Genomic DNA, 132,094 nt, shown 5'->3' with positions numbered 1-132,094 from the left:
GATAAATAATAGATAATTAAAAGTCTAATACAAGCAATACAATTAAACAGGTTTGCATTTAATACAAAATATTAACAATAGCAAATGTTGGGACTGGCTCCTGATGTTTAGAGACGTCAATTAGTACTCTCGTCCTTTTGTCGGTGAATGTTTCAATTTTACACGGGTCATTCATTCCATCAAGCCAATGGACCTTCTTGACCTACTCCATATTGCAGCTCCACGTCATGTTCCACAGGGTGTCTAGAGAACATGAAGTCACCAAAAGCCCTGACGTAATCTGAGGAGCTAATACTCATAATACTCATCTAATACTCACGAACTCCAACAAGAGCATAATCTCCATTCCAAAACAAAAACTAGAAAAGAACATTTTCCCAAGCGTAACTTCTTACAAACGTAAAGGAAGCTGATATTAGTGTCAGGGTTCTCCAAAATTGATGATATAAAACTTCCTAGAGAGAGCATTACCTGAAATTGAACTGTGAAACCTCTCAGAGCATTCCCTATGCTCTCTGTATTTTCTCACGGCTCCAAGATGTGCTCCACATTGTCTTCAACAATTACGTTATTCGGAACACCGACATGAACAACGAGATGTTTTCTACCATCTGTGACTTAAATTTTATGGTAAATGGGGGGGGGGGGAATTAAATCTCAGTCACTAATTCAGTCTCAGTGTTCCACGTCATGTTTAAAAGGCTTCATAAGGTCACCTGAAATATTGACGCAAACAAGGAAATATCCCAGCATGTTCGAGGTAAGTTATTGTTATTATTTAAAAAACTTATTTCTGTTTTGTACTCAGTTTTGTTGTTTTATGACGTTACATTGCTTTTAATAAGAACATTATCCTGGGCCAAACACAAAAATGGAATATTCCTTAGAATCACTGAGTAATTTGCTAATGATGCAGGGCTGCGAACACAGAGGTTATCACAAGATAACCAAATCACGCAACGTCGAACATGGCTGCTGCTTGGACGGGTGACCGCCGAGCGGTCCTTGCCCGGCCGATGGTGGTGGTTCGGAAGTCACTGTTGGTCACCAGGTTAAGTGTTGAGAGAGCTTTTTAGCCCTAACTTTGGCAGGTAAAATAAGACATTATTTATCTTTTGTTGATGTTGGGGGTATTGGAAGGAACGCGCATCTTTGCATTCTCATCGGTATGGCAATCCACAACACTTTAAAATGGGACTTCCAAAATGAGCTGCTGTTCATATACTCGTGAATGCTTCAAAACTAAAGAAGAATTATCGGAGAATGGCTCTCTTCTATTAAACAAATATGGAGCAGTTGTTTCGGAATAATCGCTAGACAAACCGTAAATACGAAGTAACACTGAAAACACAAGACCATGTGTTTTATCCAATGAAGGCCACTTCATTAATCACATAATTTAATTGTGTACTTATCATATTATTATAATTGCTTTGAGATGTTATTCCCTCTCAAATAGTTACTAAACATAACGTTCAACGTTATCAATGCCGTGTATAATTGGTAGATTTACGATTCGTAGCTCTAGAAGTTGGACTAGTTCAGGTTGAGGAAACCCCTCATTAGACTTTGTCCTAAAAGAACCTTTGCGCTGGCTTCAGGAGTAATAGAATTTTCAGCATGAGTCTCCTATAGAGGTAGCAGAAGGAGGGATAGGTTTCAGTCATGTCACCTTGGAGAAAGGGAGCTACCTCTGTTCCAGCCTCCTCCAGTCAAAGCGGGTAGGGGAAGGATCTCTCTCATGTTTAAATATGGTGCATCCAATATGTTGCACAGATGAAATTGACACATTGAGCTTTGCTTTACCCAATGCACTTTCAACTGGAAGGTATAGTTCGATATTTCGAATTTATCCAATTATGTAAACTCTTAAATTAATCAACATTAAAGACAACGGAACTCCAATCAAAAGGTTTATAATTTAAATAATTTGGAAGCTATCCATATAGCTTACGATGTTTTATGGCACAGCAAAAAATTATCGAATTTATACTGTTTTTATTCATATTTTCTTCCGACACAAAAGGAATAGGGAAGAAGTGGCCGAGCCGTCTTCTCAGCGCTCTTTGTGTCCTCAAGTGATTGTCCGCGTTGTAATTACTCACTATGAAAAAATTCTCTCTTAGACCTCATGGCTATGTTCCACTGGTCTTTAAAATAGCCATGGCAAAAGCAATACTAGAGAAATTACATTTGAACTTCATAAAGTTATACCTAATATTAAAGACCTATTTCATTGTCCTATAAATTGTTTTCTAAGACATCCTTATAGAGATCATATTTTTTTTTCTAATGACCATAATCAAACCAAGGATACTTAGTGATCCGTACATGGTAGAGCTGATATGTGAATTTCCCTGTTGGAGGCTACTAGGTTCCAGGTCTGGAATAATGTGTGTATATTACATATTAAATGACCATCACGGACTCGAGTATGCTTAAGGATCTCCTCACACAGGTAAGGATGGATGTGAATCCACATTAGAGGCTACCTGCATCTGGGTTTGTAACAAAGAAATGGTATAAGATGTAGAAGATTATGTTACAAGGCCATCATATATTCAAGAATGATTAAGGATCCCATCACATATGTAAAGACGTTCGTGCGTTATGACGTTCGCCTTTAAAAGACTGTCAATTATTATATTTATACTTTGTAAATAATTAGACAACACCCGTGTTGTGAAAAGAAAGGCGAAGACAGCAAACCATTACTGACAGCATGTCTTCAAAAGATGGGAGTTAGTAAATCATCCATGAAACAGTCATAGCTATAATCACACGTCTTTCAAAGAATAAATCAAATTCAATTGCAAGTTATAAGATATTTGAACAAAGCTTGTACGTATGCTTGGTGGAATGGGGTACTAAACTAATCAGTCAGTAAATTTCCTGCGCCTTTGACAGTAATCGTTGAGTCCCAATTATTCCAATTTCTAAAGGTCCTTTTCACACCAGAAGACCATATCCACTATTTTGTTACATTCCCTTCGACCCTGTCCTCGCTCCTGCTGTCTACTATCCCTAGCGACCTTCACTACCCTGTTAACCCATTTAGACGCTTTTACACCTCTCCCATGGGTGAAGGTAATGCCGTGCCTCACCGCTCGCGCCCTGCAGGTTGTCTCGTCACCGCATGCGTCGTAAAATATTATGAGGCTATGTAATGGCTTCTCAAGTCATTAAATAGTTCATCTTAGAAGAAAATTGAGAACATGTCCTTGATTGAGATTTACAAGATTTCCTCTGATTGTATGTGGATGCAATAAGGAAAGTTCTTGGTTTGAAAACAGTGATAATATATGAAAGAATTTTGCATAGTAAAAGCTTTTCAATCGGGGCTCAGCAATATCAGTAAGGAGGTGATAATTTGACAATTTATTGAAACTGTTGCTTATTAAACTTTGCCATTGAATATCAAGTACACCCCACAGATAAAACATTTTTATAAACTCTCGTTAACATTTAACTCAAGTATTTAATTCCGTCCCTTCCTTTCCCGTCACTGGTCAATATTAGGGTATTTAAATCTACAAGTATTAGGCCACATCATCCACATAAGACTTCCAAATAAGTAGCCACACTAACTGCATGCCAACGGCTGTAAGAAAAATAAATGCAGTTGCTATAATGGACATTCATTATAATAAAGATAATCTAAAGCACCTGCGATGTTTATGTAAATGTTATCACGGTACTAAAGACCAATTTTGCACTTTAAATAGCTGTTTGGAGACTGAGTGGTGTCAAGGATTACTCCAGGGATCCGGGTTTGAATCACGTTTTGATAATGACATTTTCGCGCACTAACCATTTAATAACCACGTAAGCTCTGAAGACATTGTATAAACCTTTTAAGTACACGAAGAAAAACGGATTTATACCATCGTTAAATGATTCAATGTACCAACAAGGTTGAGAAGGAAACAGGAGTTTTCGGAAATTTTCCATTGTTTAGTGGTACAAGAAATCAGCATTACAGCGTTTCGAGTTCTGCAATCATATCTTTTCCTCTTTGGATGTTTGGATTCGTTATAGTCTGTTATAATTGGTATATTTTAATCTAGACTGTAATTATATGTTGAGATTTTTGTTCTCTTAGGACAAGAAGCTCTTAGAAATTGCGCCTAGCCCTAAAAAGACCTTTGCGGTGCTTCCGGAAAGACAGGATATTCTGGATGGGTAAGGTTGGGTATAGAGGCCACCTCCTGTAGAGATCCATGAGGAAGGACATTAATTTCAGTTATATCCCCTCGGAAGAAGGGGGAGCCAGCTCTGAACCAACCTCTCCAGTCAAAGCAGTCAGGGGGTGGCACGCCCGTATGACTAGGCTAGGAAGAACCTGCAGTAGACTATACTTATCGAACTACCCTAGAATCTCGACATTTGAGGTTAGTGATAAGCCGCTCCTGGACATTCATAAGGTTGCCCAGATTTAAGTGACACGTCGGTTTTGCTGTGCCCAGTGTGGGTTAACAGGAAGGAATAAACCAGCCGCAAGTGAAACCTCATGGGGTATATAATGTTAGGTTAGTTATCCGTCTGCGGAAGATATCAGAATGCAGATCTAGAAACGCAGTGTTATTGATTTCTTGTACCACGTAACGATGGAACATTTTCGAAACGTTTTGTTTCCTTCACAACCTTTTCATAGTAAAAAAACAAACTTTAAATAAAGAGTTAAAGTATATAACGTGCTAAGGGCTAAAAATTATGATTTAGTTTCTTCTTAAATGTTTCCATGAATGTAAACCTGATTCATTAAAAAAAAAAACAAAACTGAAAACAAAATATAAATTATTGGGGCAAAAGAGGTTGTAGTGAGTAGAAAGGCCAGATTCTTGGGTGTGAGTATAGACGAACCCCTCCATTGGAAAGTAATTTCCAAAATCTTCAAGCAAAACAGCTGAACAGGCTATGCATTTCGAGTGGCCTGCCATGTCACCTCATAAGAGCTGCTCATGTATTAAGGCTGTAGTTATCCGCATCTGAGATATGGGGTGGTGTTGTGGGGTAATTTTTCTCACTCTTTAAATATGTTCAACATTCTGAATCCTAATCATTACTAAATTAGAATTTAGAGACTCGCGTAAAAGGCGGTTTAAAGAACTCAATACAGTATACTCAATTTGCCTTGTACTTACGTATTGGAAACAATGTTACTGTGAGGAGTAGCCAGAGGGGCGTGGATAGGGCGGTGCATGGGTATTCGTTTAGAAATTCTTGCTTGCAGTGGTACCTGTGTACCCTCTTGGACCATTTGAGCTAGAACCGTTCTATTATGGATTGAGACTGTAAAACCATTGCTAAAACAAATTAAACAAAAAAAATTAAAATAGGTTTAAAACTTATAGAGTAATCACCTTATTTTTCAGGATCAGTACTCTGTTAGCAAGTACCTAAAGTAAAATTCAGTAATACAGTAGTTATAAGTTTTTTGATATGTATATGCTATAATATTATATTTATATTACTTTGTTGGCCTGTAATGAAAAAAAAAGTTACAATGACAAATTAAATGTTAATTTTTGCGCTGTTATATATATATATAAATATAAATAAATATAAATATATATATATATATATATATATATATATATATATATATATATATATATATATAAACACCAGCCTAACATCCATAAAGGGTTGTGCCACCTTCTGCTTGTTAGTTTTATAAAATATTTATTTCAGTGAATTTATGTTGTGTCAATATTCTATTGTAAAAAATCGTGAAATTTATTGTTATTTTGAAATGTCAATTTGAAAAATATAAAATTCAAAAGAAACGAATAGGAACACAGGAGAAGGAACTTTACAACAGGAAATGACAATTAACAGAAATACAGAATTTGCATATTTATAAGAAGAAAGGTATTGTGAGTGCTAAATATCTGAGTAGATATTTTAAATAAAAAGTATAGTTATTAGAGATCTGGTGGTTATAAAGTACAAGGGAGATAGCCATATACATAGTTATATGATGTGGCACTTAGCACATGTTACACTTTTATATGTTGCCTAATTCCTCTTCGACCGTTCCAGATACATCTCTTACTTCCTTAAACAGTTCAACTTGTAGTTCTGTTTTAGAAATAAAACTATTATTTATAATTGCGATAAACTTACGTATATCAACACATAGTAAATGTTACCGTATTTCCTGATTTCTTTGTTTTTGGGACTTACACCTTTATATATTTAAAGTAATAATTTATAAAAGTTTCCGGAATAGACATAAGAAAGAATATGTTCAATAAAAATAAAATAGAAAAATTTATAAATCCACTTGCATATTGAAAACTTCCTTATTTACCAGACTTACCAGATCAAAACAAACAATGGTTAAAAATAATACGTCTTTTAACCAGAAGATCTAACGCATCCATCAACATTGATAATATGTAAAAACGATAATACCAGTTAGTCTTTGATATATTACTAGCTGTTGCCTGCGGCTTCACTTGGACAATCCCACGGTATGTAGGACCACATATATTACACATTCGATATTAATTAGACCACACAACCACGAAAGTTGATTGTGGGTAATTATGGTTATAAATAGAGCATCATTTTGAAATCTAATCCAGTAGCGGTTTGTTACTATGTCAGAGGTTGATGGTGGAATGTAGGACGAAACCACACCCTCAATCTTGTGTAAAAGAGATCAGCAGCTTTTAATATAGATGGCCTCGAAAACTCGTACACCTGAACTCAATATTGAAGCTGGTTTAACTTCTTGTGTGTCATCTCACCCAGTCCACTCGGTATGATTACAGTAGTAGTATTATAGTAGTAGTATTATAGTAGTAGTATTATCTAAAATAACCTCAAACACTGACTTCATTGGTAACCCTTACCTTGACAGTGAGGCCTCTTAATATTGGCAACTGGTGTATAACTCAGTGGAATAAGGAGATATCCCAAAATATCTCAGATACTATGACGGATATTAAAAATATCGTAACGCCGCAAATTGACCTGAATGCGTCCAAACATTAATAAGACTACCCTTTACAGGGAGTATCTCACACCCTTAAGAAACTCCGACTTCAATTAAAGGTGTTGTTCAACATAGTTATCTCATTTTGGTTTGCCAATTCCGCAGTCTAGCGGGTACAGCGAGTCCAGAAATGTTGACCGTGGCTGCTCCTTGGATAGATGACCTCGATCCTTTCCTTGCAAGCATTCCTCCTGCCCCGCCATTAGTGATGGGCCGGAAGTCGCCTTTATGCAGTTGGTGTCCTAGTTAAGTATTAGAGAGGGATTTTTAGTATCCTACCAACAAGAATACACAGGACAAAAGAAAGGCGGCATTTGATAATCAGTTTGCGATGAGTCGGACACAGCACGTACTGCTGTCGAATAGATGATTGTGTTCACTTGAAGCTTGTACACGAGAGGGAGAGTTCGGTTTTATCCGATGATGGCTGAATACTTCCACATTAGTAGTTCTTAAACAGATCAAGGACATCCTAAGCCCGACATTGTATGTAAAAGATTCTGTGGTAACGCTTAGTCGATAAGTAGAGAATTTATGGTGAGTGATCTTCATATTGCAAAGTTAGTTAAGGTAACAACTATTAAGAGCTTAAATGCCTTGCCTCAAAAGGCCTCTGACATCTACAAAAGTCACCGATGTGTCCATTTAAATAATAGACCATACTGACAAGTGTCAGGGTTGAGACTTATTCAGTTTCATAACTTTTTGTTCGGAAGTACGCCTACTTCTGCAATGCTTAGTCACTTACCTCACCCACTCAAACCTTAACATAAACTGTACCCATTGCCGGCCTATGTCAGGATCCAATGTTTGTGACAATGTCACTCCGCAAGGTTCTACCTAGTCAGTTGAGAAGGTCTTTCACCCGCCAAGGACGTGTTAGTTTCGGTCACGTCGTATCACTGGACAATGGATGGTCACCAGACAGTACGTCAGTTATCAACAAAAATAAACACAAAGGTTCCACATCAAAGGGTCGGTAGAAATGAGTATTACGCAGCATACAGAATACTGAGTACTGTACGAAACCTACAAGTTCACCTTAAATTTACAAAATAAGTAAATTCTCTTTTTAATGTTTTTATATAGCTAGCTTGTTCCCTGTCTCTGCAGGAAGATCAGAGACAATCGGTAGAAGGAAAACATAGGAGACTACATTCCTCAACCCTGATGATCGAATTCCGCAGGATCTCCCTCACCACGAATTAGTAGCTGCTCTTATATCAATAACCGGACATCATTACTTGAACGCTCTTTTGCATAAGTTCCAGCTCAACTATGATTCTTACTGTACCATTTGAAGCACAATAACGGACATGTCTTCAAAACATCTTTTCGACTGTGCTGTACTCAACTAATCTTTACTTACTAGTCTCGTCAACAGTATGGATGAAGAATTTGTCTTATGGTTGAAGAACTTGATATTTTGGCGTAGGGGAAAAACTTTATTTCGGTTGCCCTGCTACTACCAATATAAAGGATTCACAAAATGTTATGTGATGTACATATCGTGCTCTCGAAATAATATCATATGCTCCTGCTGAGTGTAACGTGGCGAGGCTGAACAAACTCAGAAGATGACACGACAAATTGTTCTTGTCTGAGAAACCGCAGCCTTGGCCGCGGTTACACGACAGCGGATCGTGGACAGCGGTCGTACACGGTCGCTGGCTCTAACAACGGCCTCACGTCGCCCGCTGTACACCGATACAGAACATGTAAATGTACAGTGACGTCAACGCTAGGTGGACTGAAGGCCATCGCTTTATAGACTCAGTGTGTCAAATTGGTAAGGCACACAAAACACACGTGTGCTCTTGAATCTCCAACCCATAAAAATGAGATCTTTTGAGAAATAATAAATAACAACTTTGAAAGTTCCACCAACCGTAGTAAGGATACTAACTGACTAACCGTTGACTGCAGTGTAATGTAAGAATGCTTGTTGGAGTCTAGCTATGTACACAAATATAATTCTATAAATATAACGTACATTTTGTATATTTTTAATCAAAAAAGGACAATTTTTCTTTATGACTTGTTGTTCTGTCCGTCCGCATGGATCAATAGCCTTTTCGAAGTCCTTATCAACCCTAAAAAGGGAGAGAGCTGATACAGCACAAGTTCAATGGTACTTAAAGAATGATATGGTCACAGACAGGATTGAACCTATGGTATCTCCATCCTAGATCCGAATTCCGACGTCTAAACCACTCTGCCATTGGCTCTCCCAGTTTAACTTAGTCTCAAATTTATTCTGACTTGATGATGAACACTAAATATTGAACCTGTTCAATCAACGTATAATCTACTGTGTGTTATCATTCCAAATTATTATTATTACTTTTAAAGGATACCTATTCAATGCACTGAATAACTTACAGGGAATGCCTATTCATTACTCTAAATATCTCTTTCTCACTCCCAGCGATGCTCGCTCAGTGCGATATATAACCCTTCTCCTCTTCCAGGATTTATTTATTCAGTGCACTGAATACATTTGCCTCACGTCAAGGAGATGGTCGTTCAGTGCGCGGAATAACTCCTCCTCACTTCGGGGATAGTCGTTCGGTGCGCTGAATAACTGCTCCTTACTTCCAGGGGATATTCGTTCGGTGCGCTGAATAACTGCTCCTTACTTCCAGGGGATATTCGTTCGGTGCGCTGAATAACTGCTCCTTACTTCCAGGGGATATTTGTTCGGTGCGCTGTATAACTTCTCCTTACTTACAGGGGATGATCGATCAGTGTGATGAATAACTTATCCTTACTTCCAGGAGATGGTCGTTCGGTGCGCTGAATAACTTATCCTTACTTCCAGGGGATGGTTATTTGGTGCAGCTGAATAACTTCTCCTTACTTCCAGGAGATGGTCGTTCAGTGTGCATAAAGAGTTGTCTTTTGAATATAGAGCAATGCATATTTTAATTTGTTGGTTCCCTAAGAAATTTATGGAAACCACATTGTCGTCATAAATATTATGATTTGAATTGATTATACAATTTTCTTACCTAGCTATATGTGGATTTATTGTGGTTGCTACTTGTGGATATTAATACTAAAGTAAACCTGGGTAACCTCACTGGGAGAATATACACTATTGGTGGAAGTAATGTAATCTAACGATAAATCACATTTTAAACATTTAATCAATAAAAAGGTTGTTTAAGGAAATAACTACTTTTTACGTGATAGTTAAATTTTGTATGGTATTGTTAAATTACATATATTTAATATAACATAGCAGTTTTTATCGTGATTACCCATAGGTTTTTTTGCTTTAACTATATACAATTTATGAATAAAAACAAGCATATATCCACTTATTTCAGTTTTTAACAATAAACGCACTTTATCTCTTATTTATATTTAGCCAGTCAATTTAAAACAATAATAAAAGAAACCATTTAGTAAAATATTTGGAAAAGTCTAGTTTTAATTATGTACTTTCTTGAAAATCTCAAATTTAAAAAACCTTTTTTTAATAAGTATTGTTATTCAGTCTACTTACAGGCTACTTACGAAAAACGAGTATCAGAAATATTTTTTAACCGTGCACCCATTCTCATCCCATATTTATATTTTACTATCTAGTTTACACCAGTACTAAGTATTCATGAAATTGTTTTTAAATTGTGTAATTTTTGAGAAAATTAAATAAACATCTGTATATGAATGTTGTCAGAATATTTTTATTATTGCCGATGCTGTGTTATATATCACCGGAAAGAGCATAACAATGCTGCAAAATGAACTTCTCTCAGCTCACAGAGGTCAATTAGGAGAGCTCCTAGCGCAATGTCAGGAACGTCTTTTGGCAAGTACTTGAAGACTGTACATATCTGTATTTCGGTTTGAGATTAAAATTTAAAATTTGGTCTCACCACTTACTATCTAGTATACAACGCTTCAGCAAAATGTAAAATAGTGAGGTAACATTTGTATCTAAGAATGACCCTATTATAAAATACGAGTATATTACTTTGAAAATATTATTTCAAATGTTAAATTCCGCCTTTAAATAGTTTTAACTTTAGGCTAACTAAAGATTTCGAACACTATAAACCTTTATGGTTTTGAACATAAGAGAAATTAAATCAATCTGCTTTAATCAATCTAATATTTTAAAACTCAATCAGTGTTTGAAGAAACAATCTAGTGAAGTGTTGTACACGGTTATACACGACTGACGGCTGAAGTATAACCCGCAGTTTCAGACGTGTGATTGATCGTTGTTACACACTAAACTAGGGTATTTGTCCGGAGAGAAATCGATAAGCTATTATGGAGCGGAACGTTTGATGAATAAATCAGAGGACAGGTGATGTCAATGACTTAATGACATTCACCCTCAAGTATTCAATCATTCTACCGCAAATTATGTGAAAAGCTTTTCCTTATTAATGGGGTCAATGCGCCCTGTTTTCCATATGTGCCATTTTGTAATCTTTTTTATAAATTACTTTTTTTTATTATTTGACATAATCTTTGGAATCGATTACAATAAAAATTATATTCCTTACATATTGTTTAAACTTATGGTAAATTAATAAACAAACCACTAAAATATTTTGTAAATATTATAATATAATAATAATAAATAATATTATTTTGTTAGTATTAATATTTTTAGACTTTAAATACTTATAGATAATGCCGTGGAAAATCATTAGAACAAATTATATTGTTTTCTTCTTGAGAAAAATGTCATGAAAGCTGGACAGTTAGAACAAAGTACCATGTGCTGCAAAGCTTGAACTATCCAATAGAAATTATAGTTCACCATTCCTTTTACCATAGCTTCACTATACATATTTTTTAAACCGGTTATTTCGACTATTGTTTAAAACCAAAGTCCTCAATATATGTTTCCAGTTTTATGGGAATAAAATGGTTATACTTATATTGGATTTTTGCATTTTTTAATTGAAAAAAAAAAAAAAAAAACTGGACATGAAATGTTGCCATTTTTGTATTAGCTTATTTGTAGTCCATTAGCTCTGAAGTCTTCCTTTGTTGGCTAAGCGTTAGCGAAGCATGTCACTGAGGGCTGGCTAAATATCCCTTATCTATCTGCCAGGAAGATAACTTGAGAACGTATTGCTCTGTACATATATCACTTTTTAGGAACGTTAATTTCCACTTTTGCAAGATCTAAGTCGACGATAGTGAATATCCGTCAAAATTGGACTGAGCTTAAGTGAAGCCTTCTCTCATGGGGATATCACGAAAAAAATTGTGATATAAATTTGAATTCTTGCATACAACTTTCATGCAAATTTTGACCAAATAGCGCATGTCTCTCATCTGACCAGAATGCCGTTAAGGATGCGTTCATAACGTCAAACAGGGAGGTTTGGAGGTGGGGGGAGGAGGGCAACCGTTTCATGACTAAAAGTAACTTTCAGTATATTTTGGTGGTAGTTACGACAGATCAGTTTGTCAAACAGTGGGGTGGACTGTCCAGTAAGATGCCGTCTAGAAAACGTACATGTCCGGAGTACAACTATCTTGTTTAAGGTAAGTATGGAAGAAACTTTTACATTCCAGTGGGAACAGAATATAGCAAACACCGCTACTATGCTGGACTCCATGAATGTGTTTCAATGACTTTAGTTCGCTCTGTTACTAAGCACCCATGAAAACAGCGGAAATGAAGAAACAGCTGTCCGCAAAATATCACTGTCAACTGTGACCTTGAATTGTTCTCTTATTTTATACCTAGAGTTGACAACACCGACTGTACAATCATGGCCAAATTGCTGTAAATCTTCGCTAATAGGCTAGAACTTGGAATGGTGTAACCACAACTAAAATGCGGAGTCATGATGCGGAAGACCAATTGTGAGTTCTCAGGACATTACATTCATGAATATTCGCAAAGTAAATAATAAGCATAAATAGGAGAGCCAAAAATGATTACAGTTATTACAAAAGTAACAAAGAAAATAACAAAACCCATAGAACTGCGCCATTATTAACTGAAATTATAATTTTATCTAACAAATTAGTGAGAGCGGAATAAATGCGAATATAGAAAATAACAGTTGATTGTGTGTTATTGGGTGCACGAGATTTGGTTTTCTTGCGTTACATGGTGTCTGTATTAACCTATTTGATGGTATAAATGCGAAATAACAGTTGATTGTGTGTTATTGGGTGCACCAGATTTGGTTTCTTGCGTTACATGGTGTCTGTATTAACCTATTTGATGGTATAAATGCGAAATAACAGTTGATTGTGTGTTATTGGGTGCACCAGATTTGGTTTCTTGCGTTACATGGTGTCTGTATTAACCTATTTGATGGTATAAATGCGAAATAACAGTTGATTGTGTGTTATTGGGTGCACCAGATTTGGTTTCTTGCGTTACATGGTGTCTGTATTAACCTATTTGATGGTATAAATCGCTGTAAAGGTTCCATGATCATGCACAGGAATTGAAAGGCTGCAATTTGGAATTGGAAACAACTACAGTATAGCTGTAAACACATTCTCTACGAGGATGGAAGTATTTTGAGCAAATTTGTAGGCGTTATTATTCCATGAATTATTAATATTTTTAACATTTCAGTTATGCTATACATCACAAATCCATTATTAATATTATCAATTAAAACGAATATTAATATTTTCTATACTGATTAAAAAAATTAACAGATTGTTAGCAGAGTGAACAAAACAAAACTTTATAAAATAACTTGTCCAAAAGTTCTAAATAATCTTATTTTAAATTTCTGTAAAACGCAATTAAATGAAACCGTAATAAGAATACGGATTACCTTATTTCTATGAAATTTTGCATGTTATTCAAATTTATGACTATATCCAAAGAATATTTGTGTGGTTAAAAAGTCCAATTTGTATAATTATTTAAAATCCCATAAGGCATGAGAGAAGTATTCTATGAAAAACCAAACAATAAAAAATCATAAAACATGAGTTTTTATAACAATAAAACTTTTTGTATAGCATTCGATAACTATAGCCTCTTTTAATAATTAAATCCAAAAACTATTTATCCTAAAAAAAAAAAAAAAAAAAAAAAAAAAAAAAAAAAAAAAAAAAAAAAAAAAAAAAAAAAAAAAAAAAAAAAAAAAAAACTGGTAGTTATTATACATCTTCACTCACCAGTTTTGGGCATTCGTAATATTTTGTCTGCTTTAATCCTTATCTGCCCTTGTAAGATGTATAGGTATTTTTATTTTTTTAATTATTAGGGCCATCATATAAAATAATGACATATTAGAAAACACATTATACACTAAGCGTTTTTTGTATTGTGAAAGGTACGTATTTGTTGCAAATTACGTTGTGTCCTTATACAGGTAAAAGGTAGCCGAGAGTTTGCGGTAGCATGTGTTGCTACAGACCAATTTGTGTTAATTTAAACTGACATTAAAGCCAGTTGGTTTAGCATTGCGTTATTAACCTCTGTATTGGGAAAACAGTACAAACTCCGGTGCATCTAATGAAACTTAGTTTGAAATAATTTGAACACACAATTATCTGCTTAAATTCAATTTCATTGGGATTACTAAGATTTACTGATTAATAATCACATAACATATTAGATAAGTATATAACTGCACTAAAGATAGTGGCACATTTAAAATATTAGATACTTCCTATTGAGCACGATAAAATATAACAGTTGAGTAATGGCTAAGGATCTGCCGCAATAATAAACCCATTTAGTGCGGTCTTGAAGAGTTTAGCTTAGCTCATAATCCTCTTCCGGATCATAAGAAGGAGTCTATACGAAATGGGTTCCCTCAAGAAATATGTATGAAAAGTAGTGGTGGCTTTCCTTACTAAAAGTAGATTTTGAATGGGGTAAGTAATAATTAATAGAATCATACAAAGTACGATAATGACTTTATGTGTACTATGTCACTGTAGCGTTTTACATGATTTAATTAAGTTTTGGATTTGTTACTCAAAATTTAGGGGAGGCTAAGGACGTGAATACAAAGATCACTTTTTAAATTAAAAACTTTTTTATTGTATCTAATATTTTGTTGTGACTCCAGTGTTTTAACATCGGACAGTTTCTATTTCATGGCGTTTGGACTATTTTAACTATTGCCATTTCTGTGTACACTTTCGAATACAGGCGAAGGAGGTTAAAGTGAGTTTGCCACTTTGAAGTTAAATACGTAATAATCGGGTAGTAGTTCTGATCATGGAGCGAATAATAAATTGGCCTCTAAGGTATCTGAGCGTTTAAAAGAGTTCTTGCAAAGTTTAAACGCCATTGTTTCTTTTGTGTTTGCGTGATGGATGCCCAGTATCCTAACAAACGTTTCCACAAGGTTGGTACAGTGATCGATAATAATGCATCTTGAAATCCACTGGGAAGCATGGCACTCGCAATGAGACATAACATCAGCCCAGTACCCTAACCAACGTCTCCACAAGGTTGGTACAGTGATCGATAATAATGCATCTTGAAATCCACTGGGAAGCATGGCACTCGCAATGAGACATAACATCAGCCCAGTACCCTAACAAACGTCTCCACAAGGTTGGTACAGTGATCGATAATAATGCATCTTGAAATCAACTGGGAAGTATGACACTCACAATGAGACATAACATCAGCCCAGTACCCTAACAAACGTCTCCACAAGGTTGGTACAGTGCTCGATAATAATGCATCTTGAAATCCACTGGGAAGCATGGCACTCACAATGAGACATAACATCAGCCCAGTACCCTAACAAACGTCTCCACAAGGTTGGTACAGTGATCGATAATAATGCATCTTGAAATCCACTGGGAAGCATGGCACTCACAATGAGACATAACATCAGCCCAGTACCCTAACAAACGTCTCCACAAGGTTGGTACAGTGATCGATAATAATGCATCTTGAAATCAACTGGGAAGTATGGCACTCACAATGAGACATAACATCAGCCCAGTACCCTAACAAACGTTTTCCACAAGGTTGGTACAGTGATCGATAATAATGCATCTTGAAATCCACTGGGAAGCATGGCACTCACAATGAGACATAACATCAGCCCAGTACCCTAACCAACGTCTCCACAAGGTTGGTACAGTGATCGATAATAATGCATCTTGAAATCCACTGGGAAGCATGGCACTCGCAATGAGACATAACATCAGCCCAGTACCCTAACCAACGTCTCCACAAGGTTGGTACAGTGATCGATAATAATGCATCTTGAAATCCACTGGGAAGCATGGCACTCGCAATGAGACATAACATCAGCCCAGTACCCTAACAAACGTCTCCACAAGGTTGGTACAGTGATCGATAATAATGCATCTTGAAATCAACTGGGAAGTATGACACTCACAATGAGACATAACATCAGCCCAGTACCCTAACAAACGTCTCCACAAGGTTGGTACAGTGCTCGATAATAATGCATCTTGAAATCCACTGGGAAGCATGGCACTCACAATGAGACATAACATCAGCCCAGTACCCTAACAAACGTCTCCACAAGGTTGGTACAGTGATCGATAATAATGCATCTTGAAATCCACTGGGAAGCATGGCACTCACAATGAGACATAACATCAGCCCAGTACCCTAACAAACGTCTCCACAAGGTTGGTACAGTGATCGATAATAATGCATCTTGAAATCAACTGGGAAGTATGGCACTCACAATGAGACATAACATCAGCCCAGTACCCTAACAAACGTTTTCCACAAGGTTGGTACAGTGATCGATAATAATGCATCTTGAAATCCACTGGGAAGCATGGCACTCACAATGAGACATAACATCAGCCCAGTACCCTAACCAACGTCTCCACAAGGTTGGTACAGTGATCGATAATAATGCATCTTGAAATCCACTGGGAAGCATGGCACTCGCAATGAGACATAACATCAGCCCAGTACCCTAACAAACGTCTCCACAAGGTTGGTACAGTGATCGATAATAATGCATCTTGAAATCAACTGGGAAGTATGGCACTCACAATGAGACATAACATCAGCCCAGTACCCTAACAAACGTCTCCACAAGGTTGGTACAGTGATCGATAATAATGCATCTTGAAATCCACTGGGAAGCATGGCACTCACAATGAGACATAACATCAGCCCAGTACCCTAACAAACGTCTCCACAAGGTTGGTACAGTGATCGATAATAATGCATCTTGAAATCCACTGGGAAGCATGGCACTCACAATGAGACATAACATCAGCCCAGTACCCTAACAAACGTCTCCACAAGGTTGGTACAGTGATTGATAATAATGCATCTTGAAATCCACTGAGAAGCATGGCACTCACAATGAGACATAACATCAGCCCAGTACCCTAACAAACGTCTCCACAAAGTTGGTACAGTGATCGATAATAATGCATCTTGAAATCCACTGGGAAGCATGGCACTCACAGTGAGACATAACATCAGCCCAGTACCCTAACAAACGTCTCCACAAGGTTGGTACAGTGATTGATAATAATGCATCTTGAAATCCACTGAGAAGCATGGCACTCACAATGAGACATAACATCAGCCCAGTACCCTAACAAACGTCTCCACAAAGTTGGTACAGTGATCGATAATAATGCATCTTGAAATCCACTGGGAAGCATGGCACTCACAGTGAGACATAACCTCAACGCACTAGCGAAGAGTGAAAGTGAAGGATGTGGCGTTTACAGCCCAGGTCATGCCACACGCATACTCCGTCACGCGTCACATTTTACTGCCTTGTTTATGAAGTTTGGTTCCTCTTTAAGTCACAGCGTGGTTGCGTTCTTCCGCTGTGAGAAACATAACCAGTAACTGCCGTTAGATAAGATGGTTCTCACCTCTGTACGGAGTATGAAACAAAACGAAATACTTGGTGATGGAAGTTTGTAAGCTGATTTAACTGTTGTAGTTTTTGTCACTCGTTTTAGTAGAGGCCAACAAAGAACTATAGTTGATTAAAGAAAATTATATCATGAAATGAAAGAGCAATATTTATGATTCTAGAAATGCAGATGTTCTCCCCTAGACTTTCTGAACACAACTTTCTACAAACTATTGCATCTTTTGTTTTAGGTTTTTCGGGTAAGTATTATTTTTTAAAGAAATTCTCATATTATTAATCTTGCGTATTGCTTTAGTGTATATATGTCCATTTCCCCCCTCTACTATCAGAAAGCTGGTGTTTTTTTTTACATGATTACCCTTGAAGAGTAAATACAATGTCTAGAGAGCTCTCTCACATTGCGTGCTAGTCAAAAGTGACATAAAAACTCTCAAAATACCAAGAATGGCTCAACTAGACAAATATGACTAAAAGCCGTGATTCGATCGAAGATTTGTTAACACATCCAGATAAGGGGTATCAAATAGCCACACCGACATTGCTTTTATATGTCAAACTTCAACTTTGGTTCCAGGTGAGCATTTAATGTAACTGAATTATTTTTTGCTTTTATAATTCTTTTTGGATCTCTAAAATAACACTAGGGAATATTTGGAAAGGTCCTAGGATTCATGTTTATGAATTTTGATTGACACCTCACGAGAATTTTTTCTGATCCCTTATACTATGCAACGATTTTGAATAAAAAAAAATAAATAAAATTTACATACATGAAAACTCATATCTAAATCTTGTCCTGTTTTGCTACACCAATTCAGCATATCGTACAGACTAAAAAATTGTTCCTAATCTAATAGTAAAAAACATAAATTTAGACGATTAATATTTATGAAGTAAAATAAACACCTGTTATTATTTAAAAATTAATCAAACTAAGCAAAAATCGATACTCTAGTTACTGATATTAAGGTTTGGTAATATAACTAATTACAGATTTATGAAATCGGTTATTTAGGAGCACATCATTCCAAAGTATTTTCTTATCAATTCTATCAATACTAATGATTTTGAGTTTTTGAAAATAACATACCAATATAGAAGGCATTGTACAATAACTTCCAGCCAGCGATAGAAATGAATTTGAAAGCTCTTGTCCGTCTGTCAGTTTTATTCACTGACAATGACTAGCCATAGTTATGGAAAGTGTAAACTTCCTCATACAATGTGTACTCAGAAGTATTGTGTTTGCTTACCTCAATATAAACGTCTTGATTCGATGTGCTGCACGACCTTCCATCACACTCTGTCATCGTGACACGCGGTATTGTGAAAGATATTTCGGAATTATCCACACTCAGGACACAATGTATCCTTCTGCAGGATGTTCTACATGCTTCTTAGAAGTGTACTACTATTATTATAGGGAAATGCTGTAAGGACAGCAAAAGTAAGCTTCTAATGTTGGCAATAGTAAAAGGCATTCCTTTACGAAATACCCTTTATTATTTAATATTAATTTCATGGTTAGTATTACAACTAAAGCCAATAAAAATAATAACTGCAATGTCTTGGTACATCGAAAATACTGCGTGAATAATATTTATAGAAATCCAGGAAGTGTCTTTAATTTACAGAGAGAGTATTTTAAACTATTGAAATCTCGAAAATGTCGAACTAAATATGTGGAACTTTACACGATGTTCACATTTCTAATTGCTCATCAACATCATGTAAAACTGTTTCGTGACGGCGCGTTGCGGACGCAGGCGTTGGGCCGGTTGAATGAATGAATGGTAATCGTGAGTGATAACATAAATGTATAACTAACTTTTGGTAAGTGCAGCTCTAGAAAGTTTGTATCCAAATCATTAAGATCGTAAAAAAGTCTTAATAAAATTAGTATCATCATTAAAGAAATTCAACTTCTAGAATAAAATGAACACTGGGATATTATTTTCTTTTTTTAGAGCATTCAGAGTATGATTTCTAAAATTTTCCTTGTTCAAAATTTAACATAAAATATTTTCGTCTTATTGGATTTTATTTTCAACATCCATACATTTTTTATTAAAGTGAAACAACAGAAATATTCTTCAAAACAATAAATAAACTTGTAAAAAATTAAAATATTAAAACTAATAATTAATCTATAAATAAAATTTAATTAAAATGTGTAACTCTTTAATTTGAAATGAACATAGTTTCATCACGTTTCACTGTTCATGAAATTAGGTTTTAAAAGTGCAGCGTTTGAAATTTGAAGCTGTCACAGACTTGGACAGTCCTGGAATCTGAAATCCACATCCGTCGGAAGTGGACAGTCCTGGAATCTGAAATCCACATCCGTCGGAAGAGGTAAAAAAAGGCGGCGATGAAGTAGGTCAAAAAGAACTCTTTGCATAGTTTCGACTTCGAAGACAACCATACAATAAAAATAAATCTAGATGAAGAAACGAATCAAACCTTCCCTCCATAGGTACGTTATGTGTAGAAAACTGGGATTCTCCCCTGTGCTTTGGGATCGTGTCTAAAACAACGTAGTGTTTTCAATTGTGTATTAATGAGACATGAGAATACCTCTTCATCTAGACTACCTTGTCTAGGTGTCTCTGATATCGAAACTATGCAAAGATCTTGTTTTGTTTATTCGTCTGTCGAATTTTATTTATCTCATCAAACGGATGTGTACTACATATTCTAAGAGCCAAGTCTGTGACAGCGTCAGATTTCAGACGCTGCAACAAGCGGAAGGTGAACTGGAACTGAACTCAACATTCGCCATAACTTGCCTTTCTTTTGTTGACATTTGTTTGGATGTTATCAACACTCCATTCACACAATACAATGTCAGCGTCTGTTTTGCCAATTTTCTTCACTAAACACCTGCAGTACTTTGATGTGCACCCTGGGAGCCTTTGCAATAGCAGCGGAAAATTTTCAGCGACTATTTTGTAGAAGAAAATAATATAGGCGTTATCGAGTTGTAAATCTGGCCCCCTAAGGCTTCATTTTTCGGTGGAAGTTTGTGCCAAGTCACATTTGTATTTGGTGATAAAACTTGAAAACTGCTGTGCAGCAGACATTTAATGCCGTACAACGAGATGTAAGATGCAGATTGTTGCAATCCTTCTCACTTATTTGAACATAATATCGAGTATGACTTTGTTGTTAAACCTTGTGTAACATTTCCCCACACACTTGTAATTAGATCACCACAGTGTAGTACCACAGATCGTGATATTTACACCTAATGAACTGTGAATACTTAATTAAAAAATAATGAGTAACAATTTCTTTGTAAAACGGTATTAATAAGCCAACATTTTAAAAGTACGAACATTTCGAGGGATTTCATGCACCACGCTGTGAGCACAAGTCTTTCGAAGCTGAAGGCTCTGGTTTTACTATACATTGTGTATATAAATATAATTTTCAATAAACACTGATTCGCAAAAAGTATCTGCTCCACAGTGACTCGAACCCAGATATCGGGCGAACATGTATTTACTACACTACAGAGCCCTTACAATTTTATGATTAAATTATTTTGTGTTTGACCGTTTCTGTAACATAAGTAAAGTAAAATTTGATCAGAAGGCCAATGTTCCTGCCAAACGACTTTTGATTTAATTTTCAATAAACACTGAATTATACTAGACCCCTAGTAGCCTACTTTTTGCAATTCAGTGTTTATTGAAAATTATATCAGGCTATTGCCACGTATAAAAAATAAATAAATAGATTTATAAAATGATTGACCTATTTAATTCTCTCCATGAAAAAATATACCGACTGATTGGAAAACTACCGTAGCGCGCTGGAAACGAAAGGGTTAAAAATAGTACTTTTTCAAACTACGAATGAGAGACATAGTATCATACGGTGTAGTAGATTAAGGATCCGTTATTGAAATTGATAAAATGGTGTACGGATACTTGTGTATAAATTATGCCCTATTTAGATTTAATGTTTGTGTGTAAGAAAGAGTCTAATCTTAAAATGAACTATAACTATATGCACCGTCATTATGAAACATCGTAAAGCTTCTATAAAAAGAGGTAAAGAATCTAGAGACAAATAAAATAACTGTATAAGCGTAGTGAGACCACAACAGAACACCCTATTAATACTATCAATATATTCTGGTTGATTTATCGTTTGAATAATTGACATGCTCATTTTCAATATATTTTAACGAGAACTCTGTTATATTATTAGGTTTTGTATGTATGAGATATTAATAATTTTAAATCAATTTAACGAGTGTGCGTTGTCTACCACATAGTAAAACAATATTATTGATAGTTTATTATTGTTTTGGATTGACAAGCAAAATTCAAGGACCGGGTTTTGACCATTTTAAATAAATGAAGCAGTATTTTCAATTCATGTGTTTCAAAACTATAAATTATGACTGGAATGAAAAATAATGAATAAACAACAATGTCAACCAAAATACCCCATAACAAATTATATTTGTTATTTAAGTCACAAAGTTATATCAAAAACCATTTCAAAATAATTAATTATTTTGACAAAACCTGGAATGAAAGACAAATTTTGTTGTTTTAAATTAAGCTTAATTTTTGGGGACGTAATGAAATCCCCCAGAATGAACCGAGGGGACTTCTTACCCCTGAAATTTCTCTCAGTATCCGCCACTGAGCACACTATACATTGCGCATATGTGATGTCTAGTGTACAAAACGTGACAATAGTGTACAAATCTTTGTAAACAGGACGTAGCAATATGCCAAAGGCAATCACTCATCTGCAATCAGACAAAAAATTAATAACTGAGGCGGCGCGGTGCGGCGTGACCACGATCAAGGATTGGACGCGGGATTCGCCACGGTTCGCATTGCAGCCCTGTGTCGCAACCTGGACGTGGATTCTCTGCTCGGCTAGCGGCTGTAAGCGCTGAGTCTGTCAGCTTGTGGCTCAACTCTTCCGGTGTCACGGCTCTTGTGTCGGATATAGCGCGATTAGCCCCAATAAGCGAGTTCAGCTGAGTTCAACTGAAGGTAACGTACACTGTGTTTTCTGAAAAAGAAGAATTCCAGGAATTCAAAATGGTGGTTCCATTAATCTTCTTACTTCGATACTATCGAAAAACAATTTTATTATGATAAACACCCATCCAATAAAACCAAATCTAAATGAAGAAACGAATCAAGCCTGAACACAACAGGCCATTAACCCAGGTTATTTTATTGTTTTGAACAATTAAGTAAGGCGAAGCCGATGTAATATTGAAATCAGACTATGCATCTTAATCTCAAAATGTAAGGTGGTCAACCCAAGAAAAATCAAATAATAGTGTTATTTCTTATAAATCACAACACAAATTAAATATTTGAATTTTAAACTGTTATATTTTTGTTCTGAGATAAATTACGGTAATTAAATCGATGTTGTGTTTGGAAATGTTGTATGGTAAATTGCATAAATGTATATCTCTTTTAGATAACGTCTCTGAAAACAGGACAAATATAACTCTTTTACCATTTCACACAACATTGTTTAATATTTAATGTGAACAATATATGTAGCTTAGTAATAAAAAGGGCTGAAAACAAAAATCGAAAGTATTTACAGTGCCTACATGAATTTTAGCTCTGAAGATTGGCGTGTATTTTATCAATGTATGACTTACATTAAAACATGTTTGTTTTTATAAATATGTTTGTTTCTTAACGAAATTAAATATGTTTTGTTTATGAACAATATAACAAAAAAATATTTTCCAAACTCCAAACGATTACATCCTTTAACCGAACAAAGTTTTACGATAATACATGATGTTGCTCCCACTTGGAGAATAGTTAGCAAAAAATTCCAGAAAATTGAATTATATCTCGAGAAATTAAGTTTCTTAGAATTCTACGATGCCTGGAATTTTAGTGGAGTATCGATGGATTAGTATCTGAGATATGAACATGACCTAACACTTTTTTATATAACAAATACGAGTATATATAGCATTTAATACAATTGTTAATTATCGTCTTCCTTCTGCAAGCTCTTCGAATTTCGGTTACAAACTCATCACTTTCGTACATAATACTTTCATAAAAACCTAATTGTATAAATATCATGTTTGTATAAAAAATGTATAAAAACCTAATTGTGTCTAACGTATTTTACCAACAAAATTTTAGGATTAATTTGACTATTTCCAGTGTATTTGTGTTTAAATACTTTTGTTTTCTGTCATAACAACTTACCAACACCAATCGCTATGACGTATGTAAATTAGACGTGATTCAATAAAAACTGTACAGTATTTAGAAAAAATACGCTTCGAGACTTCTGGTGAATATTTAAATATAAATTTAGCTATACCATTTACAACAGTGGCGTTACGTTTGGACGTTACAAAACTGTAGTTGTTTATTAAAGATATGGAGCATTAGACGGATATTGAATTACATATTTCTCTGTGAATAAAAATACTTGTTGAGCTACAACATTCAGTATCCTTATAAATTCTATTGAGCAGTCACTGGAACGAAAATCATGTTGAACGCTATTGTGAAAATTCTATTGAACGCGCGCAGCGAGCGATTATCTCATTAGGATATTGTCGTGTACACAACTTTCAATGCTCCTGCTCCAAAGATTGATAAAGATTAAATGTATCATACAAAAAAATGGTATTAGTCATATTAAAAAAATAAAGCTCGTATATTAAGGTTATGATCAACTGGAGATATCGTGTTTTAAACAATGTCTTTATTTCAATGAAGGTATCTTTTGGGAATAGTGTATTATTTTCTGTTTAATATTCTCAAAATGTGTTTCCCTCGAAAGAGAGAGAGCCATTTTATTGTGGCTTGTCTTATACGCAAGACGTTGATTCCAGCGTTTTATTTCGTTTTTACCTGAACCTGTGCCACCTGAGTCTTAAAACACCCCAAGCAGATAATACAGAAACGTTGAGGAGAATGTTATTAACACTGATCATGTCGACGACCATCGCCCGGTGTGAAGGAACACAGGTCTGTGGTAGACTAACGGGACTCTTCCTTTCAGTGGAGGGTTAAGAGTCATTGCTCCTGATTGCTCGAGCAGTATCCTCGTAACTATATCCTCGCCCATTTCCTGCGCCACGGAACGGCAAACTGGTTTGCTGGCCGCGACGTGATTTTTTTTCGAACCATAAAACGAAACTGTGTATTGTGCAGTAATAGTGGCTTATGGCTTATTCTGTAACCCGTAGGACATTGGCCGCACCACGTAAGATAGACTTCTGCATACGACAGAAGGAAGAGCACTATTGTAGTAGGGAAATTCATTCCAATAGTGAACAACAGAGAATTATTACTTTTTCTATTCAACTTTTTTATGGACGATTCTTTAATACACTGTATTTTAACCAGGGTGGTGGGTTTTACTGAACACTTTTTCCTTTAAGCATAAACTCGAGTTTATCCCGAGTTTTGACGCCATACTTTATGAATTCTTGAATTTCTTGGAAAAATCTCAACATAAGATGATATATAAAATTGTTCATTTGCCATGTATTTGCACCAAGCATCTTGTGTACAAGTATCAATCCGATCAATTAAAAAAATTATAAATAAACCCACTGAAAAGTCCCACAGAAGTAATTTAGATAATCACGTAGAAATATGTAATAAAATTACTTCTGAATCCGATTTCTAAACACGATTTCATTATATCGATTTTACATTTCATTCAGATGACGTAAAATCTATTCTGGACATTGTTGTTTGCTCGATGATAATGGTAATTAATTATGTCACGACTCCTGTACACAGCAATGGGGACGAATAAATCCCGCATAAAGAGCTAAACACGAACTGTGTATCTGTGTATGAGACGTAACCAATAATGGACTACATCAGGTCAGGCCGGCTATAAACGGTGGTGTGTCACGCGCTCCGGACTCATTGTGTGGTAAACTACACCAAATCCACGCAAGGAGACAATCGACTGATATCAGAGACGTGTGGCGGTAATTAAGTAATAAACAGAGACATCTGTTGTCCGAGACGTGAACCTGACACTGTAGTGGCGCGTGGTGCGCTGTGCTGCGTCTACTGTACGCTGTCTGTCAGTCCGCGCGCCCGCGGTAGTCGGTGTGTGGCTCTCATAGAGGGCACAAGCGCTGGACTAATGCCGGTAAGCACCTTTCTATAACTACGGAAAAATTAGTTATAGTTAGCTATAGTACGATTTATTAATAATAATATGGACCAATTTTTCAATATAACTATTCGTATTATGCAGTTTGTTTATTAACGACTTAAAACTAGTACTGATAAGCTACCACCCCCTAGCATAACCCTAAATGTTTCTAGGCAATGAATAGTTGGTATTACCACTAATAGTTTTAAATTTATCAAACGAGTTTACAAACTTTCCGCACAATAATGCAATAAATATTTCTATTTTAAAACCGTCAAAGAACTAGCTCAAATTATTAAAAATTTATATGTACTTCAAATTTAAATTTAAATTTACTATCCATAAGGGCAATAAATCAACAAATGAAAAATTACAATTTTTATTAATGTAGGTGTTTAAACATGGAGGACTTTTATATTTAAAATGTGTTTGTTTTAAGTTTTTTTTTTATAAAAAAGTACGTTCTTTGTCACTCCGTAGGTGTAAGTGTCCTTCGTTTGCCTACTGCAGGGAACTAAACGAAATTTATGGGGTTGAGTATCAAAAATATGAAAAAATTCCAGAATATCAACAGATATGAAATTTGTCAGAATAACAGGATTTCGGACATGAAATTTCTGCTGCTCACAAACAACGGGAACTTGTCCAAATCAGACAACCAATTCGACCTATTATACTACATTGGTCTACCCATAGATATGCCTATTGCTCGAATTAAGGACACAAGAATTGAGATTTCCGTAGTCTCTATCTTAAATTTGTTAAACCCCACAAAAGTAAATCTTTAACGCTTGGTAATCTAATCTTTTTGGAGAAAATTCTCTAGCGCATTTGAAATAACTAGCATATATACAGTAAATCGCATGTTCTGGGTACATCTAAATATATGTTCAGAGGTTGTTAGAATGATCGTGTCTGCCACCACCGGAACTGCACCAATCACCGGATATTATCCTATGAAAGTGATGTACAGCTGTAAACAAGCTCGAGTACGTGCTTGTAAACAAAGCATGGCACAAATTATATACATCAGTTTGCATATGAAGGCCACATGTAGAGGTTTCAGTATTACAACTTCTAAGGGCACAATTAAGTGGATATTATTATTATATATGTGTATGTTAATTGAGCTAAAATGGTGGTTAATATTAGGAAACACTATTAACAAATGTACTATACACATAATACGAATATTTTATGTATAGGGGTTCCAAATATTAATTTATATTGTCGAGTTGTTCCATTTGATAAACTATTGGGTATAGCCGTTCGAATTCAAATAAAATGTTTAGTTAGGCCAGGAAACTGTAAAAGTTTAAAAATAAAGTAAATATTATTAACAATCCATCATTAAAAAATATATTTAAAGTCTAATATTTTACTTCAAATAAAACTTTAAGTAAAACTAAATAAATTAGTTTATTGTAATTTTCATAATGGTATACAATTTGGGAATATTTAAGGAAAAAAAGGTAATGAATGATAAGGATATCAGAAAATAGTATTCTGTAAAAGACCTTGAGATAAATTTACACCTTCACACCTAGTTTCTGTCCTACTACACGTTGTAGCCTCCAGCAAGTATAAAATCAGAAATCAGTGTCTGCGGTATACCTGAATGGTAAGAATATCAGAAAATAGTATTTTGTAAAAGACTTTGAGATAAATTTTCACCTTCACACCTAGTTTCTGTCCTACTACACGTTGTAGCCTCCAGCAAGTATAAAATCAGAAATCAGTGTCTGCGGTATACCTGAATGGTAAGAATATCAGAAAATAGTATTTTGTCAAGACCTTGAGATAAATTTTCACCTTCTCACCTAGTTTCTGTCCTACTACACGTTGTAGCCTCTAGCAAGTATAAAATCAGAAATCAGTGTCTACGGTATACCTGAATGGTAAGAATATCAGAAAATAGTATTTTGTAAAAATCTTTGAGATAAATTTTCACCTTCACACCTAGTTTCTGTCCTACTACACGTTGTAGCCTCCAGCAAGTATAAAATCAGAAATCAGTGTCTGCGGTATACCTGAATGGTAGGAATATCAGAAAATAGTATTTTGTAAAGACCTTGAGATAAATTTACACCTTCTCACCTAGTTTCTGTCCTACTACACGTTGTAGCCTCCAGCAAGTATAAAATCAGAAATCAGTGTCTGCGGTATACCTGAATGGTAGGAATATCAGAAAATAGTATTTTGTAAAAACCTTGAGATAAATTTACACCTTCACACCTAGTTTCTGTCCTACTACACGTTGTAGCTTCCAGAAAGTGTAAAATCACAAATCAGTGTCTGAGGTATACCTGAATGGTAGGAATATCAGAAAATAGTATTTTGTAAAGACCTTGAGATAAATTTACACCTTCACACCTAGTTTCTGTCCTACTACACGTTGTAGCCTCCAGCAAGTATAAAATCAGAAATCAGTGTCTGCGGTATACCTGAATGGTAGGAATATCAGAAAATAGTATTTTGTAAAGACCTTGAGATAAATTTTCACCTTCTCACCTAGTTTCTGTCCTACTACACGTTGTAGCCTCCAGCAAGTATAAAATCAGAAATCAGTGTCTGCGGTATACCTGAATGGTAAGAATATCAGAAAATAGTATTTTGTAAAAGACTTTGAGATAAATTTTCACCTTCACACCTAGTTTCTGTCCTACTACACGTTGTAGCCTCCAGCAAGTATAAAATCAGAAATCAGTGTCTGCGGTATACCTGAATGGTAAGAATATCAGAAAATAGTATTTTGTAAAAGACTTTGAGATAAATTTTCACCTTCACACCTAGTTTCTGTCCTACTACACGTTGTAGCCTCCAGCAAGTATAAAATCTGAAATCAGTGCCTGCGGTATACCTGAATGGTAAGAATATCAGAAAATAGTATTTTGTAAAAGACTTTGAGATAAATTTTCACCTTCACACCTAGTTTCAGTCCTACTACACGTTGTAGCTTCCAGAAAGTGTAAATCAGTGCCTGCGGTATACCTGAATAGTAAGAATATCAGAAAATAGTATTTTGTAAATGACCTTGAGATAAATTTTCACCTTTACACACCTAGTTTCTCTCCTACTACACGTTGGCTGTAGCTTGTAGCCTTCAGCTAGTGTGATCAGTGGCTGCGGTAATACCGAATGGTAAGGATATCACAAAAAGTATTTGTTAAAAGACCTCGAGTGATGCTCACCTTCACATCTAGTTTTATCTGCCCGGTCATTGGTGGTGGTTAGTAAATCCCTTTGAACATCCTAGGTCGTAGCTTATGGCCTTTAAGAATGACAAATCTAAATTTGCATAGTGAGTATCATAATACATCAATTGGTCAGAAATTATTATTGGAATTTATTATCACCTTAGCAACTAATACCGTATCTCTCTACTGGGCCTCCCTCGTATTTACGTTAACATGAGGATTCAAAATTTTCTCCTCTTGACCGTATGCATGGTTGAGAATATTAAACTCATTTTAGAAAAATCTTGAAATATCACCTGAGGACGTTTTGGATGAACTTTTAAATTGTCTCGTTTACCCCTAAGTGACGATAGTGAGTAAACAAAACTGTTGAATATAATGATACATAGAGTGATACCTCAAATTAGGATTTTCATGAGACGAAATCAATGAAATCAGAAACAATGATTGGCTACTGAATAAATATTTAGTACAGTTTGAACTAACGTAAATTCAACTTATAAATGGACGGTTTTTGTATAGATTTAGAGACCACTAATTTTCTTTTTCTTTTATCGAGACCTTTACAGTGAGGTTTGCATGGTTTACCCTTAAATCCCGTTTACTACACCCTAAACCCCCAATTTTTGGAAAATATCTAACGTTTTTTGTTATACCAAAAAGAAGTAGCAATGTAAGCTAATCATATCATTTGAACATTTTTAATGCAAAAGGAATGCCAATTTAATTGGTTGATAATAAGTTCTATGAATACTACAGTTTTTCAATAACCCTTAAGGCTTCACCTGGCCTTGAGAGCATGTGTACAGTTATAGAGTTATTTTAACTTAAAGTAAAGATAAAATTAGAATTTGTTTAAAGTTATGTCACACAACTTTTTATATCTCCAACATTAAGAGTACGACGGCCGTATAAAGTCGTTATATTACAGGACAATGGCCCACAATCATCCCGGAAAACAGACAAAGATTAAAAAAAGAACTTTGATGGATGTCTCCATGCTATCATAGTGTCGTGTAATGTCAAGCGGCACAATTGCATTGTAAACGCGACGCGACGATGATGAATGGTAATGAATACCTGTGGACTATCACTGCCCAAATCGCTGTGGATGGTCAAATGTCAGTTGACACGAGTGCATCTACCAGTTCAACTCTTATTAATGTGTAATGTACATACAAAAATGAACGTAAAGAACTTTGATGGATGTCTCCATGCAATCATAGTGTCGTGTAATGTCAAGCGGTACAATTGCATTGTAAACGCGACGCGATGATGATGAATGGTAATGAATACCTGTGGACTATCACTGCCCAAATCGCTGTGGATGGTCAAATGTCAGTTGACACGAGTGCATCTACCAGTTCAACTCTTATTAATGTGTAATGTACATACAAAAATGAACGTAAAGAACTTTGATGGATGTCTCCATGCAATCATAGTGTCGTGTAATGTCAAGCGGTACAATTGCATTGTAAACGCGACGCGACGATGATGAATGGTAATGAATACCTGTGGACTATCACTGCCCAAATTGTTGTGGATAGTCAAACGTCAGTCGACAAGAGTGCATCGACCACCAGTACACTGGTTAATGTACTGACGCGCATGCCTGGGTCTATACTTCGTTGGGGCTTGTTTGAACTCTTATTAAACTTGTGTTATTTTGGAATCAGTGTTCTAAATTGCATTATTAAACTTTATAATAACCCATATTATCGCATATTGCCTCTTTAATAAAGATTTATAGCAATACCATACAATTGAAAATCTTTTCTATAGTGTTTGAACAATGTGCATTATTATCTTTGCTAATTATAGTGGTCATATATGAATATTAGAGGTGATATTGAGTTAGTAGTTTGTAACCTACCACTAACTTGAAGCAAGATATCGAAGAATGCATATTGATTACATTTATCACTGCTGTGTCCAAAATAATAACTTATATTGTACGTAGCGGATGTTCAAAAACTTTTAGGGAGGTTGGATACTGATATTGTTTACCGTAAGTAAATAAAGACTCTTCCACAAATTGGCTACAAAACGAGATTTATGTCTCTTTGTCTAAGTGTTAATTGTTTTTCAATGGAGAACCAACAAATAGCCAATCAATTTTGGAAGTCATAGCTCCAAAGATTCAATTTTCAGTTGGATAATGTTCTATAGAAAAGTGAATAAGAATTTTTAATTGTTAAATTAAATGTAATGTATTAGTTCACCTCTACAGTGATTACAACAACAATTATTGTATTAATTTGATAATTAGTACTATTATAAGCTGTCAATATCGCAATAAAATTCGGATTGTATAATTTAATACTTGCTTTTAAATGTTATTTCAAATAATGTATTTGTAATATTTGCAAGATCCACACTTTTTTGTTACAGTGTGTACTCCAGTGATAAGGTCATAAGATTTAAGATCCTCGTTTTACAATTTTGTACTACTAAAAGTTTCTCATTAATTTTCTAATTAAAAGAAAATGCACATGTTTAGGCGTTCATTGAAACTCTCAAAAGTGTTTCTATACTGTGCAACTTTCATTACTTCCAAGGGGGAATCTATAATTCGTATACTGAATAAAATAATCTAAAATAAATTTTATAGGGTTTTAGGAATTTTATATATGATGTAGTGTGTTAAGTAACACTCAACCTATAGTGAATATTAAGAAAATGTGTTACTAAGAGAATGGCTCAATCAGTTCTGCAATGTATTGGCCTTTGTGTAATTTTTATCACGATCAGGTAAAGGTCAATAATTAAACTAGTGCTTTATATTGCGAGTTACGTTAAATATTCAAAATTATAATATATTTTCAATTGGGTTAGTTAATACAACAAATACATTTTCAAAATTGTAAATTTTGTGTGAATAGTTTAGCTCCAGTTCACCAGTTTCTTTTTAGTACAGCTTCTGAAATATGATGTCACAGACCTGACTCCTGGAATCTGAAGCCATGTTCGTCAGAAGAGATGCAAAATAATCGGCATTGAAGAAGCTCGAAATAAACCCTTTACATCTTTTTTATATAATAGTAGGTTTCGACTACAAAATAAAGTGTAAGAAGTATTATTAATGTTTCATCAGGTATACCTTTTGTTTTTATGTAAAATTCAAATTACATATGGATGCATGTTGGAAGGAGCCATCTTAGACACCTTTATTTATTTTATTGAGACCTTTTAGATTTTTATATGGGTTTAACCTCAAAACGCTTACTACTCCCTAAACCCTCCATTTCCGGGTAAAGACAAAAGTTTTTGGTGTCAAAAAAGTATTCCAACTTTGGAAAATGCGAGCAAACCTCTTCATGTGTACTATTTTTAAAATAAAAGAGAAATGAAACTTTTGGTGTATCCAAGAGTAGTTGACAGTAAGATAGCAATGCAAGGAAAAATAAAATTTTTCGATAAATTGTAAGGCTTTTCCAGGCAGCAAAGTAAAGCTCTACTAAAGTACAGTTATATTTATGTGAACCCTTACAAGTTCTAGAGTAAAAGGTAAAATTAGAATTTAATTTTTTTAAAGTTATTCTGTCACACAAAAACGTAATATCTCAAGCATTAAATGTATGACGGTTGCAAAAAGTTGTGCATGATAGCCCTCATTCGACCTGGAAAAGATTAAAAACATGGAGAAAAGTTTGATAGATTTCCACAGGCAAGCATAATGTTATTTAATGGTAAGCGGTAGAATATCGCTGTAAATCGACGCAACGATGATGAATGGTAATGGATACCTATCGGCTATCACTCCCCAAATCGCCGTGCATGGTCAAATGTCATCTGACATGTGTGCATCGACCACCTGCATAACAATAGTTAATCTACTTACGCGTATGCCTTAACGTACTTAGTTAGGGCATGTATGAATTTTTGTGTTATTGAGTAATAAGTGTTATGTAAGGTTTTATTACACTTTATTGTTCTGTGACTAAGTCTCCAATGCGCTATTATCATTTTCATTGCTACAGAATGGCAGTTCAATAAAATTGTATAGTATTACATACAAATGAATAAAGCGAATATTATATTTATATCTTAACCTTTTTAAATGCAGTTGTCATCTAAAAATATTAGAGTTGATGGGCTTCAATAATTTTTAACGTATCACTAACTTGCAGCACGATATTGAAGAATGGGAAGAATGCCGTGACATCTAAATATATAAATATCACTTTTACACGGTTATATTTCCAAACAGCAGCTTTAGCTACACTAGATTAAATGAACCAAACCACAAGCCTTGAAACATTTATATCATAAGGTCATTCATTACCTGTCATTTATTATCAGTTATTTGACCAAAACCTCAATGATTCTTTTATGGCCAATAAACTAAGCTATTGAACAGATGTACACGTCGATAACAAAATATTAAGTTGAATGCAAAATAAGAAAAACGAGGAACTCTGCCAAAAATGATAAAGTAGTATAACTTATCAATATTCATATTGAACAACACTGAAGACCGATTCCTTAAGTAGTTCAACATAAATAATACAAAGTGCAATCAGTACAAAAGCAAAGCAACATGCAAACTGTGGCAGTAACGAGTTTTCTCAGAAAATTGGAACAGCTGATGGAAATCTGCAGAGTTGTAAAATAAGGAAGTAATCACAGTATTTGCGATTACATATCTAAATGATTTCAAGAATATAAGTTAGACAAATATACATGATAAATAAGATAATTATGTAATAGTTAAATAAGAATGAGCATGTTATTAATTTACAAAATAAAGTGGTTTGAATCCCACAGTTGACACTTAATCAAGCACGCACATTTTGTAATCTACAGCAACTTTAGTGGGATAATGTTGGAATTTTATCGTTTAGGTAGTACAGCAGTGACTACAACTCCTGAAAGACTACAACAATATTTACATCTGAGTCAAACTGTACAAACAGAAAGAACGATTTCACAAAATTCTAATGTAGTTTAAATTAAAACTATAATATTGTTTTAAGTGAAACTGGTTTCAGTCAAAATAATAAAATTTTTTCCCAAAATACAATAACATTCCAAAATATTGTAGTTAAAATGTTAGTTTTTAAAACACCAATTTGTTCATGAAAATTGTCTGACTTATGTTAGGTCATATGGACTTCGCAGTCAATTGTAAAGGTACTACAACGAAGGTGTACACCACGTCGTAACAAAACCACTGAGGTTGCATGCCAATTTTCAAACCTATAGCTCATTTCATTAGGCTTAATGTGTTACTACGTCACTTGTTTGAATTTCATATGTTTGTACTCAGTTTCTTGAAGTTTATTAGTCCTGTGAGGTGCTCGTTGCCTTCATGTTTACACGTAATATCTATTTAAATGTGTTCACTAACGCTCAGCCAATTCCGGTGGGGTGACATGCATCATCATAGAACTGCTTGTTGCTAATATGGAAATAAACCATACACAATTTCAAATCTACAGGGCATGGCAGTTCGATCCCAAGATATCGCGTGACAGACAGACAGATAGACAGAAATTAAGTTTTTCCTGTCCCTCGAGTGATAGGCTTCACTAATGCAGAGCCAATTACGACAAACTAAACATTATTTACTTATCATTCAATTGACAATTCTAGTGACTAAATTTCATAGATCATTAGCTCAATGAAAGGAAACATTGTTTTAACTTCGTATTTTATTGGGCATTACATTTACAATATATTTTGCATCACTGTTAATAAATGATCACGCTTTTAATACCGGTGTTTACTGTAGGTCGATACCTATGTTACCGATATTATGACTCTTTAGTGGCTAAATTATAACATCTTTCGGTAGAATATGCTTCATTACCAAATACCGAATACTTTATGAAGTTGTCGTCAAATTAGTTTTAACAAGTTTTAACTCTCACATAACATGCACTGTCGGCTTTGAGTCAATGTGGGAAACTTCACGATCATCTCACAGAAAGATTACTTGCATGATCCTTTATTTGCTGCAACATTTATTTCTTCGCGAAGAATTGTTATTATCTTTACGAATCCGTCACAACATTGAATGTTCCCCTCCCGTAGAGCTTTTGTGTACGAGTTAATTAATGTTCATCGTTCGCCGACGACCTCCTCGCCCTGGGCGGAGCTGCAGATTCGCTTTCTCTGTACATCGGCTCAGAGCTGTAAGAGAAGTTAATATTCTTTGTAACAATAGTTTTCAATTATATTTAATCACTTTTGAAACTACTGTCTTTTTTACGTGAATTGTGTTACATAATTAAGTTTAAATCTCACAAAATAAAGTCAATTCCAGAGTTTTATTTATCCTAAAATATATTTTCTAATTTACTTTGAGTTGCCTGTTATTTATAGAAGTGATTTTTATTTTATTTTTTTAACTTATTACAAACATACTCATTTAATAGATTTCAGGCATTCCGGGAAACAAATATTAAAATATGTAAATCCAACACTAAAAAATATATCTTTGGCAGTTTTCTCAGTATTTACAGATAATGAAGGGAATTGAAACAAATACTATTAACATAAACTAACCTCCACACAGTTCATGGTTAAATTTCTGGACATTAGGTATTTTTATTAATTAGCATATGTACGATTATTTTTGAAGAGTTGACTTCAATTTTCCCGTATTTTGTTGCTCATACTGTGGTATACATTTTATTGCAATTTAATAAAAAAATTACTTTCTTTAAAAATATTAGTCTATTAATAGATTATGCATGCAATTCTATAACATACACACAGGCTGTATCAATATTTTTAATTTATGTTAATTAGAATAATTTAATCGTTTCCGTTCCATCTTCAAGATCTAGTTTTAGGCCTTAAATCTAACCCTTCGCCTTTCCTTTAGTTGCACAATGCTATCAAAGTTTTAACTTTTTCAAGAGACAATCAGGTAAAATTTAAAAGTTGTACCTCAATTAGTTGACCGTTATTGATAGGTGCAAACAAACAAACATCAAATTTTCAATATCCTCTGGAAAGTAATTTGACCTTTTTGGGAACGTAGGAAATGATTGGATACACATTATAGATTAATAATATTAATTAATTATATAATTATAGGAGAATGAAACTGAAATATTAAAATAAAATAAAATTGAATACATTCTAAAATGAACCTTTTTAGCATCTTAGCCTAGAATAAACTTCTGTCATAAAACAAATATAAAGACACGTATTCTGAATGTCGAAACGAAGCAGGATATGTTCTTAAAGTAATGAGACGGAGACGTAGATATTTTTGATCCGATGTTTGTTTAAATCTTCAAAATAGTTTTATTGATCACGGATAAAACGTTTGTTACCAACGCGATTCCCAACCTGCGAAAGATTCTGCAAGGCACCTGCCGTAACCTCATCCGGAGACACTCCATCAGCCCGGAGCATCTTGGAACGGTGTTATTTCAGGCTTCTAAGTTCTATGGGAGTAAGGAAAAATGTATCGACTCACATGGGTTCTGTACAGTGGCTTGCGCCAAGGTTGCCACTCACTTATCCTAATCAGATAGGCGATCACAACGAAGGTAATGTGCGTTCGAGCGTTTTACATTGTACTTACTTATCGTAACCCACTGGTTACTGATGACCACGGTTCTGCAACCACAGTATATAATTATCTTGGAACACATGTTCAGTTAAACAGAATGTTCATTTACTGATAAGAAGATACTAAGAAAATTAATAAACATGTAAAATATTATAATGATTGTTTATCTTGGCACTCTCATTTCGCTAATGGTGTAATTACACAAGGCTATCAAGTACTTCTAATTTGTGAAATCATTACACTTAATGATCAATATGATATGACAAACTCATCCAAGATTTGTTTCAGAACTCAGAATGCACGTTGGCAGATGACGGTATGAACAAGCCTTCGGCAAACCACAGTGAGTATCGCAACTTTCCATGACGTTATACCAACTTTTGAAATCATTTAGTATTGCTATAACAAAGAAAAAATGTCTAAAACAAGTTCATTTAATGTTTTGCTATGGAATACAATGATATAAGTTTAAAAAAATAATACGCTATATGAAACTGCATGTAATTTATAGCTGATAGACTGCTTGTCGCAGAAACGTGGGATCATGTGGTGCATATAATCTTCTCTACCTTTTTCAATTCCTATTATTAGCATGCACACGCTATCTCCGCACATATATCATCACGCAAAAATACATTGCTTAAAATTAACCACTTTCCATTGCTCGATTGAGTTAAACAAATTGACATTAAACTCAACTCCTGTGACATGTTATTACAAAACAACATTTAGAACGATTAAACTAACCATACTCCACCCCAATAGCCTCTAAAGATAAAAAAATATCCATATAAAATGCATTGGCGAATAAATAATCTGAATTTCAGTCACATGTATAAAGTAAACTTTGCATTACTACAGTAGTTTTATTAATAATATGTTTTATATATACTAGCTTGTGCAAACAAAAGCTGATTACACATTGAGTATATTATTGTTTCTTGATTTTACTGCTCTGTTTAAAATGTATAGAACGAGGCGCGATTACATTTTTATCATGAGAGATATATAACAGTATGCTCACTAGAAACTCTACTTTAACAAATTAGGAATTTATTAAAACATGTGTATATTACTTGCTAATAGGGTAATGTTTGATGTCTGTGAGATGAGATGTATTAATTTGTTGTAATCATAAATATTTAACATATTGTTTTTATTTAATCTTATTCGTCGTTTTGAAAATCGTGATGAGCTTATAGCATGTGAATAATGCTAATGTCAATGGCTTAATAATTCTGAATTAAATAATAATTGTTATTAAAATTATTCGTGTTTTTTTTGTAGAATAAGACGGAGATGGGTACAAAGTCCCATTTAAATCCCTTCTGTAGTTTCAGAAATGTTGCGATGAGTCAGCCACTAATATTTCGTTTTGTGGGAGACAGTGTGAAACTATATGTAGTTAACAATAGTTAAAGTATCTTTTCATGTAAATTCCTGGCATAGTTGTGAATGAAAAGCTTTCCATACTCTGTTTTGTTCTAACCACCTGTTACTTAGCCTGCATTGGTGGCATTAAACGTATTCTGTATACAGTTGTTGTACTGGAATGTTGTGGTGAAAATAGAGTCTGTACCAGAAAGGTCGCGGCGATAGTGGTTGCCTAGATAGTGGTTATAATATTAAATATTAAGTTTTCACCTTGGTACAGACTCGGTTATAGAAGAAGTAGATACGAGAATTTTATATATTTATATATAATCAATTATAGCTGACCTTATTAATTTTGGACCTTTGGTGATAGAAATGTTAACCAAACTTAAGGCTACTTTTGGTAATCATTGATACGTTTTCTTTTATACCCATTTCTGATTTTGTACTTAACAAAGGATAGATTATATAATTTAAAACTGTTTTTGTAGTAACATGTCTTCGATAAAAAAGGTATCGCATCAAAAGGTGTCCAAAAAAGTCATGAATATTCTAACAAGTCTCCAAAACTGTCTTTACAGTTTAGCTGTTCTTGACAACTACAGAATATTTTAGTACATGAAAAACATTACACTAATAATCTTTTTGATAAGCGCGTTTTCAAATAATGACTACAGGTGTAATTGGACGTTTCTGTCCTTGTGAACAAATTTGATATAGATATAGACAACGTGCATTCTTTATTTACAAAGCGTGTGTTCTAACATCTGTCTTTTATCTATGTAATAATTGCAGCCTATCAAATTCTATTGAACATCCTGTTCTACAGTAAATATGAAAAAAATAGGTTTTTATACATATAATAAGTTAATCCAAATACTAAATCAAATGAACTCATTATTTTACATAGCGAATCTAGAGCTATATAATCTTTTCTTGCACTTATTCTGTATTTAGATTCTGTGAAATAAAATTATTAATTGTATTAAATATTGCTTGTTACACTACCGTAATTAAGTCAGACCGATTACTTGTGCTACCACCTGTGATTAGTGTCTCAACTTATCAACTCGAGAATCCGGGTTCAAATTTAGCTTCAGAGGAAATTTCCACATGTTGTTCCTTGCAGCAATTTAATAAACAGGCCCCAGACTAGAGTCTCAGACCATCCTTCACAAATTTCCAACAAATCATGGAAGATAGAAAGTGTCATTCTCTAATCTCAAAACCGCGTATGTTGATACGTAATTTATAATTAATAAACACACAGTTTGTACGAGTTGTATCCATTCTTATTAAGTAGGTTTTACGTAAGAGGTTTCTCAACAAAAGTAAACATTATTCTCTACGCTATCCATCTCAAGTTCCTAACCAAAGTAAGAACAAGACTGTCAGTACCGAAGTGTTAATTTCGGAGTCGTGTGGACACGGTTATAAAAGTTATCCATGTTTGCTGTTCGCTACTTAACATATGAGTAGTAACTCAAGACCTAATTCTTGCGAAAAAGAACGCCAACTTCTTTATTTCCAGTTTAAGGTTCGTGGTCGTTAGAAAGACGAGAAGACCTAAGCATTAGAGATAAGCGAGGTTCATAATTTGGGCTGATGCTCTTTACGTTTGCCAGCATTTGCAGTACGTAATAACTTAATCCTTTATTTGACTGAATCCTAGATTCCGACCGCTATCTATGCTATCAGAAAATCATGCAGTTAAAAATGCAGTTAATCATATTTGGATTACATCCATCCTGTGAATCTAGAGTCTGCAATGTCATCCATTTAAATAGAATCAGACCAACATATTTAAAGCCTCTTTTGCATTTCCCGTGTCTTGGAAAGAGATGTATAGGAAAGCAGAAGATATAACGAATAATGTAGAATATATTAGTACGCACAAAAGTGATCTCTAGCATTTCACACAAATCCCTGTGGATCGTTGGATTTCCTACATGCACAGCCCCTGCAGCTCTGGCTGTCTAGGAAACTATTATATCCATCCATCGGGTGTTGAGAGTTAGGCACCGCCAACCACTGCTATGACGTGTGACAAGGTCGGTTCACATGTGGTCATCAGCAGCACCAATTCACTGGAGCGGCAACGGATAAACCGTAAGGCGCGATTGACCGCTTGTGAACTTGTCGCGTAGATATTCTAAACACTGGACCGGCCTACATGGACTACCCTGGGTTTCTCTGCCCGGTTGGTCACGACCCCAGAGGCTTACCGCACTCCGGGCTGGGCACCACTCTCAACACTGGGCGAATAAACAATGATTCTGTCTGTTCTTCTATGAGTTAACTCTTGATAGACAGGTTGTAGAATCTCAAAACTTGGCACAGAGTTTCCTCTTATTCCAACACACAACTCTATTGCTTTTGGGTTCAAAAGAAAAAATGGCAGTAAAGTTGCTCTTACAGCTAGTTAGGTAAAGGTTTCGCCACGTTCCCCGAATGCTCCGATACTCCGTTGTATCAGTCCCTCCGCAGTGGTGGAGTTCATTTTCTTGGAAACCCAGAACCCAAAAAGTGTACCTTTCTCTAATAACTTGTTTCTTAGTTTTGTGACAATCTTCTACCAAATATGGTAAAAATATAAACTCGTAATTTAACGAAAAATATTTTTATTGATTTTGATACATTTAAACCTGTGTGCCATTTGCCTCCTTTGTGACAAAACTCTCGCAGCTGTCATGGAGCTTACATTGCCATAATACTTCACGATATACTTGATTTCTATGTTAACTTTGAAACATTGCAGTCCCAATGGATGTCATAAGCATGATAATATTAGGTAATATACAGTACATATAAATATCTTATCCCTGTCACATACATTTTTTAGCTGGGAGATGGATTACTCTATCGTTGAAAAACTCAAAATATCAGGTCCGTAGTATAAAGGAAAGTCAGATACTGTTAATATAATGCCGTTCGTACCCCCTACGAGTTAAAAAACCACCTGAAGAACTGTAAAGTGTTTTTCATTCTTTCACATGTAGAGGTATTAAATAATTGCCTTACGTCATGATAAGAACACTCCCAGACCAAGGAGTCCTAATTACAGAACAAATGTTTTAAATGGCGGCTTATTGTAAACTTCAAACGTAAATGTCTTACGAACGGTATACGATGAAAATGTTACAGATATTATGCTTTCTTTACGCAATTTAATTTAAAATCCTACATTGTTCAAGTTTACCAAAATCGGTTGGTAAATTAGGGAGAGACTGAAGTTTTAAATTAATTTTTAAACAACTGTGTACTAAAAAATATCAGCGATCATTATGTGACATAGGACTGCTAGTAAACCATAAAAATCCGCTGTTTTAGCTCTTGTGAGATTAATAAAACATTACATTGATAAACTGTGATAAAATGTGAATATATTATATTTTTGGTTTGTATTTGGTCCAAGAACAATACCTGGAAGGTTGGTTCGAGGACACCCTGTATATAGGCTACTTTTCTGTCACTAATTAATTACGTATACTGTACAGGGCACAAACACTAATTATACAAATTGTCACACAGTCATATCATTCATCTTTATGTTCCAACTTGTTAAGAAACAAAATTACGAAGTAGCAGAAAGTCTATTACAACAGACTAACATGTAAAACAAGAATAGTGAGGACGTTAATGGTTAGTGGCAATGATTACTCCTAACACTTCATTTGTAGTCGTTCGACTCTGGCACTTCACTTAAAATTCAATTACAAAAAATGGTTCGGAACATTACTACGGTGATGCAACCACTTTAATTTCTCGTTTGATGTTCCAAAATCATTCATTGCAGGAAGTATGTCCCAACGTAATGGTAGCCGGAGCTCCGCTCTTCCATTACAGTTTATGTAAGCGTAGCTACAGTCACCTTCACCCAGTTCGCTCCTTCTTCTACGAACTGCCTCATTCATCTCTATACAGGATACAATAAACAACTACCTGCGTGGGTTAATTTCCATTTATACTCTTGTCCTGCAATCAACAACGTTAAAAGTCACTAAAGGTATAACGCTGTTTCATTGATTAAAACCAATTAAAATTGATTACGTTCTAAGTATGTGTCGTTACTCTAACTTACTCGTATAATATACGAATTGTGTTTAAAATTTCAATCAAACTATGTTGGTACTGAGTGAGTTCTCTGTGTGGGCGATGCAGCGCTCGAACTAGTTGCCGCTTATGATACTTTAGACTAAGATGTCTACTTGTTGGTGTGCGAAAATCCCATACCCGAAGAGAGACTCGATCCCGGATCCTCGAGATATATGTTGAGTCTAACCGTTCTGTGCTGTATGCGTACATTCTTAAAATATTAAATGATACATTCTTTCATAAACAACGATAATCGTCTTATAGTGACGTTTCACCAGGTGGGCACAAAAGCCTTTTTAAAATTTTAATTAAAATGAGGTTGAGTCTCAGTGGTCAAGTTGGGTGGATAAGCACATTAGGCATTTTTTATTTTCTCCTTTTTAATTAGGTGTTACACAGTAAAATTTTAATAAATGAACTATTTACATTGTGAAAACATTCATATAAAGCTATATACATTTATAACAGATACATAATTCGGTGGGATGATTAATTTCTACCATTGAAATATCGAAATATCGAGTCCACATCAAATATAGGAGTAAAAATTATTCATTCAGTAAAAAAACACAATAGTCAATGTTAAAAATCTCAGACAATAATTGATTTGTGCACACTTTTGTTGTAGTACCCTCCTTACCTCACTGGAATTTTTAAGATTTAAACACTGGTATGAAACGCTATGAAGCTTAAAGGACAAAATTGAGAATGTATCACGTGGTCAGATATCCCGTAAAAGATTTTATTTGTAGACTTTAAATGTTGCTTAACATTTCATTTCTACATAGATAAGAATGTGTTCTATCATGGTGAATGTTAAATCATGAAACTTGGCTCATGTCTATCAATCAGTAAGCTGAAAAATTTCTCTTTTGTCTGTTAGGAAGACGTAAAATTGCTGCTCTGGATGATTGTCCATCTATCTACAGGAAATCTTGAGAATGAAATGATAGAAATAGGTTGAAATTTTGCATGCAATCTACGTGAACAGTAATCAACCGTTGTTACATTTTTGTTGTTGGTAACGCGTTAAATTTTATTCGCTCATTTGACTTGTACGAGTATTAATACATGCTTGTACCTTATAATTATCAAATACTCCCATATGTCTAGTTAAGAAACGGTTGATATAAATTCTTCGTGAAGTTACCTGCATATTTATTTGTAAATGTAAATGTTTATTTGCATATCTTATATGTAAATTATTATTATTAACTTGTATTGTCAATATAGCTGTTTTGGGATAATATTCCTGTAGCTATTGTACAAAAATAAATAAATAAATATTTTGTTCACTAAAGACTTTATTTGGATACACACTACACAGGTATCAGAAAAAGTGTCCCAAAAATATTTGGAAGGCTTGTAGGCACAAAATGAGCAAAAGTTTCACATGCACATATGTTCCCTATAATTCTCTATGAATCTGTCTGTGCTCGTATAAAAGTATATTACTCGAAAATCACTGTCAGTGGTGTCATGAAAGTAATTTATTTTGGTAAAGATATTTTGACATTTAAACTTTAATTAGTGCCTAACTCTGATTTTGGACTTTCACCTTGTAATGTTAAAAACTGTTCAATCGGAGTCCAGTATTAAAATGTTGTTCTATTGGTCCACACTAACACGGGGATTTGTACTGCCTGTAGTTGTCTATTATACTCCAGCTCTCTGCTATATATACCCAATGTCACCACAACAATCGCCCGACCGGTAGACAAGGTTGTCCATTCACAGTCCACTCCCACCACTCAGTGTTTCAGAAAGTATTGGTGGCACCACTTCACATACGGTATGTTAGATAAATACTTATCTGCCTTACAACTAAAACACCTTTCTTGGAAAAAAATTAGTCTGATGTATTTTCAGTTTATTATTGAAACAGATAACTTTTTTCCATAAGTAATTATTAAACATAGCGACTAAATTGATGTAATGGAGTGTGCAAATTATTTTTTTATAACCGTTGCTTCATTGATAGCCTGGGAATTCACTCCAAGGGCACGCCTTTGAAATTCCCTTTGCAGTACTTGCGTCATACGAGTATTTGCTATCGATTTTATGTAAGGATAATTTGCACATACATGTAATACAATCGATCTAATTACAATGATAGAGTAAACAGCGTGATGTCAGAAACGCGTTTGACTTTGTCAATACAGAGGGTGGGTGAATGTTTTTATTCCTTGTTGAAACGCGTTTTGAATAATTTTTGAGATTATAAGTACAGATAACTGATCTTCCGACAATACTGTCGCTATTGTAACAGCGTGTAACAGATTGCTGTGTGGGAGAATTGCCACCAATAGTTTGTAACAGGGAACTGTGCAACGATGTAATACTCATCTGGAACAGCTCCGTAACCAGCTTCTGGTGTAATATGCTGTGGAAATTTCCCATCCTTTCAGACCTTCCCAGATTCTCAAGCTCCAATACTTCCCGTATGTACCATGTGTTTTGTTTTAACAAATTGTGTTACATACTGGAAAATAGTTTTAAGGAATTAAAGGCTGTCACATTTACATGAACTTTCCGGAAATTCAGTTTTTTATTGTTTATTTTATAACTGAAAACCATAACAATAAGAACTAATATTTATTATAAGGTATAAAATCCAACTTTGCTTATATAATTTCCAACCCATAAATTTCATAAGAAATCGCTTTGTCGAATGTTATTTTTCTTTAACCAACATATGTACCTTCAATGAAGCTTTAATTGTAGTAAAAACTATTCGAATCATGGAGACCGTAGTGAATATTTATTGAATGAAATGTGTTCTATATTCGAATTAAAAGTGGTATTACGAATTTTTCATTTCCTTCAAAACGTAGATCCTTTAATGTTCACACAAACAGATAATATTAATTCTACAGACTTACTAAACCAAACAGATTGCAGCAACCAACAAGACTCTTAGAATCAAAATAAGTACTAAATACAACCAAGCACTATCAAAGACATTTCTCTTCTTAAAGTTCACCATCGACATACGAGTATATACAAAACTTCATATACAAAAATATTAATAATGACAGTTCTCGTTCAAACCAGTTCTGATAGCAGCAAACTGGCAAAGATACTGTAAACTCGGTTTTGGAAATGTTGTATAGCAAGCTTGATTTGGCTCAAGGCTTGATTTTTCTCTAGTTTAAAGACCAGTGGGGTGTAGCCCGGAGAGATTTTTGAAATAAGAACAGGTCGATATTCATCCCAGGAACTGTAAGAATGTCTATGTCAAAATTTCAGTACAATTGGTTAATTAAGTTTACGCGTGAAAGTAAAACAAACAATCAAATAAAAGCACTTTCGCATTTATAATATTCATTAGGATGAAATGAAACAATAATTTATTGGACTCTTCATTACAAAAGTATTATACATCGAATACATAGAATATCATTAGCTAAAATCTTCCTGTGCCGATGTCTAGAAAATAACTTACCTTAACAAGAATTCAGTCTACCCTATACTTGTTTTAATCGCATACTGCGGATTTGTGTCATTATACTAAATTAGGACAAAAATAATTTCTACGATAATGTTTCATAACGTAAACTAAAAGAAGATTTATTATGAAGCTGAAAATATTTTTTCATTTCGAAGAAATGTTAATAAACTGCATTCTGAGCTGAATTGGTTTTCCCAAATATACTGAGTAGTATGACTCATTAAATTATATTAAAACAGAAACCTAAACTGATGTGTATTGTTCCAGAGCTGGAGTCTCCTGGAGCTAGGACCGTCTGGAGCTCTGGAGTGGGCAGCAACCAAGATCTTGTGGCCGCCTCCATCTCCAGACAAAGGTATAATAACAGTTAATTTACAATAATGTGTCACAAACACAAATCATAAATTGATCTATTAGCTTGTACATTCAGTTCCTAATTCAATTTTACTTGTAAGATTTTAACCGTTATCGAAGAATTATTTTAAAGTTATTCTGATGAACTTACGGCCATAGGAAGATTTTCTGCAATTTTTTGTGAATAATTAAAAAAATCATTCATTTTTCATTTTAATTTCCCAAAAATTTAAATTTGTTACTCATTGAAATTTGAATTATTGTTAAGGTTTGGTCTCCAAATTTTTAAAATTAGGTAGGACGGAGCTCAAAACACTATGCAGTCAAGAGTTACAAACCTGCTATTGGCGAATACAGACATTACAATATCACGAGCTACTTAGCCAAGTTGGCAGGTCACATAGGCATGGCGCAGTCGTGTCTATGTGACAAGTCCTTGTGACTGGCGGAGCACGTCAATAGAGACCTCGACCTGGCTGAGCCGTGTCCGTGCCGGACGTGCCGTGGTCGCACCTGTGATCACGTGGTCTTCCCGACAGTGGGACCTGACTGAGATGGTTAAGGTGGTGAAGTCTGTTTTGGGGGGGGGGGGATATTTTTTATTTTAAGGCATATCCCTTTAAGACTACTTCCCTGAAGGCAGAAAAGGGGAGACACAATCATTCTATTAGTAATGACAGAAATTTCTAATGAGAAATTCAAACAACTTTGTAATGAAGACCAAGTAAGAAAGTCTGAAGATAGAAATGGGAATTTATACTCTAAGAGATTTACATATTTAAAAAAATCATTTACGGGTTAATTAGGTAACTAAAATTGCATATTTTGTAATACAACTTTGTAATAAATGTTTTTAATTTTGATGAAACCTGTCCATTCCTCCAGCCAACTTTCGTATATGTTTTGTATAAAACAAGTTAGGAGTTGTGCAAACAAACCACGTTTCCGCGTAATAGGCTTAGCTGAGGTTGCATGCCAAATTTCAAACCTAGAACTAGTTTTATTATCGAGTTATCTTTCGAGCAAATAGACAGTCATACAAAACTGAAATTGGCACACACATTATTGTCTATGTATAGATGAAATGTCATGCATAATTTTAAGTCTAGGGATAAAATATTTTTCGGGATATTTTGTCAGGTTTTATAGCACATTGAATGTTTAACACCCAAACGCACACATATAAGAATTTTTAACATTATTGTTAATTGTTTTTTTTTTTTTCAGACCTAAAACAGGGGCCAGTAGAAGGAGGCTGAAAATTTACATTGGGATTCTTCTTCTAATAACGTTCTGCCTGTTTACTGCGTGTGCCTTTCTCATTTATAACTGTAAGTTTTAAATCACTTATATATTATTTTATTTTACGTTATTAATAATAAGTTTCTAACTTATAAGTGTTCTGTCATAAGTTCAAGGTAGCATTTTTCAAGCATCAAAATACTAAATGTGATTTTTAGGGATGTAAAGTTTCAATTTACATCTATAAAGTAATTTAAAGAGTTAAACATGTTAATTATTAGTTATATTTCTTTGTATAGAATAGTTATCCATAACCTTTAACTATTGGCACTAAACTTTAGGTTGCAAACATAACCAATTTAATTCGATAAATATAAAAAGATTCAGTATTTTACAAAAAAACACATGTAAGCTATATCTCCATATATAAAAGGCAAAGTCTTCTCCACTCACTTCAGTAATTCTTCTTAAATTTTCCGATATCCCAGAAAGTTGAAATTTGGCACACGAATTCCTCAAGACGTAAATAGAAAAAATAAAACATTTTCATAGAGATAAACATCCATAGGAGTTGAAATGGGAGTTGGAACCCTCCTAAAACTATATTTGTTTTCTCATCCTCTCGATGTGCTAGAAAGATGAAGTTTTACACACACGTGTCTTATGCTGTTAAGAAACAAATAAATAGTGTTGAACAAACTCTTAGAAGAACTATATTTATGTTCTTTCAACTTTCCAATGTCCTAAAGAGATGAAATTTGTCACGCACGTGCCACACGATTTACATAGAAAATCAAAATATATGTCTTAAATATCAAACGTCCACGGGGTGAAATGAGGTCTGTAACTTCTAGAAGAACTACATTTTATTTTTTCATACTCCCCGATGTTCTAAAACGATGAAATTTGACATTCACGTATGTTTTACTCTCAAATAGAAGGTTCGGCATGAAGATAGACCACCCGTAGTGGTATAAACGGTGTTGAATCCCCTGAAAAACTATATTTTTGTCTTCAAACGACCAGCTGTCCTACAAAGGTAATATTTGACGTACTTGCGTACTATGCTCTTGATAGACCATCGGTGCTCGAAATACCTGCAACCTGAAGTAGATTATAATGGTAAGAAGTGTCGCTTTGTGACCGAAGATCTTTTAAACCAACTTTATATATTTTCTAAATCGGGACAACAGTGCAAATGCTACTACGGTACTGTAAGTAGTATATTCTAATGACCAGAAATAGTATATTTTTGACCGTAGTAGACCTGTTAGGCTGGTAAACGTTACTATAGCGTCGGAAATACCTTAGACCGAAAGAAGATTAATTTAAATTTAAGTATAAGCTTTTTGAACGAACAAGACTTTTGAGATATATGTATAAAATTTCTTGATCACGACCACAACGCTAACTCCCCCCCCCCAAAAAAAATCTTAAACCTGAACTTTTCAGATCAACATATGTATTTTTTGATCGGGAAAAGAAGGAAACTGTATCATGGCGCGCGCGTATGTGTGCAATTGATCCGAACCAGAAACTCTTCCTCACACGCTAAACCTGAAATAAGAGCCAGTGGAACTTTTGTTTATCTTTTAAACCTCTTAGTAATGAACACTGAAATAATACGTACATGTCTACTACTCAAAATTGTTATAGGTCTCCATCACAGTACATCATGTGTGCTTCCATGAAGATTGTTACGGACTAAGTAATTCTCCACTATTGTCTTATTTGAAGTGTTACTGAAATGTTTACAGGTATTCATTCAAATATTATGGAATGTTGGAGAGAAATTTATGTATTTCATTGGTACTCATAACAGTTGTTTCACTCTCCAACTTTAGGACCTAAAAAGATTTGCTTTTTCTGAAATAGATCAGGAGATTGCAATATATTCCACTGAAAATCCAATAATCAGGTTTTTTTTTTATGTAATTATAAAGCATATGCCCATTGTGTATCTGTTATTGAATAGGAAGCCACTGGTAACTTCTAGTTTTTAATAAATTTCACTCATACTTTACGTTTTTGCGTTATCTTCAATCGCTTATTCATAAATGAAGTTTTACTCAGCTATTACATCACCTTAATAAAATGCCAGAACAATGGGAAGAGTTAAAACAATGTTAGTGGTTGCATTCTATCAGTGTAACGATGGGCCGCTGCTGTAGTACTGAGTAATTAGTACCACTTCCGACTGGCCTGCTGTAATTATCAGCTGTAGAGCAGCCACCGTGCCGCTACTTGTGCCGCGGCCTGTGCCGCACTGTTGTCTAGGTCAGGAGCACGATAAGCGGCCGAGGCAATTCTGCTCACAGAGCGGTTTATAATCGCGACTCAGTGAAAGTGACGTTTAAGAATGTTTACGGGTTGTTAAGGTGCCTAATTTCATGCCAAAATTGTTAGAAGAACCGTTTTATGTTTCAGATTTAGAACACTTACTCAACCCTCCAGATCTGTGTACGACAGCAGAGTGCATCAAAGCAGGTAACTAACTAGATTTATAACTTTAAAAATCCTGTTGCTTGCATTATTTTTGATTATGGATACTCTGTTTACACATTCTACAAATACAGACAGATACATATTGTCTCATACACTATGTACATGTACATTTTGAATTATCATAAAACTTGGAAAACCTTTATTAACGAGGCCAACACAGCCTTCTTAAGGTAGAATGGACAAATATTCAAAGACTAGATTGTAATGAACACTAGAATAGGACTGTAAAATTTAGATTAACTGAATAATAGTTCAAATCAATCAATCTCTATTGCAGAGACATGATTTAAATTCATAGCATACATATTAAAAGTTCAGACTAGAATTTTGTACATTCTCTCCACATCAGGATCATACTTAAACCAAACAGAGTATTGTAACAACTAAATGAGTTCTTAGTTGCTTAATATACAATAACATACAAATGCAATATTATATTATATACTAGCTATAGTACAGTTCAATACTATAGTACTAGTCTCGAAAGTGACCAATAGAGAGGCGAGAATGCAATTACGCATTCGCATGGGTGGAAAATGCTTTCGAACCCAGCAATATAACTTTCGAGACGAATATTGAACGATACTTTTCACCACAAATATAAAAAGCTCACGAAATCTTTTAAAAACTATCTAACATTTCATAGTCTAATTCTTCCATAACGAACGTTAAAACTATTGTATAACTCATATTGGTGTTAAAAGGAACTGTTTGAGCATTGAACTGTCGAGAAAAAAAATTAATTCACACTGACGTGTTATTTATGGTTTATATAGGGAATGAAATAATTATATAGAGAAATAATTGTTTAAATAAGGAAAGTAATGTTCGGGAGAGGGAAAATCAGTTAAAATAGGATGTTCTGAATAAAAATACCCTAGGCACTTGCAGTACTTATTTATTTCTATTAAAAACAACAAGGGAAGAGTATTAATAAAAATAAAACAATTAAGAGAATGTTTAATTCACTTAATATTCCCATCAGCTTACAATAAAGAAATAAAATACTCTATAATATTTTATTCATTTCATCAAAATAATTTATGTTAATATGGTTTTTCTTCTTCTAGCTGCAACAATAGTAAACTCCATGGACACTACAGCAGACCCGTGTGAGGATTTTTATCAGTTTGCGTGTGGCAACTTTGAGAAAGAACACCCGATTCCTGACACAGACTTCAGCGAGGACTGGTTCACAAACAGGAACCATCATGTCATCCGAAGGGTACGAGGTAAATTGGCCTTGTAATACAATGATATGTAAACAGTTTTACGTGTAGTGTTTCCAAAAAAAGGCAATGCAAAATACTTCGTCTTCTTGCTTGTGTTGTTTTTGGCATTTTTTAAAGTAACTCAACACTTTTTACAACGGTTCTATCTTGTGCTTCATTTTTAGGATATCAAACTAATGAAATTATCATATTTGTATATAAAATATACTGCTTTACTTCTTTTATTATATGAGTGAAATTGGTCCAAAAATACCCTACCTAACCTACTATACAGATTGTTTACGAACTTTCTGGAAACTTTTCAATGATTATTTCTTCTGGTCAAGTGAAAAACATGTAATACAAAAAAGAGTCCAGAAATGCTTAGTTTACCGTCTGTCTTTGTAAAAGTTATTTTTAATTTATCCAGAAACCAGTAAAGATACAAAATTAAAGTTTGGCCTAATTATTTTTCTTACAATTTCAAATCAAGGCAAAATTAATATTAGATTATCTTATCTCGTTTCAAGATGGCGGATGGTTTAAATCTTTAAATCTAAATTACGCTTTGAAACTTTCAAATTTCCGCTATTTTGAAACATGATATTAGAATATAATATTAATAATATTATATTTCAAATTTTAAGGGAAAAGATGTGCCAAATTTGAATTTAGTATCTCTACTTGTTTCTAAAACTAAAAATAAATCCTTAACACAAAGATATTTTCATACAGAAGGACGGTAAATTAGATATTTCTGACCCACAATTATATTACATTTTTGTCCCTTGACCCATTGTAGAAATTCCCAAAAGATCTCCGTGGAGTTCATAAAATATTCTACTCAATTTTATATAGCTCAAGATGAATTAAATAAGAAGTAGGCTTTCATAAAGAGAATTAGGATTTTATTTCAACTAAATTGTTTGTTTAAACTGAAAGTTAGCTTTTAATTTGATATAACTAAATATGTATTTTCAGAGTACATGGAGCAGAATGACACCGATGACGAAGCAACATCTGTTCATCAAGCAAGGGTGATGTACAGGGCCTGCAGGGATGTCGGTTAGTACATAAAATATTAATTAATGAATCACTTAATCAAAATATCAGAAATATGACATTTGTATTATTTTGGAGGATATAGAAATTATAAATATCTACGTTATTGTTGTACACGTAGTGGAAAGTATATATTTGGTAGTCAGAATCATTGATACTAGTACGATACTTTACCACTAATAAATTATTTGCTTTACAAAAGAGGCTTATATGAAAAGCGGGCTAGGCTACTTTATACACTCAGAATTCCAGAATTCTACTCTAGTAAGAGGAATTGTTACTTTGATATTACCCTGAGGCCACTACTTTTGGAAAAGTTATTATTAGCTTTATCTAGACTTTGACTTAATGTGAAAATTACATGTCATTATGTCGATCAGTTCTTGTCTTCTGCTTCCTGAAAGGAAGCGATGTCGGCGACAAGGACACCAGACTGTCACTATATACTATTTGTTATTACGCGATATAAGAAAGTTTAGATTAGGCTATAATCTTATCATCTGCTGCAGAGGACGCGCTTATTATAATATATTAATAAAAACACTTACAGTATTATTGTAAGAAGCATTTGAGAACTTGGGTGATAAATAATCATCAATGAATTTACTAGTTTAAAAAAAGAAGAAACCAAGAACTTTTGGGAAACAAATTTGATCAAAACATACCTTTCATTAAACATCTTCATTGAGACACATTGTTATTCATTGGTCGAAAGTCTTTTGTACATCTAATTGCACTGCTAATGTTTAATCAGAGGCCTTGGAAAAACTGTCTCTGAGCCCCATGATGGGGTTCCTGGAACACCTGGGGCTTCCACAGACTCCGCCACTGGAGGAGTCAGACGATATCGTCAGCTGGCAGGAGGCTGTGGCCCATATCAAACGACACATTGACAAGGACATCTTTATCGGCTTTGACGTCACCGCTGATCCTGTCAATAACACTGTCAATAGGCTCTCTTTGGGCATGCCAGGGGACGGCAACCCTCTACCTAGGTGGGTACTTCATAATATCCTGAGTAGAGATAAGTATTTAAAATCCTTTATAACAATCCTTGGGTCTGTAATGTGACCTCGAGCTTGTTCACATGTTCACACTGCATAACTTTTGGAATGTTTGTGCTCCAGCTAATTGTTTAAGTACCTCTGTGTATCTTAGGTAAGCTCCTATTTTGACTATCATTTTCGTTTTCCTGTTCTTACCGAGTCCATACATTGCTAAAGTAATTAATTTATACTTTGAAGTATCGTAATTCGACACGGTGTGAAACGTAAAACATGGTAGTCATGATAATGACCGCATAAGTCTATGAAGGTTAGGTTGTCGCGTTAGAAACTAGAAGTCTATATACCCTCCTTCAAAACTAATCCAATCTAAGCATAGAACTAAGAAAAACTGGATCACGTCTTGTACCGTAAAATTAATTGTCTGCCTATTTTTTGGGATAACTGTTAATAGAGAGATTGTAAAGACTTGAATACTTGTTACGAAGGAAGAACTCTTTTCATGTTAGGGGTGAAAAGGAGAGCAGTAAGATTGTACCAAAATATTTAGTGATTTACGTCTAGTTGGTATACAATACACGCAGTACAGCAGGGTTGTAGGTGTTGCGGGAAACGGATAGAAGGCGGTAGTAGTAGCCGGGAAAGAGTACGATAGACTATCGTTACGTTCTCTCAGGTCCTTCGATACTCCGTTTTATCGGTTTATTTATACTATTTTGGATCAGCCGATCTCAGTTTCAGATTTATTTTACGTCATAATGGGCTTAAGGCCTGTGTAAGGATCTTATCGAACGTAATGAGGGTAAGATATGGTACTGTAATCATATTATAAAATGTAGGCTACTCCAATCACAATCAGGATTTGAAGCAGCTGCATCTAAAATCCTAAAAACCTTGCGCCCATAATATATTTTAAGATAGGTCTAGGTATAGTTTGTAATACCTTTAAATTAGTTTAGTAAATTTTCTATGAAATTACTGTTATTTAGGAGATAGTAGTTTAAACTTTTCAATTAAGATTACAATTTGCTTAATAGAACATTAGTATTAACTTACCACAGTAAATGTGAGAGTGGCAATCTACAATTAAAATCATCGTCAATCATGTAATCCACGTCTGGTCAGTCACGCAATGGACATAACCTTAAATCACTATCGAAATCAATATTTCACAGTTGTGAAATGTTTATTTTGTTTCTAACTACATTGTGGAAATAAATCTAATATAGATTATTGTACAGATCTCCATATTTTCATTTTAACGTTATATTTTTTCATTAATAAATGCTGAGACTATCTGTTAAAGATTTAGTTGTATTCTGGTTTGAAATTATGTTTGTGAACCATCACTTGCTTGTCTAGATATGTAAGAATAACTGGGATTGGGTAAAGGAGGGGTAGTAATACTAATCATTATCCCACCAACTCTTACAAAATGTTTTAGCTTATAGTTTCTAGTCGAAACCTTTTTTATCCTTTTTACCAGGGCCTTTTTTACACTAATTTGGGGGACGGTTCGATTACTCCACTGATTGTTGGCCGAACGACCCGCCTGGAAGAAATGTAATTTGTACAGAGGGTCGTTGACCCAACGGTCCATCTTACAAACATACATAGGTTCGATTACTCCACTGGCTTGTTGGCCCAACGACCCTATTTGTTTAGTTTTTGTAAATTGTAAATATAGGGTCGTTGGCCCAACAAACCTTATAGTTTTTATTTACTGGTATAGGTTCGTTGGGCCAACGGTCAGTGGTATAATTGGACAATGAATTAATATGAAGCAATAATATTTGAAGGGGGTTGTTGAGCTAACGAGCTTTAATGGAATGAATTCTAAGATTTTCAAAAGAGGGCCGATTACACCACCAGGCGTTGGCCCAACGACCCACGCCGCTACATTAGCTCATTTAAGCGACCAGAGGGTCGATTAGTCCATTACTTCATTCTCCGTCTCCTTCTAAGCCCTCCTTCAAGTTTGTATGTTTCAACTTGGAAAGAAACTGAGGAAGACACCATCAAAAGAATAATCTTGGACTTATGGGAAATTAAAACTCTAGTAGTGGTCGGTTGCATGTGAAACTTGAATTCTTTTTGCGATATCTCTAATAACATTATATTTCTAATATATTACTACAAATTACATTATTCTACTCACAACTAAGAGTCTAACAGCTGCATTAGTTTATAGATTAGGTACCTCATATAGAATACCCGTTATAAGATAATGTAATGCCTTCTCTCACGTCTCATTCACAATCAACATTACTTCTTCAGAGGCTTCTATTTTAAAGTTGGCAGCATATTCTCAATTAAGTTTTAATGATTGATAGTTTTCTTTAATATGTACTGTAAATGTAGTTTATATCCATCTGAAGAAATGTACCAAATACACGTAAATGCTTCAGAACATTACACAATGGCTTTTTGAAGAGAATTGGCCAGTTCTTTTACTTGTACATGTATATGTATATGATCAAAAATCGATACTAATCAGTTTCAATAAAGATTAAATCACGCTTTTTTCCGTTTATACAAATTATATACACACACACACACACACACACACACACATATATATGTTTAGTTACGTCAATGATGAAGAAGAAATTGGCACTAAAATATATTACGTTTATATTAACCAATGTAGTTTTTCTTTACCAACAAAAAAATAATAATGTACAAGTTACCTCATACCTGCATTTAATTAATATATAATTTATAGTTTTATATATATATATATATATATATATATATATATATATATATATATTCATCAAATGTATTCACGCTCATAATGCAGATAGAATTACTACAGTGCAGGAGGAGCGGCTGCCGTGCCGCCTGCCCTTGACCATAGTGGACTAATCGGTCAGTGGAGTAATCGACCCTTTTCATTTGAAATGCAATATTTTATTTGATCGGGTCGTTGGGCCAATGACCCAGTGTACTAATAGAACCTCTATAAATTATAAAATGGGTCGTTGGCCCAACGAACAGTGGTGTAATCAAACCTGTATTCTACAATTTCACTTGTTATTGCAATAGGGTCGTTGGCCCAACGAACCATATACGCTATTAGTATTTGTAAGTAAATTTTGGATTGTTGGGATAACGATCCTTGATTGTAAACTTACTGTTTAAATTGTAAATAAGGTTCGTTGGGCCAACGACCCGTTTTAGTTATGTTTTACTTTATGAAACAAATCGGTCCAATTACACCACTAATCGGTGGGCCAATGATCCTCATATTTAAAACTAAACTATTGTTTGGGTCGTTGGGCCAATGATCGATGGAGTAATCGAACCAGACCCCTAATTTGGTATTGGAATAAGTCCTATCTTACTTTCAAGAACAGTTTTAAGATTTAGAAGGTAAAAACCAAGGTTATATTGGCTATTTTAAAACCAAATTTAAATTAACAGAGATACATATGTTTCTTCAACATATTTTAACATTTCAGTTCTTCAAAATACTATTTGTTAGTAAATTTAAAACTAACTGGTTTAAAAATATCATAATGTTAATATTTTGAGTGTTTTAAGAATTTAAGGACTGAAATGCTGTTTAGCCACTTTTAAACAACTTTGATTAAGGACGAACACTAATTTAAGTTGTTCCCTGGATAAATAACAAAAACATATAGTGGTTCTAAGTTGCATGTCACTGAAATTGATTTAGTTTACAAATCATGTGACTTCCTCATAATGTCAGAATGTAAGAACTGAAGATACCTTTTTCATAAAAATGTCCATAATTCATTTTTAGGTTGAATACGAGTAAAATTCTATTTATTTAGAATTTAAGGTTAAGATAATGCATAGTTTTATCCAATAAAATTTTTTTTAGATACATATTTAGATATAAAACACAATTTAAAGTTATAATATGTTCTTTTAAACTTAATTGTATTTTGCCTGCAATTTAAGAAAATTTAGGAAGTTATAAAATATATCAAACACTTTTTTATATGTAACAAAGAGTAAATATAATTGAATTGATTGTTTACATCTTTAGAGACAATCATTGCACAACTGATGGGTGGACTATTACTAAATAAAATAATTTTCAATATATATAAATAGCTAACAAGTGTTTTAACACATCTAGTAATTTAGATTCGTTAATGAGAAAACACCTATAAATGATGCTCTTTGTACTGTGTACCAGTAGGATATTTAGAATGAATATATGAATGAATATTCATAGGATATATGAATGAATGAATTAGCTGGTTTAATTTTTTACCTATTAAAGTACAATAAATACAGTACAATAAAAACAGCATATGCTTGGCTTGTATTATCATTTGTATATTGTACAGGCTGAGTACAATACTTTTAATAATTTATGCAGATATAATAGGCATTTAGTATCAGAATAAATAATTCTTAAATAAAATCCTCACCCTGATTAGATTAGATAATCGAAATACTGTATCATCAGTATCACATTTTCGTTTCTACCACTATTACAGTCAGCCATTTTGATAGAACTAAAATGAAGGAAGTAGTAATGAGATTAAAAATATATTAAATATCAAAACACACAGAAGCAGAGAACTTCTACTCACAAACCAGTCATCAGCTATGGCAATTTACATTGTTAGAAAGGATAATAGGCTTTCAGACATTTGCAATCGTTATATCTTACAAAAGGTATAACTCAATGTTTCGAGGATTGCAATCTATCCTCTTCATGAGGTGGGGGGGGGGGAGGGAGGAATTAATACGCACCAAAATAAAGAACCAAAAGGAGAAAAGAAGGGAAAGATGAGGGTTCAAACATACCCAAAACTGCTGGGAGTCGAGTCCAGGCGTTGTTAAAGCACAGGATCTATCCTTGAATTGTTGTGTTATACCTTTTGTAACTTATAACGATGGCAAATCCTGAAATCCTGTTATCCTTTCAATCCTTCCATTGTCAATAACAAATTTTAAACAAAGAATGACATTGTTTGCCATATGAAGGGAGAGTACACATTCAACATCAATTTTATTATTTTAATTTATGTTTTGATGCAGTATATTACTTAAGTTTTCACTTTTTATATAGCAGGCGTCTAAGTGTTGTAGTTTACAAATGATTTGTTTTACTTAGATTTATTCTGTACTTTTAAATATGTATCTGGATACTGTGCAAAGTTACACATAATTAGACACTGTATGTAATGCAAATTTTGTTGTTTACATCTAATTGGGTTTTCCACATAGCATTACGACTTTACTTGCGAAATGAGCAGCAGAACGCCAACACAATAATTTAGAGCAAAGAAGAAAAACACCAACAGTGGAAAATACCATGTGCTTTAACAAACTAGTTTTATAACTGGCTCTTGTAATAAAACAACCTTATATTACACAAGATTAATGAGTGGGAAACGATGTGTTGACTACCACTGTATAAATATACTGTATACATTTAGAAATACTGTAACATCAAGTGAGATGATTAATTAGGACTAATACCCCATGCAGTTTGCGTGCTAGTATACAACGTAATCCACACAACAATACAGGATATTATAAGGTACTTGAAATTATTTCAAAATAAAACAACTTTTTGCAAGTACTGAAAATTAATAGATTTATTTTTTAAGTTATCTTGTTAAGCATGAAAAGTATGCAAATAGGGAACAACATCGACGAAAGATAGAATTACAATAAAGAGAGGTTTAAGTCTGACCTATTACATGAAACCGAATCTCCACAAAACAGTAAAGAAACTTCTGCTGCATATCACATAACAATATAGGAAAACTTAGGCAAACAACATAATTATGTAATTGACCTCTATGTTGAGAACTTCAGAGACAGTACCAGCATTAATGACTGGTTGTCTCCAGTGTAGAATACTGGATGGCTTCAGGCACGTTGCCAATCAACAATAAAAACTATGGATTTGGTGACTGTTTGGGAACTTTACAATTGCTTGCGGCACATCTGCTCCTAAAATCATGTGCACACTCCTACAGATCATCATAGATAATTACAAGGGTAAGCTAGAAAAGTTAGTTTTTAAGCAACTGTCCTATTTAAGCTTTGCCCAATCATTCATCTAATGAGGACCTTCTATGAATGAACCATAACTTTGTAATAATTTCCGTCCAAAAATATCTGCCCTCATAAGTTTTGGAATATTCTGATCCATCATCTTGAATTTTGCACCAGTTTTCACACTTACTACACAACTACTCCTCGCAAACATGTTCAATAGCCATAAGGCTTTGAACGCAAACATTACTTTTTCTCTGCCTTTTGCGGTTTCCCTGTAGAATAAACCTCCAACAGGCTTATGCTACTGGTCCATTTTTAGGCATTGTTAGCCACAATCTCCAATTCGTCACTTTGTCTATTGACATCCATGTAAAAATTCTGGTCCATTTGCTATCTTGGAGGGTGCAAAGTAGTTTACAATTTGTTTATTGTTGAAAATATGTTCTTTGAATTTATTCATCATAAATCTTTTAGGATTTTATTTTTAACCATTTCTGTGAGTGACAGACTTCCATTTACAAATTAATAGTCAATATTTGTTCAGTTCAAATCGAGATTTAATTGAACAAAGAAATCTAAAACTCAATTATTGCGTAGTCAAATTGTTATTTGTTGCCTTAACACCTGTAAAAAAATTTGTCATTAGTTCACAATGTTGAATCCCTGTTGCAGTCATAACGAGCACAGCAGGATCAAGAGGCCTCCCCTGCGTTCTCTGTTGGCAAGGGGAGGATCACGACGAAGAGGAGCTTGGAAGGAATATATCATAAAGACTATGAACCACATTTTGGAGTACAACAACCGGTCTGCAAAGGCCTTTAAATCTTCTGTTGAAAAAGCAGCTATTCAAATCATGGACTTTGAAAAAAAGATTATCATTGTAAGTTATCAGGCATTTAGTATGATTACAAATAATAAAAAGCATTCACCTATTTTACAATAAAATAAAATAAAAATTGTAATTTGATGCAGTTGAAGGAAAATTTCTCCTCAACAGACCCCACCAAAGATGATCTACCCCAGTACATGTGGGTGTCAGAGCTGCAGAATGTTACAGACAAGGAAGTCTCAAGCTATGCTCCTTCACAAGTAAGGTATCTTCTATATTATTTTGTCTGTTAGTCTAAAATCAGTTATATATGTATGTTGTTATTTTACCAGCAAATAATATATGTTTGTGTACGGTATGTATACAACACAGTAGAGAATAAATGAGAAATATCAATAAAATATTATCATTCTAGTTTCTAATCCTAATATCAAGAAAATTCAATATATAAAGAAATTAGAACACACTGGTTTTAGTTACTCAGCATCATATTGAATGAAAGTTTTCAAAATACCCCCTTCCAGAGGATCTGAGAAAAACTATAAGATTTTCTAACAATAATGTAATTCTACTAAATATTATAAGATTACGTAAAACAGAACACTTTATTTTCACTTTTTAACAGAAAATAAAAAAATATTTAGTTCAGAATGTACTATATACATGCCAAATATAGATTATTAAATTACATTTTTTTAATATTAAATTTGAGTAACAATTGATTTCTTACATAGATAAAATTCAACATGATATAAGGACCACATTTTTCTTTTTTAATAGGATACAAGTAAATTTGAAATATTTGATATACGGGAATAACCTTGTTACATGAATAATATATCAATATTATTTGGATAAATTATGTTTGGCTGTGTTTTTGCATGAAAGTTATGGTAGGTGAATAACATGGATTTCATGTTTGGGTCTGCCTCCAGTCTCCAGCAATCTGGTAGATATTATAATAATCATTGCCATCAAGCTCAGAGAGTATGACAACACATGAGTATTTAATTTGTAGGTAATAATAGGAAGATCAAATATAGTGTTACAACCAAGGTACAATATGAAACTGCCATAAATATATAAAAATTCACCACCAGGATTACACAGGATCAGTAGCTCTCATGTCTTCACCATGACACAGTTCTCTTTGTTAATCAGTGAAAGTTATGAGCGTGAAGCTTATTTGATCTTTCATTGTTATATTATAAATTGCACCATTTTTATTGTACTTTTGATTTGCAAGCCTTATGCATTTTTATATTATTTTCTGTGATACTTCTCAATATCATACAGTTTTCAAAACTTTAAAAGGGCTGATCCACTTCATATACTTGAAAAACCAATAAACTATACAAAATGTTTATGTTTTTAGACTTTTTTCAAAATCCTGAATTCATACTAGTTATCTAAAAGTGTATCAGTACAGATACTGTTACATTTTATTTTTAAACTTAAAAAATGTACTTTTCATACAGTAAATTGTAGCTAAGATGTTTATTTTGTAAGTTTTAATATTTTACACAATTTAATTGGATATGACTCTTTACATTGAAAATCGTACATAATTTATATAATGCGTACAAAAATTACACCAAGTTTGATGGTAATTAAAACTGAAATATTTACTGTATTCACAAGGTGATGTACTATAAACTAATAAAACTATACAAATGTGTAATACATATTCAGTATTTAAATAAAAAACAGTTTTGGGGTAAAAGCATCATCATAATCAGTATAAAATTGACATTGGATGCAAGAGCTGTTAATCTACATTTTATATAAATGTATATTGATACAAAGTGTATTTTAACTGGAATGAAGAATTTATAGGCTTGAAATGGCATTACAAAAGTAATTATTATCTTTAATAAATGTGTGGTGAAATTTACAAAGTATTTTCGGTTTCCTATTTTATAATGTGATATGAATAGTCTTTTTCTTGGTATTTTCATCAAGTGAATTTGCACATTTGAAGTCTTATTAGAGTTAATAATAGGAATTTTATTAGTATAAAGATGTCTAACAGAAGTATAATAACTACGCTAAGCTATATTATTTTTAGAATAAATGCCTATCCACAGGTTATTTGTTATTGTAAGTGCTTATCCAGTTAAGTAATATGTTTGAACTATTTTTGCTTTATGACAGAATCAGTTTTAAAACCGTATTTGATTTAAATTTTCCACTATACTTAGAACAAATGAACTTAGGATTCACAAAAAAATTAAAATTTACAGTAAATTAAATAAGTATTCTATATAAATTATAAGTGTACCTGATATATAATAAAATGTATGTGATAGATAAATTGGCAGAAATACCTGGAAGTGTTATTTGAAGATATTGAAGGTCTCAGTCTGGACTTATATGACTATGATCAGCTGGCAGTTTACAACATTGACTATTTGTTTGTGACAGATAAATTGGCAGAAATACCTGGAAGTGTTATTTGAAGATATTGAAGGTCTCAGTCTGGACTTATATGACTATGATCAGCTGGCAGTTTACAACATTGACTATTTGTTTGTGACAGATAAATTGGCAGAAATACCTGGAAGTGTTATTTGAAGATATTGAAGGTCTCAGTCTGGACTTATATGACTATGATCAGCTGGCAGTTTACAACATTGACTATTTGTTTGTGACAGATAAATTGGCAGAAATACCTGGAAGTGTTATTTGAAGATATTGAAGGTCTCAGTCTGGACTTATATGACTATGATCAGCTGGCAGTTTACAACATTGATTATTTGAGAGCCTTGATGAGGTTGTTGGCCGAGACACCTGATTCCACAATCTGTAAGTCACATTAATTTTGTTTCGAACAAACATTTATTCTGGGGATCTTTCAATACCAATAGTATAAGTTATTTAATTAGAGTTACACATTACACATCTACATGTTTGGTATACTGTACTTTATTAATTACAGTATAGTTCCAATAATAGATTCTACCAAGGAAGATGGTCCAAACACATTTGCAAATTTATATTGACCTTCCTGGGAATCGAACCCTTGACCTCTCGGTTTAGAAATGCAGACTTAAGCATTGCTTACAGTGAAGTTCTGTGTGTTTTCTATAAGGCATAATAAAAAATAGCCCCTTTTTACTGGAAAAACAACAATTTCCATTCATATAAAAACATATAGGATAAAGTTCAGAAAGAATCATATGGCCCTAGTCTATTCTAAAGCTTTTGAATCCCAATAAAACTTCTCTGAATTTTAAGGACTTATTAATGGCTTAAGTAGTGTAGTTGTACAGTAGTCAGTGCATCAGATACAATACTTCATTAAAGATTGAAAACAATATAACTGTATATACAATGTAGGAGTATGCCACACCATGTGTTTCTAACGGGCTTCACTGAGGCTGTTTGCAAAATTTTAAACCTATATCATATTATTCTTGAGATACGAAAATGAAATTTTTATATCCTCCGGTAGACAAAGGAGAAATTGTGTCAGCCTCCTAAGTGATGGGCCTCAATGACGCTCAGCGAAATTCCATAGTTGTACATGCACCATCATTCTTTGTACCATATAAGTTGTATAAGTTGTACCATATAACTCATTCTTGACTATGTAGAAATGAGGTTTCATGCCAAATTAAGATATTACAGATGAAATCTTTTTGAGGTATCTTGTTCATATTCACATTTTAATTTTTAAGTTAAATTTCATAACAGTGTTAAAGTAATAATAGTTAAGGTGAGCTAGGAAGGGTGCTACAACACAAGAGTGTACTGAAATCAAATCTTGTTATCAAATTTTAAAATAGACACACTATATATATTTAAATCCATAAATAAAAATGTCTCTTGTTGAAATCTCATATGATTGTGCTCGATTTGTTTATAAATGTATTTATTCTATTATTTTCTTGTTACCACCATGGTTACCCTCACATTCAGCCAACATTCAGCCATATCCCATGGTGATCTGCAACATCAAAAAACTCAGTATTGCTCATATAAAAAATGAAGCTTCATGCAAACTTTCAAGTCTGTAGGTCAGTGCGTTTTCGAGATATCGTGTGGAAAGATAGACAGACAGAAAAGAAAGTTTTCCAGCCTCATGAGCGACAAACAACAAAGAGTAATTTTCTTTTTACCTTATAAAAGACTGCAAGTGTAATATGTAATATGTGTTTTTCAGTGTTGACAGTTTGGTGGGAGGTAGTATTTGAGCTGGCTCCTCACACCTCCAACTATATGAGAGATCTTCGAACAGACTTTGAGGAGAAAACTATTGGTGAAGTGGCTCCTACTTCAAGGTAGATCCTCTATCATTTAATACTTATGCAATCCAAAAAGTATAATTAGCTTGTATAGTGTCAATCACAAATATATTATTACAAAATAATTATCCTATGTTTATAAATGTTGAATAAGGCTACTCAAATAACTTCAAATCCAGTAGCCAATCCTAGACATTAAAATATTTAACATCACACTTCAAGATGTAGTTTTGTCCTCTTCTTCACTTTAAAAAATCTAAGATGTAGGATTAAGTACAAAAAGATTAACAAATCAATAAAATATTGCAATGAGTCCTTGACATGTTCGCACAAGTATTACTTGGTATATCTAACACATGATATCAAAACAACAAAAGGCAAGTTTTTGTATTTACAAACTTTATTTGTTGTTGTTTATATCTTGTAACTCATATCAAAACATATGTAAAATCTATTTGGTTAAGTTATTAAAAATAGCTAATATTGTTAACTATTCAGCTATAGCATCTATTATTGTAAGATTTACTGTACTGTATTATTACTTGGACCCTTAAGTAAGAAACAAACATAAAGCATGTACATCTTACAGCTAAGTGTTCTTTATACAGGGTGTTTGAAAAGTATGGGTACGGCTTAATATTTAAAAAAAACATAGGAGATAACATCTATAAACTTTGCACAGTGTCATATGGCTATGTAAACTACTTTTTCTTGCTATTACCATGACATGCCAACCATGGGGGGACGGCCCACAGAGGAAAACATGGAAATCTTAAATTGAAGCATGGGTCGAGTGATACTTCATTTGAAAGAGCTCACTTATTAGAGTTGAATGCCGCAAACCGCATCTCAAAAGGTTTATCCAATCAGAAATGGCGGGTTGTTTTAGGTACACATTGTGAAGTACATTATGTGCTGCCATTTCTGACTGGATCGTCGTATTCTGATGCGGTTGGCGGCGTTTCACTCTACTAACCAATGTGTTTTCACTGACTTTTTTTTAATTAGCAAATTATGTCATAAATTTATAACACAATAAATAAAACTAAAAAACATCGGTATTTATCGTGTTTTATTTGTTGTGTATTAAACATATATCACATACTTACTGTAAAAATTTCAAATCTTTATCGTCAGCAGTTTTCAATTGTACCTGATTATAAAATAGCCCTAAATGACTACTTCAGATGAAATGAAATGAAAATGAAATGAAATGAAATGAAAAAATGTCTTTATTAGAGGCGAAGTTAGGACTATAAAGTCCTCTCTACCACTTAAAACCTCGTAAAAAATTAAAACTAACATACATATACATGTATAACTAAAAATAAATCTATTTTATTTACCTTATACATTAAAAGAATCTTAGCTTTAAAAATAATAAAAAAACAACATCTATAATTAATGTAACTTTATAAATATTACAAAACTATAATAAGACATACACGCATGCATTCATTCAACTTGCATTCAGTTGCCTTAAGTAACACATTCCAAAGCCGCCAACCGCTATACCCCCTGAGCCCCCAGCATCAAGGCCCTGACCTCCGCCCCAAAGCGAGCGCGCTTATCAATGGCTCTGATGTTTATAGGTAAGGCATTCCACAATCGGCAGGCAGAGAAACTGTAAACGACTTACTAAAGGTAGTTGTTCGATGAATTGGTATAGATAATAAGGATGTACCCCTCCCTTGTACTTCGTTCACTTATTTCAGACATAAATTGAAAGTTGTTTGAAAGATAACTGGGACAATTTGTATTTAAAAGAGCGTGCAACAGAATGAGTGAGTGATAGTCTCGAAGATCTTGTAATTTTAATATAGATAATTGTTTGAAGAAGGGCGTTACGTGATCATCACGTCTGAGATTAAAAATGAACCTAATGCAAAAGTTCTGAGCAACGCTGGAGTTTATTTGAAAGCTCCACAGTCATGTCATTAATGACTATGTCACAGTAGTTGAAGTGAGGCAGTACAAGAGTCTTTATCAGCATTATTTTAACCTGGTGTGGTAGATATGAAGCCAGCCGCTTGAGGCTGTGAACACCGGCAAAGACCCTATTACATATCAAAAGAAGCCTGTTCAGTCCATCTTAAGTGTTTGTCATTAATAAGTCCTAGATTCTTTACTTTCTCAGAGTATTCTAGATCTTGGTCATTTAGTTTTAATTTGGGAGCCGTAGTAAAATCAATTTTACGAACAAGGCTTTGAATGACCTATCATAATACACTGAGTTTTGTCTACGTTTTAATTTTAGTCCATGTTTCCAAGTCCAGTGAGTAACAGCGTCAATATCGGAATTCATGAGAGTCACACAAGTTTGTATGTCCCTTATAGAAAAGTGGCGGTATATTTGTAAGTCATCTGCATATAAGTGAAAATTGGAATGAGTAATTTGAGTAGTAATGTCATTGATGTACAGTGAAAATAAAAGTGGCCCCAGGACTGAACCCTGCGGAACTCCACGAGTGACTGGTCTCCATCTCGACTGCTTCTCACCCGACCTGACACACTGGCGTCGTCCCGAAAGATAAGACTCAACCCACTTGACACTACCATCAGAGAAACCATCCTTCCTAAGTTTGATGAGGAAAGGGGATAATAGACACAGTCAAAAGCCTTTGAAAAGTCGAAAAGGGTTAAAATGGTTACCTGACTCTTATCAATTCCAAGGCGTATATCATCAACTATTTTTAGAAGTGCAGTAGTAGTGCTGTGGTTGGAGCGAAAACCAGATTGAAAATTTGATAAAATGTTATTACTTTCAAGGTATATTGAAAATTGCTGATGAACAATCCGCTCCAAACACTTTGATAAAGCAGGGAGTATACTTATTGGCCTGAATTGTGAAGGATTTTGTGGAGAGGAACATTTCTGAAGTGGGCGAACTAAAGCAGACTTCCATGTCAATGGGAACATTGAAGTAGCCAGATGATTTATTGAAAATAGCAGTGATAGTTGGAAGAGTAACTGAAGAGTATCCTTTTATTAACCTATATAGGAATGCCATCGGCCCCGACTTGCGTTACTGGACATCCTTATAATAGACTTTAACACATCTGTCTCTGTTACCGGAGTGAAAGAGAGAACTGAAAACTCAGGTTTATCAAAAGTAGCACCTTTGAGCTCGGAGACATACTCCTGAGCCCCAGACTGATCAACAGGAATCTCAACAAAGAAGTTGTTGATATCATCGAGATTAAGGGAAACCGGGGAGTAAGTGTTAGGCTTGCCAACTCCAAGATCTTTCAGTTTTTGACCATAAAATTCTGCTAGATTGTTTTTTTAGACAGGGAAGAGTAGTAAAACCTGATCTTGGCATTTCTAATTTGTTGTTGCACATTGTTCCTTAATTTTTTATATACAACAGCCCAGTCATCACGTAACTTGGATCGCTTAGCCTTAAGGAAAGCTCTATCTCTTTGCTTTCTGAAGGTGTCGAATAAATTCTGAGATCCATGGGGCAGGCTGTTTAAGTTACTCTTTTTGAAACAAATGGAGCGTTGTTTATCAAGAAGGCCATTCATTAATGAATTAAATTTTGATACCATAATGTCCAACATTATCAGCCGATGTGACCTCATGCCATGGAGTTATAGAAGCATCGATAAGCAGGGAATAAAGATTGATATTTTTGTAGTTTCTATAAAACATAACTTTTGGTTCGATCTTGGGAGTTCTTAGTTTATAAGCAAGAAAAATAAGGTCATGTTTGGAAAGGCCAGGAGCAGGAAGTTGCCCGTGGTGCGCAACCAGGGTTTTGGTCACAGACAGCAATGATATCAAGCCAGGTGTCGGCAGTCTCAGTGTGGTGAGTGGCTTGCAGAGGAAGTAGGGTCATGTTACACGAGTAAAAACATATTGTTAAAAAAAGTTTGGTCATAAGTAATTGGTCCAAGTAAATCAGTATTAAAGATCTCCCATCACAATAACATGACTGTAGTGAGCCAAAAAAACCCAGAAGATCATGTTCAAACTCAGCCATGTAGCCCAGGTGAGGAGCTCTGTAACAAACAGCAATTAAAATGTGTGTTCCATTAACACAGACGTCCAGAAACATGTATTCTGGCCGTCCATCTCTGGATGTATCGGATGATAGCAGGACAGAGACAAGGAAGTGTGACCCTGACGTACACAGCTACCCCGCCACCACCTTTGTGCAGGCGATCATTTTCTGTACAGGTTAAAACCTGGAAGGAAGCTCGACACTTCTGTCACTTAAGTGAGGTTTCAGCCAGGTTTCTGAAATTAGAATAATGTCAACAGGAGATGGTTGAAACATGGAACGAAATTCATCAATGTGGCCATAAAGAGATTGTGCATTGACATGAGCTGCCTTTAAGAAGTTTGAGAAAGGAGTGAGAGATTGGCAGAGAAGATCTGGAGGGCTGACGGAAGCACGCGCTGGGCTCGGGGCAGCACCGTCAGACGCCAGCACCACAACACGCCGCGAGGCCCGCGGGCCGCGACCGACAGACCGTGGCTGCGTCACTGCAGACAACCCTTTCATGCAACACACACACACATTTCCAACTTCACCGTGTAGTTTATAATTTACAAAACTTAAAACTAACATTATTCGAAAAAAGGGCTATATATGACCACATAAGTAACATACAGTAACACAACATAGATCCATCAGCTCAAATAAATACAATCTAATCAACTAAAAATAAACAAAACCATATCAATAATGCTAAAATAGTAGTATAAATAAATACACACAGTTGACTTCCACTTACTTAAAAAAAAGAAACTCACAATATAAAAAAATCAATAACTAACCATTAGATATAAGTACCTAATATTATTTACAATTTACCACAAACTTGTATATATATTATGACTATTGATTGTTATGTGAGATTTAATAGAAAATATTATAGTTTTGTATAAAAAAATTATTGTTCTGAATGTTTTTAAAAAAGAATAATATTGTGTAACGTAAATAAAAAGTCATATTTATGAAATAAATATATTATATAAATACAATATTTTTATTATTCTAGTAAAAACAGAAAATTAGTAAATGGTGAAATCTATTGCAAAAATATTATTTTTACTGTAAACTTGGATAGAATAGCCTAATATAAAATAACAATTATTATACGATTTTATGAAGTACGTGTTTAGATAAACGGAATACTTAGACTATTTCATTAGTAGAAGTACTATTTAATAACAAAATAAAAATTTATATTAATAAAATAATATTGGAACTAAACATATAATATAGACTGATTAATTTAATTGTAGCATTTTACAGAAATTATTTGTATTATTAAACGAAATCGTTATATTATGATATTCCTTTTTAAAGTTTATTTGGAATAAATAAAATGTGTATATGTAAAAATTAAAATTATACTCATATTCTTAAAAAAAAAAAAAAAATAAGGTAATTATTTATATAATAATTTTATGAACCAAAAGTAATAAAAGGAACAAAGAAATGAAAACTAAAATAACTTGATAGATACAACAAACGATTTACTTGGTGCCTGTTGAGTTCGATGCGAGGTCCGCCAGCCGAGTACCAACACCTTTCCTGCCGCCCCGATCAACCCACAGAACACGACCATCCAGCGTCCAAGTGTTCCTCGGCCCGTGCTGAGCTAACTGCCGCCCGGAACACCTCCATCCTGCGTGCGGTCAGATCTTCGCGGATGGTAACTCCTGAGCCCCTTTAACTTCTTCTTCGAAGCATACACTTGCTGGCGCTGCCGGTAGGTGGTAAACCTCACAATAATAGGGCGAGGCAGCTGCTTCCCTTCACTGTTTTGCCTGGGACTGTTGAACCGATGCGATGACTCCGGTGAATCGCCGCATCGGACAACTCCACTCCCAGCTTCTCCCGACACAACTCGACTACCAGCTTGTCCGTGTCTTCGCCCTTGGTCTCCTGTATGCCAAAGATTCTCAGTTATCCCGCCTTTGATATTGTTCAAGATCGTCCGTCTTGTCCAGCACTCGATCCTCCAGCTCGCCTACTCTTGCAGTCACGGTTGTGACCAACTCGTCATGGCAGCCTCTTCAACTCTTCTTGGAAGGTAGCTAACGCAGCTCGTACCGCTACCTCCACAATGTCCTTTATTTTGTCTCCGAGGCGCTGAACAAGCTCAGTGATTACACCCGCAGCTCGACAGATAAGAATTGACGCAACTCTCCACAGATACCGAATCGAGACCTCCCGTGTTTTTATCAGAGCTTGCCATTGTTGTGGATCCGGGTCGAAGTTATCGCTGATGACGCTGATAATGAGCGCTGGAAGGTAGGTTTACTCTTATCAGTTGTAGAATAAGGGAACGGGTTTGCCCTTCGCTCCCGACCTCAGATGCGGTGGCGACCGAAACATAAAATCTTTTTTATAAAATAATAAAACTCTTCGGCCAGTTTTACCCGCAACTATTACACTAAAACGAAGTGGAAGAAATGCTTTAAAAACTTATATAACTTTAAATAAAATACTGTGACGAAAAAGTACGTGAAATTAGACATAAAAGTAAGAGCCGATGAAAACACGTGTTCACATGCAAAGAGTCATCCCCTCTCCTCCTGGGAGATGTGTATAATTCCTGGTGAAATGATCCTTTGGTTAACAATGATATTTTCATTCTCAACTGAACTTGTTATTTGAACAACACAAAAAGTATGGTTCTCATGGAATTTCCAACATAATCATAGAAGGGATGGAGAGATACCCAAATTGTGTTACCCATGGTGTTTGAGTGTCACAGTGTCACACAAACCACAATTTGTAACTTTATTTGGCTAACCATAATAATTGTAAAATAAGGAAACAAAAAAGGTTTTAATGAAGCCAAAAACAGGGCAAATTGACAAAACATCTCAACATTTTAAGAGATTTCTCTTAAAATGACTTTGTTAAAAAAATTATTTAAATTTAGAAGTCCATTATGTTTGAAGGGTTATTGAAGTATTATTATTCTCTTTACAAACAAATGCAAAGGACGATTGGTTGTTCCGTATATATATTGTCTGTAAGTGGTGTGAATAAAATAATCAAAATGTTCTGGTTAAGTTTGGTTGGTATATGACATACCGCAAAAACGAATCATACCTTGTATAAGACGTTGCTTTGTATTGTAAGCATTCCCTGTAATAGAGTTGTATGTTATTAGGGAAAGTAGCAATTTATTAAAATTTTGTTGAAGATTATAAAATAAAAAAATATTTCAATTCTGGAACCCTAGAGTAAATACCACTTATAAGAAATTCTCTCAGAGTTATCCAACGGTTACTTGTTTTTTTGTTATCTGTTTCTAACCTAGATAAGCATATTAGATGTTTCAGGTTTAACCTTTATACTTTTAAAATCGTGATTGTTCCACTGGAGCTATTTACCACATAGTAGCCTTCATCAGTGGTATAACTAAAGGGAGATGTGGGGAAGAAAACCTCTCCGAAGAGCTCCAAAAATTAAAAAAGTATATCAGCAATCCAGCTAGTATGAAATACAGCAGTTAAATCTTTTACTTTGAATCAGGCCTAATGCATTTAAATTTAGATTTATTGAGATATATTCCATACCCTCTGGTGTTGTCTACTCTTCAACCATATTCATTCCCTCCCCCATCCCCCCTTTTTCTTCTTTTTTTAAACATTATATCATATTTTAATTTTTCTCTTTGTATACCAATAGATATAGATAATCCAATAGATAATTTTTTTGCTCTGAATATCTCAAACTGATATTTTTCTATGTATTATATTTACCTCTTTATTTTATAAGTATAAAACATCCACTTTTATGATTCTTATTACATTTCAGGCCTACTCATTGTGCATATGTGGTATTCAAGCTGTTAGACATTGCTGTTGGGACAGTTGCTACTAAAGAGTCGTTTTTATACAAGACCAAACCAAAGGTGAGTTCAGTATTCCATCCTATTTGACACCTGAATTACCACCTTTATTATCAAAACTGGCGCTTTCTCATGAAAAATTACAAAAAATACAGTATTAAACAACACAATAATTAAAAGTGTACCCTTTAAAATGTTTATCTACTGGCTAAAGGATTGATTGGTGCCTTTCTAAAATAAAAAGCTCTCTGACTCTCAAAACATAATGTATAAGTCAGACTTTTTTTTAATATTTAGGTTATGTTATTTTACAATAGGGTGACTTTGTGTTGTACCTAATAACGCCTGTTAAGATGATTCAAGGTTTAATAGATGTTTAACAATTAACAACCTTTAGCATTTTTATATAAATTCCAATTTCTTTTGACAGGTAAACGAAATGATAGATGACATCCAAGTTTCATTCATGAAAGCAGTGGATAGAACCTCATGGATAGATAAAGAGACTAAAGCTGCTATAAAGGACAAGGTATCAGTTATCAAGAGGCGAATAGGATTTCCTGAATGGATACTTGATAATTATGAAGTGGAGGATTACTATGATACGGTAAGTAGCAGAAAAATCATTTTAGAATAATTGAATTATATTTATTAGGAAGCCCTTCCTGGAACAGTCTATTCTAAGGCAGTATTCAATAATAGAAGAAATTAATTGTTTACAAAAGCTAATAACCATACTTTTTTCACAAAAATCTTTGAAAATAATCTAAATGAGTTCATCAACCAACTAAATTTGAATCTGAGTGCTGGGGGATATATATAAAAATTATAGTTATGAGTAAATTAATTTTGTTTCAGCAAATATTGTTCCTATACTAAAGAAAAATTACAACATTTTAAATCCTTTACAATTGGTTTACTTATTAAATAACATTTAAAAGTGTTAAATTAATGTTCAATTGGTAAAAAGTAACAGAGGTCTGTTTCACACTTTGTGAAACACTACGGAGCATTGGTCTACTAGCTTCAAACAAAAATAGCTATCACAAAGGTAAAGAATAATTGACAGATTTCAAACAAGTACTTCCGGTGCAATCCAAAAATGTTTGAGGGCTCAGCATATTCTATGCATTCATGTACATGAATAAATTTTGAATCAAGTCAGCCATTCTGAGCTGCAAGAAAATTAACTTTTTAATTATTCAATGTGTTAAGTCATGAGCAGCATATTATCAAGCTTGGAACAAAATAATTGTATGTAGTTTTTGTTCTGATGATGAGCTTTCTTTATAAGCATGACATTGAATTGTACATCTTCAGAGAAAATGCACATTTTAGGCAACCCATTGTTGAACTAATAATAAAAAAATAGTTTATAGCAATTTATAAATAAAATCTATAAAGTTATAAAAACTGATGTCAAACTAATGGTTAAAAATAGTGGATAGTAATTTAGAAATAAAATTTATAAAGTTGTAAAAACTGATGTCAAACTAATGGTTAAAAATAGTGGATAGTAATTTAGAAATAAAATTTATAAAGTTGTAAAAACTGATGTCAAACTAATGGTTAAAAATAGTGGATAGTAATTTAGAAATAAAATTTATAAAGTTGTAAAAACTGATGTCAAACTAATGGTTAAAAATAGTGGATAGTAATTTAGAAATAAAAATTTATAAAGTTGTAAAAACTGATATGTTAAAATCTTTTTTATTCAAACTACAGTTGATAAAATCACATAAATTATTTATCAATAATGTAAGAGAAATTGTATGTTATATTAGATTATAATTGTATCATCATATACAGTACACACACACACACACACACACACACACACGCACACACACGCACGCACGCGCGTGCGCACACACACACACATATATAAAGTTTAAAATAATTTGAATATGTTTTTCAGCTTGAAATGTATGAGAAGACTCATTTAGAGAACATTTTAACGTTCTTGGGACGTTCGGTTTACAGTTCCTTCAAGAATCTGCACACTTACAATGTTTATAACAGGTATGTTTTACAGCTAAATGGTTTATACTCATAACAAAATTTCAAGCAAAGGAAATTTTTGCAACAGGTTATGATTTTAATTAAGCATTCCCCCCCCCACCCTTGCAGTGCATTAGAGTCTGTTGTGAAACTTTATGTGATTAAGTTAAGTCACACTAACTTCAAGGATTAAATTTCATTCTACTCCTAGCCATAGAAAATTGATCAGAGTGATCGTTACAGAGTTGTAATTAGAACTTGGCTCTGAGGAAATGAATATGATTGAAGAGCACATCACACCGGGGAAGGGGTAAGGGTTAAATCAAAATTTAAATGAACTAGATAAGCTTAATTTTAATTTTAAAATTTAATTACTGATTTCAATTAAGTTGTTGGGTGGTTGTTAAATCAATATGTTTGTACATTTATTGCTTCTTTTAGTGGGGTGTTATATGCTCCCTTAGTTACACCACTGAATTTGTCATGTCTTGAATTGTATACATTTATGTGCATGCTACATCTTATGTTATTAAATTTCACAGCTGAAGAAGAGTAGCAGTTAGAAGTCATAAATGTGTTGTTTTTATGTTGTCCTTGTCCTATATGTTCAAACTGTCTATGGACTCTGAACAAAGAAGATTTTGAAATTAATTAGTCTATGATACTTATTGGTTTATAATGCAAGATGAGTATGTAACATGCAAGTTCTGGTAATACTAAAAACCAGGTCAAATACCACAACCTAACACTAGCAATAATAAACATTTTAACATTAGAACAAAACAAAAATACACTAAAAAAAGAACAAGACTCTATTCTACTTCAAATACTACAACTAAGATTATAAAGTGAAAAATATAAGCCAAATTATATGTAAAATACTTAACTATTAATAACTTACAAGTCAACAATTTAAAGATTCTTAGAATTTAAACAGGAGATTCCCAAGAAGGATGAGCACCATCTGCAAAATCCGAGATCTTGATGGCTGATAGAGCCCCAGGCAGCTATTATTGTAGCCACCTGACTTAAATGGCAGGTCCATATCCATTCTTATTACAAGCTGCTATCCAAAACAATATAGCAGGCTTGGTACTCATGTTGATAAGAGAAGCTGCTAATGAGGAATTTGGCATCATAGCTTGGTACCTTGGTGCCACAGTAAACTTGCACAAACCCTAACAAAGCACGTTTCTCTGGAACCTGGAACTGATTTTGTGTGACGGCCGTACAAAAAGAATACTCTATGATCTTTTCAGCTGTAGTCCACTTTGCCGCTTGTGCTTGTGATACTTTGTCTTTAAACTTCTTCTCACAAAGCTTTCCAGGAGGGAGGGGGCTTGTTGCTTTTCTGGTTAATATTGGACTGATCATGCATCATGGATAAAAGCAAAACAAAAACAAAAACAACCGGAAACATTTAATTTATAAAGAACACTGTATCGTTTCGTCACTGTGACAGTGTAATTAAAACACACAAAGTACTGTTTCTTCACTAAAACGTTCAATGAAACAAATGCGGATTTGTCAACAGGACTACACAATACAAACATAAAACATACTTACATTATAAGGATTCATTGCAGCGACTACTCCACCACGGAACACATTGAAACAATAGAGCAGCACCTGCACATGAAATAATGATTTATTTCCAATTATTTTTTACATAGTTATATACATACCTAACATGTTGTGAAGACGACGCCTTACCAATCCAGGGCTAACAAAGATTACAACAAACAAGATGTATTTAATAGTGGACAGTAGAAACAAATGATGTGTAAAAAGTTGTGAAGAGATAACGTAGCAAAAACTTAACATGTGTCAAGGAAGATATATCATTTCAGAAGCATATAAGTGCTTATAGCTTTATATTTTATTCAGTAATGAAACCATGATAAAATAACTACCCTCCAATAAATTTAAGTTGTGTCGAAGGAGTATGTGGAAAATAAAAAAAGACAATAGGGATAGTTGGGTATAATTTAATAGTAATTGAATGGAGCATTTTTTCGTACTATGTTTAAATCAAAATTATTTTCCTCATCTTCATTTAAGGAAATACCAAGGCAGACCAAGAGCTGTGTTAGTGTTTCCTGTATCTAACGCACTAATACAAAGCACCAATTACCAGCAGTAGTTGTTTTTCTGCCCTGTGAAAAACTATTAATTTCCCCTCTCTCCAGGAAGCTTTGTGAGAAGTTAAAGAATCAAAGCACAAGTAGCAAACAGTGGACTACAGTTGAAAAGATCATAGAATATTCAGTTTTTATGGCTGTCACCAAAATCAGCTCTATGTTCCAGGGAAAAGTGATTCGTTAGGTTAAAAAATTTGCCTGTTATTAATATTTTTATTGCATGTTTCAGCTCTGGCTTTAATCCATTAGAGGTTAATGCAGCTTACAGTGTACAGGATAACATGATTTGTGAGTACTATAATTGTAATTAATATAGATAATTTAAATTTGAATATTTTAAAGAGTATAATGTAATAGACTTGTTGTTTATTGGAATATTATTTATTAAAAAGAATTAATTGTACAATTAGTGATCAAGTTTGTAATCTGTATGTTTACAGTTGTTCCTATGGGAATGATCCAGTTCCCTTTTTACCATTTGGGACTAGAGTGAGTATGACATTAGAATAAGCATTAATACATTGGGTCTCCTTTCCTATATAAATGTTAATGTTTATTGTTTATAATTTATGTTACATTAAATTTGTTTTGATTCGAATAATTACACTGTATGGTTATTGTCATCATTACTAGTAGTAATCACTAAATGTCTGTCTGCAATTAAGTGACAAGTTCGATGGAAAATTAAAAAATTATTACAACATTGATAAGATTTGCTGTTTTGGAACTATATTTAGTTTTATCACTGGAAAATTATGATAAATTGATTACTCCATAGATGTTGTGTACAAGATTGGCATAATACAATTGTACTCATGGTAGTAATCACACAACAAAGTTTCTACGCAGCTTCACAGTGCATGACCCTGGAGCCAAAAACCACTACCTGTTCCAAAGTTCTAACTGCCTGTGGAATCAATAATTGTCTCAAAAAAGTCCAAATAAGTTGAAAATGTACTAATATTGATATTATTAATAGCTTATACCTATAAATATGTATATACTTATAGATAAACCTCTGATCTATAAATATCAACTTCTTATTTAAACTTTTAGGTTATTAGTAACCAATCAATATCTTTTAAATTATTAAGAACCATTCCTCAAATGGTTTGTGAGATATTGACTATATGTAAATCCTATACAAATTTGTATATCACCAAGAACTACAAAAGGAATGCTGAAACAAGTTCAAACTATTGATCTTAAAAATATCTCAGCTAAGTTTATTGGACAGCTTGGTACATCATTTAATTTAAATATGGCAGCCATTCAAACTTTTAAAAACTTCACAACTCCATTATTTGTGGGCTTAAGAAAAACTAAAGTGTTTTAGAATTCATATAACATTTCGTAAATTTTTTGTCATAAACAATTCTTATGTATTTTGATTGGTTTACCAGATATCTATTACATGTAAATCCAATAACAATGGATGGTCGAATGGACTTACAATCTTTTGTACGAGATCCATTTTAAAACTCAAGATACATTGAAAACTTTAAGTTCACAAAGATCTACAAAAAGATTTCTTAGATAATTACAATATTGACTCCATGTTACGTAAATGGGAAAGGGAAAATGGAATAACAGTCAAAACCTTGTAACATTTAGTTATTATTGAATAAAGACTATTTATAACTTTGTTATGCTGTTTTCAGTGCCCTTAACTATGGAGCTATTGGCTCAATTTTGGGCCACGAGTTGGTCCATGCCCTAGATACAGATGGTAAGTTTAGAATAACTTGTGACTGATTAATTAACACTTTATAACAATTTATAAACATTGTCATAACACAAATAATCTAACAAATCTTACACGGTCATTCCCTGTAGTGGATTAGCCAGTTTGCCTCTCAGCTTATTATTCTGGAGATTAAACTTCAAAGCAATAACATAGCCAGTAAAAAATTTTGGGAGCTCCAGACAACTGATATTTTTCCGGACTGAGAGTAAAGCCCCATTTTGTTTCTTAAAAAGTTCTTGACCCATTTCTTTGTTCAGAATGATCTTTCAGCAGTACATGTCAGTAATACTGAATTATTTAAATAATTATAATAGTTTACTAAAAATGTAATTGAAAAATTGAATGAAAAATCTAGACCCCTTGGAGGTTATGTCCTCGCTTCAAAAGTCTGTCTTCCTTTTATAAGCTCTGAAATGAAGTTTATGTCTGCGTGGAAAAAGATAATCTTGTGGTGGGAGGAAACATCATTGATTATGACAATGCTACTAGTGCAGGGCCTACTCTATAAAAGTTGTTAAATGTCTCATTCTTTAGAATAAAACCATTTCAAAACCAATCCTCGAAACTATGGTGTTGCAAAAAGAGGAGAAAATTAATTTTGCTTCAAGCTGAAATTAAAGAATTAAAGAATAACTTAGTGACAATATCTGAAGAGTCTTTTACTGTTGTCTCAAAAAAGAAACATGATAGTAAAACGAAATAGTTTACCAGCAGTTTTAACATCCTTTTCTCAAAATAGCAAACTTAACCGTACTATTAATCACCGTTCCTACTCATCTGTGGTTAACAAAGAGCAGAATAAAGTTAATTTTCTTAAAAGGCAGTCTTTTTACAAAAAGTAAGAATGTTGGGCCTAGTTATTTTTCTGAAAATCGCTACAATATTTTAACACCACCCGATGATAGTGCAGTGGAGGACACAAGTGTCTTGCATGAGGTTGAGGACAGAATTCCTGAGAAGAAAATGTTGATCTGTGCGGATAGTCATGGGAAGGACTTGTCGTGGCATATTAACACCCAAATAAATAATGATCAGCATAACAAGTCTCTCAAGTCTGTGGGTTTTGTCACTCCTGGAGGCCGTGCATCGCAAATTCTTAGTAGGAAAAATATTGATGAAGAGCTAAAAAATGAAGAAGAACATGTTAGTATATTATGTGTGGGACTAATGATGTGGCTAGGAATGAGGGAGAAGAAGCATTAAAAAGAATTTAAAAAAACTCTTGACGAATGTAAGGATAAAAAAATTATACTAGTGGACCTTCCGAATAGATACGACTTGGTTGATTGGTCCATGTGTCAACCAAGAGACCAGAAGACTAACTTGGAACTCAAAAGACTCGGTGAGTGCTATACGAATGTGACTGTGGTGGAGGCTAGCAAAGCGGAGAGGCAGATGCACACATCAAACGGTATGCATCTCAATAGAACTGGTAAGAGAAGGTTTGGCGGAGGAGAATATGTGAGGCAGCGGGGATAAGCAGCTGTCAACCCCGAGCACACGTCAGGGACCAGACCGACACCGGCGGGAAAACGACCAACCACCTACAGGGGACCTTCAGCCTTCGACACCACAACCAACACTGACAAACTCCTGAGTTTATTCCATCTAAATATACAGTCCATTAGAAATAAGTTGTTTTCTTTAGAATTAGCATTAGATAAATTAAATTGTAACATAATAACTATCAATGAGCACTGGTTGAATCAAGATGAAAGTTCACTGTATATTCCATCAGGGTATGTTTTTAGGCAGATATTTACTGTAGAAAACCTCCTCTTACTAGGGGTGGGTGTTGCAATATTTGTCAAAGTGGGTATATATTACAACGTAATTAATGTAAGTAGTTTCTGTCTTGAAGGAGTATTTGAGGTATCAGCAATTATTTTGAATGACATAAATAGCATTGTTTATTACCATTTACCGTACACCTACTTCAGATGTATGTATGTTTATTTATTTATTAGAACTATTGAATTAAGTTTGTAATTAAGAGAAGTACAATGGAGCATTGATTATAATATCAGGTGATTTTAATATTGACATAAAAAAGAACACACTTAAAACTGTATCCTTCCTAAACATGCTTAGATCTTACAACTTATATTGCTTAAATACTGAGAGTACAAGAAACAATGCATGCCTGGACAATGTCATAACTAATGACTTGAAAGAAAAAAACTAACTGTAAAGTATTTGAACCTTGTTTGTCTGACCATGCAGGACTTTTTGTAACATTTAACAATATACAAATTTAACGAGGGATAAAGAGAATAAATATTGTAGTGTAAGAAATCTGAAACCAGGAGCAAATTTCTAACTTGAAAGCTCAACTAATACACGTAGATTGGTTGCCATTAAGAATGTATAGTGATGTAGATGAGGCTTTCAGTTCATTTATTGGTGTATTGTCAGGTATCTATAATAACTGCTGTAAGGTTAAGAAAACTAAAGTTTAACTCTTTAAGAAACAAACCGAAAGTTAATTGGTTTACACCTGAACTGAAGAAAATGAGAGAATTTTTGCTAGTTTTGTACGATAGGTTAAAACATGGTGTAAAATAATGAGGATAAAATTCAGCTTAAGAATAACTATGCTTTGGCAAAAAAAAGATACAAGTGTAAAATTACTCAGCAAAGATAGCTGCAAATAGTCATTACATTCAAAATGCAAATAACAAGTGTAAAGCTGCATGGAATGTAATAAAAGCAGAAAGTCAAAGTATAAAATTAAGTAAAGAACCAGAAGTGATTCCAAACAATTGAATGAATATTTTGGTTAATGCTGCTTCCCAGCTAAATCAAAGTAATGCCATCAGTCAAAACAATAATAGTAGCAAAGCTTTAGAATTTTTAAATCCAATACCTGTCTAGTCATTCTAATTTAGATTTAAAGTTTAAGTGGCATCACATTACAGAATTTGATATTTTGAAATGTGTATCACAGTTTAAGTTCATCTCAAAGTGAGGACATATATGGTTTTTCAAACAAGGTTGTAAAAGAAATTATTTATGTTATATTGAGGAGCCACTATTATATCTGTACAACATGATGCTTCAGCAAAACGTATTTCCAAATGTTATGAAAGTAATTAAAGTGATACCTATTTATAAGAAAGGAGATAAACGGAATCCAGCCAATTATCGCCCAATATCTTTGGTACCTATATTTTAGTAAGATTTTTGAACATTGTATAAAAGAGCAGCTGTATGGATATATATCACAGAATGGTCTTAACTGTGATGAGCAGTTTGGGTTTATACGTGGCCCGTAATACTATCAAGGCTGTAGAATCAGTATCAGTAAAGTCTTAAATAGTTTTTGAATGTAAAACCATATGTTCTGCTACACTAATAGATCTATCAAAAGCATTTGACTGCATTCCACATGACTTGCTGTTGAAAAAACTAAATCAATATGGTGTTAAGGATGGATGGGGAACTGAGACTTTTTTCATCATACCTCACTGGTAGAAGGCAGACGGTGGTACAGGCTAATGACCAATCTGATTTCTGTAATGTAAAAATTGGTGTACCACAAGGATCAGTATTGGGACCTTTCTTGTTCATTATAGCGGTGAATGACTTTGCAAATAGCATGCCTTGCAATTCAGTTCTATATGCAGATGATGCAACACTACTGAGCAGGAACAAACAGCTAGACCTTCTTATGTTTGGATCAGAGCAGAGCATTAGAAAGAGCAAAAGAATGGTTCAAAGTCAACTCTCTTGTAGTAAATAATGACAAAACTGAACACATATGTTTCTCCTTAGATTTTAATGTAAGCAATAATTTTAAACCTGTTAAGCAGTTAGGTATATATTTAGATAGTAGGCTAAGCTGGGACTTTCATATTCAAACTATTTGTAAAAAAATTAGCTAGAGTAATTTATTTATTACGTAAATTAAAAAAGCTGTGTAAGTTCAGAGATGCTGTTGACAGCTTACTATGCATTCTTTCATCCTCATCTACTGTATGGAGTGGTGTTATGGGTAATAGTAGTGCAGCCAAGCAAGTGTTTTTTATGGCAAAAAAAGGCACTAAGAGTAGTTTAAGGGTATACCAGAAAGAGAGTCTTGCTACCCAGTTTTTAAAGAATTACATATAATGACTCTGCCCTTGTCTATTTATTTATGATTGTTTGTTAAGAGTTAAGGCAAACCTAAGTAAATATCAGCTAAGACAGGATGTACATAGTTACCTAACTCGATATAATGGAAAGTTAAAATGTTTTAAGTGTTAGATTAGAGAAAACAAAGAAAAGTCATTATATTTATTGAAATAGAATTGTTTAATAAACTACCAAGAATAGCTTGGTCAGTCAGCATGGTGAAATTTAAAAAATGTACTGAGGACCTGGTTTTAAAGAGAAAGCTTTTTATTCTATAGAACAATATTTGGCAAGTGATACTAGTGATATTAGATTTTAAATTAGGATAATACAATTCATTACTGTTGATTTGTTTTGTAGTTTATTTTAAATTGTTGACTAATTTTACCAATTTTATCTCGATTATTTTAATTCACTAGTTATAGGCTTTTTGTTATTGTTTTGTTATTCACTGTTAATCTTGTTAATATTTTCTGTTAATTCTTGTTGTTAGTTTCTTGTTACTACTATTTAAATTTGTTAATTAATTATTAAAAATTAAGAAATTGAAAGAAGCTTAAGGAAACTGAAATAAGAAGTTCTTAGTTTAAATATTTTTTAAGCCATTCATATTACTGACGATGTTTATTGCATGTAAATCATGTTTAACAACAAATAAAGATCTTGAATCTTGAATCAATTCATGAATTCCAATTAATTGTAAAACCAATTTCAAGATAATAATGTTGTAAATTATTTTAATGGATGTTATTATATTTGCTGCTACATCAGATATAAAAAACAAAATAATTTAATTACTATTTCTTTGTTTTTAAGAAAAAAAAAATTTTTTTTGCAAATTAAAAAAATAAAACATAATTTATATATGTACTCCTAATGTTAAATGAATATTCATGGTTTAGTCATTAATAGTCATGGTTTAGCTTCTTAACAAATTAATACCTTAAAATTTTGTCTCTGATTTTTATTGGACTTAAAAATTAAGATCATCTATCAGTCTTTTAGCAAATATGTAATTTCATCAATTCTGAAGATGTGGAAACTGAATGTCTTCTTACAATAAAAAGAAATCTTTTACTATGTTTTAAGATTAAAAATACATATGACTACAGTGTTTCTTAAGAAGTTGTTATTAGGACAAAGGAATGTTATTATGGCTCAACACTTCTTTCATAGGGTGCTTGAGATTATGATTTCCGTTGCAAATTGCATAAGAGACTTCTACAGGTGCTCTGAATACTGTTGGGTGCAGCGATTATGTGGAATACAAAGTAAACAAAAGATCAATTTAAGAGAGTTTGTTTTTCCTTGTATATTTCTTTTAGGTAAAAACTGCACTTTTACGGTTCACAGGGCGAAAGTATGATAAGCTGGGGAACTATCGTAGCTGGTGGTCCAATGATTCCATCAAATCATTTACACAGAAAGTCTCATGCCTCGTAGACAAGTATAGCACATACTATATTGAAGATGTGGATGAATGGGTGAGAGCTTTAAAAATAATTGTTCAGTTTACTTTTTAGTTTAAGTATGTACTGAATGGCGAGGAGGCTGTGTACGACGACCCGTGATAACAGAAACGTCAGATGATGATGATGTACTGAATGGAAGTTGAAATTTGGACATAACATTTGTTGAGAAGTAAAAAATATTTGTTTATGATCTGGATCAAGCTCATCTACTACTGTTTTTGAACAGTTGTGTTTTTATCTAATTTCCATACTTAGATTGGATACTTAGGTAGCCTATACTTTAGATACTTAGGCATTGGATAACACTTATCCTTGCCAAAACCAGTGATGTAGCCATGGAATGTTTATTTGATTTACAACCTCATCATAAAAAGTATAATTAAAAAATAGAAACATTTATTTACTGTAAAGCAATCAAATTATTGTTCATCGACTAATTTGTACTTAAAATAACTTACAATATGAGTTCTTTGCGTTTTTCATTGTTCATAAGCACAAACTCAAAGGGGATCGGCCTCTCCTTTTTTTAAAAAAAACTTTTGGTAACACATCCTATTAATAAATCTTGGATACGCCACTGATGAAAATCTCTTCACAAAGATTTGAATGAAAATGTTTGTCTTCATGAGTAACATAAGCAATTCTGGCACCCTAATCATTGCTACTTCTATCACTTTCACTGCTTGATATCCTATTATTTTAAATGACCAAAGAGTATTATACTTAAAAAGAACAAATAAAACTTGCTTTATTAAGAAATTTTTCAATCTAATAACTGTATAGTCTGTTTATCTTACATATTTATATAAAAAATAACTCTTATTCGATCACTACCATTGGTAAAAGGTCAATTTTTAGGACCAGTTTGTTTGCGAATTTGTGCAGAATATACCAATGGAGTAGCCATGGTTAAATTACTTCTTTATTTTTGAAAATGAAAAATAATACAAACAATTAGTTTGGGGTAACAGTACTCAATACAAAAAACAGACTAAAATGATGTTTACACACTATACATTTACCTTTAAAAACATATGTTAGTTTCAATACGGGAACTCAAAATGTCAACTACATCAACATAACGTATTTATTACTCAACAATAATTGACAAGGTCTACACCACCTGATTTGATTCTAAATACTGTATATGTAAAAAAAGTGGGGAGGAAGATGAAAACATAAAAGAGAAAAAGTGACTTGAGAATAAAAGCAACTTCTTATATTATCCTTCATTAAATCCTTCCCAACAGGTCAATGCAATCTATGCATAGGAAGAAGTCAAGCTGCACTACTTACATGGCAACTTATGATTCCACATGTTCTGCACTTAAGGTTTGGAAGATGGATTGCATTACAGTTTCCTTGTTACTTGATTCATGAGCCACTTTTTAACCCTTAAGTTCTTTTGACTGGTTCCGGTTTTCAAAGAACATAAAATGTTATACATCATCCAGCATTTTTTGTTTAATATGGAACTAGTTATGTGCAGACCATGACACAATGTCCATATCATGGGATATCCATGGTGGGAATCCATGGGACGTCGGATATCCGAGCATGGGATCCACATGTGAAAGATCGCATGTGTTTCTTCACTCCATTAGAAAAATGTTAGCCTTATGGCTGTTTTCACTCATCACACATCCAACACAAAAGTGTGTGTAAAGAATCTTACATATTATATTACTAAATTTTCTTCCCTTTCAATTGCCTTCTTGCATTTTGTAGGCTCAACTGTTCTTATCTCTTTTATTGGTTGTTTTTTTACGCTACCTTTTAGGTTTGAGAGTTTTTTCTTTGTTGTTTGAGGCATTAGACTTATTAGCTCAAATTAATTGAATTGTACTATATTATAAGTGTTTAGAATTAATGTTAAACTATTAGAATAAATGAAAAGATACTACAATATATTTTAAAATGTTACATAATGATCCAATTTTGGCTGTGTATTTTTACTTTTGTATTTCTTTATTCAATGAAAGCTTCATAAGGCAGATTATTTTCAACAGCTTCAATATGGTCATGTCCTTAAGCAGTGATTACTTACACAACAGAAGAACACAATGTATTTTTCCATTTTGTGATATAATTCAAAAGAAATCGCAACACCTCAACCAAAGAAAAAATCTTTTTCTTTGTGGATTAAATTTATATTTTAAACGGTCTTGTTCAAAATAAAAATATAAGGTATGGTACATGAAAAGAATGCTGAATTGATAAAATTAAAATAAGTTAACTACTATCAGCATGTTACCAAAGGTTTTATTTTCAACGCTTCCGACTGAGCCTTTATGCATTATTATAACTTGTTAAGAATTCAATTCTGTAAATAGCTGAGAATACTGAAAATATAGACACTAAACCTATTATAGACTACCAGGTACTGTAGGAGTATAAAATAGAATAAACTAACATATAGAAATGTCAGCGCATATTAATGTGATGAATATGGCTTACTATGCACATTAGTAGATAAGTATATTTTGGTTAATTAAAAAAGATCCTCCTCTTGTAAAAATAAATATTATCTGGTACATAGCAATTATTTTGAAGCTATGCAGGCATTTTGTTAAACAGAACATAGAAGTAGTCCTGTGTTGAAATAAAACAACTGTTTTGATGCAGATGAATCAACTTACACAAGATACTTTATGAACACATTAAAAACTGTGAGCTGCAAAGGTAATACAAATGTTAGTCATGTAGGGTTTGGGATGCATTTACACTTGTGGCGAATCATAATTTTGAAAAAAATTACTGAAAGATATCAATCTCATGCTTTGGAGAACACAGCAGACAATGGAGGACTGTTTGCCTTTCTTATGGGTTTATCAGATACCATTGGCCAGTGGTGATAGGGTTTCAGGCTGCTGCATGTAAGGTGTGTAACTCTGAAGTTCATATTCTGTATGCTCAGGTGGATGGTAACCTCACACTTGGCGAGAATATTGCAGACAATGGAGGACTACGAGCTGCTCTCTGGGGGTATCACAGACGATTGGCTAGGGGAGGTGAGGAACCCAGGCTGCCAGGTCTCCAGCAGTACAGCCATGACCAGTTGTTCTATCTGGCCTTTGCTAATGTAAGTAATTACTAAATGTTTTCAAAATAATGATAAAGAACTGAGGAAAAAATTCTTAAATGAATTGACACCTTTAATATTGGTCTGTAATGTGTGATAATAAGTATTCTAATAAGACACTATGTACACTAGAGTGTTGGCCACTGCCAGCGTGTTAAACTACTGTGCGACAAATGTCTAGTTATAATACATGTAGTTAACACATTCACTGCTTGTCTACAATATTGTTTGAAGATAGATACTCTAATAGACAGCAAGCATACTGGGTCATCTGCTGCAGTAAACGTGTTAAAAATTATAAACTTATTTCAGGTTTTATTTCATTTTTAGAAAGTAAAAAGTGTATTTTAGACTTATGTTGAATGGACATAAATAAATAATAAAAACCAGAACAAGATTTATTTAGTTTTCATCATAAATTAAATTTTAAACATACATAAGTGCAAAGGCAAAAGAGTTTTTGTAATTTAAAATTATCTGAGATAATTAAAATTTTATTTATTTAATTCGTAACCATACTATTAAAATTGCAGTTAATTTCTGCTATTAGTGGGCCAAGTATAATATAATTGAATCACAGAAAGTAAGGGCTCTGTAGTGTAGTGATAGCACACTCACCCTGCAAGTGAGAGATCCGGGTTTGTGTCCTGGTGGAGCAAATACTTTTTGTGATTCAATGTTTATTGACATAAACATTCATATATATATATATATGTCCAGGGTGTCAATTAAGTCTGGAACCTCTTTTTTTAATTTTTGAACCACAATATAAAGAAATACCAAAGTTCACACGTGCTTACTGGTGATAGTAACGCACACATCTGCCCAATTACCGACCAGATAATCCCTTTGGGGGACGGTCCAAAAGGAGTCAGACAAAATTCTTAAATAGCAGCATAGGTCAAGTTTGGTATCAAATTAAAGGTCATACTTAGCAGAGTACAATGCCGCAAACCGGACTTCAAAAGGTGGATTCATTCAGTAGTTATAGCTACTTGAATTTTAAAACAATTGAACAATGTAAATTATTAAGTATTACAAGTAAACACCAATCTTTAAGTACCTGTGATCAAAATAAGTGTTCAAAATGTTCCCCTCCCATCATCTGACAACGTAGTAATCGAAGCCAGGAATCAATAATTATTACCAATAACACAACTACTGTTAGAATGTGAAAGTGGCAGATAGAGTCATACACAGCATCCACAGAAACTTAACGTTTGGGCAGGTATTACAGGAAATCAAATTATGGGCCCATTATTTATCAATGGTAATTTAAATGGTGACTCGTATCTAGCAATGCTCCAAAATGAGATAATTCCTGCACTACAAGCTGCTCTTGGTCAACAATTTCATAGAATTTATTTCCAACAAGATGGTGCGCCACCACACTTTGCTCTCCTTGTTAGAGAATACTTGGATACAATATTCCTTCACAGATGGATTGGAAGACATGGTGCAGTAGAGTGGCCTACTCATTCCCCTGATTTATCTCCGCTGGATTTTTTTCTTTGAGGATACCTCAAAGATAAAGTTGATCGTACTAAGCCTCGAGATTTGGCGCACCTAAGAAATCTCATAGTCCACGAAGCTCAAGATATTCCTCGTGACTACCTTCAAAATGCAGTGGATGGCTTTTACAACCGCCTAGGACATTGCCAGACGATGGGAGGGAAACATTTTGAACACTTACTTTGATAACAGGTACTTAAAAATTGGTGTTTACTTGTAATACTTAATAATTGACATTGTTCAATTGTTTTAAAATTCAAATAGCTATAACTACTGAATGAATCCACCTTTTGAAGTCCGGTTTGCGGCATTGTACTCTGCTAAGTAAGACCTTTAATTTGATACCAAACTTGACCTATGCTGCTATTTAAGAATTTTGTCTGACTCCTTGTGGACCGTCCCCCAAAGGGATTATCCGGTCGGTGATTGGGCAGATGTGTGTGCTTTACTATCACCAGTAAGCACGTGTGAACTTTGGTATTTCTTTATATTGTGGTTTAAAAATTAAAAAAGAGGTTCCAGACTTAATTGACACCCTGTATATATATATCAGGCAGACATATATATATATATATATATATATATATATATATATATATATATATATATATATATATATATATATCAGGACTATTGCATTAAAAAATTGTTATCCTGTTTATCCAGAACAACATAATATTATATGTCTATGAAGATAATTGTATTGTATATGATTGTATCAGTACTATGAATGAAATGAAGTATATGTTGTAAGAAGTGAATAAACAAATATATCCGATGGTTGTGTTGACAGATCTGGTGTGAGAATTGGTCAAAACAGTCGATGAGATGGACACTGGAGGGAGAACACGCCCCGAACTATGTTAGAGTCATGGGCACCCTTTCCAACTCTCCAGAGTTTGGCAAGACTTGGAACTGTCCATTGGAGACAGAGATGAACCCCAGACACAAGTGCCATGTGTGGTGATCTTCCTTAGGTACATGTGCTTTCGTACTGACAATATCTTATTCGTCCACAACATCTTGTAATAGTTGCCTGTGCACTATTGCTGAATTTTGTTCATGTTCAATATTTCTTTGTCTATCTTCCTGCTCAACATTAAGAGAGCTCCTATTCTTTTGTGTTCATTTGGCCCCATTACATTCAAAAAGTGACAAAAATCTTAATAAAATGTTATAAAACAGATAATGATTTAATATAAAAGTATATACTTGAGTGGTCGCACTCGGTCAAAAGGATTGAACAATGTTATTAACTACCGTCTACTGTCACACAGGTCAATCACACTCCGTCAAAAAGACAGATGCTTTATTTTTCCGATTTCAAGGTAGCTCCAATTCAAACTAAATTGTTGCCATCCCCACTCCTTCGTTGTATACCTCCCCACAACAAAGTCTGGTAAATTAAAATTGCAGACGTTGGGCTGAAAGATCGCATGATAACAAGTTAAACAATGCATTGCGATTCATTATTATAATAGAATAGATATGATAATTTTGCCGAAATTGCTTTACAAAAAATGTAGATTCAAATATTTAGATTTATTTTTTTATACATTACATCTCAAGACTCAAATTAATATAATATGAGTGAGTTATATCTTGGTGGCTTATGTAGTATTCTTACATGATGGTTTTTTTATATGGCACAATAAGCTGAGGACTTTCTTCATTGCACGTAGTCCTACAAGGACCTCTGCACTGCTTCTGGAGTGACCAGATATTCTTGATGAGTGATTTTGGGTGTTTAGGCTGGCTCCTGCTGAAATCCCATGTCACATCCATCATGAATATGGGACGGTGGGAACTATCTTAGTCATGCTAACTTAGGAAGGAAGCTAGCTGTATAGTTTTATTTCAGCCTCTTCAATAAAAGCGGGCAGGGGAAGGATTCTCCTTCATTTTTAGGTTTCAAAAAATCTTTATAACTAAGATTTTTGCCCCCACTACCCAACAATCAACCTCCAAAGTATACTAGACCTATGAATCAACTCTTCATCTCAATTTCTCAGTATTTACGTTTATTGATGTGTGCTGTCCTGAACATCTATTGAGTTGCTCAGACTTGTAATACAATGTTTTTACTGCTCTAGTAATTGTACATTGAATAAGTTCTACAATGGCAGGTAATAAAACCTGCCAGGCGAACCCTTCTGGTGGGTACCTGCTTCTAAAACAACATATAGAACACAACAGGTGTTAAAATTGTGGGACATAATGACAATGAGGAAATCAGATGGGAATATAGGACATTCAGTAATATATCGCCTAATCTCATTATCATCCATCCCAGAAGTTCTGAATATTAAATACAATAATTAATAACTCTGTCTACATATCAGGGAAACAGCTGGAATCCAGAAATGAAGACATTATACAAAAATGGGTACAATACATAGATCAATAAAGCATTTAAAAATTAATTATGAAATTTAGGTGTTAGAATGTGCCACATTTACATCTATATCAAAATGAAGACAATCCACAACTTACAGGCCTGTTTTTCTTACACACAAGGAAACCTTATTCAAGCTGACTACAAAATTGAAGAACTGTTTGAGAGTAGTGAAGACCACAGTGGATGGTCTGATGCCAAACTGAACCAACTCCAATTTCAATGTTTTTTCCGTATTGTCATTTCTTACTTTATAAAAATACAATACATTCACATGCCAGAGAGAACCATATTAAACAGCTGAGTTTGTGAGGGAAATTTTATTTTTCTGTTTTACCATACGGGGAATTTTGATTTTGTTTGTGTGGCAGACTGAACTAAACTCCTGAAAAAACATGGCTGACGCATTAGAGTTGGTTCATGGTGCATCCTCTTCTTTAATAAATAGTGAGTTAAACTCCAGTTTATCCGACTTATTTGAAGATTCTGGCGACGAGTACATCCCACCTCAACATGCTGAAGATAGTAGTGAAGGTAATATTTCACATTTACTAATTATCTAAGGTCATTTCAATTATATGCAATAGGTTAGTGTACATTAGCATTTCATCTTATGCCAAAGTGAACTAACTATTCCCTCCATAATATCAGCTGTTGTGGTTGTGTTTTTTGTAACATATTAATGTTGTAGCCTTTCAATAGTGTTGTTAACAGATATCTGCAATGCACGATATACTATCTGTTGTCATAACTGGGATTTTGGAGTTAGTTCACTCTGGCATACAGTGTTCAGATATTTAAATGATGTTAGTTCATTCTGGCAGACGAGATTGTAAAAATGCTGATTGTTTGTTTGCCCCTGGATTTTTATAAAGCTTATAGACAATGATAATAGATTAATTAATTCATTTTTTTAATAAAACAAACCTTATTTTGTTTTTTGTGTGTGTGTATATATTGGTACATTATTACTACAGTAATCCTTTTACCACCATACTTTAATAAAATAGGACTATTTTATATTGTTGGCTTTGTACATGCTTTATATTGGCATTAATGTTGCAGATGATGTCCCATGTGGTTCTAAGCAAAAAAGGAAGAAGAAGAAGAAGAAGGATGGAAAAGATGTTGGGGCAGATGGATCAGAAATGAGACAGGAAACACTCGTAGCAACAGAAGAAAACCCACCCGAGAAGAAGAGAAGAAAGAGAAACTACGGAGATCCAGCTAAGTGGAAAAAAAATATTAGAAAGATAAAATCGAAACTCAGGAAAAGCTTATGAGAGTACTAGTGGTAATCCAGTTGCAAGTAAAATATTTGAACCGTTTTGACTGTAAATGTGTAGAATGAAATGCGCTGAAAAAGTTAATATTGATGAAAGGAAAAAAGTTTTTTGATCTCTTTTGGAATTCAGGGTCATTTGATACACAGACTGCTATTATTGGTAGGTCTGTTAAAGTTCGAAATGCTTTTGAAAAAAAGGGTTCTGATGATTCAAAGAGAGAATTCTCTCGTTACTATTATTTGCCATGTCAAAATATTGATGTCAGGATTTGTAAAAAGTATGTTTATAAAAACACTTAAAATAGATAGCGCGAAAGATTTCATCGCTCACTGATGAAAGTTAGTCGTGGTGAGGTTGTAGACAAAAGAGGTAAACATACGCCTCATAACAAACTATCAGATGAACGAATTAACTCTGTTAAAAATCATATATCATCTTTTCCTGCCTACACTAGCCATTACAGTCGCAAAGATAATCCAAAACAAAAAGTATTTAGGGGCTGAATTAAATTTAAGTCTAATGTATAGGTTATATGCCCAAAAAATGGAAGCTGATAATGTTAAAGATCAGACTGTGTCTCAGTCAATGTATGAAAAAATCTTTTACAAAAAGACTTCAATTTAGGTTTTAAGACACCTCATAAGGGACACCTGTAAAGTGTGCGATTCATATAATGTCCAGAAGAAAGCGATTGAGAGTGAACTAGACTCTGCAGAAAAAAAATTGAAACTCAATCAAGTGTTGGCCAATACTGAGCTTCACCATAGAAAAGTAAATGCAGCAAGAGATGAAATGAAGCGGGACATGCAATTTGCTAAAAAACGGCGAATGCACCGTTTTAACTTTTGATTTACAGAAGACATTCTCATTGCCAAAGGTTCCTACAGGAATAAGCATATTATAAGAGGCAATTGTCCGTTTTATAATTTAGGCGTTCATGACTGTGCCTCGTCAAAAGGAACAATGCACCTTTGGAATGAATGTCAAGGAGGAAGGGGACCAGATGAAATTGGATCCTGCCTTTTGAAATACATTTCTGACCATCCTACAAAAGAAAAGATTGTGTTGTGGTGCGACTCATGTGGTGGCCAGAATAGGAATTTCAAAATGGTTATCCCTACTCATGCGACTAGTGCAAAACCCTTTAAACAACATTAAAGAAATTGAGCAAAAATTTCCCATACCAGGCCACAGTTTTTGCCAAACGACACGGATTTTGGTCACATAGAAAAAAGCATGAGAAGACACGAATACATTTATGTCCCACAACAGCTTGCTGAAATAATAAAGGGATGTAGGTCAAAGAAGCAAGCATTTGAAGTCATTACTATAAAGGAAACAGATTTGATAACTACTGATCAAGTTTGCGCAGCTCTTACAAACAGAAAAGAGTGTGACGGAGAGAAAGTTGAATGGTTAAAGATCAGAAGTTTATGTGTAAGACAAAGTCATCCTTATGTCATGTATTATAAGTACACACACAATAGTGATGTTGAGTACCACTCAATCAGTCCTCAGTAAACGGCTCCAAAAAAAGAAATCAAAAACCCTTGAAAAACCAAGAGGTCTGAACCCAGTAAGACTCAAGTTCCTCTTCACCATCTTCCTTTAGTCACAAAGAATCCTAACGGCAAACCTCTTTCTTCTGAAAAAAAGGCTGACTTAAAATCAATGTTAGAACTTGTGCCACCGATTCACCATGGATTTTATGAAGACTTGTTCCAGAAACAGGAAATAACTACCAGTGAAATCAACGATGAAGAATTGGTTGATAATCTATAAGTTTTATTAAATTTGACCTGTTTTTAATTTTGTAATACTGTGTTTGTTTGGTCTTCTCACTTTTTAAATAATAAAATCAGAATGAAAAATCAGTAATGAACTTTATTATTCCTCCCTAATTTAGAAGTAAAATCCACCTTAGAAAACATTTTAGATACAATTCAAGTAATTTTAAAGATGAAAGAAAAATATTTTAAGTAACTTATTTTACATATAAATATTGGTTCACTGAAGCACCAGGGTGCAATGGTAAGTTTCATGAACCAGACTGAACCATGTCAGTACAAAAAAATTTTGAAAAAATATTTTCATCCCTTGCTGAGTTTTATATTAATTTTTTTCAGTAATTATGAAGATACAATTAGTGTAACTTTTTCAGATTATCACAAAACAACAATATGTTTTTCAATTTTCAAAGTGCTATTTAGCATCAAACATTGAAAATCTATTATTGTTCGTACTGAAAAATTAAAAATATGGAGTTGGTTCACTTTGGTATCAGACCATCCAGTTCAACTGTGTACCCTGGAGTAAACAACATTCCATGTAGTTGTGGCTTAGTAAAACAAATATTTTATTATCTACTCAAGTTCATTAAAATATTATGCACCAAGACATCAGAATATGGAATAATTATCTATAAAATCAAACATACTCTTGAATTCGACCTTCAAAAGTCATATATCCCATATTTTTTTAATTTTTGTTAATATAATACTGTGGATGGTTTTGGATTGTTCAAGGATATTTTGAATAATGTATTAAAATATAATAATGCCAACTAGGAATTTATATTTGTGATTTAAGCATTTCTTATCAGTATTGATTTTTTTTGTTTGTGGACCTTAATACATTTTTAAATATTTAGAGTTTTTTTATAGTTTAAAGAGTGTATTTTATAGTTAAGTGTATTGAAACCAATTTGTGCCAGTAGATCTACTTCAAGTGCCATATGTCCAACAATTTAGAATTTTACATTCAGTATGAATTTTTAGACATATTTCAACTTCTAGAAGACTGAAGATTATTAATTATTACACAGCTTTGCTTAGATGAATAAGAATTTAATTTTCATCAAAATATCTCACCTTCTGACCCTACAAAATTAATGCTCCATAATCTTAAAATATATTTAGGCTCACAGAAATTTTTAAGAAACAATTCTTGATTATTTATTACACGTTTATGCTTGGCCAATAAAATCTAAATAGTAATAGTATTCATACTCCCATCATGTTGCGTAGTTGTACATTTTTTTCTGTAATTGGATATGTTGGCGATTTCTTTAGATATTAAGTCTCATTTGATTGCAATTATAGTACTTCATTTGATACAGTATACAAATATATTTTTGAATATTATATTTAGTAATAGTTTTAACAATTTTTTGAAGAACTTTTATAAAGATGTTTGGAATACTTATGCTTTGTCCAAGTTAATTTAAACTAATGGAAATTTGTACTACTCTCAGGTTATTATACATTTATCACAAATCATAATATTTTTAAATTTTACTCTCCATAGCACAAGCAGTGCATTTAATTCTTGAATTACTTTTAAACTAGTTATCTACACGAGGTCAATTTTAATACTCGCAAAATAAATATTTACATTTTTTAAACTAAATAGGAATAATTAAAGATGTTTCAATGAATTGTATTAATGCAATTTTATTTTGCTTTCAGATTATTGAAATGAAGAAAACTTAAGTTCCAGTATAACAAAAAATTCTAAATACTTTAGCTGAATCCGTCCAAAATGTCTGCCTTTAAGATAATTTGTAATTTAATAGTATAATAATTAGTATGTATACACAGTAGTCTTAGTGTATTGTAATTATAAGGTAATGTTATTAGATACTTGGCGGAAAAGAAGCTACAGAAATAAGAATGCATTTTTTAGGTGAAATGTAATTGCTATACAAGGGGTTTAGAAATTTAAAGCACTTTTGTGTGTTTTTATCCATGTGTATTTGAGTGTTGTATTTGCATATATTTTTGTAATATTTATGTAACAACACAAACATTGATAGTTGTATTGTCTATTGTAAAATTGGATATAGATTTTATAAGTGATGTTTGAAAAGTTTGTTCAGTCATAAATATACAGAGTGTAAAAAATGTCCACCACAGGCTTAATAATTCCCAACCAGGAATATAACTTGGTACATCATTACTGCACACATAAATGTACCGTTTGAAGTTACTACCATTTTTTTGTTATGTCAGGGGGATGGAGTCAGAAGGAAATCTTACTGGGTGTAAGTCAAGTAGTACATCAAATTAAAGGTGTTTATTAGTAGAGTACATTACTGCAAATCTGACCTCAAAGGGTTCACTCTTTAAAAAATGACGCTGGTTTAACTTAAAAAAGTAGATTTATAGTTGTAGTAACGATGTATTAAGTTTTATTGCTTTACCTGTAATTGTTCGGGAGTTACTATGCCTGTGCAGGACTTTTTTTACACCCCGTATATCATGCAGTTTTGATATATTATGGTTATTATTTTCAGTTATTATAATTCTTGGAGGAACTAACATCAATTTTCAACAATATCGTTCACTATTCTGCGTTTATTTTTATGTTTGAATTGTCAAAACTGAGTAATATAACAAAATTATGATATGTTCCTAGGGTGGTTTACAATTGTTTCAGAGGACTCTAAAGAATGTTTAATCATTAATGTATAAAAGATAGATTCACTTAAAATCTAAGAATAGTCGACTTAATCAGTAGAGTATGCAACAAAATCACTCTTTCTTCAGCTGAGATGGTTATGGAAACTTTTGTTGAGAGTGTTCAAGGAGTAATGTATAATACTTGGAAGAGATGAAATGATTACACATGCATATTACTCATTGTTATGGGGCTAGTTACTACCTAACTAGTTGCAAGTTCATGAATGGCCCCAAAAAATCATTTCATTAAGAAAGCTCATTAGCTTATTCCTCTTGATTTACTGTCACAAACTTTGTCAGCGTGGAAATCCAATTTCTTTTCACATTGTCTCCACTTTTAAATTTTTGGCTTCCATCAGTGAAATAAGTTCTGATCAATGGAAAACATACTAGCTGGAAAGAATTTATAACAACGAGGACTGGGTTGCCAATTTTGTGGATTTTGACCTATCATATGAATTGGAAGGGATGTAAAAATTAGGACAAACATTGAACTAAGTGTAATCTTAAGAAGAAATTATTACGTATTCCAAAATGTTAAGTTCTTTGCAATTTGGACTGACTGACGTATTCCAAAATGTTAAGTTCTTTGCAACTTTGGACTGACTCTTCAAACCATTCTACTACTTGTAAGCAATTTTTGTTTTATTATGATAAACGTTATTAAAAATGTATATTATCTCGAAGATTAATACAGAGGTAATCAATTATTATTGGGCAACTGGACTTTATTTCAGGTGATATCTGTTGTTTTGCCAGTTTTCACTGATTAAGATCTGAAGTATTTAATCAAACACAAATGGAGAAAAAGTTTGACACTAAGTAGTAAAGAGCAAAAAATGATGTAAATACAATGTTGCAGACAATAGTTGTATCATCTAACGTGCATCGAAAGATTTGTGTCATAAAGAAATTTTGATCTCCCAATTTTACTTTAGACATGATTGTATCATATAGAACTCTCTTACATTCTATAAAAACATGAATGATTTTTTCAACTACAGCCCAGTTCTAGAAAAGCATTTAATACTGGTGTATTTGCCATACTTTAACACAAGTTTTATTTATAAATACATTAAATATATGCAGTTATTTTTTAAGTATAAAACATTATTGCAACAGAAAAAATAAAGATATTGTTATCTTAGAAAGCCTGTACTTACGTTTCGTGAAAGCATGTCACTTGTTTACCAATATATAAAAAACAATCATATTTCTTAGCTGAATAATAGTACTTAATTACTTCATTTGCTTAAGAGGAAAAGGGTGTATATTTATTTAAATTGCACTTTTTTGGTGTGAAAATACATGTGAAAAATTAATCTTGTTTCTGATTAAACAAATTTTATTAATACACATGATGTAAAAGTGTTTTTTACAATACAAAGTACAAACTAATTATTTTTATTATGTCTTTGTAGGTAATTCTGTTATGGTGTATTGTCAATACCTGGTATCACCCCCTCTAGCATGAACCACAGCTTGAAACATATCCATCCCTCAAGTAAGGTTTTGTATGCTTTCTTGGGGGATGTTTTCCCACACCTTCTGGAACGCTTGTTTAACTTCTCATAAAAAATTTGTGGTGCGTGATCCCGAGACCAGATCAGTTTTTTAGTAGTTTACCACAGATGTTCTAAAGGATTCATGTCGGCACTCCTTGGAGGCCAATTCAATTTGTTCATACCAGTTTTCCTTAGCGTGTAACTGCTCTCGCATTGTGTGGGTGGGCGATATCTTGCATTAGAAGAACATTTTCACCAATAAAAGGCTCAAATGGTATAACATGGTCTTGTAAGATGTCCAGTATGTACCTTTCTAAATTAAGCGCTGGGCGACGAACAGTTCCTATTACTGTGCGGGATTCAAAACTTATGCCTCCCCAAAACATCACAGAGCCACCTCCTAAAACCATCTCCAAGGCTCTTGGAGCAAGGCACACTTGAAAATATCGCTTCCCACTTCTTCTCCAAACTTATATATGTCCAACTTGACCCTTTAAACTCACTTAGATTTCATTGTGAATAAAATTGTTTCTATTGCTCAAAAGTCCAGTTAACATGATCATGAGCAATTGCAAATCGAGCAACATGGTGCTGCTTGGTATATTCCAGTGGGAAAATAATTTTAAAACTCTTCTGAAATGTGTTGAAAATTATTTACAAATTTTTTTACTGCATAATGTTGTTGCTTAGGTTGTAATATATTCATCAGTTGTTAGGTAGCTCTAGATACCTCACGATTTGTACACCATTTGAGTGTGATAAACAACTAATACTCAACATCGCCCTACCTAATTTTGTTTTGTATCATCACTGTATAACAATTTTTTGCTTCAAGGGAGGTAGCAGCTGCCCCTCCCCCCATGCCCCTCACTGGGTACATCCATGATTGAGTTTACTCTTGTTCATGTTTCTTTCATTCACATCAAAGTTCATAAAGTAACTTTCTTTTAACTTCTTGTGGCATAGCTAATACAATTACACAAATACTGACTCTGATTATTGTGTAACAACTTATCTTCAAGTCTTTTAGTTGAACAGGTGTAACAGGTATAATTCATTCTAAATTTATACTTACCTTTACTTTATTTGTTAACATTTTGTACACATTAAGAGGGGAAGCTGTTTATTTGTGCTAATTAATCTGCAATAATGTCCCAAACTTCTTTTTTGTGAACTACTTTAAGCGATCTTGATATGTTGATATCTTGATAATAAAGAGTGCTCTAGAACCTATGATGTATTTAATACATCATGTATTGGCAGTATTAAATTGCAAAGGAAGCAAAGGCGATTACTTGCTACATAGTGGTAGCATCTTCCAGCATCTTCTAACAGTTTTAGTCTACCCTTTGTTCAGTGTTAATTTTCTGATAAAAATTTGTGATGTTTCTAGTTTTCCGCCTCTTCCTTCTTGGTGATATGTGTGGAGTTATGGTGTTCTTGGATTTCAGTATTGATAAATTATTTCACTGCTCTAAATAAAACTATATGCAGGTTTAAATTTTAATCAACTTATTGAAAATAACATCCCATCCCTTGTAAGCACATGTCCATTATGTAGGCCTATTATTTATTTTCATGGTATTTTACTGAAAGTTTAAGTAAGTAGGCTATCAGTAGTAAATGTGATACTTCAAATTTGTATGGTATGATTGTAAGGGTGGCTGTATTGGGAAAGTAAATCCTTATATCTACCTTCATTACTAGTTATAACTAGTTCTAGGTCTTACTTTTTAAATGAGGGATGTTTGACTTGATTATAAATACTGTAGCTATATCTCAATGTACTCCTTTTTGTTTTCATAAATGCTGTATGAACAATATGGTTATCCTTGTTTATGTGTGTGTAGGTGACACATTCAAAGCAAACAGCATAAAAAGAGAATAATACATTTTTTTGGTGTGTGTTTTACAATTGCAAATGTGTGTCAAAAATATACCATTCATATATATATGTGTATATTATTTTCTGCTTATTATATACTAACAAAACTGATTACATTTTAAACATTGCACATACCTGAACTACAAACCAATTCAATTTCATGAAATAGTTTTTATTTTTGTCATTTGACTGCCTGTTTGGTTACCACTTCTTTGGTTAATTTTTACACATCCCTCAATAAACAAATTTTATATCAATTAAGCTATCATATTTTTTACATTTATTTAATAGTGCTAATAAAGTAAAAGCAGATAAATGTTTTACTAAAAAATATCATTGATACGTAGCATTTAATTTCTAGTTTTAATGAGTTCTGATGAATATATTTGATGTGTTTATATAATGTACATATGATAAGTTTCTATGTGACGTTGTAGTCACGTCACGTGTGATAAAAGCTGTGATTCAGCCACTGTGGCTCATTTAATCAATAAAAATGATTTCTCAAAGTGTTTGCTTATTAATTCCTTTTTATCAAAAAAATGTATTTAAAATACTTATACTTTGTCTTTTGATAGTTATTTTGGTGAATGATTGCTATTTGTGTTTATATACATACAGAACATAATATTTTAAATATATATAAAGAGGACAAAGAGAACGCATAACTTTTCCTTCTTGTGCCCGATGAGGTGGTATTTAGCACAACATAATTTGAGTGTAAAATACAAAAAAGGAGGATTAGGTTTTTGATTAATTTCTTGTTCTTGTTCACTTGGGACAAGCCACTGAGAACCCTGTCATTTCACTTGCCCTGACCTAAAATGACTGCTTCCTGAGTGACAGGATATTGGCAGGATGTGGCACCTGTACCTAACCTTACCCATCCTGTCGAGATCTCATGATACATCCATGGAGAGATAATGGGCAAAATCTCAATCATGTCAATTTATATAGTGCTCAATATTGTATCAAGTCTATATAATGGGAAGCCATTGAAATAAATAAAGAAAGAAATTTGGAAGTAAAGAACCATTAAGTTGTTGGACCTTCCAGTCAAAATGGGCAGGGGATAGGATACTCCTGCATATTTAACCTTGGAACATGAAGTAAGCGTCACCCTCAGCAGTAAGTTATACTACAACAGTTGCTATACTCAGAATAGTTATAAACCAATCAGATGTGAACTTTCTTGGAGTTCCCTTCAGAATAAATCAATCTTTCACTATTATTTTATACATTTAGTCAGTATTTTTCATATAAGACAAGAGAAATTATGGAATAAAGAATATATAAACTACTTCACAACACATATTACTTTGTGTCGGTTTTTTTTTAACTCAAGCTAATAAATTATTAGGGCGGCCTACGGAAAATCAAGGAATGAATGCTAGTCCTCTTTCCCATGGTATTCTTTTCAAAATTATAAACATAAAAAAAGTATTGAATTAAATTTTACATAACTCAATACCAATGTAACATTACAGTTATAAAGATGAAAGACTGATGAAGAGATGGCTATGTATAATGTATATTTTTAAATAGTGACTTAATAAGCCAAGTTTTTGTACATGAAAAGTCAGCTTAAAAATCTTGAAATCTCAAAAAATTGGGGTATATTAGGCCTCATATTATATATCAGTACAATACATAAAATATAATTTTATGAACATTTAAGAAACTTATAGATTAAAAAGTTATAATTTAGTTGTACAGTTATAATGGATGATATCAATAGATTTCAGTTGAGGTAAACAATGTTTAATAAAAAATATGAGATACCGAAATTAATTGTACTTATTTTTACACACACACACACACACACACAAAACATTTACTTAATTCTCATTTCCTTCAGAACAGTATATATACCATAATTCACACATTCCTCCTTACCTGTATACCACTCTTGGCAAATAACCTTTTCCAGAACTTATAATCTCAGGACCAATTTTTATTGGCTGCATCAGGAACGGAATATGACCTCCAATAGGGGCTTCTTCCTTTCCCCCTAACCTGGATAGCATCAGGTGACCAGACTTCCCCAAGGTCAATTATGACCATGAAACAAGAACCCCATCAAAATCAAAATCAAAATCTTTTTATTGCAGCGACATTGTAATATACATTGTATGGCAAAACGTCAATACGGGGTTTCTAAAATTCCAAGCATTCATACACACAATACACATTCATACTTACAATTTTACAATCACGCCTCTTTCATTCTTCGCCAATGCAGCCCACTTAGCACAGCAGAGTCAGTTCTAATTGGGCGGTCTCCCAGTCAAATGCCAAAAACTCACCCGCATTATAGAATGCCTGAGACACCAAGAAGCGTTTGAGGCGAGTCTTTAACGCCTTAGGCGTTGGGGCATGTTTAATTGAATTGGGCAGTCTGTTGAGGAACTGCACACCCGCTTGCGAGGGTAGGCGTTCATAAACTACCGTTCTGTGTCTCCCAGTCCGGTAGTTTGCTCTGCCACGCGTCTCATACATGTGTATGTCTTGGCCTCTGGTTAAGGCACATTTACTCACACAAAACAAAGTTGTTTCCAAAATGTAGAGGCACGGCAGAGTCAACAGCTGCAATTTCCTGAAAGCTTCCCTGCAGGACTCTCTAAATTTGATTTTGGCGATTACTCTAATTGCTTTTTTTTTGGAGTCTGAATGCTCTTTGAAACTGAGTGTTTGCGCAAGCTCCCCAAAGGACCACTCCGTAGGCAAGATGGGGGTAAATCAAGCCGTAATACGCCGTAATCAGTACCTGACTCGGACAGTATTTGGCTAAAAATCTCAAAACAAAAATGCCTGAGCAGATTTTTGCGCAAACATGGTCAATGTGCTCATTCCAAGTCAGCCCTCGATCGAGGTGCATTCCTAGGAATTTTGAAGAGCAGACTTCTTCCAGTGTGGAGTCATCTAACAAAATGGCCGGCCTCACACTGGTTGCCTGCAGTGCGCAAGGCAAAAATTTAAAACGTTGGTTTTTTGAAGAGTTTTGTTGTTAGATTGAGGCTGTGGAAGTATTGGACACAGTTGTTGATGTCAACAAAAGGCCTGTTGTTCCAAAACTTCGCTTGACATTGCATTGAAAAAAAGAGTCGTATCATCGGCAAAACTGCACCAAATTTTCCATGCAGAAGCGATGATTTTATATCGTTCACGTTAAAGCAGGAAAAGCACAGGACTGAGGATAGACCCTTGAGGGACTCCATATCTCAGGTCTATTGGTTTGGATGATTTATTTGATATTTGGACAACTTGGGATCTCTGACTTAGGAACGAGCTAAGCCATTTAAGAGGCACGCCTCGAATGCCGTGGGACTCAAGTTTGTCAAGCAGTGTACCGTGATCTAACGCAGTCGAATGCTTTGGACAGGTCTAAAAACACACTCATTGTGTGGTTTTCGACATTCAATTCCCTCTACAATCATATCGACAAGTACTCACAACTGCGTCTGTTGTCGATTTGCCCTTTCTGAAACCAAATTGTTCACTTGAGAGCTGATTGTATTTGTCCAAAAAATGAAGCATTCTTATAAGAAATAGCTTTTCAAAAATTTTGCTTATCACTGGCAAAATTGAGACAGGCCGATAGTTAGTAATTGAAGCTGGGTCGTCTTTCTTAAAAATAGGAATAACTTTAGCAATTTTCAGGAGAGAGGGAAACACTCCTTTTTGGAATGAATAATTTACTAATTGGGTTAAGGGTCTCACTAAATGCTTGCAGCATTTTTTTTATGAGCCATGGAGACATTATATTGAGGTCGTTTGATTTTTTGGCTGGGAGCTGCTTGAATAATTCGGTGAAGCTCATCCTCAACGACGGGTCGGCGCCAACACCATTGACGATGTGGGGCTTGTCCTTTGCAAGGGGCGTACTTGAGGTTCAGATGGCCGGGGACCCCGCCCATCAGCAACGGATGCAAAAAAATTATTAAACTGATCGGCAATCTCCGTTTCATCGTCCACAAGCCTAGACCCAATTTTAATTTTTGACTGATTTATGAGTTTTCGTTTTATTATTAATGATGCCCCAAGTTGTTTTTGAAACATTTTTGGAAGAGAGAATAGATTTTGAGACAATCGTATGTTTTTGCAGCTTGGATCACTTTCCTGTATGTTTTTTTGTAATTCTTGAAAAAAGTTTTTTAATTGTTCGTTTGAAGTGGTTTTGTAAATTTCGGAGAAAAATTTTAGTTTTTCTCTAGAAACTAAGATACCCGCTGTGATCCAGTTGTTTTTGGAAGTTTTTTCGCAAACATTGATAATTTTTTGTAGGGCAGCAAATGTTAATGTGGAAATTTAGAGTGTCGTTAAACAATCTAAACTGCTGCTCTACAGGTTGGAATGAATTTAGAAAAATCCCATCTTTCTTTAGAAAGAGAAGTGTTGAGGTGAGCGATGTTTTCTGGCCTTGTGTCTCTTACTGTTTGTTTAATTTTGGGCTCCCTTTTGAGGTGTACCCCACTAACGACGGCTTCTTGGCCATAGTGGTCTGAGACAGCTGTATTCACTACAGACACCGCGACACTTGAGTGGTTGGTGATGATATTGTCGATAGCAGATTGTGTTGTAGCCGTCACTCTCGTCGGAGTTCTGACTAGTAACTCCAGGTCAAATGACCTAAGTAAATCGACTAATCGAATTGTGGATTGGTGAGTGTTGTCCAACGCGTCAATGTTGAAATCCCCCATCACGACAAATTCCTGACGTTGGTTAGTCAGGCATGTCAATAATTTTTCGAATTTAGAAAAAAGTGTCTACATTTCCACTAGGAGACCTATAAATTCCGATCACGACTAATTTTGATTGATGCGTTTGAAGTTTGATCCCGACTGCTTCAAAATCTTTTTCGATTAATTCTTGGATCGGAAAGGGGTAAACAAGAAATTTTGTTTAAGAAAAATGCTAACGCCTCCTCCCTTTGGAGTGAGTTCGACAAAAACGCGGAAGCCAATTTGTAATTTGGAATTTTGCAGAGTGCGACGTTCTCCATGTTGAAACCACTTTCGGTTAATACAAGGAGATCGGTTTTCAGATCTTCGCACATAAGTTGGATTTGATCCAGTTTTGTTGGTTGCAAATTGAGAATTTTGATGAAGCAGTCTTACTTCAGTTTGTTTTTTTAGTGTTTGTTAGTTTTAATTGGGTTTTGTCCTGTCAATTTTGTCCGCTGTTTCCAAGAGGGGTCCCTAAAAAAACAGAGTTTGATTTTTTCATCAACAACAACTGTAGAGCGTTCGTATGAGGGTGAAGATCTCACTGCCTCCGCGTAGCTGTTGTGGGGTGATGTCCAGGGTGTAGCCGGGCTGGGCGGCACACAGGGGACCACGGTGTCGGCAGCCGGCGACGGCATCGGCAGACATCGCGGCTCTGCGGTGGTGACGCTCGAAGACTGCGTTAGTTGATGACGGCGGCTCACCCGAGGATGGAGGTGGCACCTTAAGAGAAGGCCTCGAGGTGGGCTTATGCATCTTGGCGAGGCTTCGCTGTATCAAACCAGCTAGTTTTCTCTTGCCTCGCTGGGACAGATGCATGCCGTGCCTCGTGAACATCTTCCGGTCTAACTGGTTAAAATCCAGGAATCGAGCGTCGTGTCTCACGGCCAACTCCTGGATGTAAGCGTTCACGAGGCCGATATCTTGATTTGTGCCGTCATCTCCGGGCAGGTCGTGGCGATATGGCAGAGTAGAGATGACCAGGCTAGTGTTGGCGGGTCCTGGTAGTCATATAATTCTCCAGGTGACGGTATATATTCTGCTGTTCACCTGAAGCCAGATCGTTGGTACCCGCTATCAGTACCTCGCAGCGGGTACCGGCCACCGGTGGAGTCGGGCTGTGGTCGATGATGTCGCAGAGTCTCGCTCCAGGTTTGCAGACGCCCCGTCACCTCGGAGTTAAACCATCTCCCCCCAACAGTCCGGCGATGTAGCGTGCATGACTATCCCCCCGAATTACCACCGTATTGAAGCCAATGTCTTGCTTTTTAATAGTTTTTTGCTGCGAGGTATGTTTTTCGTTTGACGTCTTTGTAATAACTTTCTTCTTTTTAGCATCATCGTACTTACTTTTAGATTTAGCTGGCACCTTTTGCTGGCTGGTTTTGGTTTGTACTTTTGTCCAGGTATCTTCATTAGTACGTTCCTCACGCTTAAATAGGTTTAATTCATATTTAAGGCTTGCAATCTCTGCCTCCAAAACCTCAACTGTCGTTTTTGAGGCTGTGAACTAGATTGCGATTCACACAACACTGTTCGCTGTCACACACGGCCGGGATTGTCAATGACTCGTACTGCACGCAGGCGTCCACTGTTACGACAGTATCGTCTGGATTACCGAGAGATGTCGGAGGTTCACACTGTGTGGCACAGTCTACAGTCATGGCGGCACGCGGCGCGGTCATATTTGCGGAACTAGAGTTGTTAGCGACAAAACACTTGGTCATTGTACTGGGAGAAGACGAGTATCCGATTCGATTGAGTGGTCCAGTAAAACCGTTACTCGTCTGTTTAGATCATCTATTTTCTCCCTCAGTAACTTGTTTTCCACTGCCAAATCATCCGAAAGTGTTGGGCTAAGCGAGGAAGAAATCAGGTGTTTGAGGGGACTGCTCGGTAGACTGGATGGTGCAGGCGAAGGTGGCGTTAAGATGCTGAGAGTAGGCGTGGAACACGCGGGCACAGGCGCGGGGGACGTGGTAGCTTGTCCGTGTTGTGGAGACATCAGTTGTCTCATAGTGGCTGGGTGTACGCCACTGTGTTTTGTATTACACACTGTAACAGTAGTAGTGTCAGGATCCGTCTTTATAGTCGCGCCACAGCTTTTCCCCAGACAACGCCATGAAAACGTCACCGTTTTTTAATGTCCTTTGTTGCCTGTATTTAAAGTTATTGAACACAATGCATTGGTCGGCCAGTTTTTTGTTTGTTCAATTTTGAAAGACATATTAAAATTATGAAATTGTCAGAATACATAAATAAATATTACAACAGTTTAAAATAAATTAGATATGTAATAAGTTAAAAACAGTTTAAAATCCAATAATAAACTTAAAATAAATTGAAATATTCAATAATAGGTTAAAATAAATAAATACGTAATAAATAATAACTTCAAATAAATTAAATATGCAACAATAAGTTAAAATAGTTTAAAAGACAAATATAAATACATAAATTTTGATAATAAATAGAATAAACGTTTACACATACAATAAAAAACATAAATAGAAAATTGTTAACAACTAAAACGTAATAAGATAATAATTAAAAAAAAATTCAATTCATTAATTTATTGAAACACGTCTTTCAGTCTCAGTGATAAAAATTTCATGTCAATAGTAGGAACCGACCCTGCGAACTCGTGGTTAACAGAGTACAACGCTATCGCCTGAGCCACACCGCTCTCTACGCGATAGATTTGATTAGCTGTCTATAAAGCACGTCGTTCGTAATACGTCAAACTCTTGCAGTATTACTCATCTTATCTCATACATTCTGGCAATTCCAAGGCATTATTGGATACTTTAAAAAAAATGTTCATCCGGTATGTGAGAGATCCGGGTTTCAGTCCTAGCAGAGCAAGTACTTTTTATGAATCAATCTTTATTAGAATGAAATTAGGTTAAATAACCTAACAATGAAGAATGAAATCTAAATTTATCATGGCATGTGGTATTGTTGGAAATGTGTTAGGCCTAATGAACATTTAATCTTTAATGATTAGTTTTTATGAGTAGCATAATCTTTATAAAGATCAGTAAGGACTGATATCTTGAAAGATGAAATGATAAAGATGGTTGAAATAAAAAATAGGTACCTCAAAATAGAATGGGCTATTGTGGGAACTTTATTTTAATAGATGAGATATTTTAAGTTGAAGACTCAATAAAACTCTCTTTTAGGAGTTAAAGGGGGTGGATTCGAGTAAGGGTGAAAAATAAGACTGTTCAGAATTTTGCTATATGGGTTGTTGTTGAAATGTCTTAGTGACCACTTTAATTTTCACTGCTTATTACTTTTATTTTATACCCCAAACTACTTCATACTTAAAATGGAGTTAAAAAATGTATAATACAGGCATATTCACTAATACTTATAGATAATATTAATTTATACAAATGTAAATATCAAGTCAGCAACAAATCAAAATCTAAGCAGCCTATCGACCTCGCCAAAATAGCTTATTTATTTTCTCTTTAGTTTCTACATTGATTACAAATAAATAGTCTTTTTAAAAGAACTACCTTTGTATTCTAGGAAACTCGAAATCTGACAACAAACTTTAAAGGAGATCTTTCCCTTGTTTTTAGAGACATTTAAAAATATTCATTTCAAACTTTTTAAACTGCTGCCACCTTTCAATATGATGGGTCCACTTAGTTTTTCTTATCGTTTACTTTGTATTTTATTATTATTTTCGATAGGAAAAGTATTTACAAAACTTTTTTATTTGTGGACACTTATCATATTTACTTAACAACACAGATAAGAGAGCAAAGTGATGACATTCCTTACGAAGTTTATCATTCAGAAAACACCTTTTAAAAGGCGTCTATATGTACTATAGACTGAAAATCTAACATGTTAAATTATGTACTGGGAATTTTCCATATTTTAGACATTTATAAATATGTCAACGGGAAAGTATATTTTATTCGCGTTAATAATGTTTTTGTTTGTTCAAAGTGTATGGATAGAAAATGTCGCTCTGCTCAATTAAAGCTTTGTATTTACTTTAACTCTACCCGGATACTACATGGTTGTATTTGTAAAAAATAAATTTTTGACTGTTAATTTAAAAATATCTCGAATTAAGAAAATATAAACGCTAAATTAAAATAGGTGGAAAAGGTCCAGTTAACAGCATAAACATTTTTGCAAGTCAGTTTAATTTTTTTTAAATAATTTACATTACATCAATAACAGGGATTGTTGCCACGGTAATAGGTTACGGCCCTGTAACAATTTACCCTTATAATCAATGTTGTTAATTATCACATTAGTTAAATAACATTGCCTTAAAGAAAAGTATCTCTTTTCAGCGAATTTTCCTAATTGAAGCTTACACTATAATTAAAACTAGAAATCCAAGTGCTTATAATAATTATATAACACCAATTGACAATTGTTACAAGTGCGTCAACAGATGCAAGGTTGCCAAGCGATCACTCAGGCTTGTGCAGAAACCGTAAACGACTGTTGTGATAAAGAGAACTAAACTGATACAGTAGGCTAACACTACTACAGTGAAAGTCCACCCCAGCTAAGCAGTATTATGTAAGTCACAAGGCGAGGAGACACGATCTTGGCAGTGAATCGACACTGGGTCACCGGTCACCGGTCACAGACATTTCCCGGGTAGATGGCCTGCTCCAGTCTGTTCTAACCTCAATCTCGTCGCGCCCGGTCACCCACACTGTGTACCTTCAGTTGTACTCTACTACTACGTAATACACATACGTTTCCTTTCCAACATATTCTGCCAAGTCGTAGGTTATACTCAAAATGTATATTATACTAAAGATATAATATCAGCCATGTAGCTACATCGATAGAGGCTTTGGAATTATTTATCTTCTAAGTGGTATATTATTACCCGACAGTGCCTTGTTACAACTGTGTCATTGTCTACCCACCTGTTTATCCGTGCGATAAATTTTGATAGAAACGTCCCAGAGATTTAAAAATAAAGAGTTCCGCTGCTAAATGAACCCAGAGGATTACATGGCGATCCTTGCGCCCAAGCGCGCACACACCGTCACACGCGCAGCCCAGCCTACCAGTTGTCATTGTGCTGATAACCTACATGGTAGGTCTTATTCTGCAAAACTGTAATTTTTTAATCATTTTTATGTATGGTTAATATTTATGTAATTATTGAAATTTGCATTATGTTTAATGAAAATGGAGTCCAAACACGAAATGACGTATCCTGCACGCGTATCTTACACGCATTGCAGACATATCTTATGGTTAAAGGTGACACTTCATCAACCCACTTTGTACAGTGGAGGAATTTAGCTGTGCTCGTAGGGCCCTAATACTACCCTTTCAACAAATAAACACTATCTGTGTGGTGGGTTGCGTTTATGTGCTAGCCGCTGAGATGAAGGCGCAACAATCGCTTAAACTCACGATTTCGATTTGCAGATTAGTTAAATGACAAATACGTCATTTTCAAAAACACGTTAAACAACACTATAACAACTGAAAAACAAGGATAAGTCCTATTATTGCTATTATTCGTATTATCTTATTATTTAATTCCACCACAATCAGCGCTGTCACAAAACAGACTGATTTTAGCGAGTGTGGTGAGTTATTTGGGCCAATACGGTTCCTGAAAGGAGGGTTTTTTGGGATTAAAAGTCAAACGGAGGCACTTTTCTCCTTACAGACCGTTGGTAGAAACTACTGTAATATCCATTTAAAATTTTACTCGTAGTAAGTTATCTTGGAATATTTATTACGTTTTCAGGAAACATGTATCTGAATCTTTTTCAGAGTGGTCTGCCGTTCTAATCTCAATAAGGATATTCTAAAAGAGTTGAAAATGTTGCTGATGGAAGGAGATTGGCCTCTCCTTCTTTAAAGAATTAGAAAAAGAATGTGAAATGTCTGGTACATGCTACATAGAATTGACTCCATTCAATAACTCAATCCATTCACAAAGTGTGGCTATGGTGGAAAGGATTGATTCAATATGGGTATTTATTATTGAAGTTTAGCTCCTTTATAGCTCTCTTCGGACGAACACGACTCCAGATTCTAGGAGTCTGTGACAGCGCCAGATTCTAGATGCTGCGACTAAGAGGAAAGTCTCCTAAAACTAAACTCAACACTCATATTTAATCTATTCAATTACTCCTCAAACTCGTTGTTTACATTTTCTAACTACCCTGTATCTTTTATACATACTATACAGAATAGAAGGACTCTCTATTCCCCACGGTGAGTTATGATATAATGCAACACATCACCAAGTCCTGGATACTCTACGATATATACATATACATACATATATATATATATATATATATATATATATATATATATATATATATACATACAGGAATTGACTTTGAGATGGGTATAAATAAATAAATATATATTCATAACCATACATAGCATTTTGAATTTCACATCATTAAATAATTTTATGAAATACGAATTGTAAATTTTAGATGGTTTTAATAGCATTACAGTTATACAACATCTTTATATAGCATAGTCTGCTAGCATGGTACTATTTCTATTAACATAAATTAGTTTATAGTTTATAATTATATATTCCACCAAGTTTCTACATTTGAGATTTATTAAAAAAAATTTTATTACAAGAACTTGTTCTGTCCAGATATTTACTTATTAGCAACGTTTGAGATGGGTACGATGAAGTTTATACATCAGAAATATTTTATGTCCAGATTCTATCAAAATCATAGTTTGTCATATAATATTGGGAAGAATCCTTTTTCTTTACATGATTAATATGTACGCAACATAAAAATCAGTAGGTCGAAATAAAGAATGCAAACAAAAAAAGTTGAATTCCGAATTTGTTATTAACTTAATCATATTAAGAATTAGGTAACATTAAATTTGGAAAACTGATTGAACTACGTCACATCCATACAACATAAGCCTTTGACGAATAAGAACACCCAGAGCTTGTTCACAAAATTATTTTAACTGACTTTTCTATAGTCAGTGCAAATCAAATGTACTGTATGCAAATGCATTGTATGTCGTACACTAGTGTTCAGAATGAACAATTAAATTCAATTAATTCTGAAAGCAATATGAGAAGTAATATTTTGACGAAATTTTAGAACTTTAATTTTAATTTTACTTTACTTAAATTTGTTATGTATATGAAACAGAATTAGAAATATATAGATTAAACTGTAGATTAGTGTGAAACCTTTAACAGTAAAGAGATAGTTTAGCTAAAAAACTTAATATTTTATGCAATAACTTTTCTTTTCACAGAAAAATTGTGGCTTAAATGATCTCCTCCCTTGCAGCTAAAATGTCGCAAATTAATCAACGTAATCCTTTTGTAAGGAGAGATAATTCATTGTTGGTAGGCACAAGGTAGAAAAAAGGCTGATTTCCCCTATAAACTTAGATGAGAGAATTAGTTTACAAAGTAATGCATTATGCAATTACAATTTCAAAGTATAATATGCTTTTCCGCATATATGTTTTTCTAGGTTTCTTTATTACATTCATTTTTATACGTAATATATGTAATTTAATGTATTTATACTAGAAGATATGATGTTCATAACGCCACGTATTTCCAACAGGTACATTGGCTGGAGAGTAAAATTCCAGAAAGTATTATATGAGTACTTTGTTTTGCTTTTTTGCACATTCAATCTGACTACTGTGCCAAATAAGCTAATTAGTTTTTGAGCGTGCGTTATTTTAAACTTGCTTTAGAGTTTACATTTGTAATACAACTTCATTATTACTATTTTTTATTGTTTTTCAAATGTGTTTGTATTGAATTAATATCTAGTCTAGAACAAGATGGGATTTGTAAAAACCTAACATTAGGTAGTATTCATTAAACTGCCATTAATTATTTCGACAAAACTTCTTGCAAAACATAGTATAGGTAAGAAAAATTAGTATTTAATTTATGTGAAAGTATTATTACATTATCGTTGTGAAAATAATAAAATGAGCATTTAGATCCTAAAATATTGAATACTACTTATGAATAATTTGTGTTCATGTTTAGTTCCAGGTCTAAAGGAGAAAGTGAAATCATTTAGGCAATGTACAAAATAGTAGAAGATTTTTATTATCACTTAATAAATTATATTACACATCGTTGTCAGGCACTGCTTGACTGAAGAAGAAATAGGCGAGGTTTGAAGAGTTGGCTTTGGTCATATCTTGGCTGAAACAGGCAAATACAATACATTAGTTTGTACTGCTTTGGTTTGTGACAAGGTTAAGAATTAGTAGCATAGAATGTATAACCAAAAAAAGGCTAGGGTACAATATTTATACATTACAAAAAGATCTGATAGTGCTGCAATGTATTTAGATAAAATAGTCATTGACTTTGTTAGGAGGTGATTTTGTACTGAATTTCATAGGTGACGAAAGAATAGTGTATTGAAGACGACATAGTATCTCGTAAATTATTAAAGAACACGGAAAATGTTGTTACCTGAAATCACCAGGGGTAAGCTGGAGCAGGGCCGGGTGCGGGCGCAGGTCCGTGAGCAGGAGCGGCAACGTACTTAGGGGCAGGTGCAGGGGCGTACACGACAGGGGCGGGTGCGGGGGCAGGTGCATAGTAGACTGGTGCCGGAGCAGGAGCAGGGACGTACTTAGGGGCCGGTGCTGGCACGTAGACTGGGGCTGGGGGTGGAGGAGCGTAGTGCACGGGGGCAGGCACGTAAGCGACCTTGACGGGGGGTGGGGGTGGAGGAGGGTGCTCCTGGTGGATGGAGGAGGTGGTGACGGTGGTGTAGGAGGTGGCGAGTGGAAGAGGTGCTGGAGCCGGAGCGTGGACTGGGGCTGGTGCGGGGGCGTAGACAGGGGCGGCGGGAGCGTAGACCAGTGGTGCCGGTGCAGGTGCAGGGGCTAATTTTGGTGCCGGAGCTGGGGCGTAGGCCAGGGGAGCGTAGCCAGGGGCGGCACAGGCCACGGCGGCAAGAGCGGCGAAAACAGTCTGAAATTTAAATAAAGAAAGCATTTATAAAATTGTTAGTTTTTAATATTGGTGACTAAGATACTAAATCTTGTATGTTGCTAACTGGTTAAGAGTATTACTATGAATATCCACGATTTAGATATGAGTACATCTTTACAATTATTCGTTATATTTGAAACATTGTAAATGTTATTGTTTGTTTATAGATGACTCTTACAGTTTAAAATATACATAGTTTATAAACATTTATAAAAATGTAATACATGAGTAAAAAGAAGGTCTGGTGTGTTTTTTATTCACAAACGCAGACATTTTTAAAAAGCACACCAATCAAGCAATAACAAAAGAGACCACAAATGAGTGTTAACGTTTCCAATGTTGGCTTCATATCATACACAGCCATAGATAGATTATCAACAAATAAAGTAGTAAGTAGGGAAATTAAAATTAAAATTGGAAACTATTAGAAATGAACACGCTTTAAGGCTATTTATTCATGTTTAAAATAAAGATAAAATGTAATATATAATTTGTTTTTAAGTTGATTGCTTTGGCTGTTTCATAAATACATTTTAGTTTATAACTCTACAGAACCACAGAGGTTTGAAAGGTGCAACTAAGCGAAATTAGAAGGAAACTCTTTGTTAGTGTAATTATTCATTGTAGACAAGAACAAAATTTAGAACACATTGTGTGTTCTGATAATACACCACAAAATTAATTTTTACTTGTTTCGTATGGTTAGACCTTTGAAATATTATTTTGTTTTATAAATTTACATCTTTTTAGTTAGAAATAAAAAAGTAAAGTTGATGCTGGAGACCGTTGCTGTACTCACCAAGCACTGCATGATGGGATGTGTTGTGGTCGAATGATACCTACCACTGTAGTGTAGTGTATATATACACCTCAGGCCTTTCACCACACCGTGGCCCGCGCGGTGTGTCGGCTCCGTCTGTAAAAGGCGGATTTGGAGTAAAATACTGCCCCGTACCAAGGACGTGGCCGGCCTCGCCCGTGCCAGGGGTTGGTTATTTCCTTCTGGTTAGCATGTACACTACTCGCTTAACTCAGCTAAGTGAATATCTGTCGGTAAATATCTATTGATTTAAAACATTATTTCAGTGGAAATAAAATACTTGTTGATTATAAAGAATGCGTGAATAGATGTCTCAATGACAATTAATTAATAACGTTCACAATATTTTAGAGAAATATACCCGTCAGTAAAAAACTGGTCAGTTCTGAAAAGTCCATTTATTTATGAAATGTTGTACTCTTTGAGATGGTCGTGTTGTGTTCGAATGTTAAATGCGGACTGTGTTACTCTTTTATAGCCTATATAGTACTTTTCATTACTAGGGGCAAAAGTTTTGTTTCGGGTGCGCAACTGTGCATTTTATTTACTCGGCTTTGCCTCCCTCGAGATTACGATGAAGCGCCTAGACATTTTAGCTTCCGTGTCATGTACAACGGTTTTTGTTAGTTTTATTTAATTTGTATTACATGGTAACTTGACATAATGTCAAATATACGCTAAGTCAAAATACGATTTTAATTAATTTTATTGAAAGAATAAAAAAGTTTGCGTTTACAGCACAAATTAAACATACATTTTGCTCCAGGTTATTTTCAGAACCTTGTTAATGGTAAATTAAATCATTCGTTTCTTTCACCAACATAAATATAAAAATGGTTGTTACTCGAGCGGCATGATAAAATTTAAATCCAAAATTAATTATTCCTCGGGAAATGAAATGTATAGTTACTCATTCTTAGGAACTATAACATTTTTATCTTAAGAACAATCGCTACGTTCGTACTCAAATATTAAAAGTCGTAATTTCACTGTAGTAACATCCTAAACTATATAAGTATAGCATTTTCAAAGGACTAAAAGATGTGTCATATGCTGAAGAATATTAAGTAATAGAAAATCATTTACTTCACAGTCCAAGGCATACTTATAGTGCCATGCGATGATTGGCATATACAGGCTGAAACTTATTTAGATAGGGACTAGATAGAAGACTCTCCTTTGCAGTTTAGATATTTAAGTAGTTAAAAAAGATAGTGTTAAACATAGCTTTTAGTTACGAATCGTGTTTACTTATATAGGTAAAAGTACAAACTAATAATTAATTATAAAGTGCAGTAATTGTGTTTTGTTATCATCCTATCTTTCTTTCTCTGAAACGAATCAGACGTAACACCTAATGCGAAGAAGAGTTGAAACGGAACTTTTTGCACAGAAACAAGAAAAAGGATGTCTTTAGTTTAGAAGAAGCAAACAAAAAACCTATCATTAAACATATTCATAAATTTTTACCTGTCCCAGGTTTTTATTTTTTGGCAACCATGAACATTTCTATGGATTTTAATATGAAGGAATAGGGTTAAGAGAGAGCGCTCAGGGATGTATTGCCTTTGTAACACATCAAAAACATGTGCATGGAAAGAATGGATTTGTCTGAGTTTGCAACTGCCTCCAGGAGTAGGGTTGCCATATTTTAGGTCATATTATGAAACTAGAAAACTTGTAACTAGATACTTAAGATTAAGTAAATAATCGGTACGAAGATGTAGAGGAGGTAGCCATCCAATAATAACAAATGTACAGTTTTCAGTCTTCTAATTAAACTGTGTAGACATATGAACTGAATAGATTACTTTTAGTGAACTATGTCTGATTGGTGATACTATGATTCAATCATTGGCTATGCGTTAGTGAAGCCTATCACTCGAGGAGCTGGAAAAATTTCATTTCTGTCTGTCCGCACGATACCTCTAAAACAAACTGTCATATAGACTTAAAATTTTACACGAAACTTCATTTATATATTAAAAACACTGGGTGCGATGGTGCTCGTTACTCCGTTGTATTTGGCTGAGCCTTAGCAAATATTTTTATATTGGTATTATGGGTAATCATGAAGGCAATGAGAAAATCGAAAACAAGGTATGTACAATCATGTGAGATGTTAACAGGTGAAATAAGAACACATGTACGAGATACAGAAAAAAAACTATAGAGTGAAATTCAATTAACATTTGGGGAGAAGATTAGATTTCAGTACACTCTTGCGTTGTAGTACCCTCTCTACTTCACCGGAACTTTTATTATTAAAATAGTGTTATAAAACATTCAATGAAAAAAATGTGAAAGTATCATGTGGCAAAATATCTTGATAAAGATTATCTGCAGCCTTAAAATTTTCATGAAACTACATCTCTACAGAGACAAGAATGTGTTCCGTGATGGTTCAAAAATCGTAAAATTTGGCTGTGCATTATTGAAACCTATTACTTAGTAAGCTGACACAATTTCTTTTTTGCCCACTATCCAAAAGGGGAGGGGGACATTACATTTTATTGTGTATGATGTCTTTATATCTATCTTACAGCATCCATCTCGAGAATGAAATGGTTTGGAATTTTGTATGCAACTGTAAAAAAGTCTGTTATGGTGTGATCGCAAAACAGACTGTTAAAGTTGTTAACAAGGCAATATAAGCTATGAGTTATTTTACTAACTAGACACATATTTAATACAGTTTAGTGAAGATAGCGCCATTGTCCGTTAGTTTCGTACAAATTCTCGCTCTACCATAACGTCCAGTACAAGAGATCTCTCACAAATTATTAATAAGTAGATAAAATAACACATACAATTTTCTAATACGGTATTCAAGAAATAGATTTTATTTTGAAGAATTTGATAGTCGGTTTTGTCACTTTATGGTTATAACAACAACAATTAAGTGACATGGTTACCGCCCATATAAAAATGTCGTGGTGGGATAACTTGTTCATTTGAAGAAACCCCACAGTTCCACAATAACAGTCGTTTTCTCTATCCACGGAAGAGACAAGCCTCCTGCTGTTGCACAAATAAAACCCACATGTCCAGGAAACTGCAGAGGAAACTAGACTGTTAGTGCGCAGTTGGGATGCTGAATGCCTACCAATATCCTAAATGTGAACTCATTACAGAGCCAACTTTATATATCCAACTCTTTCAAAGCATAGGAATGGTGGGAAATTATACCTTTGGCCCTCAATATTACAACGTTGTTTTTCAAATTCGTAATATTCCCATGTCCAAAAATTTCGAACTTGTCAGAGTTTTCATACAATTTTTAAACAAAAAATGTTGCATTTGACAAATTTTAAGATGAAAAATTCCAACTTGGCGGATTGTGCAAAAAATTCCAAATTTGAAAAGTTTGCTTGTCAAACCTTTATACTTGTTCACATCAGACAAATGCGTGTTTCAAATGCGACTGTACTCCTGTGACTGAAATTCAACGCTAACTACCTGAGTAAAACCTGCTAAATGATACTTTAGATATAAAAAAATAATACAACCTTCGCTTTTCCTCTAGGGTGCGTTCGCACTCGGTCTCCAGATCTCCTTTAATATTCCGCGTTAGTCTTATCTGATTGACCTTAGTTAATCGACATGATAATATAGTAAAGAATTCTAAGCTGGAGATGCAAACTAAATCCTCAAAGGTGACCAAGGATCTTCACCATGCGGAATCCGGAATTGTGTTGAGCTTGTACGGACAAAGATATGGAGCTCTTGTACTACCTTGGGGCTGTCCTCCAAGGTTACTTCAGGGCGTTGTTGGCAAGAAACGTGAGCTGCGAGCTGCCAGAGGCTCCGACTGTGTATCTACATCAACCCGCAGTTTACTCTCCAGAGGCGGGACTATATGAGTCTTAGTATTCAATTGATTTTTATGCCATAGATAAAGGATACTTTAATTAACCTTGTATCGACACATAAAGTTGAATGTGAAGTTATGTTAACTAAATTTGGATAACTGTGGGGTTTATTTATTTATGTGACCTTATGCTTGGGAAGTAATTACTTTAGGACATTGGATCGTAATTTAGTTTGGACTAGAGATCTGTATAGATAGAATATTTGTAGTAAACTTTATTTGTAATCATAAAGATGGAAGTTTGATTTCCACATAACTGTTACTATAAAATGAGAATAGATATATTTAGGAATGTATAAAAACTAATACATTAAACAATAGCAGTACTTAATGTCACAAACCGCAGGTAACCATATCAAACTATTGCACTGATTGTATGCAACTATGTTACTGTTCATGACATGATGTCAACAAAACGAGTTCTTAGTAATCAATAGTAGATATTGTGTCTGATTTGACAATAAAGAGACTTAAAGTAAACAGTATATATTAAACAATTTAAAAAGTAATTTCAAAGGTTAATGCCGTTTCTTTAGATAAGAACCTTTTTGAAGTGAAATTAAGTACAAGATGGATTGGTACGGATAATAATAAAAAGTGATAATACATGTGAACCTTACTCGTATATGTGAAAGACACATCGTATAGATACTAGTATTTAGCTATGTATAAACCTATATTTAACATAACTGTATCTTAGGGACTTCCTATTTAGAGATTTAAATACTACAGGTTTCTAGATTCTAGGTGTAGGCTTAATAAACAATAGTATATATATGTAGTGGGTTTCCAAAATTTGAGTAGTTCCAAAGGTGGTATGCTCTACAGTTCAGAAGCTTATAGCTAGAACCAGGTAAAAGCCCTCATTAGCTGGTAGGTAATAAATAAAAGTGAAAATATCTCTAATAAAGTTTAAGTAGGCTAATAAACTATGACACATCCCTACAATCTACAGTATCTACTTTATCCATGTACCGACTTTAGGACAGCCTGGATTGTAGTAATGTGCGTCCGCCGCAGTCATTATTTTAAATTCCATCTTCAGCATATTAGTGTTCTACACTCAAAATTTCAAAACGAAATATAGAAGGTTTTTGTAACCAAAAAGGCATATTTTTGCAAAATAATCTGTCTTGCATCTCGGATAAATCAAGTATTTAGTGGAAAATATTGCCTAATATAAATATATTATATTAAATTATGATGAGGAATATCTAAAAAAACTGGTCATACCTCCAGGAAATATGTAAACACCAGGTCATATAAACTACGATAAAATTCCGTATCCGGCAAGCCGAAAGGTTTGGCTAATTATATATAGTGTATTAGTGAACTTTAAGGACACGTAGACCACGACGTAATTTCGGTTTGCTGTATCATCAACAGTAAAACATTAATCTGCATTTAAATGCTCCATATGTTGAAAATTGATTAAATTCATGTTCTGTATAAGCTACCGGTTAATTATAAGCTATAGGAAAGGTACCCAGGTCCATTAACTTTTAGATATCAATGATCTTGTTACCTGTAACATTTACCTTTCTTTATCAGAATTGAATGCCAGAAACAAACGGCAATTAGAAAGGCTTGTCACATTTCGCTTGGACTATGGTAGTCGTGGCCACCGTTTGTCACAGTAGCCAATATATCAGCTTTTACGTCCACCATGGCCGAAACACACCCTTTATACTAAATAAAGCGACCAATCTAGTTGGCTTAATTATTTCACACTGATTAGACCACCCGGTAGTACCAAGTACACAGTGATGTTTATAACTTCCGATATAGATAAAAACAATAAATTGAAAGTTTAACTAATACAAACTTTATTTAAGTCATGAAAAACTTAAAACAGATACTGGACCACAAAACATAACTTAAATATATTATGATGATGTTTAAGCTATATTACGTAATTAATTAAATTGACTATGCCTTGGCTGAAAGTTGTAAAGATTGTTTCAAAACAGAACTCTAGTGTCGATATCTCCATGCATTAGTGTAAAATATCAGGATTCTCTGTGGGGTTTCATTGAAATTTAGTTTTTAAATTGAGATCTAATTTAATTATTGAATTATTCAGGCTCTCATGCAACCACTCACCAAACTCGTATTCTACCTAAAGCTAGTGATACCCGAACAGTAGAGAAATATAATCTAAGACATTCTTACCTAGTTATCCTAGCTAGGGATCTTTCCTTAATGGCTGTCTTGAGGAAGGATCCCTAAAAATTATCGGATTACAATAGTGGAGGTATCTGCACCTCCATGTGTTACATCAAAAACACCAACTAGAGCATTGCAGTAAGGCGATCTTTATCAGTTGATGCGATGGACGGGCAAGGTACTGTACACTTTAAACGGATTGGACATTTGTTACAATATGGAGATTACGTAACTGTTAACTAACTCTTTGAGATACCAGGCCACCTTCAATTTAGTTAAAATTAAAAATAAAAGTACTAGAAATAAAGTTCAAGTATTTTCAAATTTAAATCTCTTCTCCCTTGTATAAGGATTGTGTTTTAAAAATTTAAAAACAAAATAAAAGGGGTTTTCAGCTACTCTTCATAAGGGACGGTCTTAGTTTTCAAAGAATATGAATAGCACATGTATCACAATAAGGAACTCATTTATGATAATCCGTAATGCACCTAGGATAGATAAAGTTTTGATGAAAATTATCGCCTAAAACAAAACATTATATCAGTGCCCTACGGGGATGAATATGTCCCAACAACGCGTCCCCGGAAGTGTAAGGGGTGACACCGTCTGCGTCGCGGTGATTGGCGAGTCGCAGTCAGGAATGTCCAGGTGACTGGTGATAGCGGCTCGTTATCTACGACCGAGTTATCTCGGGTTCTCAAGCATACAAACATCACACTCGTGACCCACGTATGTGCAATCCTTGTCACTGGTATGGCCGGCATTGTGAGCTTGGCTAGCTATGCTTATATCTTATTCAGATATATTGTATGGAAAAAACTGTCACGTTTTCTATGTGTGCATGATCATCGAGTATTTACGGAAGAGTTCAATGGCCATCTAATGAGACATGGGGTTTCAAAACGTTCAGATTTATTTTTAATTTATAGTAGCCATAGAATGATAATTGTGGTTTTGAATTAATTTGGAAAAGCAGTATTTGGCCTGGTGGGATGTTCTGTCTTCTCTGTGTCAAATACTCATTGCTATTTTTGACATTGTACGCAACTCAAAGGAATCGAACAGAAATTCTATTTACTCTATTCTAACCTAATTTACCACGTAGCAAGCATGGACAACTACATGGCCTTACTCTAATCCCGCATCTTGCAATTTTCTACTTTTATTGGCGAAATAGCCTGAGTATTGTCACATTACCAAGCACATCTTTGCTCACATATTTTCTATAACTTCATGTTTAAATTCATGTAAATTTTCTTTATCTTATTCGTGGGGTAACAAAAAAGCATCCTTGGCCGAAACATCACAGCTTGACAGTGTAAATCTCATTAAACCCAGTCTACCACATTGTTTAAACCGAAAGAAATAAGTACCTACTTGAGACTAGGATCTGGGTTTCAACTAAGGGTGGCGCGAAATATCAACCTGAAGCAGCCGATAGGAAAGAGAAGTACATAACAAAATGGATGTCTTCAATGGAGATTATATCTGTGCGGGACTACTCAAGGAGAGCGTGCCAATGAGAAACTTCGAAAACTATCGAACGGCAATATCTTCAGCTGATTTTACGAGTAGATCCTGAGTTTATACCAAATCAAGACCATTATACCTCGCATTTCGACAAGTTTACTGCACTAAGAGAACGGGCAGGAACAATATGAGTAAAAGGAAGATTTAGAAGCGAATCATCATTATGCACCTCTTCCCTGATCGACAAACGTAACTCTTCCAGAATCTAGAGTCCTCATTTTCGAGTACCCTGTATACATGTGTTCGAATCTTGCGTTGCGTATGTTCGAATAAAATGTCATACAAATCTTTTTTACATTCAGATTGAACCGATAAACCAATTCATTCGTGAATTTTTAAAAGAGAAATTTGAATACATTGGTACAATTAATAGCGTATCTAATAATGTTGACACCTTCAATATATTTGTTAGAATACTTCTTCAGTTATTTTGATCTTTTCACATAATTTTTATTCGTTGCTTTAATATTATGAATTGTATTCAGGTTAAGTATTAGAGAAGACTTTATAGTCCTATCTTCGCCACCAATAAAGCCAAGTAATGTTTTTCATTTTATAGAACACTAACACGTACTACACATAGAGTAATGGTGTAACGGAGCATTAGATTAGTATACCTACACTGGGCATGTAATGCAGACTTTTTGCAGACAACTTAAACATCTCCACACAACACACCACACACACAACAAACACCAACACACAACAACAAAACACACACACACACACACACACACACACACACACACACACACACACACACACACACACACACACACACACACACACACACACACAACAACAACAACAACAACAACAACAACAACACACACACACACACACAACACCTCTCTTTAAACATCTCTCTATATGTGTGTTATCTGGAAACATATGTGGTCTTTATTTTCTATCTCATCAGACTTTTAAATTCTCATTTAGTAATAATCGATCAACTCTCATACTTTAAGTTTAGCGCGAACCGAATCATTCTAGCGACCAGGACATTGAAGCTTATTGTGACTGACATTACCTAGGTCGATAGTTACCGATAGTCTCTGTAAAATAGTTATGATAATGAATAGTGGCGCCTTCTCCCTGTTGTTTATATTCTTATGGAGGAGCCTGTTGACAGTTTTAGGCTATAAACGTTTCATGGCCTTTTAATCGAGGCGTTCTTCATCCATGCACTTTCCTTCATTTGTACTATATTTGGATTCCTCAACTTGCTTAATTTGTTATAACCTTGGCCATAATTTATTTATCAACTATACTTTCATAATGAGCAGATGAGAAAAGGGACGTTGGCCATTTCACTTGGAGTTTCAATTCGCCTTTTAGAGATTTATCAAGTAGCTGAAGAATAGGGTTGCGACTCTTAAACCGTGGAATCATGAAATCTGTTGTAGGAAGATCACAAAGCGTGTTTGAAAAACTATGCACAAAACCTGAAGTTTTATAACTTTCCTTACAATTTCCAATTTTGAATATTTTATTTAGATTGTACGAAACTACGTCCATAACTTTCATAAGATCTGCTTAGCAATATTGTTGAAGGTGAAGGGGATAGATACATTTAAATAGATCGGGAATAGATATACTGCATCTCCAAGATCAGGAAATGCGTTAACATACCGTATAATTGAATAGGTCGATAAATTACGAAGATTAAAATCAGGTAAGTGGTTGATAAAGCATGTCCATCTATTTATGGAATAATGTATCACGGACCCCGGTGTGACACTTGCCGGAATGATCGGTAGTCCACAGTATCGGCACAGCGACCAGCGTGCTCTAGAAAGTCAGGCGCAGGGCTGGGAAGAGATTTAGTGTAGTTCGCAAAGGACAGTTAGTATGACCGGCCCGAGTTGTGCAAGGGAACGGTGTCTGCATAAACACGACCGGCTTGCTACACTCAGTAGCTGTTAATAGTTTAGCAATCAGAGCTTTATTAGTATGGCTTCTTGTTGCATTGAAATAAATGCTGCCTGATAGTGAGATTGATAAAGATCCTATGTAAGGAGAGAAGTGGATTCTGATTGTTGAAACAAATCCGGGAGAGTAACTGAACTGTAGTAAATAGAATTGAATTGAATGCCTGGCAGCACAATTGTTATGTACGTGGATAAGGTTGATATTTGGTTTTGCAAGAAGTGGATCATAATTCTAATGTATGTTATAATAAAAATTATGTTAGTTCTTTCGTACTTTTGAATAACTGACAAGAATAAAAGTTGGTGTTACCAAATAAAGAAGACATGTCAGTTACTGAACAGTAGGCTGTGGTCTTTAGTGTGGTTCTTCAAACAAACTTCTTGGAGGTTGGAGAAGATTGATTCTTTGAAGACGGTTAGATGATAAGAAAGTTAAAAAATACGTCTCTTTTGCATTTTGGTCGCTTCTCTGATTATTCATGTTTATTAGCATCTGAATTGTTAAATAATCTGATAAAAACGTAACTTACCTTAACAATCCTTGTTTTTTTTTTATCCCGGAGACCTGTTTAGATGTCGAAACACCACCATCAGTCAGGTTTTGGAAATATACAAATGGTTTATCTCCTCTGCAGGGTCGTCAATGATGTTAAAATAAGAAACACTCAAACACAAGTATAAAATACATCAAAATTTAATCCTGTCTACTTTATGCTTAGCGAACCATACCTAACCTAACTCACTGATATCAAGTATGCGGACTTAGCCTGCTTTAACTAAATGTCTGACTATAATTTACTAAATGGTATGTAGCGTAGAACTTTAAAGATGCACATATAACGTTTGAGTGGCAATGGTATGGACTTTCGCTTTGAAAACTGGATTTCGGTTGGCTACAGTGTAAGGAAGACAAGTTGGCTCATTATTGTCTACACAACTAATCCCGACAACAACCGACCTATCGTTTTCCACCGTCTCTGCGTAAGCTTCTCGCCGACCGGATTAGCATGCAATACGCATCCTTAGTCCTGGACCTAGATCCTCCGTGAGTTGTGCGCATGTCGTGGAGGCCGACAGGCAGAGACTCTCAGCCCTTACATGGCTGCGCATGCGCATTAGTTCCACTGCTTATCGTTTGTTATCATCCTGAACCTAGAATGTAATAGAGGTTTGTACCGTCTAATTGCATCTGATTTGACCAAGGACGATCGAACACTAATGCATGCAATAGAGGAGTGGCATTACCTTAAGAAGCCAAAGGAATTCACTGTACAGGAGTTCAGCGGGATGTTTGACCTAAACTTTTTTTCTGAGTGTCATTGAAATATTTGCTGTATCTTTCTATCTCAAAAAACTATACAACAGAAAACCTTGATAATAATTTGAGTTGTAAACTGATAAGTTATCTGATTCATTATCGCTGATTTTAGTCTTGAATATTTTAGAATTGGGATTCAAGAACGTAGCCAGGAAAAAAATCTTTGGGGGTCCAGGCAACTGATATTTTCCCATAGCGGACAGAGAGTAAGGCCCCATTTTGTTTCTTATAAAGTTCTTGACCCGTTTCTTTGTTAAGAACGATCTTTTAGCAGTGCATGTCAGTTAATACTAAATTATGTAAATAATAATAATCAATTAGTAATTGAAAAAACGAAACTGGGCGGTCCAACCCCTTGAACTCCCTCGCTGGATACGTCCTTGCGGGTAGCATTTTCTCATCTCAAAAATCACTCAGATTATAAATAGACAGGAGATAAACATTTGTAAACCGAAAATTGTGTTAGCAAAAATCACTGTGAACAGTTTTACAATGTTGAACAGTTAAACGTATTCGTACTATTTATTCATTAGTCATAACTAGTTGAATTTAGAGCATAAAAAGGTTCTAGTAATTTGGTTCAGGTGAAAGACAAAATAGTTTCAATTATCCTTGCGATAATGGTGCAATGCTCACAAAATTATATGTATGCTATTTTAACAACGTTCAACGCATGGGTCACAATGGGATGCGATGCCTTGTTCACCCCACTAAAGACAGCACCCTTAGCCAGAGACGGCATCGGTCCGAACTGACCGATTTGTACCATTTCCAATACCAGTGTATAGGTAGTAGAGGTTAAGTTTCATACTAAATTTCAGCCCTCAGAGTCAACTTGTTCGATAGTTATCGTATGCACAGACATACAGCAATTATATTTTGTCACTAGCAATTAGTGGTTGAGGCTAACGCTCAGCCAATAAATAAACTAGTAAGTACTGATTCCGTAAACAACTAACCAACGACCATTCTTACAATCTTCAACAGTTTCTATACAGTAGCCTATATAAGATTGCTATAATATAAATAAAATAAATTATAATAAAAATATATGAATAAAGTAAAAAGAATAAAACACCTTTTTAAACTTTTATATTTTTACTTGTAGTACGTACATTTCAGATTCAAAGAATCCATATTCAGGTACTACATATGCAAATGCTTTTAAATGAGATAATTTATTATTTGATAAATTGCAAAATTTCCAAATTAACTACAAATTTGAATCATCAATTAAGCGCAAAAATAACACGTGACAAAAAATATGGAAAAGATATTTACAAAAAAAACTTTTTATTTTTATATAAAATATTCTTTGTAATTTCTTTTGATTTCGTTTATTGTACCTTGATGTTTGTTTTGATTTCTGGGTTTACACTTTAATTCTCTGTCTGATTTTATAATCTTTACCTTATCACCATTTTGTAGCACTGTTATTATAAGATTTCCTGCATTTATTTGTCTTTGGATACCACTGATATCTGAATCTGATCCTTTATTAGACAATAGGGCTACAACTGGAACTCCAGGCTACAAAGTGTTAAACATTGATTCATCTGGTATGAAATAAAACAGTTGAAAGTCTTTAATATTTTTTCCTAGTATGAATTTATTTAAAGTCAGCAGATCATCTTTCTGGTGATATCTTGCCACACGATAAGTTCAAATTTTTGTTCTTTAAGTTTGTGTCAAAGCAGCGTTTGAATAATAAATGTTCTGGTCAGATAGGAATGGTATGGGGGGTGGGGGGGGGGGGGGGTGGGGGGGGGGGGGGGTGGGGGGGGGGGGGGGTGGGGGGGGGGGGGGGTGGGGGGGGGGGGGGGTGGGGGGGGGGGGAGTAGTTACTACCTGGTGCTGCTTACTTGAAACTGAAATCGTCTTGCAAGAGTGATGAGGCTCATAAAGCTCTAAAGCTTTGCTATTTTCCATTTAAGAAACGATTGATGGTACGAATTCGGAATTTTAAGTCCATAGACTACCGCTACCATAATTTAACAACTTGACGTTTATACAGTGTCCCACGAAGAGGTTTAAACGTTCGATTTTATATTACTTGCCCATTTATGCACAGAACATTTTCAAACTCTACACAATTAATAAAGTAGGTTTAAAAAATATTTTGTGAATATTAAAGCTCTCTAACAATTGTAGAAACAAAATGGTGCCATATTGAAAATTTTACCATTTTGCTTCCTACAAATATTCATTTATTGAATTACCTGATCAATATTACCTGATTATTACCTGTATGTAACGTTTTCGTTCGTTGGTTGACATGATGTGCAAAATTTCAAATCCACAACTCAACTTGTTCTTGACACATTAAGCATAAAACAGGCATAAAGGCAGATAGATCAAAAAGGGAATTTTTGCTAAACATTTCAAAAATCTTAATTTATTCGATAAATATCAGGATATTATAATTTCCTTAGTTATAAAAAATTCTTTTTATTTAGAGCATTTCTCTGTTATACACCACTTTACAGAGCAACTCAAGTCAGTCTTAATTCTAAGGTTGACGTATTCTATTCGATTTAAGTCATTTCAATGTAATTGGAAAAATTTAAGAAAAAAATAATAGTCACTTATGAAAAGCAATTATAAAATCCTGAACTTTAAATTTAAAACTAGTCACCGATTGTGCTATCACGTCAGTTCTTTCTAGATATATTGTGCGGACAGACAGATAGAAATAACATTTTTAGTCCCTTCGCTAACGCTGTCTTTTATACAAGGCAGGAGTTCGTCACACAACGTGCCGCTTACAGGCTTCACTAAAATTACATGTTAAATTTCAACTCAACTGTCACATGTTCAAATGCATATGACTGTGCTCAGTTTTTTTTACAAATGTATTTATTCTGCAAACTTTCTTGTTGCCAACATAGTTACCCACAAGAACAATGTAAAAATGTTCGCTAACGATCAGCCAAATCTCATGAAGCTACATGCACTATCTTCAAAATTGGTTTTACGAGCACTTCAATATAAATGAAGCTTCATGCAAAGTACTAGTCTGCAGGTATCTTCGTTTTAGAGAGAGCTATTGCTCAACAAATGAATATTTGTTTACACAGCTTCCTTTAAAAACTGCGTAGTCTATTCATCTTTCAATGGACAGAACAATTATGGAAGCTTTTTCTTAAAGAAAATATCTGAAATTTTAGTTCTAAAGCATATGCACCGCTCATACCCAACAAAGCCCAACTCGATAAACCTTTCAATATGTGAGAACATCATATAAATAGCAACTTAGCAACACTACTGTAACCATGACACTGGCTGAAACATAACTCTTTACATTTAATGTTATAAAATATTAGTTGTATTGTGCTTGATCAGCAGTGTACTGCAGATAGCAAATACAAAATTAATATCTAACTTTTACACCAGGTTACTCCATTGAAGAATTTAAAACATATATTGCATTGTAAATATTATTTAATACTCTTATGAAACTAAACTCCAATCTGATGGGCTTCCTTGTCATAGCGATAAGGCATTTTAACAGTGGCTTAAAGAAATACAAGGAAATGAATACGAATTGCCTTAACGATCCATTCACCAGACTAATGTCTAAGAAAGTAACGAGACTTCACAATGCAAAACCTTATAATCGATTATTTTGGAAAGTTGCGTGGAGTTCCCTCTTGTATCGGATGTAGGTAAGATTACCCCCTAGGCCTTAATAGCCTTTTCAGTATTATGTATGGATGTACATCTTCTTCATCGGGAAAGAAGGAAAACTCAAATATGGCACTGGGAATACTCTATACCGGAAGTAGATTACAGTACATTTTTCACCAATGTAGATTTCCGAGAGCTACAGACGTATATAGTTTTTCGATCGGGGTAAAAAGGCAGGCTCAGCTGTGGCGTTGGAAATACAATGAATTCAAACCAGAATTGCTCATACACGTGCAAAATATGACATAAGAGTCAGGTTAAACTCTGATGCTCTTAATCATGAACGTTGAAATAATATGTACCTTATGTATGCCTACTTACGTTTGAAAAATATCGTTGGGTTCCATCAAATTATATCATAAGTGCTTTTTACTAAGTAATATAAGGACTTAAATTATGGAAATAGCGTGTGAATCCGCGGGAAACAGCTAGTAATTAGCCTACATAAGTGTAGGCCACAAATAGCAAAAAGCTGTCACAGCAGATAGTGTCAGCGACAAACTAGAAAACAATAGATAATTATTAGCATTACTAAAAATTTAAAAACAAAATTGGGGATGGGTGTACTCTTGCCTCAAAAATTCCTAAAATCTGAAATTCTACGAAATTTTATACAGCAGTTGGTATGTAGCCTATAGAAGCCTTTCCCGTTGATCTGAAGTGTATTAGCGTTAGACGTCAGCGCAATGAGTTACAACTAGTGTTAAAACAATACTAATGAATGTAAAACGAGACATTTATGTTTCTAAGACAAAATCATTACCTGATTAATGTACCACTCTGCAAGTTACTCAGGAAATTATCTTTTTCTTTGTCCCAACTCTGTTGACCTAGATCCTTTAAGTCTAGCACACATTCTCTTTCAGCAATTATTAGCAGTTTTGAAGATATTAATGAGTTATGCATCTGTATTAACAATAAAAGGATACATTTCTAAATTTCCATGAAGAATGCTTTATTTAATTAAATAGAACTTTAATTAAGACTGCAAGCAGGTCAATGTTACATCACAGAATACTATCTATGCTACTATCCATGTGGAAAGACACGGCTGGACACTTTATGGATATTGGCCAGGGAGACGAATGGCTCACGGTTGATAGGCTACGGTAGACTACGTCACGACATCGTGGTTCCCATAGCCCACGGTCGCGGGTGTGGTCGGAAGCCGGCGAGAGTACCGTGCCGGTTAATTGCGACACAATAATCACGAGCGTGGTAACTGTTGAGTTCTTGCGAAAATGTGGAATAGTACTGAACAATCGTCAAAGAAAATCAAGTCAATCAAGGCCAAATCATAGTCTGGGCTGATGTGAATAATTACCAGTAGACTTACTGCTCAACGGACCGTGTACAGGAAGTTTTAAATCTCTACTATAAACAGTAAATCTACTAACACTTGAACCTGTGCGGAAAAAGTGACTAGATTGATTCCTGGATATGTTTTTACAAAAGGTAATAGCTCACCAGCTCTGTACAATCTGTGGCCTTGACACAGCATACATACTTTGAATTCCTTAACCGAACAAAACGCTGTCTCAAGATATGCAGTGCAATTAACGCATTCATTATGGTATCTTAATATTAACATTTCAACAGGATGCTGAACAAATTGATACAAAGCGAGCTGTTAAAGATCTAAGGCGAAACTAAATGGTACACTCACAAAATAATTCAAAAATCCTTAGCCAGTTCCTATTGTTATTTTAACGACCAATCTCCTATGTCCTATCATCACCTAAACCTAACGTTTAACGTATGAAATATCAATGTTCATTGTCAAATGTTATTATAGATCGCAGTAAAGGTAGTGCAGTAAAGTGCAGTGTTTTATATTGATAATATTACTAATTAGTACAATAATTTATAACCTTTTATGGTATTTGGAGTTCAAATGCAAAACCTTTAATATGTTTATCCTAAAAGGTATCTATTGTTTTAACAAGTAATATAGTAACAGAATTTTGTTGTAAGTATGTAACATATGGAGTTTGTTCTGGATTGTTAGAGATTTTTAAATCCTTTGTAGGTAAGTTTTATGTGTTAGCAAAGATTTATGAATCTTCGATTAGACATTTTGTGGAGCAAAGAGCTAATAAAACGCGCGATGCTCTACTAATACATATTTTAGGAATAGCAAGTAGACAAATAGCAGTATTACGATACAACACACCAAACTGTACAATGTTCATATAGAAATAAACCTCCCGCCAGACTGCACAATATTTATATTTATAAATTAGCCTCACACCAAACTATATAGATATTCATATAAGGATTAGCGCATAATAAGTGAACTAATCAGCACTACAACGTTTACTGCTCTCTTCTTCTTATTAGATTAAATTATAATTCTCTCTTAGAAATTATATATTCTTCTCAATTATATATTAATCTCCTTTTGTGATATTTAAAACGAAAGAAATTGTAAGGAATAAATTAATAAACTATGCACTATACAGCACAATACAGTTTATCTATTTGTTGCTCTATAACAAAAAACGAGTCTTTACCATTTTGATACATCTCTAAATTTAATCTGTGACCAGCTTTATCGAAGTTTGTCAATTTTTAAATAAAAAAAAGTACTACTATAACATTTAAGATGTTCGAGAGGACTTGGCCAATGGAATTTGCAACACAATCAATCACCAACATATCATCAATGATATACATTAGCAAAAACTGATAATTTAAGAATTTGCTACAAGTTTGAAGTTCTTTGAACCACTTAAGGTATGAACAGTAACTATGTGAGTGGAGGAGGCACTCTACAGGTAATTAAAATGTAATAATGTCAATGCAGACATGAATTATTACAACATTTGTGGATTCGATAACAAACACATTTATGGTCCTTTTCCTATATTACCACAAAATTAATATTAGTATTCTGTAGAATTTGCAGAGGTTCTTTAATTTACAGTATCCTATAGTGGTATCAACTTTATAATGTAGTGTGCATAAGATAAACCACAAGAATCTCACCATAAATGTCCAAATCGCTTAGGGAATGGATTATGACATTAAATTATAAAATGGGGGGGGTGGGGGGGGGGGGGGGTGGGGGGGGGGGGGGGTGGGGGGGGGGGGGGGTGGGGGGGGGGGGGGGTGGGGGGGGGGGGGGGTGGGGGGGGGGATTCTTTAAAATGCAAGGTTTAGTGACATGCACAGACGGGTAGGATATTAAATCAAATGCCTGCAAGTAAGCTACTAAATCTGAACGCTTTGAACTGGTAAGATACTATATACGTTTATCTAATAAATAATTTATTGTGTTTCAGATATCCTTGTCCTTGGTCCTAGTGACGATTGTCCGAGGGGACGAAGTCGTGAAGACTCAAGCAAAGAGAGGAGCTTTGGGTCTGGGTTATGGATACGGAGGAGGAGTCAGCCTTCCTATTAGTACAGGAGGCATTGTTTCTAAGGGAATAGTGTTGGACGGAGCTTCATTGGGAGGCTTTGGATCAGGAGGGCTTTATTCACAAGGAGTGATTTCAGGAGGGGCTTCATCATTGGGAGTGATTTCAGGAGGGGGTTCGTCA

The 132,094-nt window shown here is 34.2% G+C and overlaps 3 protein-coding genes across 3 annotated transcripts in view; 2 read left to right on the top strand and 1 right to left on the bottom strand.

Moving 5' to 3' along the window:
- The first annotated feature begins 25,856 nt into the window (after positions 1 to 25,856).
- On the top strand, positions 25,857 to 100,013 carry LOC124358430 (endothelin-converting enzyme homolog). Its single transcript, XM_046810727.1, has 23 exons — positions 25,857 to 25,971; positions 36,994 to 37,048; positions 45,893 to 45,980; positions 47,207 to 47,310; positions 49,649 to 49,708; positions 50,797 to 50,958; positions 51,919 to 52,002; positions 52,754 to 52,994; positions 59,673 to 59,880; positions 59,973 to 60,089; positions 62,139 to 62,279; positions 62,484 to 62,634; positions 63,995 to 64,112; positions 71,869 to 71,965; positions 72,333 to 72,509; positions 73,821 to 73,924; positions 76,274 to 76,332; positions 76,485 to 76,533; positions 77,706 to 77,773; positions 83,258 to 83,388; positions 86,294 to 86,458; positions 88,764 to 88,947; positions 95,119 to 100,013. The coding sequence occupies exons 1-22, from the start codon at positions 25,966 to 25,968 to the stop codon at positions 88,935 to 88,937; spliced, it is 2,559 nt and encodes an 852-aa protein (XP_046666683.1). The 5' UTR covers positions 25,857 to 25,965; the 3' UTR covers positions 88,938 to 88,947; positions 95,119 to 100,013.
- A 12,287-nt stretch (positions 100,014 to 112,300) lies between these two features.
- On the bottom strand, positions 112,301 to 114,078 carry LOC124358761 (cyclin-dependent kinase inhibitor 1C-like). The gene is made up of 3 exons (XM_046811057.1): positions 114,026 to 114,078; positions 112,699 to 113,205; positions 112,301 to 112,422 (listed from the first exon to the last, which is right to left on the bottom strand). Exons 1-2 carry the CDS (start codon positions 114,035 to 114,037, stop codon positions 112,705 to 112,707), a joined length of 513 nt encoding a protein of 170 aa, XP_046667013.1. The 5' UTR covers positions 114,038 to 114,078; the 3' UTR covers positions 112,301 to 112,422; positions 112,699 to 112,704.
- Positions 114,079 to 131,287: 17,209 nt separating this feature from the next.
- Positions 131,288 to 132,094, top strand: part of LOC124358429 (BCL-6 corepressor-like protein 1) — a 3,228-nt gene continuing 2,421 nt past the window's right edge. Inside the window, exons 1-2 of the mRNA XM_046810726.1 lie at positions 131,288 to 131,326; positions 131,834 to 132,094. The exon at positions 131,834 to 132,094 is cut by the window's right edge and continues 874 nt beyond it. Coding sequence (XP_046666682.1) covers positions 131,288 to 131,326; positions 131,834 to 132,094 — 300 coding nt within the window. The remainder of the gene's footprint in view (positions 131,327 to 131,833) is intronic.

This window comes from Homalodisca vitripennis, chromosome 3, assembly GCF_021130785.1.
Source record: "Homalodisca vitripennis isolate AUS2020 chromosome 3, UT_GWSS_2.1, whole genome shotgun sequence".
NCBI classification, from domain to species: Eukaryota; Metazoa; Arthropoda; class Insecta; order Hemiptera; family Cicadellidae; genus Homalodisca; species Homalodisca vitripennis.
The sequence above is the reverse complement of the archived record's forward strand: the minus strand, read 5'-3'. Positions and strand labels throughout refer to the sequence as shown.

What these genes read in the sequence shown, in the direction of transcription:
- LOC124358430 (XM_046810727.1), top strand. An exon ending in GCCTCCATCTCCAGACAAAG is followed by an intron (nt 45,981 to 47,206) that starts GTATAATAACAG and finishes TTTTTTTTTCAG; the next exon opens with ACCTAAAACAGGGGCCAGTA. An exon ending in TATACAAGACCAAACCAAAG is followed by an intron (nt 71,966 to 72,332) that starts GTGAGTTCAGTA and finishes TTCTTTTGACAG; the next exon opens with GTAAACGAAATGATAGATGA.